This window comes from Gymnodraco acuticeps, unplaced genomic scaffold (assembly GCF_902827175.1).
Source record: "Gymnodraco acuticeps unplaced genomic scaffold, fGymAcu1.1, whole genome shotgun sequence".
NCBI classification, from domain to species: Eukaryota; Metazoa; Chordata; class Actinopteri; order Perciformes; family Bathydraconidae; genus Gymnodraco; species Gymnodraco acuticeps.
Window position 1 is genome coordinate 315,513 of NW_022990270.1, and position 144,179 is coordinate 459,691.

At 40.3% G+C, this 144,179-nt stretch overlaps 4 protein-coding genes across 7 annotated transcripts; 3 read left to right on the forward strand and 1 right to left on the reverse strand.

Annotated features, from left to right (window-relative positions):
* Positions 1-4,037: 4,037 nt before the first annotated feature.
* Positions 4,038-12,217, forward strand: nod2 (nucleotide-binding oligomerization domain containing 2). 3 transcript variants are annotated; one of them, XM_034220789.1, is made up of 11 exons: positions 4,038-4,708; positions 4,911-5,448; positions 6,924-7,050; positions 7,917-9,693; positions 10,289-10,372; positions 10,451-10,534; positions 10,637-10,720; positions 10,802-10,885; positions 11,493-11,576; positions 11,708-11,791; positions 12,058-12,217. In XM_034220789.1, the coding sequence occupies exons 2-11, from the start codon at positions 4,963-4,965 to the stop codon at positions 12,128-12,130; spliced, it is 2,967 nt and encodes a 988-aa protein (XP_034076680.1). In that variant the 5' UTR covers positions 4,038-4,708; positions 4,911-4,962; the 3' UTR covers positions 12,131-12,217. The 3 variants fall into 3 exon arrangements, 2 of the variants coding, with proteins under 2 accessions (XP_034076680.1, XP_034076681.1); XM_034220790.1 differs by having other exon boundaries at positions 10,802-10,874; positions 12,058-12,189; XR_004569427.1 differs by lacking the exons at positions 10,289-10,372; positions 10,802-10,885; positions 11,493-11,576; positions 11,708-11,791; positions 12,058-12,217 and having other exon boundaries at positions 10,637-10,687.
* A 919-nt stretch (positions 12,218-13,136) lies between these two features.
* cylda (cylindromatosis (turban tumor syndrome), a) lies at positions 13,137-61,483 on the forward strand. Of its 2 annotated transcripts, XM_034220814.1 has the most exons (16): positions 13,137-13,480; positions 14,710-15,245; positions 17,936-18,247; positions 23,361-23,466; positions 24,787-24,888; positions 29,238-29,626; positions 33,795-33,960; positions 34,986-35,127; positions 35,635-35,757; positions 37,442-37,533; positions 37,895-37,961; positions 41,499-41,631; positions 44,324-44,432; positions 44,642-44,760; positions 57,978-58,194; positions 59,504-61,483. In XM_034220814.1, the coding sequence occupies exons 2-16, from the start codon at positions 14,754-14,756 to the stop codon at positions 59,686-59,688; spliced, it is 2,754 nt and encodes a 917-aa protein (XP_034076705.1). In that variant the 5' UTR covers positions 13,137-13,480; positions 14,710-14,753; the 3' UTR covers positions 59,689-61,483. The 2 variants fall into 2 exon arrangements, with proteins under 2 accessions (XP_034076705.1, XP_034076706.1); XM_034220815.1 differs by lacking the exon at positions 24,787-24,888.
* On the reverse strand, positions 46,976-51,753 carry LOC117549166. Its single transcript, XM_034220817.1, has 4 exons — positions 51,430-51,753; positions 50,559-50,681; positions 50,066-50,128; positions 46,976-49,610 (listed from the first exon to the last, which is right to left on the reverse strand). The coding sequence occupies exons 1-4, from the start codon at positions 51,697-51,699 to the stop codon at positions 48,834-48,836; spliced, it is 1,233 nt and encodes a 410-aa protein (XP_034076708.1). The 5' UTR covers positions 51,700-51,753; the 3' UTR covers positions 46,976-48,833.
* On the forward strand, positions 52,063-55,608 carry LOC117549165. The gene is made up of 7 exons (XM_034220816.1): positions 52,063-52,198; positions 53,137-53,261; positions 53,446-53,928; positions 54,122-54,341; positions 54,544-54,761; positions 55,220-55,364; positions 55,439-55,608. The coding sequence occupies exons 1-7, from the start codon at positions 52,138-52,140 to the stop codon at positions 55,591-55,593; spliced, it is 1,407 nt and encodes a 468-aa protein (XP_034076707.1). The 5' UTR covers positions 52,063-52,137; the 3' UTR covers positions 55,594-55,608.
* Positions 61,484-144,179: the final 82,696 nt, after the last annotated feature.

The following is a 144,179-nucleotide window of genomic DNA, read 5'->3' on the forward strand; positions in this document are numbered from 1 at the left end:
CCACCCACTGGGTGGGAGTTGCACTGCATAAACACAACACACGTGCATCTAGGTATGTACATTGTAAAGCATTAAAACATGGTTTTACTAACAGTTTTCAGTATGTTGTTACTTCGGCATTATTATTATTATTATTATTTTGAAACGTGTATTACTATTAAATCACGGTCAAATAGGTTAATTTTGACATAGTCGTTTCCACCACAGTATTTACATGGAGAAGATAAGCCCCGCCCCCTCTCCAGCACGTTCTGTTTGAATGACAGGAGTAAACAGCTGACAGCCGCTGTGAAACTCCAGCGGTTAGAGCGATGAGAATGTCCGTTCGGCACCTCATGACGCATCTACTGAGTACCGGGCGGCTGTATATATATATATGGATGTATAATAAGAACGGCGGGAGAGTGTTGAGTACTGGCACGGTGCATGAGTACCGGAGTACCGCCAGCATGCCGGTACTGAGCAAGAAGTGCCGGTACTCCATGGGTCAGAACCAGAAGTGCCGGTACTGCGTACCGGTGAGTACCGGCCCAATTCCAGCACTGGTGACATCACTTACGCGACTCTGGGATTTGTAGTCTTTCTAGTTGCGTATTTTTCATAGTCTTATATGTCAACAGTTTTACGACAAACTGACTTTTTTGACATGGAAATTATTTGTTAAGATTAACAAACATATGTGTAATTCGTGGCACAATTCAAACGGGATCGAAAGATACGTTTTCTCTCTCCATTGACTTCAATACATTATTTTTACGAAATAAGGTCCCATTGACCGGAAGTAGATGGGCGTGACTTCGCCACTCTATTCACACGGACTCCAGCCATTTGTACTAGGCCCATCTTCAGGTACATGCCAATCAGTTTCTCAATTTCCTTTGTATTTGTGTTGATGGATGTTCCATTCTTTTGAAAGCTGTACTCATTTGTGTTGGTTACCAAAGCCTGAATCATGTCTTCTGACACAAACTTCTGGAAGTACTCCAGTGGTGTGTGGAGGGAAATTACATCCTCTGTGGTATCTGGACCAGAAAAGTCAGTATTGGGACTGATGAAATATTTTTTCAGCTAGCGATACCTGTCACGGGGCTTGGTGGGGTTATGTTGTTGGGGCTCGATGTCCACATAATCACTGACTGGGGGGTCATTGGGTTGTTGGTTTTCCTTGTCCATGTGGCCACAGGCATCTTCATCTGCCTCGCCTTCACTCATATCAATGTCACTGTCCTCTGATTCCACCTCAAACTCACTTTCTCCATTTTAGATGGCAGCAATCACATCCTGCACACTGAAATGAAGACCTCTCTTTGCTGGTGGCATTCTGAAATACAAAAAGTAATTAATAAATATGTATCAATAATACATGTTTATTACATTGTAATAGATTACCTGAAGGAATAGATGGGTGGGACAAGTGTTCATTCTGTCTGGCATATATATATATATATAGACATTTTTATTCATTGGGATAAACCCCTTGAGATGCACCATCTCGTTTTCAAGGGGGTCCCGACAGTAGCAACAACTTACAGACATATATAAACAAAATGCAAAACATGACACACAAGACAAACCACGTACAGTCTGTTAAGTAAAATTCAAGCAATGCATACAATCATTACAATTTGAGACAGTCGAGCAAATCAGTTTCATCAATATCAGTTAATAACAAGTGCAGACCAGTTGAAAGTGAGATGATAATGCATGTTTAAATATACCCAATGATGCAAGAGATCTAATAGCAGCAGGTAAAGTATTCCAGTCTGTTGGGGCTTTGAAAATTAACGCTCTTCTGCCAATCCATTTGTTTGCAGAGGGGACAGAGAAATAAATCTGAACAGAATGTCTAACTTGATAATTTGACGAGTACGAAATACGGCTTTAAATAAGGGGGATAGTTAAGATAAATACATTTAAATATCAGCTGAAGCCAATGTGTGTGTCTTCTTACATTTAAAGAAGGCCATTTAAGTTGGTTATACATTGTGCAGTGATGTGTACGAAAAGGACAACCAAGAACAAATCTGCATAGTCTATTGTAGGCTATGTTGAGTGGAGCAAGATCTGATTTGTGTGCATTTTGGTAGACAACATCACAATAGTCCATAATCGGCTTAGCCTATTATACTAAAAGGAATGCATGCACCAACCCCTTCCAGGTGTCCCGATGCAACAAGTATCTGAATCCTATTTACATTGTACACTTGAGTCACACAATACTACCTGGCTTAGCCTATTATCATAACCTGTTAAACCCCATTCCGCCGCGGGCGGGGGAAAAATAGCAACATCTGCAAGAAACAGCGTCTGAGGGCTTCTTAACATTTAAAAACCTATTAATGTGTCATACCCACTTAACGGGAAGAAACTCAGCTATCAGATAATATTAATCATTTTTAGCAAAACGAAACATAAGGGTTATAACAAAGGCTCTGAATTAGCCCTGAGCGAAAAAATGCTAACACACTTAGCACAAAACTCACGTTAAAATGTATTACTTATTGTATCTGCACAAACAGGATATCGATTAGCAAGCTGAGATTGCACAGATTCGACAGGTATTGGTATCATTACTGACCGATCCGGACTCGCGACATGAGAAGCTAACAAAGACATCACACCACGTAGCATTAGGTAGCCAACACGACAATATGTCTTCCCTCTGTTGTTTTCTGATCAAAATCTAACGGTTCAAAAGAGATGTCAATCATCAAAATCGACCAATGGGTTCCAGAGAAACGACAAATACACCCATTTCCACCCAAATGACCCCAGAGGTGTTTATTTTGTTGCTAAACCTCTCTAAAAATGTCAAATGTCACTTGTATTGCATCAATCTTGATACAGGGTACTTATTATATGTTATAGTTTGGATTCCTAAAGCTTTTAGTCTCCTATCCCATCATTCAAGGGTGGTTTTCACTATAAGTAATGGTTTATTTTTGGACGGACACTATCATTTACATTTTTTTTACTATGTTCAATCTGAATTTACTTTAAAATAAACAAATCTATATTGATTCCGACTTTTCTACATCCAACTCACAGGGTTATCATTGCTTTGAGATAAAAGATGATTAATTTACCCCTTTTAAAAGGGAAGATATTGTCATTTGTTCTGGGAATGTCATTTTCGAGCCTGAGACCTGAAAAACCAACACATCCTCACTCCCAGGTCGGCCTATGTTGACGTTAGGTCAAGTCCCCTGTGTCGGCTTTTTCCAACGCAAGAGGGGGGGGGGGGGCCTTAGCCGCTAAGATGCTATGGACATCCCGGAAAGTTGAAAATGTACGCTAAGGCCCCCCCCCCCCTTGCATTGGAAAAATCCTACACGGCCGCCCCCCTCTTGCGTTGGATAAAGCCGACACAGGGGACTTGACATAACGTCAACATACAGTAGGCCGACCTGGGAGTGAGGATGTGTTGGAAAAACAGGCTCGGGGCTTAACAGGATAATAAAAGGAATACCTACACCCATACATTCAGGTAAACAAGTTCAACAAGTCACACAATGCTGTCTGGCTAATTATCATACAAAAATGTCAGAAATAATTGTTTCTGCCAGAACCAGAGAAGAGTTAAATGTATTTTTGTAACTAATTAACTGATAAGATACAAGTAGAGTTTAAAATATTTCTACAGATATAATTTCATATACTTTTATCAGATAATAATGTAATAATTTATTCAATTCTGGTCTTAATTCAAAATCTTAACAAAGGACACATTTAGAACTTAGTTATAGTGAATTATCAAAGACATTATATTTCTATTAGTGTTTTATTTCCACATGTGAACATACAAGAAGGGCAATCTCCATAGGGACACATCCAGTCCAATAAATCAAAGAGATGTTGCTCGTTTGAAGCCAAAACCTCATGCAAGAGGATGTGAAAATATCATCAAATCTCACCGGTGTTTGAAATACATTTAATGCAGTACTGTACACACTTCAGGTACTTGTATTTTCACTATATGCTACAGTACTTTATACTTTACTTCACTACATTTTTGGAGCAAATGTTGTCCTTTTTAATTCACTACATATATTGTATAGCTTTAGTTACCAGCTACTTTGCACAACATATGAATCAAGTAATACATAATCACATATTATAAGGTAGGTTATACCTCTTCTTATATAGGTAATTACATCCAATCCATTTATCTGACGGCTTTATCATGGATATTTTACAGATTCAAATTATTGGCTAAAAATAAATATGAATTTAAAAACTATGATGATTTGTTATAGGTTAAGATATTTAGCAGCAGTAGATAAAGTGAATACAATTACCTTTACCAGTGGTTTTTACACATTAATGGATCCTTATACAAACAGTACTTTAATATTTATGATTCTGAAATGGTCAATACTGCATAATAAGTGCTTTCACTTTTGGTACCGTAACTATATATTGATGCCAAAACTGCTGTACTTATATAGTATAGTTTTATTTCTAATGCAGGATTTTTTTTTAATGTAGTGTTACTAATTCTGTTGAAGTAAAATATCTTCTTTAACCTCTGCATCTCAGGAACTGTGTTGACGGTTTTTTAAATTTCCTGGCAAGATTTATTTTCCATTTTACAGAAGGGACTCACTTGCAGAAATAGTTTCATTTTCAGCTTGGAATGAGGAAGAAGCTCTGCCCAAAATACAGATGGAGGGGAAGAAAGAAAGCTCTCTGTTGTGAAGACTCTTGCGTGAGTTGTAATATAACAATGTCTAATGTTGCTAGTTACTGTGTGTTGCATGTTTTTTCAACTAGTTTTTATCATCTAACAAAATCAGTGTGTATGAATGTTAATGAGAACAAACCAATCCCAGGCTGTCTTATTCACACTCGTGATGACTAGTAGCAGCATGATGACATGTGGGCGTGTGCTTTTCCATGTTGTGATACAGGAAGCAGTTCACAATAGATGTCATTGAGTATGGACGCTGACATGCAAAAAGCATGTTTGTCCAGGAGCTTGTGCTGAGACAACGCACAGAGATCCTGAATGCACTGTGCAGCAGCGGGTCAGCAGAACATCTGGAGCAGGTGTTGGACATACTGCTGTCTCAAGGGGAACTCACATGGGAGGACTACCAGAACATACAGGTCTCAGGTAGGGCGCTGCACTGCAATGCCAGAAAGCTGCTGGATCTGGTTTACATAAAGGGAGAGGACACATGTGGACTCTTCTTTGCTGCTTTTAAAAGAGTCCTGCCTGATGCAAAAGGAGTTGGCACCTCATCTTCAGGATGCTCTTCCACTCTGGAGGAAAAAGAAGAACACCAGAGCACGTGTACTGAGACTCTTCTGACTCAAAGACCGAGCCTGGTAGAAAAGCTTCGAGGATGCATTGATGGTGCTTTAGAAGATCTTGTCACATCTGGACACTTCACTTCAGCAGACTGCTGTGAAGTGCAGCTTCCTATCCACACACCCTGTCAGCAGGTACATTGTGTACATATTTTTAAACTGTTGCCTTGGAAACTTCCTGTTTTTTTTTGTGTGTACCTGTTCAATTGTCTGGATTTGGGGGGGAAGTAGTTAGATCTTTGACTTTACTGGCAAAAACCTAGAAATACTTTATAGAAAATATCCTGTTTTTAAAATATTTCCATAAGAAGAAAAGTTATAGTATCAACATATACGTAAAGTAAATTTGGCATGGCCCATTTTAGTATAATATGCATCATAATTATAGCTGCATTAATGTGTGTTGCAGCTTGTGCATTTCACACAGGGATCAATTAAATGAATATTCACTGATAACATCTAAATCTGAATCTTCAAAGTAACTTAGGTTATCAAATAAATCTAGTAAAAGTATAAAGTGGCATCAAATGGAAAAAGTTTTCAATGGCAAAGCGGGACGTTATAAAGGAACTGAATCTGTCTGGTGACGGTGGGTAAAGTCTGAGATGCTTTTTAGATGTACATGTTCAAGAAAACTAACACAAATGTTGAACACTTCCCTTAATGTTTTACTTGTATAACTTATGGATCTCTGCTACAGTTTCTAAAAACAAAAATATCGCAAGGTACAATACTTTAGAAACTTTGGACGTTCAAACGCATCATTAATCCCTACCTGACGTTTTCAGGTAAAATGGGAGAGTCCCATATCTTCGAGTTACTGTATTGGGAAAACATGTCAACATGGTACAACCAGTTTTGCTGTTATGCCCTTGTTTTTTTAGCTGCACTCTTCAAGATGCCACATGGCTTACATTGTAAAGAGGTCTTTAAAATGTTTCTCAGACAAATCAAAATGATGGCTTATTGTGAAGGACATTAAGAAATGCAATCATATGTTTGGTTGTTCATTTTTAAACATGGAAAAGCATTTTTTGTCCCAGATATCCTGATGTCACCCAACTGCTCAGCAATGCAGTCTTATGCTTAGAGTATACAGTAGGCTATGTTATAGGCTACTTTAATGAAATGCCTTTGTGCTCATTATACAGTAGGTAATAGTTTAATTTTCAAGCGATTAATTCCACTCTCATGTCATTAAATATTAAGCAAACACAAGCAACCTGTTAGCTTAGCATAGGAAAGTGGGAAAACAGCAAACATAGTTATTGACAAATGTAACCATAAACTTACCAGCAATAGCACCAGGGAATGTGTCTTTTTACGCACAGATATTGTATGTAAATTAGTGAATGAGGTGCCATCTTGTACCTTTGAACTGCCCCAAGCTAGCTGTTTCGCCCTGTTTGCAGTCTTTATGCTAAGCTAAGCTGTCTGTCTGCTTGTGCTAGCTTTACACTTAGCTTAGCTTACATAGTTGCTAACATAGCTGAGATTTCAACCTTTTTATCGAACAACTCAGTAAGCTGATAGGCTACTTGTTTTCCCCGCCAAATTGTTAAAGTATTATTTTATCAATGAATCTGATATACCACTCATATGTCATGCAGGCGAGGCGTTTGCTGGACCATGTCAGATCAAAAGGAGAATCTGCAGCAAAGGTTGTACTACAGTTCATTCAGCACAAACAGGAACCTGTATCTCCACTGAGCCAGGAGAAATTGACTCCTCCCAAAGGTATGTCATTGTTATAATCATGCTGAAAACTGTTATACCTAAAGGAAAGCTTGTAGTTTTAGTTGTATACTCAGACAAACAAACTAACACACTAAACACAAAGATAACGCCCTTGGTCATTTTCAAGTACCATTATTTTCCCTTTCTCATATTACCAATATTTGAAACTAATGGAATAAATGTTTTGGGGCCATTTAGTAGTAAGGGTTAGTTTAGTTATCATGGTATTTAGTTTTGTAGCTTGTAAATGTTTCTTTAGAATACAAATGTACTCTCCCAAATTCTTAAAGTGTGAGTAAAATATATTTAAAATACTTTTTATTAAGTGTGAGGGCCCCTAATCTCAAGTCTGGTTTTCCCCTTTTAAACAACTCAATGCTTTCTTATGATTGAACACTAACTTTGTGAATAAACTGAATGTAATTATATATTTAAAGATTACTGTAAAAGGAGATTCCATGCGAGCTAAATATAGCAGATGTGCGTCCCTGTTCTTGAGGGGGATTTGTAAGAAATCTACAAAATATACAGAGGTCTTTTAAATATAGGGAAGTGGTCAAAGTTCCCAAAATAGAACCGGGTTGAAAAATAACTCTTTAGCACAATACAAGTTAGCATTTAACACTAGACACAGATATACAGACCTGTTAAACATACACAAATAATAATAACAATGATGAAATGAAACATGAGAATGATTATACTGTACAAACAGTGCCAAATAGATCATCAACAATATTATTGACTTACAAATTATATATAAACAAATGATCTAGCTAATTACACATCCGAAAAGAAAGAAAACCTTATCATTTTGCAATGCCTTATATACTTAATTTATGTTATGTGTGTGCTTTCTGTCACAGAGGTGTTAAAGTATCAGAAGAAGCTCAGCAGCTCAATCTCCGCTCAGTCCTGCTTCCTCAGTACTTATGGAGGGACCAGCCACATGTCTCTGGACGACATCTACACTGACGGCCAGCTGGAACTCGCTCATAACTGCGTGGATGTCAATGGACCTTTGGGCCTGGAGGACATAGTGGGTGCAGTGGGTACAGTGAACAAGGAGGCGGACACGGTGTTGGTGTCGGGGGAAGCGGGCGGAGGAAAGAGCACTTTACTCCAGAGGCTGCACCTGCTTTGGGCTCGGGGGGCAGCGCTGCAGGACTTCCTCCTTCTGTTCCCGTTCAGCTGTCGCAGGTTGAACTCCGAGCAAAGGGAACTCTCTCTACAGGAGCTACTGTTTCAGCACTGCTGCTGGCCGGACAGACAGCAGGAGGAGATCTTCCAGTTCATCCTGGACCACCCACATCTCATCCTCTTCACCTTCGATGGCCTGGATGAGCTGAAGCAGAGCTTTTCAGATGAGCACAGGCTCTGCTGCCCCACCCAGCGGGCTCCTGTTCACATCCTACTCTTCAACTTAATCCAGGGTTCCCTAATGAAGGGTGTGAGGAAAGTGGTGACCAGTCGCCCAGAGGCGGTGGGCCCTTTGTTCAAGAAACATCTCTGCAAAGAGGTCCTCCTCAAAGGCTTTTCCCCAAGTGGGATTGACTGTTTTGTGAGGAAGCATCACAGCGACGCCCATGTGGCTGCTAAGGTTTTGGAGTCCTTGCGGACAAACACTGCGTTACTCGGACTGTGTCATAGTCCAGTCCTGTGCTGGATCGTCTCACAGTGCCATAAAGAGTTGTTAGGCTGCGGAGAGGGCAGCCTACAAACAATCACAGACGTTTACCTAATGATCCTGCAGCACTTTTTCCAGCACCAAAGCTCCCTGAAGAACACTACAGGGCTATGTTGGCTTCAGCAGCATCTGCAAACTGTGTTGCATCTTGGGAAGCTTGCCTTTGATGGGATAGGAGCAACCTGTTACATCTTCTCAGGCACAGACTTGGAGACATGTGGTGTGACTGAGAAGGACATCTGCATGGGTTTTCTCATGCAGAGTAAAGATATATCCACCCACGCTGAAGGTTATGAATTCCTTCACTTGACTATGCAATGTTTCTTTGCAGCTTTGTACATCGTGTTGTCGGATAACACTGACCGCTCAACTATCCCTAAGCTCTTTGAGACGCAGAAAATTAAGGAGGCAGGTCAGAGCAGCAGATGCTTCATCGCCTGCTTGCCTTCTACTGACCAACCACAGCGGCCTTCAGGGGGGGAAACTACAGCCGCTGAAACGCCAAATCGGCAAATCACAGCCACCTTTGTGTCTGGACTTTTGTCACAGCGCCATCGAAACCTGTGGCTCCACTGCTGCCCCAGCGCTGTGATGGAGAAGAGGGTCAGACAGGTGGTGAAATGCTTATCCAAAGGCATGCAGAAACACTTTAAGTCCATCCCTCAGCCCGTAGAGGGGGAGAAGAAGAGCATGCATGCAATGCCAGGCTTCGTCTGGCTTATCAAATGCATCTATGAGATGCAGGAGGACAGGGTTGCTAAAGACGCCATGAGTAAGCTGGAGGTGGACCACCTGAAACTGACCTACTGTAACATCGGTCCTGTAGAGTGCACGGCTCTAGCCTATGTGCTGCAGCATTTAAGGAATCCTGTCGGCCTGCAGCTGGACAACAACTCTGTGGGCGACGTTGGAGTGGAGCAGCTCCTCCCCTGCATGCACATCTGCAATTCCCTATAGTGAGTATGACAAGTTAAAATGTGCCCTTCAATCTGTACATTTTTGTGAACAAAGCTTCCACAAAAGCATTATTTAAAGGAAAGAATACATCTCATGTTCAAGTGAAATGATGGAAAGTCACTACGTACATTTACTCAAGATCTTATACTCCTATTTCATGCTACTATATAATTCAACTCCACTAAATCTCAGAAGAAAATAATGTACATTTTTATGCCCACACATAGATTTAACACATTGAGTTAGTAGTTTTTTTGTAGAATCATATATTAATACAATATTAAGTTAATTATTCAGTGTGCAATATAACTAGTAAGAAATAAACCTCATCTCTACCAGCCGCAATATTAAATTAACATAATCGTTATTGCATCAAATATGATATCCTAATTGAATATTGTTTTTTTTATTTGACCGTTCAGAATACTTAGCACTTTTACTTTAGGTTAGTGCCAAAACATTTTAACTTTCAATTTGAATGCAGGACTTGTGGTATTTCGACAAGATGGTATTACTACATTTACTTAAGTTACGATAAATATCGAAATACTTCTTCCACCACTGCTCAAGTTTCCTTTATACTTCAATTTTCAGCCTCAGAAATAATAACATCACAGACGAGGGGATCCGCAAACTACTTGCTAAAACTATCCAGTGTGAACACTTCAAGAAAATTGCGTAAGTGATGTCAAGATGATCAGGAAATCACAAGTGATGTTTAACAATAACATTTCATGACCATTTGTATGTCTGTAGGCTCTTCAACAACAATCTAACGGATGCATGCACACAGCACTTTTCTCGCCTTCTGAAGATAAAGCAGAACTTTGTTTCTCTGAGGTCAGCGCATACACTAACTGTGACACTAAATGTAACGTAATACCACATACAGTACATTTACTGTAAAATGAATGGAAAATGAACTTCTCTATTTTCTTCCAGGCTAGGCAACAATAATCTAACAGAAAAAGGAGCAAAGCAGTTGGCAGAGGGACTGAAATGCAACCACTCACTGGAGTATTTAGGGTAAAAGTCCTCCTGAACAAGTGAATGCATCTCATTGGTGGGATATTTCTATAAACGTACCTACAATCCTTATATCCCCAGACTATGGGGCAACAAGATAGGAGATGCAGGAGCAGAAGCCCTTGCCACTGCCCTAGAGAACAGCAAAACCTTGGTGTGGCTCAGGTAACATTTGCTTTGAGTAACGCTACGTTTGGTTCATTTAAAGGGGTAGTTTGGATGGTTTGATATGGAGTGGTATAAGGCACCTATCCAGAGTGTATAATCTACAATAGGTGATGTTCAGAAACGAAAAGGAGTAATAACACAAAAGCAGAGCAATGTACTTTTGTTTAAGCAGCCACATAAAACAAAATTCCATTATCAACGATCCATGATCTTGCTCTATTTAAAGCAACCAAACTCCAGTGACAACAGCAACAATTTGACTTCGCAGAACACAGAAGTTGCTGGTCTAACGCTGACTTCATCGATAAGTGACTTTGTGTTATTCTGTGACAATAGAGTCTTATTCTGGACCACCAAATTCACTCAATAACAAGGCAGCGGTAGACCAGTAACCCTCATGTTCTGCAAGGTATATTTTTTGTTAATGGAGTCTGGCGGCTTTAAAGTAGCACAGATAACGGCTCTATTCCCTTTTGGAAAGGGCTGTCTAACAGCAAGTTACAAGTCGGAAAATATTTCAAATATAGCATGTTTTAAGCAGTACCTGTTCCTGCAGCTGTGGACTACTTTATCTGATTATAACTCTAATTTAATGTAATGACAGCTTGGTAGACAATGGAGTGGGGAGTGCCGGAGCATGTGCCCTCTCCAACATCATCAAGAACTGTACGTCACTGGAAGACCTGTGGTAAGTGTTGGAGACAAGTTATACTTGTATTGAAAACACAATGAAATTTGTATCCACACATTATTAATTTTGTCATTAGTACTGTAGTATTTACATTGCTCCACCCTTTCTCCACCCTCCTGTTTCAAAAGGTTGACAGAGAACCACATAACCAGATCAGGAGTGGAAAGTCTGATTCAAGCGATGCAACACAACACCCATGTGAAATCAGTGTGGTGCGTAATGTTTATTCTGTGGCTTAAGTCATGCATGCCTGGTGGTTGTTTACATTCCGGATTAAGGCTAAGGCATAGGCTACTGGTTCTGCTTGTTTCCTTGTAAAGAAAACATGTGGCTGTTGATACTAAATCCTACTTGGCTCAACGTTTGATATTTAGATTTTAAGCTTCATTTCCATTTCCAAACTGGTTGTGCCTTTGCACTGGATGTGCAACTGGCTGTTTCATTTATCGATTTGTGTCCCTTTGTATTTACTCTGCAGGTTGAGAAACAATGACCTCAGTTTGGAGGAAGTAGAGGAGATGAAACAACGGGAGTCAAGACTTATCTTCTGATTTTGTATAAAGTTAGACAATAGCTGTTTGTATTGCATTAAGATTGTGTTGTTATTTATTATATGAAATATTTTATGTAAAGATGTGAAGAGCAAAATGTGTTAGCTCTTGTGTATCTTGGTTAGTTTTTCTAAATACACAAAATATTTAAATCAACAACTGTGTCTTGTTTTGTCTTTTTTAGGTTTAGGTTGGAAGGTACAATTTTATCCTATTTTACGTTATACTTTACCTCAATATGTGATGTTTGTTATATTGCACTACATTTATGGCCTGGCAGCTTGCTTTCAACCAAAACATGTGATGATCTCAACAGTAAAGGAGTGGTCAATTAGTTCTGCTACATGAATGCATCACTAATAATAATAATACAATATGTAACCTAGTATAAAATGATGTATAATACTATTTAAGTAAATGTATTACAGTAAATACTTAAATGTTTAATTTTCAGTTAACAATTTAATCATGTAAAATACTGCAATATTTCAAATGGAACACATATATAAACGCAAATGAACTTTACATTAAATACATTATATTACAAGTTATACATTAAGTATTTTAAGCACAATCTCACAGTTTTAATAATGTATAATGTGTTTGCTTGTCTTAATATATAGTACATGTTTTAAGGGATAAAAGTATTCATGTATTGAGTTGAACAGTAAAAAAGTTGATTAGTAGAACATTCATTATTATCGAAGAAAAATCCACAAATATCTTGCCATCATTTACGCGTATTTCCAGAGCACATGGACATAGTTTCAGTATGTGAAGTATATACGGCACAGCTTAACGACATGTACACATTTTAAACAATGGAACAAAAAGGAAGCACAGTAATTACTTCTTCCACCACTGACAGCATCCTCTGCCCTGAAATCTACAGTTCAACCTAACTACGTGTGCTGCCATTCATGGGAAAACCCCAGAGGGTGGGACTTGATTACACAAACACAATGAACAGCCAATCAGCGCTTGAGAATGAAACGATTGACCAATGTCCGTTGGGGAGAGCATGGCGTTTGTGAGGTCGTCTTCTGTAAATAATATATCTCATTTCTGTAGCGATACACTGTATTTATTCAACCTATTTCCCATGGAGAGTAGATTTACCTAAATGCTGAAATCTCACTGTAGAGGGTGACAGTTTTCTGCCAGCATGTTTTCTGTTTATCAGCTCGCTATGCTAACTTTAGCCTGATATTTAGCTTCTCAGGACGCTAGCCATTCAGCTAATCAGAGGTTATTACGGGAGCTTGTTTTCAGAAACCTGTATCTAAATAAGATGGATATTTGAAATGGCATGTCATCTGTAGCTTCGTGCTGAACTGACGCACAGCAAAGGTAAGATTTCCATGTCGTTTTTATTGAAAGTAAATGAGTATTTGGTGCATTTTATCCTACGTTAGCTACTTCCCTCTCTTAAAGGGCCTTTGAGTGACAGCTTCTGCCTGGTGATGACACACTGCTGGTTGTCAGGGAAAATGATCCTAAAACATTTGAATAAACATGTTGTCATCTCAATAAACACGGTAAATACATGTCTAATCATGTCAGGGTTAGCTAGCCCATATCAGGTTGAAATTACTTTCAGTTTTCTACCTGTGTGGCACTGTGCTGTGTAATTGCATCAATATTAACATGTAATTGCATCAAAGTTAACATATATTGAAAACAGCAGTATAATAATTGAATTAGTTAGTTAGCATTGTTCGAACAAAGGACGGATGTAGTTTGCTCTTTCTTGACTGTGTCTTGTGGTACATCATCATATCTGAGGTGTCATCAGGGGAAATCCAATTGTCTGGTATTTGAGGTAGAGTTGGTTGTGACTTGTGAGCAAATGTCAACCGTGTGCTCACTATTTTTAGGGCAATCAAATCAGTAGATGTGAGTAATGTCACAACAGGGCTTGCTAAGAAAAGCAGGTGTGACTGGGCAGTAGAGATCACCATGAGATGTTAGATTTCTCATCACAAACCACAACAACCAATCAGATTACTGAAAGAATAAGCTCTATGGAAAATTGGAAGTTACTTTTATATATTAAGATATCTGATGGCGTTATGGTAGTATAATTGATTCACAAGTTATCATGATATGTGTACAAGTCTCACCCTTTCATGTCTGTACTCACCATTCATCATTATCAGGTTGTGATACAAATATTTCCTTCATTAATCAAACCATTAGTAGTTTATTTCAGCATGGCTTGTTAACTATACATTCCAATGAATACAATATGATAAGATATCACTTAATTGTCAGGTTTTTTATCACAGCTGCTCCATATATATGCAATACTAACACTGAAAATGTTACATTGAACATTACAATCACAGACAATATGTTCAAAACCCTTTCAAGTACATTTAATATGGGAATGAACTCAGTATTTAATTTTATAATTGACAGTTATTGAATCATGGAGCCCTCTATCTCAGATTTAACGATAACAATTTGTATCGTTTGTTTTGGAATAAAATGTGCATGAGGAATGTGGGCTGAGGAATAATGTATCTTAAGTCATCAAACAAACTAATAAATAAATGTTCCTCTCATAATTTCCGCAGGTCAAGCTTGCCTTGATGTTGGACCTCCTGCCTAGCATGCAGCCATGAGCTCTGCCCTGTGGAGCCAGGAGAAGCCCAGCGGGGGCTTCAGGGAGGACTGGCGCTTCTACATGGTCATCAAGGAGTGTACGGTGGAGAAGACCCCCCAGAAGATCCTGAGGATCCCCCGGGGCAGCCTCGGTCAGGCCTGCCAGGAGCGCAACAGCCTGGGGAGAACGCTGCCTCCAAACAAGGGCAAGAAGAGTCTCCGCATCCTGGACCAGACCAACGTGGTGCTGAGCCTGGACGAGCGGGACGTCCTGGAGCTGGACGAGAAGCTGGCAGAGCTGCTGTTCCCCATCACAAACTGCGAGGAGCGCTACGCCCTGCTCTGCAACAAGTCCCGGCTGGAGCGAGTGCGTGATATTGACTGTGGGTCCAAGGTGAGGGTCCAGCTGCGCTCGGGGGACGAACCTCTGCCCGGGGTGGTCCGCTTCAAAGGCTCGCTGCTGCCCGACAGAGCGCTCTCTGGAATCTGGTTCGGAGTAGAGCTGCTGGTGAGAACTTGTGTCTTTTATTAAGAAGTAGACCAGGGTGTTTTGTGTTTCAAGGTTTCAATCAAAGTTTATTTATATCGCCCAATGTCAAAAATGTTACATTGGTCTCAGGGGACTGTACAGTTTGTACAGAATATGAATACGGATGCGACACCCTCTGACCCTCACAAAACTTCCAAACAAACCCCACATGTAATGGGGTAAAAGTGGAAGAGACCTCTCGTGCAGTGACAATATATATATAACATCATATTAGAGGCATTGTTTAAGTTGCATAGAAACAATTGGAAAATATCCCTCTGTAAATCTTGATTATTGAAACTGATCACTGTTCCTCTTAAAATGACATGAAACTAGCCAAAAACCAACAAGTTAATTATTTTCAACTTGTGCTTTGTGCAGCTTTATGTGTACAGACGTGGAACAAAAGCAGCATTACAACCAAACACTTCTGCGGCGCTGAGTTAAGAGTTTTTAATGTCGGGAGACTAATCGTGTCAAAGCAGCTGACGGCCCGTCCACACTACAGCTTCGACAGCTTCAAAAACGGTTTCCAACGCGTCTGCCCATTCACTTTGAATGGGGTGACTTCCCTTTTCGCCGAACTGCATTGTGGGAAGCAGAGCGGAGCTTTCCTGGCGTTTCAGGCTGCAAAAGTTGAGCAATGTTCAACTTTTGAAGCTTGTGAATCTTTCGGTGGAAGCGTCAGCCAATCAAATCATATGCCAGTACAAGCTCTAGCCAATCAAACCGCTGCTTGTGTGTGAGGGGCGGGAGATTCATGTGATTGGTTGTTGGTCGAGCTTCAGACACGCCCAGCTCCAAGCTTTTTTTGAAGCTGTAGTGTGGACGGGCCGTGAAGGATCATATTGATCACCGTTAACCCAGTGAAGACACAGATTGCTGTCTTACTGTCTCCGATACTAATGAAGGAGGAGCTGGGGGATTATACTGGGCCCACACTTCCTATATGATGTCTAATGATTAAAGCTGCATCAGACACATAGTCCTGCAAGTAAAACACACTATGCTGTCTTTATGAGTAACACACGTGCAACCATGTGTTCTGACCATAGCCTTCACTTGGAAAAGCGATCAGGGCAATTGCAATGCGATAAAGAGTTTGTACTTCTGTACCTAATAAATAAGAAGTATGTGATCTTGTGAGCAACCAATAGGTTCCTGGAGTGTGAGTCTGTTATTTTAGGCTCAATTGACTTTAGTGTCTACATACATAAAAGGGGGTAAAATGCAAAGAGTGCAAATAGATTTATTCCGCGTCTCTCTGCTTTCATCTCTGCGTTGTCAGCTTGCACTTCTTGTTGTTGTTGTTGTTGACAACCCTGAAACAAATCGTTTTGCTGACTATTGTCGAGCTATTTTGGTTCCTGTGTGGAGCTTTCTGTCAATAGCAGCACAAGGCAGAGCTTCCATGGCAGAACGAAATGCTAAATATTCACATTTGTGGGACAGTTGCTATAAGAATGTCACATCTCATCACCCTGTGCGTCATGTTTATTTGGACGTGTGGAAAACGCAGGATTAAATTACGTAGGTGTCGAAACATCGGACTCTGTTGTCTGTGGGTTATGTCCTTCACATTGGTTGAGAATGTCAGTCTTTTTCTAACCTTTAAATGTGGAGATCGACAAATATAAATGTTGTTTCAGAGAAGACTCGAACAAAGCTGATCCAGCAAAGTTTTGATAACATTTGAGTTCCTGTTAACTCTTCCTTTTATCTGAATACTAACGTGCGTATGTGATGCCATTCATGCTGTACTGCATGTACAGTACGTAACACAATACAAAGGGTTGCTTATCGCAGCACAAAGTTGTTGTTATTCTCCCGAGTCCAGCTGGAGTCTTCCTGAGTGGGCAGACAGTAGCTGCAGCTTCAGAGCAGCACATATGCTTCGGATACAATTCTGTATCTATGCCCTTACCAAATAGAAATGACACGATCGACTGTAAAGCCTGCGTGTGAGGAAAGAAGCACAATCTGTTACGGCACGCTTTGTGAGAACATCTAGTATGTGCCCGAGCTTCTTGAATGCATTTATCATCGCAGCAAGTCATATCCCTGCTGCAGTAATCGATCATACTCTCTGATGCTGACTTCCCTGAAGGATGCTGAGTAAGCAGCCTCGCTACCTGCCCTACTTTTTATGACAATGCTGCTGCTCCTCTTCTTTCTATACAGTTTCCCATCATCCTTTCTTTCAGAGTTCTTACGGTCATTCCAAACCTGGAAAAGTCATGGAAATTCAAAATGCTAATTCCAGGCCCTGGACAAGTTATGGAAAACAATATGTTTCCCAAAGTCATGGAAATGTAACTAAAGTTGCATCGAATATAATTTATGTTTTATCTAATCGCCGAAATAGTAATTCTATAATGATAATAAATACTGTATCGTACCGTAATGAAACGTAAAATGGCATTTAACTGACGAGGTGTTTTGCTGGTGAGAGATTTTAGTGGCTTTAGCGTGTAGATGCTAGTAAGTAATTTGATTTGTTTTAGATAGGCACGACATGTTTCATTTGCAGACCTTATTTTCCTGTTCCATGTTAAAATAAACCATTTTCAGTGGTGCCGCTGAGAAAGAGTACTTTTTTTGGTCATGGAAAATGAGGTAAAGGTCATTGAAAAAGTGTATGAACCCTGTTCTTTACTTCCTTCTCCCAGGAGGAGGGCCGGGGCCAGGGCTTCACCGAGGGATCCTACCAGGGACGCCAACTCTTCCGCTGTGAGGATGAGTGCGGTGTGTTTGTGGCCCTGGACAAGCTTGAACTCTGGGAGGATGACGATGACGAAGCTTTGGGTGAGCTGGAGGTGGACCACGTGAATCTGGTGGAAGACGACCAGGACTTTCCTCCTCTGGAGATCAACTCCAGGGTCCTGGTGCAGACCCGGGACGGGCCGGAGAGAGGGACCATCATCTTCTGTGACCTGCTGCCCGGGAATGAGAGCCTGGGCTACTATGTGGGAGTAGACATGGTAAGTAACGCCTTCTCTGAATAACTAGAGAAAAATAATAGACACATTCACAAAGGATCCGCTGCTTTTGTTCAGTGAAGTTTGAGAAATTAAGCTCTGAAACTTTTTGCTTCAAGTTTCAAGGCTTTTATTATCATGTGTGCATAGCTACAGTGTAGTTATGACAATGAACATCTTAGGTCACAGGCTCCTCCAACAGTGCAACACAATAAAACAGATAATAGTGCAAGTAAATAACATAAAATAGAATATAATAGAAGTTGTGCAGAATAGTCAAGTAGGGATGGGTATCGTTAAGGTTTTAACGGTACTACTACTTTTATCGATACCGCTTATCGGTCCGGTCCTTTAACGGTACTCTTATCGGTTCTTTTGGAGAAAAAAATAAGGTAAACTAACTAAACAAATTGTGAACAAAACTAACATTGCTTTTTATTTAAATTAAATACATAATATTTCACATCAAAATAAACAACAACGTTTTAACAAATCGTATTAAATAATCTGATGACAGAATTGTAAACAGAATAGCTGAAACTTTAACAAAATAAATAACTCAGTTCCCTCTAATCATTAACCCATGTTTGAATAATGTAGTTAACTCCGTGTGTTGCTGCTAGCATACATAACACCTGACGGGGAAACGTTACTCGTGGATGGGGGGCTACAGAGCTACTAGAAAGACAGTCGAACCCGGTGCATTCCTCCGTCTGGATGTGGAGCACTTTTGATAAATGTTTAGACAAATTGCTCGTGTTACCGCACTTACATGCTAAACTCTTATTGCACTTTAGGCAACGAGCATCGACACGGCTATAGTTTAACCACACCACGGAGCGCGTTCTCTCCGCCATCTCCTCCGTGTGTGTGTGTTGCTGCATGAAGCAGCTGCGTGTGTGTAAACTGCCCCGCCCCCTCGCACACAGACGGGAGAGAGATCGAAAATACTAAAAATAATCATAGAAGCATTTTGCAGTCTTTTTGCATGTTAGAAACGGAGTTGGTGACACTAAAACTGCAATATAATCAGGGCTGCACATAACTGGTGCGCAGGTGCGCATGCGCACCTCCGCCAAAAAAAGAGCACCGGGTCATTTGAAACAAAGCGCATTTGCGTACCAACATTGAGAGGGAGAGAGAGAAGAGAAAAGAGAAAATAGAGGAGAGAGGAGAGATGAGAGAGAGAGAGAAATATATTTGCGAGTTGCATATGAACCATGATATGAACTCAGGGCCGGCCCGTAGCGCTGGCTAGATGTTCGCCTAGGGCGCCAGATCTGGGGAGGTGCTGCGCTGGCAGTTCTGGGAGGGAAAAAAACATTTTGACCGTTGGGGCTCATCCTAATTCTCGGCCTTGAGGTAACAATATTCACAATTAAGTAACTGTAACACCCTTTTCACCCCGGTTACACGTTTCATTTGCCCTGTACGATGGGCGCTGTAAGTGATGAAAATGTAGGATGTTGGCTTATCTGGCGCCCGCAGCTCACAGACAAAATGCGAGTGAGCGAGGGAGGGAGGGTGGTACCAGCGCTGTCGTTATTATAATCTGGTGCCGTGCTAGCTGCTCTAACGGATATAAGAAGAATATGTTTCTACAATAATGTGGAGGGAGAGTCCTCTCCAGTCAGACTGATAACTACAGCTCAGTGAGGTAAAGTCTAAGTTCAAACGGTTTGGTCGCAATTTATGTAAACACATATTTCCAAGGCACTCCTTTATAATTATTGGGATAAACAGGTTTTAAATCATTCCAATGTATACTATAGGACAGTAACCAAAAATATCCTTTAAAACTGGAGAGATTAAAAAAAAAAGCATAAATAAATAAATGTTGAGGTAAAATAAGATATGAATGAACACAAATAAAATAAGTTACATTCATTTGTTATTGGCTATGGTAGGTTATTGGTTATGTTCACATACTTATTTGATTACATCCACTTGTCTAAGATGACAACAGAGACTTTCGACCCAAACCCAGCTGTTGACTTGTGGATGCAAGCAGCTAATCACAGACTCAACCAGAGAGGAAGAAGTAGGCCTACATCATCAGCTACCATGTCTGACAGAGAGGAAGACAGTGAGGAGAACAGTCAGGAGGGTAGTGATGCTTGTAGGATTACTGGTCGTGCTAATGTTGTCTTGTGTTCACCTCTGCATGTGTGTTCTGTGTTCACCTCTGCATGTGTGTTCAGTGCCGTGTGTCTGGCAAATAAAGTCAAGACCCCCTCAAAAGTTACGGTTTATTTCATTTTAAGGATGAGCACCAAGCAACATCTCCAGGTGCTCCTTTGAGAACCAGGGCAAAAAAGTTATGTGCACCCCTGATTATAATGTTTGTGTAGCCATAATACACATGACATATATTTTGTACATGTCTCCAGTACCGATAAAAATACCGCTAACGTCGGAGCTTAACGGTACCACGGTCTTTAATAATTCAGCCCCGGGGCCCGTTTAATACCGGGGCTCGGTACCCATCCCTATAGTCAAGTGATTGGAATATTGATATATAAGTTGCAAACAGATGTTATAGGTGTTTATCAGTCTTGTGGCCTGTGGGATGAAACTGTCCCTTAGATGACTTGTTTCCCTAAAACAGCAGTTCAACATTTTGGGAAGTATACTTATTTGCCTTCCTGCTGAGAGTAAGATGAGAAGGTGAAAACCACCTTCATGTTTTTCACACTGAATAAAAAGTGATGGCCCAACAGCTAGGCTAACTCATTTAGCATAAAAGACAACTTCGTCCATGTGTTAAAACCAGAACTTGTTATGGTTATTAGTTGGACTATCGGTGGAGTTATTTGTTTGACGATGTTTTGGAAGCAATCAGTAACTTTTGTGAGCAGCTTGAATTGCTTTCACACGACAACAGTGTTTTAGTTAGTGTCATTTGGTAACAAAGTGGAGGGAAATATACATAATTTAAAGCTTTCAGTGTTTCATAAAGAACTCAAATCTCATCACCTGGTCAGTGTTACATTTGTCTGTTTCTAAAGAGAGATGATGTAATGTTGTTAAATGTTGAGTTGCTCGCCTCAGTAGAGGGCAGCACCATGCAAGTTTCAATTTTAATAGATGAGGAAAGTTATGTAACTAAATATCTTCTGTCATGACTTGCTGACAACCATGTTTCTGTACCTTGTGGCACTACATTATGTCTGGTATCTACTGTACGAGGGCTGCATAACTAATCTAACTTAGCGACACGGCAACATCGAGCAGTGCTATATTCACAGGAAACACAATATTTGTTAAAGGCTCAATCTTTAGTATTTTAGAGCTGCTTTGATATCCTGGCCAACAAATTGTATTCTACAGACTTTGAATATACTTTATGTTTGCTATAGATCCTCTTAAATTTGTAATATAATATTTTAATATGCACAACATTTCAACTCTCCCCAATATTGTGAATCATATCACAACTGCAATATTAATTATCAAACTGATCTCAATTAGTTATGTTTTCCAAATCGAGCAGGGCTAGTATCTATGACTACTGTTGTCAGGCCGGAGAGTTGTTGTGGTCACAGGGAAACTGAAACACATAACTGAGGCATTTGACGGCTGATCGTTAGCAGCAGCAGCAACAACAACAACAACAACGACAACAACAACAACAACACCAACAGCAGCAGCACTAGCAGCACTAGCACTAGTAGCACTAGCACTAGCAGCACTAGCACTAGCAGCACTAGCACTAGCAGCACTAGTAGCACTAGCACTAGTAGCACTAGCAGCACTAGTAGCACTAGCACTAGCACTAGCAGCACTAGCAGCACTAGTAGCACTAGCACTAGCACTAGTAGCACTAGCAGCACTAGTAGCACTAGCACTAGCACTAGTAGCACTAGCAGCACTAGCAGCACTAGTAGCACTAGCAGCACTAGTAGCACTAGCACTAGCAGCACTAGCACTAGCAGCAGCACTAGCACTAGCAGCAGCACTAGCAGCAGCACTAGCACTAGCAGCAGCACTAGCACTAGTAGCACTAGCACTAGCAGCACTAGCACTAGCAGCAGCACTAGCACTAGCACTAGTAGCACTAGCAGCACTAGCACTAGCACTAGTAGCACTAGCAGCACTAGTAGCACTAGCAGCACTAGTAGCACTAGCACTAGCAGCACTAGCACTAGCAGCAGCACTAGCACTAGCAGCAGCACTAGCAGCAGCACTAGCAGCAGCACTAGCACTAGTAGCACTAGCAGCACTAGCACTAGCACTAGTAGCACTAGCAGCACTAGTAGCACTAGCAGCACTAGTAGCACTAGCACTAGCAGCACTAGCACTAGCAGCAGCACTAGCACTAGCAGCAGCACTAGCAGCAGCACTAGCAGCAGCACTAGCAGCAGCACTAGCACTAGCAGCAGCACTAGCAGCAGCACTAGCACTAGCAGCAGCACTAGCAGCAGCACTAGCACTAGCAGCAGCAGCAGCACTAGCACTAGCAGCAGCACTAGCAGCAGCACTAGCACTAGCAGCAGCAGCAGCACTAGCACTAGCAGCAGCACTAGCACTAGCAGCAGCAGCAGCACTAGCAGCAGCACTAGCAGCAGCACTAGCACTAGCACTAGCACTAGCAGCAGCAGCAGCACTAGCACTAGCAGCAGCACTAGCACTAGCACTAGCAGCAGCACTAGCAGCAGCACTAGCACTAGCAGCAGCACTAGCACTAGCACTAGCAGCACTAGCAGCAGCAGCACCCCACTCAGTGCATCTGAGCCACCCACACAAAGGCAAGGCAGTCACGCAGGGAGTGAGGTAAAGACTCAGTGCTGTATGACCCAACAGCATGGCAGAGGGCCAGCAGTGAGGAGAGCCCACTGCTCTGCCTCTCTCTGCGTCCAGCCTCGCCCTGCCTTCGCTAGCTAGTGGCACCGTGCTCACGTAGGATATCTTCCAGTCCTGGATTCTTAAGCTGAGGGAGGAGAATAGTGTGGCTGTGGAGAAAGTAGAGCTGTCAGGGGGAACATCTGGTGAGCAGTTTGGATCACAACAATACAGAGCATCAATAAGACAGTAGGAGGGGAAGAAGCACGTGTGTGTCAGAGATGAAGAACGCCTGGCAGAGTTTACATGGTTCTCATGTCTCCAACTCTTTCAGGACAATCCCATCGGGGACTGGGATGGTATGATCGATGGGAAGCTGCTGTGTAATTTTGCCAGTTTGGAGCACACTCGACTCGTACCTATCTGTGACGTAATGCCAGGTGAGTCACGTAGAATTTGTAACAAAACTTCCACCGTTGTTTCTGAAAACATTGAGCTGTCCCTCTCTTGAACCAGCTCTGAGCGTTCGGAGTTTGTGTTTTGCTCGCAGCGGGAACAGAGAGCCCTTTGTGTTGATGTCTCTCTTGTTTTTTGAAAGTCAAGTGAGATACTCGGGCTCTTTGTTCTCCACGTTGGCATATTGAATGTTTATATGTGCGACTGACGCCTCTCTGACTTTTCAGACACGCATACAGATGTTTTATAACATTAGGATTCTTTATTTAGCAAATTCATTTTTCCTTTCAAACCTTCTTCTTGCAGTTTCTAAACAGCAATACATGAAGTCAAGTGTTATTACTAAATACAGCTAGTTTCAAAACTACACCCAAATAAAATGTTTTAATGCTTATGTGTCATGCTTTCAGAAGTAGAAAGACTTTGGTCTGGAAATACTCCAAGACAAGTGAAAGTCCTGACATCAAAATGTTATTTAAGTAGAAGTACAGAAGTGTTGTCAACTAAATGTACTTAAAGTATCAAAAGTAAAAGCACCCCTTGTGCACAATTTCTGTTATTAAAGTATTATATTAATACATTTTATATTATTCGCTTACAAATACATAATAGCCTTTACATGTTTTAGTTTGTAAATATTGAGACCATTTTTGATTATTTGTACCAGCTATATTGGTAGGATAGTTCTGCTTTATATCAAATAAAAAATAATATTAAATATATAATTGTAGTTGAGTAAAATGTACAATGTTTGTTCCAAAATGTATAAAGAAGCATAACATGGAAACACTACATAAGTATGATTAAATATTAGTACAGGACTTGAGTAAACGTACTTACTTTCCAACACTGCATGCTTGTGATACTAGAAGCTGCAATCCTCTTTTGTGACTTCTGCCTACCGTATGTCCAAAGTGAAAGCTAAAAAACACTTTAAAAGTTCAGTTAAATAAACATCTTTAGTCTGGACTCTGGACCCTAACTAAAGCAATGCATCCATTGTCAATGAAGTGTTGAATGCTATGTTATGACTTCAGTGTCATAACTTAAAAGTTGAGCGAAGGAAATGAAAATAGGGTCTTTAAACTTCTTATTGGATATTGAATTGTGATCTCAAACTTGTTTTTGTTGAACCGCAGTGACACATTGAAACTTTGAAAGCCATGAAGTAAAATGGAATAAGGTCAATGTAAATTCACACACAAGTTGCAGTTGCGCTGTGAAGACTTTTGCTGCATGGTAGTTTTTCGCAGGCTGATAAGCGTGTCGTGGCTCTAATGTGGATTTATTTCTGGGCCGTGCAGATTATTCCATGCAGGACCAAAGGCTGCAAAAGCACAGTTTTGCCCCCAGAGGCACCAACAGTGAAAAGTCGTCCTCTGGCCAAAGCAAACCAAAGAGCAAAGGTACACCGGTGTTACGATACTCACCTCACTGACACACACACCTCTGGGTGTGATGATTACTCTTGACAAAAGGGGCATTCCAACAAAATTGATTTAGTACAGATGGTACAAAAAGAAATGTCACAATTTGGGATTTGCCAGTTCTGAAGATCCCTCTGAGGCTAGTTCCGGAAAGAGGAAGTATTTTCTTTCTTTTAGAGAACTCATTGAAACTGTTTGTCAATTTTGAAGTAGTTTAGGAATAACAACCTGAAGAAGAGTTGTGATGGAAAGTCCCTTTTTATAAAGATAATCATTATAACGGTTTTACTCCATATTGCTCAATATATGAGAAACTCCCGTTGCAGTTTCATTCATTTGATGTGAATCTGTTCTCTGATTGCTTTTTTGTTTTGTTTTTCTTTTATGGAGAAAAACTGCCTACAGTTGCTGATTAATTGACATTTTCCCCTATAGGTTACCCTACCCTGCTTTTCTTACAGCACACACACATATTCTTCTTATCTTTCTGTGTTTTTTTTCATGTACTTGTGTTATTTACAGGATTAGGGTCATCAGTGTGGCAGTAGAAGCAAGTCTGAGTTTTACTATACTTTAAAATGGCAGCTCTGTTGACCCCCCCGCCCAGTCCAAATCCAAAAGCACATGGTACATTGATGAAGGTAAAAACGGGAACTCATGGGACGTCAACCCTCTCACCGGCAAGCTACTGTTTACAGCAAGCTACTGTTTACAGCAAGCTACTGTTTACAGCAAGCTACTGTTTACAGCAAGCTACTGTTTACAGCAAGCTACTGTTTACAGCAAGCTACTGTTTACAGCAAGCTACTGTTTACAGCAAGCTACTGTTTACAGCAAGCTACTGTTACAGCAAGCTACTGTTTACAGCAAGCTACTGTTTACAGCAAGCTACTTGATAATCCAAATCACTAAAGCACATGTTTATTGGTGCTTTTAAAGTTTAAATTCCTAACATTGGCAGGATGACGGGTAACTCTTGGACTAAAAGACAAATCTTTTCTGGTTCTTTGGGTTGCTCTTAATAGAAATGTTCTCCAAAAGGGCAAATAAAAGTTGTGTATGGAAACCTGTCACTCCCACCTGCTAAAAGAACGTGGAACATAGCAATGTTTTAATGATAAGTGGAGTTTTGTGAGCTAATAATAAATGAATAAAGTTTGTTATAAAACTAGTTTAAAAAAAAGGTTACTTTAACAAGTTTCCTATGGTATCCAAAAAGTTTAAAACCTAATAGTGGTGTGAATCTACTGGAGAGTTAAGTGTGTATAATATCATTGTGTTTATTATTAAAAGTTATCATCCACTCTGATGCTAAAAAACTAAGGTTAACTCAAGACAAAGGGTTATATGTATTCATGTTGAATGTGCACAAATACTAAATCTTTTAGCATTTCAAAATCATCACTGATTTAAAGAATAACAAGTTGAAGTCATAAAATAAAATCGCTGCCTGTTACGTAACGTCCACACGGTTCCGTTGCGTGCTTCAACGGAGACGCTTCCCATTCACTTTGAATGGGGTGACGTCACGCTTTGCCGAACTGCATTGTGGCTTCGACGGAAGCGTCAGCCAATCAAATCATATGCCAGTACAAGCTCTAGTCTAGCCAATCAAACCGCGTGCTTGTGTGTCCGGGGTGGGAGATTAATGTGATTGGTTGTTGGCAGTGGTGGCGCCAGGGTATGGCCGGGGTAGGCTACAGCGATAACAAGAAATGGCTTAGCCCCACCATGAAAAATGATGTTAAAGTAAGCAAAATAAATTAAATAATAAGCAAAATGTTGAGAACACGGCTTGCGAAAATATACAGGTCGTGTCCACAACACACAAACTGATCCTGTGGCGTTTCACTGTCAAGGGGGGCGATATAGCGTGTATGTAATTACATTGTAAATACTGACTTGAGCCCCACCACTGTATGTGTTAGCCCTACCATAGATTACCCAACACAAATACTCTGGCGCCGCCACTGGTTGTTGGTCGCACGCCAGACACGCCCACCGGCAAGCTTCAACGCGACGGAACCGTGTGGACGTACCGTTACATCATTGAAATTGGCAGCCTAAGACTAGCTGCCGTTTTATTTCTCAGAAACCTGCCAACATTAAAAAAAAAAAAATGTAGACAGAAATAAGTGGTCAAACTTTTGTGTAATTCTTCAACACATTAAACAATAATGCTTCACACAACGTTGACTTGCTGTGAAGCATTACTGTCATCAGCAGCAATGTACAAGTTATTCTGTAGAAATCAAAAACATATATATATAATGCGAATTTGTGAATTCTTACATGAAGCAATTATTTTCCCATTTCTTCTTCTTATTATTATTAGTTTATCATTTACCTAAATATTTATACATTAGTCTATTTCTCATTTAGTTAAAGGTTGAATTACACGGCACAGCATCCTAACATACTTTAGTGCGTCATTATGAAATATCTTTGACTTGACTTGATTCCTTTATTATCATTTCAGCAGCAAGTAAACAAAGCATCGGTGCTAAGTCCACCATCCTTCTTCACCTCGCTGGCTAGTATAAGAAATACCACCAACACAACTGATCTGTGAACAGAGATACTTTCTCAGTAGCTTACAGAAGTGGTACGTTTTAGATTTATGGGAGATTAGTATAAATATGATTTGTTTTAATTAGCTACCATTAAAGAGTGTTTTTGTATTTTGAATTTCCCTTTATTTTTACCAAGTGGGAGAAATAGAGTTCCATACATAAGTAAACGTACTGCAAGCATGTGTAGTACGTTATGTACTGTAATTACTGTATTGTGGGATACAATAAATGAAAAAGTCTGCCCCATAGGTGGGTTGCATAAAAACAACAATCAGTAGCTTGTTGCAGTAGCTTGCTATAAAAGACCTTTCCACCACCCTTGTGCTTCATCACCATTTGATTGTGGTGTTCCACCTGCATGGAGTAATCGGTGTCGCCCTCAGGCTTTTAATAATGCTCAGCGCTGCAAATAACTCCTTAACTGGCTTCAGACACAGTTTGAATATATCTGTGTAGTACTATTTGCACGCCAAAGCATTATTAAATACCTTTAATTCTAGTGTCGGCCCTGACTGGTGCAGTAAGTCCATTGTGTCATTTTTCTTTCTTTTTAAGCGGGGAATCACTTTGCTCATGTCATCACCAATACGTGCCAGTTGTGAATAATAATGTTTCCTGTAGTGAAGATGGTGGAGGCTCACAGCACTCTGGATATTAACTCTAATTATTCTGTGCGTTATCACATTCTGGAAAATATATATCGTCCAAAAATGTATAACTGCATACCTACAGTATTCACACTTCACACATCCACCAATGAATTAGAAGCAGAACAAAGACATACCTCAACATCATGAATCAAATGTGTGTTGCCTCCTGTTATGACAAAACAGAATACCTGAGTGCCTGTAAAAGTATTTTAAAAATACTAATGCAATAATTAGTGGGGGTCAGTCATAAATAATTGATGGGATGTTTTCACAACTGCTTACTCATCCTGTGAATGTGTAATCATTTCCATCTCCCTCAGGGTCACTTCCCACATTTTGGGTTATTGTTTTGTGTGGTTATGGTGCTTTTCATTTCTGTCACAAAGTCATCAGACTTTCCTCCACACTTCTCTCAGGATTGATCAGAGTAAGCATGTATCCAAATCACTCATGTCATGGTGGAGTGGCACACCCCTCACTAACACATTGTTTTAAAAGAAATAATCAGAGTTTTGTGAATTGTACACAACATTTAAAAGTGCTCATAGCTATTTTTTTTGCACACCAGACATCTCGTATCAATGAAGAGCATTTTCACACTTAACCCACATATTTAAGTCCCAATGGTGGCTTTATCTTCAGGAATTAAGGAAAATAATACATTCTTAAAATCAATCTGCCTGATATGCATGTTTGGAAGAATTGATGTCCATTGACAAAGACTTTTCATCTTTAAAGCCACATTCCTCAAGCGTGCAGACTCCTTTCTTCCTTTTACACCATAACTAAACGCCATGGAAATCTAGTTTTGCTGACCTCTAGTGGTAAATGTCAGTATGAGTGATTTTTATCTTGATTAAACTTAAATTCAAATTCAGATAGCTTTATTGTCAAGAACATAAAGACAAACCGTATTGCCAAAAATATAAAATATATACATTTGTAATATATATTTATTTAGCAGATTTTTTTAATGTTTGAAATAGTTGTGAAGCTATAGTTAAATAACTCTTTACAATACTAACATCTCCACAACAGTGTCCAGACACCCTGCTGTGTCTTTACACTAAAATAGACCCTCTGCTTGTTTCTTTCCCTCCTGTAGTTGGGGAGGACCCCGCCAAGTCGCTCACTGACACACCTCCCGACTTCAACCAGTCCCCCCCTCCCTCCCGAGCCCCACCCTCCGCCACTCTGTCCACTGACAACAAGTTCCACTCGCTCCCCTTCAGCCTGAACCGTAAGACGGGCCCCATCGACAGCATGAGCCACGGCCCCCTGTCGCTGTCCGTGCAGTCGGTGATGGGGGAGCAGCCCGAGCCCCCGTCGCCCGCCGCCCCCCCATCGCCGAGGCCTTCGACGCCCCCCCGAGGACAGCCCGGTCTGGAGGTGGGCTCTCTGGTGGAGGTGAAGGAGAACCCCCCTCTGTGCGGGGTCATCCGCTGGGTGGGCCTCCCCCCCGGCCTGCTGGAGCCGCTCGCTGGGCTGGAGCTGGTGAGCAGACGCTTCATTTGAGACGGAAATAACAAATAAAAGATTTAAAGAAATTGGAAGAGGATAATTTAATACACTTAAGAAGTTAATGTAATAAATTACAATATGAACATCAAAAAAATTGAATAAATGATATCAGAAACAGGTTTATTACCAGGTAGGTTGACACCTACGAGGACTTTGACTTGGTGTCGTATTGACATAAGACGGGTTGTACAGACTTAGTATCGCCAGTTATTGTTTTTCCAAAAAAATTTGATGCATGATTTTTTTCGGTACTTTTGATCTTGAGATACCTACTGACCAGTTACATCTAAACATATTTATAGAGCTCTTAATCATGCAGGACCATAATGTGCCACAGCGAACAGCTTATTATTAATAATACATTTGATTTATATAGCGCTTGATCATCGTCAGTGTATCGAGTGATTATCAAGTGATTATCAGTGTAAATCAGCACCACTCACTCGCCACTCTTTTTATATGGTCAAGCTATTTCTGTTAGTAATCACTGCTGTTGTTGGGTGCTTTTATCTGACCAGTGATTGCAGAAAGCCTTGCAACCTGAACCCCCCACCACAGCCTGAAGTACAGCTGCTAAATGCTGCTACTAACTCTGATTGACTGGTGGAAAGGGTTGCAAAAGTAATGACATTTCCCTTGAAGTTTTGGGAAATTTCCAAGGGAATTGAAGACAGGGGAATCAGGGTTTTTTCCCCCTCAAAAAAATTATCCTTTTATTATTTTCGGCGCAAGAAATGCATAAAATACAATGTCTTATTGCATCGCCGTAGTTTGCCCATTCAATTCAATTGTAACATGCTTGTGTTTAGCAGTGGACCCTTCCATCACATGTACAGATCATTTGAAAGCATCTCATACTCGTCTGCGGGGTCTTAAAAAGTATTAAAAGTTGATAAATCAATTTAGCGAAAATGAAGGCTATTAAAAAGTATTAAAGGGCATTTTCCAAGGCATTACATTTTGTAGCTTGTTTTCAATAAGTATATAAATGGTCCAAAGAGGTTGTATTCTACAGTCTGCCTGAATGTAATCATTGCGTAGGTGTGTAGTGTGATTCTGTGTAGTTTATTGATGGCATCCCGTTGGATTGGACGTCATCTGAACAGGACATCGCACGCTCACTGCTTGATAGCACGCGAAGGTCCGTTTACGCCGGTTGTTAAACAACATCGTTATGGGGAAATGCAAGTCTGCGTCCAAACGGTTGGAAAATAAGGAGGAAGGACAATCAATACTGTGTATAGTCAATGTGAGGTAAAGTGTGTCGCCAAGGTAACCGGATAAAACTCAAAGTGGCGATGAGGTCTTAAAATGTATGGAAAGGGTCTTAAAAGGTTTTACATTTGACTTCAGGATTCCTGCATGTACCCTGTCATATACATTTAGTTTACATTCAGGAAACTCAGCCGAATGACAACCACCTGCATGCACAGTGCATTCTCACATTGCGTGTTTCTGAATTTTTCTGAAAAAATGTAATATATTTTTTATATTTTGGGTAACTGAGATGACAAATGGGCCACATTTTGTTAAATGCACCATATTCGTCACAATCACTTTTCAAATGTAATCAAATTCAAAACCTTTATTTATCCAGGTAAAATCCCATTGAGATCAATGATCTCTTTTTCAAGGGAGACCTGCAGAAAACTTTTCATCAAAGTGGTAAACAAAGTTACAAAGTATCCTTAATAAGACCTAAAGCATTTGGAAAAAGTCAGAATACTTTCAGTCAATGCCTTTTTCTGCCAACATATGACATTTTTACAGTAATATATATATATCAGAGTTCCCGTTAGAATATTTTTTCGCCGGTCAAAATGTCCGTTAAAGTTGAAATCTTCCGGACAAAATGAGAACAGTGCCGGTCAAAGGTCTTCTTTGTTATTTATTGAGCTTTAAAACAAATTGATATGATTCAATATTAAACTAATTATAGTAGATTAACTACATTATTCAAAAGTGAACAGTAACTTACAATAACACGGGAATAATAAACGGAGCGCTCTCTCCCTCTCCTGACAGCCCGTCAGTATCATGCAGCTCGCGGATCAGTAATGAGTGACCCAACAGTAAAACTAAACATATCTATAACTAGTTTAGGTAGTTTGAGAGGTCATTAAAATAGCTACGTGTGATATTCTAACCTGGTGTGTGTTTTGTTCGCTCACCGCTGATCATGCAGAGCTGCGTGTCGACTCGTCAGCAGCAGCTGATCTCTCTCTCCCGTCAGATTAGACTTCACTCGCGTTTATGTCCATATCGATCAGATCCAGCTAGTTCTAGCTAATGATAGGACTACCTGCTTATTAAAAGACACCTAAACAATAAGTGTCGCTATGCAACCGGGTGAGGCCACAAAGTATAGCGCAGCATTATGCATTTGTTTACATGCCCACCGGAACCCCGAGGCATTACCAACAGAGCAACGCACAATCAACCCATACAGGAAATCTCTTTCTCCATATGAAGTGTTAGACATTAGAATTGACTATTCTTGTCTGTCACATAAATGGTGCAAGTTGCGCAACTGATGTGGTATTGTATGGGCTCAGAACAGTCTCATAATACACACATGCACACAGAAGGATTCAAACTTGTATTTCCGGATCCACACTTGTGTTTTTCAATGCACACACAAATGTATTCCGTTTACATGTAAATAAAATCCAAATACAGAAAAAAGTTTTACATATGTATTTTTGATCCTCACATATTTGTTTTCCGTTTAAAACCGCTGCACCTGCAAACACAAACAGCTTTCTGTGCACGGATCGCTGTGCATTCGTGTGTGGGTTTTTTGAGACTCCCCTGACGGTCAGCCGATTCGTACTTGTAATTTTTTCTATCTATAGCCAATCAGATGTCTCCTAAATTCTAAGCCAATCACATGAGCGCGCCCCCACGAGGGTAGATTTCTTGCGTTCATGACGTAGTGCTTCATGTACGCATTTTGCGCAGTCCGGATCTGACAGCTCCATGGAGCCTGCCTGCAGGCGCTAATCTCAGGACACCCTCCACTCTCAGTACAGCGCCACTTTCCGAACAGGAAATGAACGCAAATACAAGCCTTTATATTATTAAGGTACAGCGCCACTTTCCAAACCATTGATGAATGCTTGTGTACACAAAAACGGCAGGCAAAACCGTTTTAAATGTGTGTTTCCTGTATGGCGAATACAGCTGCTTTATTTATGTCTGTATGAAGTTGTTGTGAGTGTGGAGGGAGCAGCTACAGGTTAGCTTAGCCTAATCGATCAGTGCACTACGAAGCCAGTGCTAGACAGTGACCTGTTAACGGGGGGGGAGCCCCACCGGTCATTATCGGCCGATATTCACTCTTAATAGTTTGATCGGTGCTCTCTATAAAGGCCGATCAGGAGAGCTGGATCTGATCGATATGGACACGCGAGTGAAGTATAACCGGACCCGAGAGAGAGATCAGATCAGCTGCTGAGTCTGATGGAGACACGCTGCTCTGCAGTGCATGATCACCTGAAGCTCCGCCCTCTGTTTAGCGAGCTGTCCGGACTGCGCAAAATGCGTATATGAAGTAATCTTACCCTGGTGGGGGCGCGCTCATGTGATTGGCTTAGAATGAAGGAGACATCTGATTGGCTATAGATAGAAACAATTACAAGTACGAATCGGCTGACCGTCAGGGGAATCTAAAAAAACCCACACACGAATGCAAAGCGATCCGTGCACAGAAAGCTGTTTGTGTTTGCAGGTGCAGAGGATTTAAACGGGAAACTAATATGTGAGGATCAAAAATACATATGTAAAACTTTTTTCTGTATTTGGATTTTATTTACATGTATATGAAACGGAATACATTTGTGTGTGCATTGAAAAACACAAGTATGGATCCGGAAATACAAGTTTGAATCCTTCTGTGTGCATGTGTGTATTATGAGACTGTTCTGAGCCCATAGTATTGAGCTAAACGGAAATTATTTTGAACGGACACTTTGACCGGAGAGATTTAGATTTGCCGGTCTTCAGCATATTTTACCGGTCGTAGTCCGGTAATTACCGGCTAACGGGAACTCTGATATATATATATATATAGACATTTTTATTGATTGGGATAAACCCCACAGTCATAATGCAATGACATGACCTTGACTTTCTCTTGCAGGAGGAGGAGTGTCCTGGTTGCACTGACGGCACGTTCAAAGGCACGCGGTACTTCACCTGCCCTCCCAAAAAAGCTCTGTTTGTGAAGCTCAAGTGCTGCCGGCCCGACTCCCGCTTCCCGTCCCTGCATCACTCCTCCAACCCCATCGAGCGCTGCAACTCCATCGGTAAGTCAGCAGCAGAAACGAGACGATAAAAGGCACCTGTTTGTGTCCATTAAAGGTCACCCAAAATCCACTTCTTCATGTCTCTTCTACTCAACATGTGTCCCCTCTTCTTCATGTCTCTTCTCCATCAACATGTGTCCCCTCTTCTCCATGTCTCTTCTACATCAACATGTGTCCCCTCTTCTTCATGTCTCTTCTCCATCAACATGTGTCCCCTCTTCTCCATGTCTCTTCTACATCAACATGTGTCCCCTCTTCTTCATGTCTCTTCTACATCAACATGTGTCCCCTCTTCTTCATGTCTCTTCTACATCAACATGTGTCCCCTCTTCTTCATGTCTCTTCTACATCACCATGTGTCCCCTCTTCTTCATGTCTCTTCTACATCAACATGTGTCCCCTCTTCTTCATGTCTCTTCTACGTCAACATGTGTCCCCTCTTCTTCATGTCTCCTCTACATCAACATGTGTCCCCTCTTCTTCATGTCTCTTCTACATCAACATGTGTCCCCTCTTCTTCATGTCTCTTCTACATCAACATGTGTCCCCTCTGTGGAAAGAGACTCTGAAAGTTTCAGGAACAAAGATTCTCTCTCTTTTTGTCCTGATCCATTTCTATAAAAACCTGTCTGAAAATGAGCTGATCAGATTTTGGCCACTTTATGATGTTTTGGCTTGTGTACCCATTAGCCAATCAGCAACCAAGGTAACCCCCCCCCTTTATCACCTGAATCTCCTCCTAGAGCACCATTGAGTTCTTTGTAACCTCTCTCTCAGAGGGGCGTGGGGAGGGGCTCCTTGTTTTCATAGATTCTAAAGTAACAGGCAGAGAATCAGCACTTTGGAAACAGGGCTGAAACAGAGGGGATTATGGGTAATGCTGCAATGATCTGTTTGGTGTTTGGAGCCAAACACTTCAGAGACATGTTTTGTATATATCTGAGACCTATAATATATTGATGAAAAACAGTATGATAGTGGACCTTTTAAGGCTAAGTGTTTAAACCTGTACTGTGTTTTTGCAGCATTTGGGGGGTACCTCAGTGAAGTAGTGCATGAGAACACGCCTCCACGCACAGAGAACGACGGTCTGGATGTCATGGTTGGAAAAAAGAAAGGCATCCAGGGCCACTACAACTCCTGCTACCTGGATTCAACACTCTTCTGGTCAGTGTATTTTAGTAGATGAGCTGCAGTGCATGCCGTGTTATTCTATTGATTGAGTTTTTGGCGCTTCCTCCGCCTGCAGCGCTGAGATTGCCCAGAGGCAGAGGCTTATTGGTAAACTGTTTTTGACTTTGCCCACTGGCTCTCACAGGAGTGTGTATTCCCGCTGAGAGCAGTGGGTAGATCTGTTGTTTACTGCCAACTCTGCCAAAGGGCCATTGAACAAAGCAGTCAACCTCAACGTCTCCACCGAACTACAGGAGGTCACTTTAAAAGGCACTTCCACCAGTTTGGAGTTGTTTAGCTTTAAATTGGACCACTCTAGAAATCCTTCATTCGTCCATCAGCAGGGAAGCTCTCCTTGTTATCGCATGGGTTTACATTCAAGATAATATATCAATAATAAGTGTTTTAATTGCAAAAAGCCAATGAACGTAGTAAATCCTAATTTATCTTAGACTAGATAGATAAAAGAAACATGAATAATGATTGTTTTGTGCTCTGCAGTCTGTTCTCCTTCAGCTCCGTTCTGGACACGGTTCTCCTGAGGCCGCGATCTAAAACCGATGTGGAATATTACCGAGAGACCCAAGAGCTGCTGCGCACAGAGATCGTCAACCCGCTGCGCATGTGAGTCAATGTCATTCAATGCAAACATAATGATGCCATTTATTGTAGGATTTGAAGCATCTGTTTTAGGCATGTTGTTCAGATTTGTATACAGGATACCTAAGACTGTTCAAAACTAGAAAGCTTAAGTTTCTCTGGGACTTTTAAACAAGATCTTTCACATAATATAAAATCAGATACATTTAATTTAATATAATCTGGAATATGTTTTATATATTAAAAGATTTGGCTGGCTCGTTATAAGCTTGTGTTTTACATTTTTAAACGTTTTGTTTTATTGTTAGTTAAAATCTGTTCTAGACTAGAATGCTAAATTGCTTGCACATGCTTTCAGATAAATGAAAAAAACCAGAATGTGAAATACTGTAGGTTGCATTATTTACTTCATCATGTTACCCTGATTATAACATGGGAGGCTGTGGCTCAGTGCAGTGGTTCCCAACCTGGGGGGGGCCAAAGATCGCAGGGGGGGGCGCCAGGCCTCAGATGATTTGAGGCCAAATATCATATTTAGACTTTTTTTTTTTTACATATAATTGTAAGGCAATACATGATTGTCACTAAAAGCCTTGTCTCTACATTACAATACAATATAAAAAATAATTGACTAATTAATTTTAATAAAAATTCAAGTTAGTATTAAAGACAGAAATGTATAATTCTTTCTTTAATAGAAATGTTTCTTCTGCCCGTTAAGTGTCCAAACCAGGCTTTTCTGGATAAGCGCATTTTTAAAACATAGTCATTGTCCATGCCGGTTTCAGTTGGATTATTTGTCATAGTTGCTCGAATCAGATCGGTCTCCTCCATTTTGTAGATTATTTACGACTTTTGAATCCACATAAACACATCGGCGTACTTTGAGCATGTGTTTTAAACAGTTTAATCCCTTTGTGAATTGTTTCCACTTCCGCGCCGTCCTTTAATTTCTTCATACAGCGGGAATCCAAATGAATTAATCCTGAGTCCAATAACCATCAAAGTCACTCCAATAGTGCTCCTTAATTACGCTTTCATCCTCCTTTAACAACATACTTCACATTCATCCAGTTTGAGACTTTGAGACTTTTTTGAGACTTTGAAACTTTAATTACCGCTGTTGCGCTGTTGTGTGTGTGTGTGTGTGTGTGTGTGTGTGTGTTGTGTGTGTGTGTGTGTGTGTGTGTGTGTGTGTGTGTGTGTGTGTGTGTGTGTGTGTGTGTGTGTGTGTGTGTGTGTGTGTGTGTGTGTGTGTGTGTGTGTGTGTGTGTGTGTGTGTGTGTGTGTGTGTGTGTGTGTGTGTGTGTGTGTGTGTGTGTGTGTGTGTGTGTGTGTGTGTGTGTGTGTGTGTGTGTGGTGGGGGGGGCGCGCGCAACTTCCAACAGGAGTCATTTGGGGGGGCTCTTGGGAAAAAAGGTTGGGAACCACTGGCTCAGTGGGTAGTGTGCTGGACTTGGAATCAGGGAATAGCAAGTTCGAGTCCCACTGCAGTCAGCATGTCGTTGTGTCCCTGAGACACTTCACCCCAAAGTGCTCCGGTGGGGATTGCCCACAGCACTGAATGTAAGTCGCTTTGGATAAAAGCGTCCAACAAATGACATGTAATGTAACATCTGATGCAGAATGTCACTAGCAGAACTGATGTTATAAAACCAAATGTCATTTATTTTGCTGAGTTGTAACTTGCTTCTTGTTTGTCCTGCAGACATGGGTATGTTTGTGCCACGAAGGTGATGAAGCTGAGGAGGATCCTGGAGAAAGTAGAAGCTGCTTCTGGGTTTACATCTGAAGAAAAAGGTAGGAGAATGAGACGGTAAATTGTTTAGTGGTCTTTTTAAAAATGTGTCTTACTCTTCCACTCATTGGGTTTGAACATTTCATCTTCTGTGTACTGGTGGAGAATCTGAATTTAGATTTTACTTTTATTGAATTATCTGCTATACTTGTAACATCAAAATACCTTTTTGAGGATAAAACAAACTCTTTAGGAACTGTAAAATATAATGAAATGCTGGCAGTCACGAGTCACACAACAAATCCGCTATTTTTAAATATCACACACATTCATGCTCTTGAGTTTTCAGTTCCTACGGTCTGCACTGGATTTAAACACCGAAATGTAAACGGAGATCTCATTTAAGTTCATGTTGTTCTGCAGATCCTGAGGAGTTCCTCAATATCCTTTTCCATCACATACTGAGGGTGGACCCGCTACTCAGGCTAAGGTAAGCGCGAGTTTCAAATCCCCTAAATAATGTGCAGAATGACACAAAAGTAACGAGCCTGGGGACAGACATGGTGGAGAAGAAACTCAAAGGTTAGAAATGAAAAAGTCAAGCACTGATGTCTTAATGTCTTGGGCCAATTTCAAAATAAAATGTGTCCATAAAACGAGCCTCTCCCTGACCTCGTATGTTTTTTTTTAGCTGAAGTCTTTCGCAAGGGGAAGCAAACGTTTCTTGGGGAAATGCAAAAGTATATATCTATTTTCTCCATCTTCTGTTCCTCTTATTCAATTGTTTTTGCCCGATGTATCTTCCCAGTCTTAAAAGGGGACCTATCATGCAAAATGCACTTTGTGATGTCTTTTATACATAAATATGTGTCCCCGGTGCATCAGGGAACTCACGCAGCGTCAGAAAATAAACCCTTTCTCTTTTCCTCCGTACCCAAATCTCTAAAAAACGGGGGTACAACGAACGGACACAGATTTGCTGCCGATAGTACGTAATTTCGGAGGGTGGACCCACAGAGAGTTGCTCTCAGAAACAATGCCTGACGTGTTTTGGACGTAATCTCGTTTTTGTTTACATTAGCAAGCCTCGCTAACACTCAGAGCTAACCTGTACTGGAGAGCACATGTGTTTTAAAAAGCAGGAAATAAAAAAAGAACTCACCTTGTGATAAACCCGCAAGAGAAAAAGCATTTGAGCTCCATACTGTTTCAGAAATAATCCTTGACGTGGTTTAAACAGGATGTCGTTTTATCACAGCAGAATTTAACTTTATCTCCGGTAGAATTCTGATCAGGCATTAGCTCCGCCTCCTCTTTTTTCTATTTTCAAGCTAAGGACCCAAAATCCGCGTTTCTCTAACGGGCTGAAACAGAGGGGTATGAGGGATTTCTAAAATACATGATCTGTTTGTATTTTGATCAAAACACATCGTAGATATGTTTTTATTAGGGCTGTCAAGTTAATAATAATTTAAAAAAAATAACGCCACTAATTATTTTAACGCGATTAACGCATGTGCATTTGTTGTCCTCGGCCACCCCGTAGTTTCAGAGCGCATCGAGTTTAAAATACCATCTACAAGCTGATGCTGACAGCCCCGCTCCTGCTGCCCGCTTGCAGCAGACCACACTTCCTCACCGGCAGGCCCTGACTGGCCATCGGGAGGACCGTGTATTGTTGTTGTTGTTAGCATCTGGTCCTAGGTAGCTGCGCTAACGGATACAAGGAGCTGTTTAAATGAAAACATTTTGCCACAACTGCGCCGAGCACTTGACTTTATGCAGGAAGCCAGACAGTGGGACATTGTACGAAAAGTCAGCACACTCAGCTCGGATAGTGCGCAACATGATCGCAGCGTCCAGTCAGCTCCCGTTCGAGCATATGCCTTGAGTTGCACATAGCTCCAACGATCACACACACACACACACACACACACACACACACACACACCACACACACACACACACACACACACACACACACACACACACACACACACACACACACACACACACACACACACACACACACACACACACACACACACACGCAGACTCACACACACTTTCCAGAGGTTCCAGGTTGAATTGAGGCGAATATTTGTAATGTTCAGAGGTTGTTGTGTTTAATATTCATGAGGATTGTTGTCATTGTTCAAATGATAATAAACATTTGCATAAAGCATATTTGTCCACTCATATGTTGATAAGAGTATTACAAACTTGAAAAACATTCCTCTAAGGTACATTTAGAACAGATAAAAAAAATTGCGATTAACTATGGACAATCATGCGATTAATCGCGATTAACTATTTTAATCGACTGACAGCCCTAGTTTTTATATATCTGAGACCCATAATATATGCCTTAAAATAGTGTGATAGGTGCACTTTTTAAATCAAAAGAGAAATAATGTTGACATTTTTTAACCGAGAAGAAGCCATGTGATACACACAATCCCTGTGTACCTACCTCATGGCGTAATGAAGATATATCTTTGCTTTACGCTGCTTTGCAGACTCTGCAAATATATTTCCAAACACATCAGCGCTAAACCACATAACCATACCAGACCTTTTCTTAAATCTGCAGTATGCAGATTAACCGGGGCATTAAGTTTCACTTCTGCTGCAGAGCTCAGATGGAGTGGCAGACTGTGTGGTTTAACTGTAGGAGTTTCTTTGATCGCGTTATAAAAACTCCCTCTAAGGTCATGTTTAAGGATGTTTGCCATTCAGATGAGCCGAATCAGGTCTACTGAATTAAAAGGTTGTGCATTAGTGTTTTAATAGGAATTATTTTATGCCAAAGCCGAGCAGTGGCAGTTTTAAAACTGTCATTTAACACGACTCCTCTGAAACATGTACCTGGTTTAAAAATAAATACTTGAGCAGTGTGAAATCTGGCGCAACAGTTTATCAGTGACAGGATGCAGATGTGACAGAAAATGTGGTGATCATATCTCGAGCTGTTAAATTAAGCGGCCTGTTTTCATCACTATGTGAGGTTGACTTTAACTGCTTGAAAATAAAAAATAAAACACCCGATTTCTTTTGATTAAGCTATTTAGTTAGATCATGTATATCCAATTCCTAGATAAGTCCAAACAAGTTATTTAGAAATGTCGTTTTTGAAAGATTCTGTACAGTAGTTCATCAATTTACAGGTTTGATCAAAATGTGGGTACTCCTTTGTATCAAATTTCTAAATTCCCCAAAGATAAGTGTTACGTTCCCTACTGGACCCAAAGAGAAGTAACAAAACACAAAAACAACCAGGCAGGAGGAAAAGGAGAGGAAACCGGTTTGTGAAGCCACAAGATGGACTTCTAATTAAACAAAGAAAAAGGGCTCACCAGCCAGCTTGCAAAATAAACTAGAACAACTTTCTTTAAACAACAAGTGACTACATTAAACAAGGTACTCCTAACAATGAGCAACACACACGTTAAACTAGGCCTCACACAGAGACGGAGGCCGTTTCTCAATCGCAAGTAAAACTGCTGCAGAGCAACTATTTCAAGTATACTACGTCATCGAGTGGGGCCGAAGGACTGTTTAAATGCCCAGAATTCTGCGCCACTCGATGACGTAGTATACTTGAAATAGTTGCTCTGCAGCATGTGTACTCGCGATTGAGAAACGGCCACAGACACCATGCTGCACATGTCACACATGCAGCCAGAGGAGAAGGAGAGAGCCACTGCAGCCTTCCTCGGGTCCTTTATGGAGGCCCTGATTGGGGATTGGGAGCACCTGAGGGAGAGGCTGCACCTGGAGACAATCAGGGAGAGAGAGAGAGAGACACACACAAGTGCGCACACACACACACACACACACACACACACACACAAGCACACACTAGTAACAATAAGCTAGGAACAGATCTGCTTTTATTCCAGTGAGATACATATCACTTGGTTACAACAGGAAATGCTTTTAATATCTGCACTGACTACAGTTGTTGTTTTATCCTAATCTACTGAGAAGGATGTGAACTTGAACAAAGCCTCGTGTTGTTCTGCAGGTCAGCGGGGCAGAAGGTGCAGGACTGTTACTTCTATCAGATCTTTATGGACAAGAAAGACAAAGTGGGAGTTCCCACAATCCAGCAGCTGCTCGAGTGGTCCTTCATCAACAGCGACCTCAAGTTTGCAGAGGTGAGTTTCATTTAGTTTCAGCTTGTTTTGTACCACGGATTAGCTTGATTTGAGTAGAAAGATTGGTGATATCGTGGTGTGATTGGTCTGATTATCTTTGCTACAGTTTGTTAGTTTGGTGCCTAACCCTTTATAAGAATCTGAGCATACACTAATCTACGCAACGTTAAGACGCCACCCAGGTTGTGTTCCCAATGTGTTGTGCTACAAAATGACTTCATGGGAAATAGCTTCCTTTTGAATACCTGATGTTTTTAGTTCGACTTAAAGTAACAGTTCTCAAAATACAATATGACATCAAGACTAATCACAACACACTGAGATTCTTTAAATGTAGAGGTTAACTGTCCCATACAGTAATAATAACATTATCTTAATTTAAAGAGTTTAAAATAAATGTCTTCAAGGCATCAGTTGTGTGTCGAATATAATACTCGTTCGATAAGTTTCAGTATTAATTATGTTGAATGTTTGAATGTATTTATTCAATAAAAGCAGACCTGGTAATGTAAATGGAGTGTAAGGTTTTGGACATATTTCAATACATAGTGTGCTATAAGCTATTAACTTCTGGATGGCTTTGGGGTCTTAATCTTATCAAACTAAAATAAATACATTTTACACCTCTAATCCATCTTAAAATGCACCTACGGAATTGTTATCTTTTCAAGTGTGTGAAAAGGTAATGGCTCCCCCTTGTGTTAATAGTATGTTATTTTTTTATTAGGGTACATGGGTGCATTAGTTATTGTTCCTTTTTGAAAACAAAGTGTATTAAAATAGATTTATCATTTGGTGTTGAGAGAGACTTGGAGTAGAGATTTTGAGCAGGGAGACATCTCCAAAAAACGAAACTACATAGAGAGGCAAAGTCCCTGTCTTTCCGGGGGACCTCCATGGCAGTGGTTCCCAACCTGGGGGGCCAAATATCGCGGGGGGGGGGGGGCACCAGGCCTCAGATGATTTGAGGCCAAATATCATATTTAGATTTTTTTTTTTTTACATATAATTGTAACTCAATACATGATTGTCACTAAAAGCCTTGTCTATACATTACAATACAATATAAAAATAATTGATTCATTCATTTCAATAAAAATTCAAGTTAATATATTATAGGCATAAAAAGACAGAAATGTATAATTCTTTCTTTAATATAAATGTTTCTTCTGCCCATAAAGTGTCCAAACCAGGCTTTTCTGGATAAGCGCATTTTTAAACATAGTCATTGTCCATGCCGGTTTCAGTTGGATTATTTGTCACAGTTGCTCCGATCAGATCGGTCTCCTCCATTTTGTAGTTTATTTACGACTTTTGAATCCACATAAACACATCGGCAAAATCCGGCTTACCTTGAGCATGTGTTTTAAACAGTTTAATCCCTTTGTGAATTGTTTCCACTTGCGCCGTCCTTTAATTTCTTCATACAGCGGGAATCCAAATGAATTAATCCTGAGTCCAATAACCATCAAAGTCACTCCAATAGTGCTCCTTAATTACGCTTTCATCCTCCTTTAACAAAATACTTCACTTTCATCCTGTTTGAGACTTTTTTGAGACTTTGAAACTTTAATTACCGCTGTTGCGCCCCCCCCTTGTGTGTGTGTGTGTGTCTGGGGGGGGGGGGTGCAACTTCCAACAGGAGTCATTTGGGGGGGCTCTTGGGGAAAAAAGGTTGGGAACCACTGCTCCATGGGACCTTATTTTGGAAAAAGTATGTATTGAAGTCAACGGAGAGAGAAAGATTATCTTTCGATCCCGTTTGAATTGTGCCACGAATTACACATATGATGTTTGTCAATTTAAAAGATAATTTTACAAGTCAAAAAAATTAAAATGTGTCCTAAAACTGTGAAGTAACACTTATTTTTGTGTGAAACCGCTCCATGAACTACAACTCCCATCTCGCACCACACACCAAGACGGCCGTCACGTTGGAACATTTCACTTCTTTCTTTCAGAATGAGGCAGAAAGTGAAAATCACTACAAGTCTGGCCATGTTGAGAACTACATACACAAAAGGGGAGTTTGTTGGTTCCTAAGAGCCAGCACCGGGACTCTGGGATTTGTAGTCTTTCTAGTTGCGTATTTTTCATAATCTTATATTTCAACAGTTTTACGACAAACTGTTACTTTTTTGACATGGAAATTATTTTTTAAGATTGACAAACATCATGTGTGTAATTCGTGGGACAATTCAAACGGGATTAAAGATAATCTTTCTCTCTCCATTGACTTCAATACATCATTTTTCCGAAATAAGGTCCCATGGGTCGGAAGTAGATGGGCGGGACTTCGCCTCTCTATTGCAGAACTGAAATGTCACTTCCTAGATCAAAAGCAGCTTCCACTGCTGATGACACAACTTATTGATGCAAGAAATAAAAAAAAAATGGATCCTAAATTGAATACTTTCACATGGAGCAACTTTTACCTTTAATTCTCGAGGTTAGCTTATTTTATTTATGGAGTTAGTTTCTCCATACATGTAACATTGTTTACAATTCAAGCACATTTTTGATAAATATCGTACTGTGGACTTGTTATCGCGATATTATCGTACTGTGAGTTTTTGGTATGTATGTTTAACATCAGTCCTGAGCTCTTCTGCTCTGAGCTTTTCTGATATATCCAATCTACTATGATGATGTCCAAATAAAGTGTTCTCCTCTCTGTGTCTCCTGACCTCAGGCTCCCTCCTGCCTTATCATCCAGATGCCTCGCTTTGGCAAAGACTTCAAAATGTTCAACAAGATTTTCCCCTCTCTAGAGTTAGACATCACAGACCTTCTTGAAGACAGTGAGTTGTGGCTGATCATTTTTTCCAGTGTCTAAGTGTGACGTGTTTCTCCGATCGATGGTGCCTCAGAGCCGCGTGGCATTTGGTAATGAAATCCCTCTGAGCTGTCACTGCTACTCACCCGAGATGAAGGAACCCTTTTCTTTCTTTCTTTCTTGTGTCTTAAAGTACTTTTGTGCAGCCAGAATAAATGTGTCTTTGTCATCCAGCTCCGAGGGAATGTCGAATCTGCGGAGGCCTGGCTCTGTACGAGTGTCGAGACTGTTATGAGGACGGGGACATCACGGCGGGAAAGATTAAACAGTTCTGTGAAAAGTGCAATACGCAGGTAAGTAACAGAGCGCATTGCTGCAACACCAGCTCAACGCAAGCTAACATTTTAAAGGTCACCTATTATGCAAAATCCACTTTTCCATGTCTCTTCTATATCAACATGTGTCCCCTCTTCTTCATGTCTCTTCTACATCAGCATGTGTCCCCTCTTCTCCATGTCTCTTCTACATCAGCATGTGTCCCCTCTTCTCCATGTCTCTTCTACATCAACATGTGTCCCCTCTTCTTCATGTCTCTTCTACATCAACATGTGTCCCCTCTTCTTCATGTCTCTTCTACATCAGCATGTGTCCCCTCTTCTTCATGTCTCTTCTACATCAACATGTGTCCCCTCTTCTTCATGTCTCTTCTGCATCAACATGTGTCCCCTCTTCTTCATGTCTCTTCTACATCAACATGTGTCCCCTCTTCTTCATGTCTCCTCTACATCAACATGTGTCCCCTCTTCTTCATGTCTCTTACATCAACATGTGTCCCCTCTTCTTCATGTCTCTTCTACATCACCATGTGTCCCCTCTTCTTCATGTCTCTTCTACATCAACATGTGTCCCCTCTTCTTCATCATAACGTTTTTTTGGCTTGAGTAACCATTAGCCAATCACCAACCAAGGTAACCCCCCCCCCCCCACCTTATCACCTGAATCTCCTCCTAGAGCACCATTGTGTTCTTTTTAACCAAATATCTCTCAGAGGGGCGTGGGGAGGGGCTCCTTATTTTCATCTAAAGTAGGGGTGTCAAACTCAATTTCATCGCGGGCCACATTCGCATAAAGGTTGCACTCAAAGGGCCGGTTGTAACTATATAATATATATATATATATATATATATATATATATATATAAAATAATGTATTATATTACATTATTGCCTCTGAATTTCATTATTATCGGATAGGATAATAAGTTGGTAATGAACTACGTCTGAAAGCAAAAGTCCAGGGCAAATAATTGCAATTCTCTTCAGTGCGCATGTCACAAAACAAGATGCATTGTGGGACATGTCGTTTATGGGCAACCTGCTTCTGTAAAGTGGCATGTAACCGTATAATAAACGTATTATATTCTTTGCAAGCTCTTGCAGGGCCACATCAAATGAAGTCGTGGGCCGGATTTGGCCCCCGGGCCTTGAGTTTGACACCCCTGTTCTAAAGTAACAGACAGAGAATCCGCTCTTTGGAAACAGGGCTGAAACAGAGGGGATTATGGGTAATGCTGCAATGATCTGTTTGGTGTTTGGAGCACTTCAGAGACATGCTTTGTATATATCTGAGACCTGTAATATATTGATGAAAAACCGTATAATAGGGGACCTTTAAGTGTGAGTTAAAATCGTCCACTTGGGGGCGCCAAATCCAAAGCAATCAGAGCAGCAGTGATGTTGCAGCTTCTACAGTAGGTTGTAACACATGGTGCGTTCATTTTATTTGCCAACACATTCTGCTTTCTGATTCACGGCCATCAAGCATCGGAATATGCTTCCAACTTAAAACATGAACGGACTATCACTCTTTTACCAATATAGTGCAAACAAAAGTATATTAAGCAGCTTGTTTATCACACATTTGACAGTTTTTAGTGGAAATAACTTATTTTATTATAATTATTCCGCTATAAAGCCAGTTTTAATACTTTATACATCCGTACTTTCGTCTATTTCTTATATATTTATGTTTTAAGTGTGCTAGTGACAACACCATTTTTTTACTGTTTTTTTATTGTTTTGTGCCCAAGGACTACAGATGGAAAGCAAAATCTGGCATCTTCTCTCTTTCTGAGATGAATGTATTTTTTATGCATTGCCTTGATTTATAAACACATAATAATATACTGAAATATTGTTGGATTTATAGCTTAATACACTGCAAAAACTGAAATCTTACTAAGATGAAATATCTTAAATCAAGACAAAATATGCTTATATTTTGTCTGCCAAGATATTTCCTCTTACAAAGAAGTTTTTGCTGTAGTGAATTTCACTTCCATTAAGTGTTTTTTTACTTCATTATCTTAATGAGGTTTTATTACTTGTTTTTGAGATTTTAATACTGATTCTGAGTAAATTAATGTTTAAATTGAGAAATACCATAATTCTAAAGATATTAGATCAACACTGATAAGTAGAAAACTGCTTTTTCAAAGTCAGAATATCTTATTGCAAGCATTCTATCCTTTTTCATCTCTTAACATATTAAAAACAGATAAGGACCAAATGAAATTCATTGTTTTATTGTCGCTCTAAAACCCAGTACATCAATTAAGTATGTCCATATATGAAATGCAGTATACAGAAATAACAGCACCAGCCAAGTCAAACTACTGCATTAAGAACATTCTTTTCAGCATGTATTATTCTTCAGCAAGCTAAAGTGATTGAGCAATATGTGCAAACATCTCATTTGAAAAGTTAAAGTAGGTAACATTATTCAGGCCAAGGGCATTTAGCAAACATAAACAGCATTGTGATAAACACCTAAATGGCTGATAACATGTTATGTAATTAACATTTAAAACAACCTGAAAGAAAGACCCAGTATTATACAAAGATACAGATGATTTAGGTACACTGCAAACTATAATGCAAAACGCATCTGGAATCCAAACAGCTAACATTTGAATCTGCTAATAACATATCCTAAGTCAGGACCTTAGTCCTACATTTAAACCTGCTAAGTTTGCTTTAAATGTTTCAACATCATCATATCAAAGGAACACGCTATGAGTCATTTGAACTGTTGTGTAATTCCATTACATCCCCAAGATAGTATTTCACTTGTACATAGGTTTGGCCCTTTCTGCTGATTGTGTAATAAGAGGTAAAATCAACCAGCTTTTCAGCATCCACTAACTCAGTGGCCTGTGCAAGGTGTGGGACCTCAACTTGATAAGCCATAACATTTCTATCAAAGCATATGGACTGAAAAGGCTGATATTCCAAACAATAAAGCTTAGAATCAACAAGAAATATGCTTTTGACAAGTCCAAATTCGGGTGTATTACCATTTAGTACATTGGCAAGGATCAAGGACTTCTCAGTAATGTATTTATTACCATTTATCACAAGCCATTTCACTGATACAGCATGGTTAATTTCACTAAAACCTAGGAAGTCCCTCAATTTCCCATGTAAATATTGTAGATCTCTAACCTCAGATACAGGACCCATCTCCTTTTCATTTGAAAAAATTGGGTGCTTGGAAGGGTCAACATTTTGGCAGCTTTCATATATTTGGTTCTGATTAATCAAAGACTTGCATACATTTTTAAAATTGAGCTTGGAGGCCCATTGCTTAAATAAACAATGCTTAGACTCGAACCGCATACACATATGTCTGACCATGGGACCCAATGATTCTATCTGTGATGGCAAATGTATCATGTAATGCTGCTTAGGTGTAACATTGTGGTCTGGAAAAAGCTCCTTCCAATGCTTCAAATGACTTTCAATCAGTAACTTTAACCTTGACACAGTTGCAATGGTAAGAACAGGTGCAAACACTATTTGAACAATCTCTATTAAGTCCATTATCAACTGCATTGACTTTCAAATGTTCCAAAACAAATGGCAATATCCTCAACAGGACAAGCATTTGCCCTGATGACTGCCTTAGTTTACCATCAGTTGACATCAGTGTACTCGGAGAAATTGGGGATGGTCGATCTCTAACATCTAGAGGCGAATAAGGGAAACCAAGAATAGCTGAATTCACAGAGTCCAGATTTAACTCTCCTGACTGAACAAGATGATTCAAAACACATTTAATTTCCAGAGAAGCTATACCCTCAAGAATGACATGCATAATGTCTTGCGGGGTTTGCCGAATAATATCAAAGGATGAGAAGTCAACTAACTTGCTCCTTCGATTGATCCCATATGTTGTTCTAAGGCTGTTGCGAAGCAAGTCTGTGTTAGCCTTTTCTATTTCATCACACTGTCTGACATGATTCTCCAATGTTCTTTTAATATATGCATCCTCGTTGAATTGTGACTGCATGTCCTCAAAAGAACACTCACAGTAAGCAAAGCCCACTCCTTCTTTGAACCCTGCGAGTTCATGCTGTGCCAGGGTGTCACCAGAGAGAAACCATAGCACCATGTATTGTTTTCTCCCCGTTAATAGTTTGAATTTTAACACCACTGTACAATGCATCCATGTCTTCCTTTATTCTATTCAATATTACATCTACACCAGATTGACGGAGGTCTGCTGATTTAGCCATCGCAAGTAGCCTAATAGCAGCCAGCTTAGACCTGTAATTTGGATTTATATTTCCTAGGGTGTAGTACACCATTAACAACTTGTTCTTTGATGAAAAGGATCCTAGTGGATTACAGATCTCTATTTCGTCTGTATACAGAATAATCTGCAGTGCATTTGGTTTCTCTGAAAATAAGGGATGAGATTTTAAAAGAGAACCATCAACAAGGTCATGAAAAAAACCTTCACTGCACCTCTGGGGTACCTCTTCAATCATAGTCAAAATCCTCGGATGTAATAGGAACTGCTCTACACTTTTGACTAATGGTACATAATAAAATAATTTGTCTTTGATGACAAAATCTGTTGATCCTCCACGTTTCTTCCTGCATATGGTTCGAGCAATTGGAATTTCCTCTGCATCCACACAACAAAACTGCTTCCTAATAACACTGTTCTGGCGAAATGTTGTTGAAACGTTAGCAAAGGGGTCAATGAAACTGTCAAATATATCCATTGCATCTTTTCCAAGTTGATTGGTTGTACTTCCTGAATTCTTCTTTAGAACTTCCTTCATTTGCGTCCTGAGGTTGTCCAATAGTGATGATTGATACTGCTGTACCCCAGCAACAATGTCATTCATGCCTTTCTGAAAATGAGAGATTGAAAGCGATGTGATCAATCTTTGATGTTGGTAAACATTATCATGATCACTGTAGCTTTATGTGATATACAGTTTTGCTTATGACATAGACACAACAGTAAAGTGGATAACAAAGCACTAAAACTGAACTCGGCCATCAGTGAACCACTATTAACTGCTAACTGTGTACAGTAGGTAGCCAAATACTGTGCTCTGTTCTCAAAGAAAAACTAGGTCTAACTTAATATATGGCTACACTGTGTCTGGTTATAAATTGTAATAAAATATGGGAAATCCCTTACTGGGTTAGTCAGAGTGAATGGCTTGAATTTCTGGATAATAAATGCTCATTTGCATTTCTTTGTCGCACACAAAATATTTCCTGTTAATATGTTCTGAGAAGCAGATCACACATGGCATAATGCTTTTAGTCCAAAAAGGTTACATAGGAAGCATTTTACCTGTGACAGACGATGCTTGGATCGGGCATTGATAACAAAGGCAGTGGCATGTGTTGTCAGATCCTACAATACAAAATGTAGTAACTTGACATTTGCAGGTATAACATTACTCAATGTGACAGAAATATATAATCTTTAAATGTATGCACATCTGATGATAAAAAAACTGGTGACATGTGGTGAGCAAAGATAGATAATTTAATATTTTGTAACTCTGACCAAAACATATCAAACATTAGTACTCCAACAAGACAATAAGCCATTCTAACTCTTTATGTGTTCATTTAGTTTTGCTAGTACAGCACATAGAAATACATCTTCACATATACCTCTAGGTTTTATGAATCATTTGGTGAATTTAAATGAAATATTTCAACATAATATTGATATATAAATTATATGCTAGGCCAATATTAGCCACTACTATATCGGCCTGACCTTTATTTAGCAGCCCTTAATTTTCAGTAGATAGTCAACAACAAAGAAAACATACTTGGTGCACTGTGACAGCTCCATCTTGGTCGATGCCCATTTGCTCTTCAACTGAGTCAGGTGTGTGAAGGTTCTGATCCTCGCTGCTGGAGTCGGCTGGAAGCTGATCGGGTTGAATGTTGTCCTGTGTACAACATATCAAAGAAACAAGATTGTTTGAAATTGTAAAAAATTAAAAAATTAGCTTCACTAAAAGAGCAATTTAAATATGTAATTCCTTTCTATCTAAGATTATTTTCACATTAAACAAACTTTGGGGGCAAGAGTTATTTCAGCAACAATTATTAACTGTAAGCCGTAGCACTTTATCCATTGTCTGGGTAACACTCTTTATTACATTTTTTCAGTCCAGAAAACAAAACCATGAAACTTTTTTTTCTAATCAAATCTGAAAATCTATTTATTTTTGTTTTAAGTTTAATAGTGGGTAAAGAATTTGAGATTTATTTCTGATTTGCTAAAACTGTGAATTCAACAAATCATGTGCAGATCCTGACAGTGATGCATGCACCTTGCAGAATATTGCAGAGTGAAAAAGTGGAAAACCATAATTTTTGTGATTTACTGTTTTAGTAACTGTGGCCGAACACCAACGTAATGCATATTTTTAACGGTTTTTTTCATCCCCACAAAAACACTACATAGCTAACTGCTGAATTAAAAATATATGGTTGACAGATGCCGCCTGCTTGTAGCCTAGCAGATTCATTAGTTAATGCTAATGGTTTATAATAACTAAATGTGGCTGATCAGTATTGGCTAATGCTATCTGTAGCATCACAAAATGTACGAAACTAACCCTGTATCCGAGTGGCCACGTGGCCCAAACACTGTAGCTAACAATCTTAGCTGAATTAGCAGACGTTACTTACTTTTTGCTGCGGTCCTTGGGTTTCCTCCTGTCGGTTTTCATCTCCACGTGTGGCGTCGCCAGGTCTGGTGTCTTCAAGAAGATGTTGAAAGTGTCTTCTCTTTACATGATGGTAGAATGAGTTGTACACTCTATATTCCTCAGTGCATCCATCAATGCCACAGAGCAACCTGAAGTCAGAGCTGCGACTGTGCAGTCGATTAATATGGCTCAATAATAATTTCAGTGAAAAAGTTATAAAAACGCAGCAGATAACGCACCGCCAAAGCATCGTGAAATCTTCCAAAAGTTAACTATATTAAAACGTTTCTGCAGCAGGCCATGTACACGTTGGGGAAAATAACTAATGAAGTGGGTTTATCACATTCTCTAGCTGTATGGGGGAGGCCGGTGAGTCGTCTTCCTATATATATATATACACGTCATAATAATGCCTGGGAATAACTTGTGGAATGATGTGCATCTAGAAACAGATGTTTGAAATGTTACCTATGACCGCATCAGTTATTAATATTCCTAATATTTGCAACATATAAAATATCTCTGTCACCCCTCTTTAAGAAATGGTACCTTCCAATGGGAACCGCGAAGAGGGTCCGTTAAGGGCGTGTGTTAGGTCAGGTGCACCTAGCTTCAGGACGTTGCTGGCTAGCTTTCCTTCAGGCAGAAGACTGAACCTCTGCAAGTGATTGAACATTAAAACTACGCCATGGATGAAAATGGAAGAGATATCACATGCTTGGATCCTATAGCAACTGCAGCATTAAAAGGTAATGTAATTTTGTATTTTATACTGCACCTCTCCAGCAAGCTTTACATTATTTGAATCGGTTGGACTTAGCTAGGCTGGCTACATATCTAGTTAACTTAGCTAATATCTACTGTAAGCTGTTAATAACGGCACAATCGACAAATCGTGGTTAACATTTTAGTTGATACTGTTTTATTGCCAGAAATAATGTCAAGAAGCAAATGAGCCTTCCACAACTGACAGTAAAGTATTTAGCATAGCCATCTTTGGCGCCCTTATTTGTTGTACACTAGCATAGCCATCTTTGGCGCCCTTCTTTGTTGTACACTAGCATAGCCATCTTTAGCGCCCTTCTTTGTTGTACACTAGCATAGCCATCTTTAGCGCCCTTCTTTGTTGTACACTAGCATAGCCATCTTTGGCGCCCTTCTTTGTTGTAGACAGCATTTACAAATGCGTTGTTGTATGATAGTGCAGTGCAGGCTATTGAAACTACACTGTCCTTTGGATATAAGCAGGCTTGGGACGTAAATTATGCTTATTTGAATAAAGATTTCAAGGTAAAGACACTGTTTTGAAAATAAGTTTAACTGTGTTTGCTCTTAAACATCAAGATTTGTTTTATTGTACTATAAAAGATGCTGAAAATGTATAACTTTTATAGCCTATGAGATTTTACACATTTGTGTTATGGATTTATCCTAACAACATGCCTCGTTTATTCATTTCCCTGGTGCATTTTCATTTGGCCAAAATAACTTTAACTCTGGATGAACCTATTGTAACAGCAATTTTTTCAATCAATTATAAGTAAGTGCAATACATTTTTAATGTTAAAGAAAATCTTGTGAAGCCAGCCAGAAATGTACATTACTCTTTCATTTTATGTATTTAGATAAATATGTTATTAGTTGCTTTTTACCTTATTATTAACTGTGTGGTTAAATGTGTTTTCAGCTGCTAATATAAGCAGAGACATGCTGCCCAGCCTCTCTAAGGAGGACTTGCGTGATCTCCTTCCCGGGCCTGAGCACTTCAGAAGAAGAAGAACCATTTGGAGACTCAATCATGATGAAAATGAGGTAATTCCAGATTCTAACATTTGAGGGACTTTAAACCTGTTACCAAGTAAGCCTTTCCTAGTCATCATGCAGTTATTTGAAGTGGAGTTTTTTGGTTGTGTTGATTTTTGTTGTTGTCACAGCGTAGTGCTCTTTCATTGTAAATACCATTTTATATATATATATATATGCATCTTTTATACAGGGCCAGGAGACAGACCTGTGTAGACCGAGTACCTCCCATGGGACTTGTGATTTCAGCCCTATTCCTACCCCCCAACCTTCCTTGTTTCCCTCCTCTTCCTCCTCCTGCCCCAACCCCTCTCCATCCCCCGTCTTTTCTCCACCCTCCTTCTCCTCTCAAAGCCCACAACCCCAACATGGTGCCAGCAGAACCGTACAGCTTCCCAGTCCACTGTATGTTTTATACACAGACACAGAATTGGAGCAATCACGAAGCACCTTTTCTGAAAAGCAGCGTGCTGGAGAAGAAGGAGACTACGTCCTTTCCAAAGATCTTCGCTGTCGATTAATCAGGAATACAGTCACAAGCATGCTTTCCATTAAAAGAGCAGCTGGGGATGACTTTAACTATCCATGCAGCCGTGAACTCACTGTAATGGCGAAGCGTCTGATTGAGTACTACCCAATGCTTCGGGACAGATCTCAAACCAGTAGAGCTGAGTGGGTATGTCACTATTCAAGTTTTCAACTCATGGTTCAGACAAAGCACTGCAATCATTTGCCTATCAAACTGGGAGTGATGTGTTTTATCCAGTTCAATAAGAGCTCTGTGCAACTGCTTGTATGGTGTATTTTGTTTGATACAAGTTTGTTTTATGTGAGTTATAACAGAACCTGTTGTATGTCTGTCTTGTAAGGAAACTGTGAAAAAGCAGCTTTTGAAAAGGGTCCAGAATGTGACAACCCCCAAAAAGAAGCAGGGTTCAACTCCTTCAAGAAAGAGGCCTAGGAGTTTAAGCTTTCAGAGCAGCCATGAGACGTCCACTGATGAGACTGATGAATCCACTGCATCAACCTTGATCTTGGAGAGATCACCACCATCTCGATGCAGCACCCCGGAGGCTGAACAGTTATGTGGTAAGTACATAAATTGAAATAGTAGATAGTTAAATCTCTTCAAGAAAATTTTATAATATCAATAAGTTATTTTAGAACCCTTTTTTATTCAAGATTACTCATCTATGTTTGCCCTGTGTCAGTCACTATGGCTGTTTGTGTGTTAATGTCTCATTTAAACTTTAACATCAGAAATGAAAATAGTGGGGTTTATGTTTTCTAGCATCAGAAACTGAGAGCCCACAGACCCAGGCGAGACACTATAAGACTCTACAGGCGATGTATAAAACTAAGGCCAGACCGAACAAGATGGATGTTGCTCAGCTCCTGGACCTCGAAATCCAAGCGAGAAGGGCCTTCATTGACTCTGATGTTACAAAGGAGCAGGACAGGCCTTCCAAGATTCTTAAAGCTTATCCTTGCTTTGGAGAACTGGATCATGTAAGCAAATGTTGTACAACTATGCTTCCTAATTCAGATAACGTTAGACCAAATTTGAAATGAGAAATGGTGTGACAATTAAATCAGATCTGTCTCATTATTTATAAATGAATGACTCAAATATGCTTATTGAATACAAATATGTATTCTGCATAGATATATAAAAACCCTCCACTTATTTAAAAATAACTAATTTCACAAATGTGCTTCTGATACACACAACATTATTTTGTTAGTATTATTGGTCCACAATACGTATTTAAAAATAGTGTGTGCATAAGACATACATTTGCAGAAAAACACATGTTTCTATGTGCATATTTTTGTTAAGTGACCATTTAAATCACATTATACACATATTAATCTTTTTTTGGAAATGCAGTTATGAGACGAATTACTAACCTTTGGAATGTAGATTTTAATATTTCTTCTACATATTTTCTCTCTCGTTGTTTTAGCTAATGGATGAACTACGGCGGGTCCTCAATCAAGGCAACTCCCACTTCTTAACGGAACTTAAGACCCGGTGGGGGACCTTTTGTGAGAGGGCACAGTTTTATGGAGTTTTCAAAAAGCTCATGAGGCCTCCGCAGCTTGACAAAGGTGATTATTATCTCTGACCATGTCTGTTTATTAACTGACTGCAGGAAACGGAATGACACTTTTTTTTTCAACAGTAAAGCACTCAATTGCCATGATGAAGGCTTTACCAGAGATGTTCCCATCACCTCTGGCCCCACCCAAGAAGTTAAGGCACGCAAGTGAGGCTCTGCTCCACGTCCTTGAGGTAAGAAAATGTATAAGAATTTTCTCATGTCGATACAAAGAGTGAAATGTTGTGATCATATTTGTTTCCCTTTTTGTGACGATTTCTTTGTCTGTTTTTGTGTCAGTCTGCAGAAGACCCAAACACCTTTCTTCAGACACGACCACTTTCCAGCCCTGTTGTCATCATCTGCGAAACCAACTGTATACTGGCCATTGGAACCATGCCCGTGCTCATCTTCCCAAAAGAGGACATTCATGAAAGCGTGATGTATCTCATGGCATGTTATTACACCTTTCACCTCACCTATCCTAAGTGCATTGCAACACTCCTGTCTGTGGTGCAGACAGAAGTCCTCTTGGACGCCATTCACGACCGTGACATGACTACTTCATACAAAAAGGCTATGGCCGACTGGAAAAAGTTCATAAGCGATTAGGGCACTTATATATGAGGGGCCGCTAGGGACAATATTCAGAAATACCGTTCACTTACACATGTGAAACACTCTCACACACACAACTGAAACCAAAATAATTTACAAACATATGTAAAAATCTCTCATATACACATATGAAACGCTCTCACACACATGACATCCAAAGTTATTCACATATGAAACGCACTCACACACGTGAAACGTACTCACACACACACCTGAAACGCACTCGCATACACCTGAAACGCCCTCACACACACACACACATGAAACGCACTCATATACACATTAAATGCGATTTCAATATGTTGTGTGAGAGGGATTTCAGTTGAAACGGAAGGCATCTCGCCTTTTAGAAATGTGCGCTTCTTCGCAGTTTTTTTTTTTTAAACGACTTCCTTTTCAACCGAGATGCCTTCAGATTCAACTGAAATCCCTCTCACACAACATACTGAAATTGCATTTCATGTGTATATGAGTGCATTTCATGTGTGTGAGAGCGTTTCATATCTGTGGGAGAGCGTTTCGTGTGTGAGAGAGTTTCAGGTGTGAGTGCATTTCATGTGTGTGTGAGAGCGTTTCAGGTGTGAGTGCGTGCGTTTCACATGTGTGTGTGAATAACTTTGGATTTCATGTGTGTGAGAGCGTTTCATATGTGTATATGAGAGATTTTTAGATATGTTTGTAAATTATTTTGGTTTCAGTTGTGTGTGTGAGAGTGTTTCACATGTGTAAGTAAACGGTATTTCTGAATAATGTCCCTAGCGGCCCCTCATACTTATAGTCCTATTGAAAATTGTTCGCTGAGTCAAAAGTGTCATGAGATTTCACTTGTGTTGTATTTTACAGTGAAAGAATGTTCTCTTTTTTTCTAAAGACATATCTGATGACTGACCTTTACTACGCAGTTTGAAAACAATAAAAACATTAAAAGAAATCATTTGAGACTCATTTTTCTTTAAGCAAGCAGTCAAAGTTTATATCTTGATAGGATTAAAGATTTTTGAAGGTTTTGTCTCTACGTTTCTTGGTATTTAGCCTTATTTTAAGAATAGCACCGAATGCTGAATTTAAGTAGATTTTTCTACATATTAAGAAAATAATTCTTAAATCTTATCTTGTATCAAGACAAATATACCTGTTTAAAGTGAAGCTGCACTGGATTTAAGAAATGTTGCCTAACATAAAATAGAATTTTGGGACAATAGCAGTAGAATATGCTGAATTCAAGCACATTTTCCTTATAATAAGATTATATTCCTTCCTTGCATCAATTCAAATGTACTTATTTTTGGTTTAAAAACACTCGTTTTAAGATATATGTAGATATTTTTAGGCTAGATATATTTACTTGTTTTAAGAAGGTCTTGGCAAGTGAATTTTTCTTGTTCTGTTGGCAGATAATTTTTCTTATATTAAGTAATATATTACTCATTTTATTATTTATTTTACTTGTTTTTTTAGGCTTAGTTTTTGCAGTGTAGCCCATCTGGTGGTATGAAGCCTCAAATGTACTTCAAAGCTTTTATTTACAGTGCTTCCTCTCCTCTATCTGTTTTTAATAATAATACATTAAATGTTTATAGCGCTTTTCCCAGTGCTCAAAGACGCTTTACACGAAACTGCACAAAGAAAACAAACCACAAACAGTAGTCCTAATCCAAGTGTGAGTTAAGTTCAGCTCGAGTGAATAAGTGAGTTTTGAGAGACGTATAGTTCATATACTGTTCATCACTTCATGCTTTTATCACATGGCAATACTTACGTTGATGTACAATGTTGTAACAATTGTTATGCTATGACTATTGTGTTTGCTTTGTTCAGCCCTTTGAGGCCTTTCTTGTGATTTGGGGCTGTAATACTTTTGGATTTGATTTGATACGCCACAGTAACAGTCTGATGCCCCCCCCCCCCCTATTTACAGTGATTCTACTCAATCTGTTACATGTTAGGCATATACCGCTCATACGTAACAGTGCGATGCTATTTTTAATTTTTTTACTGATTTCAGGTCCATCTCCACCCGAGGAGGAAAACCCACCGGCACGGGAAGCTGTCCGTCCCCAAGGAGCTGCAGGAGGGCTCGGGGCGGCAGGGCTCGTTCCCCCGCCAGAGGATGGAGCTGTTCGCAGTGCTGTGCATCGAGACCAGTCACTACGTGGCCTTCGTCAAGTACGGCAGCGCGGACTCCTCCTGGCTCTTCTTCGACAGCATGGCGGACCGCGACGGTGGGTGTCATCACGGCCTTCTGACGCATGATATCTCGCTAGTCAGACCAGGATTATTTAGTTGTCTGTAGAATGGTGCAAATACACTTAAAATAAATCAAACAACTAAGAAAAAGTAGGGAGGTACTTGCATTACTTTACTTCCTTATTTCTTTCTTTATGTTTTCTTGATGTGTTAATGTTGCACTGTTGGCATTTTCCATTGCCAACAGCTACACTGCTGCTTTTGTGCGTATGAAAATGAAACCTTTGTATCATGAATTCAAGGTTCAAGGCTTTTATTGTCATGCGTACATAGCTACAGTGTAGTTATCACAATGAACATCTTAGGTCACAGGCTCCTCCTCCAACAGAGCAACACAATAAAACAGATAAAATAGTGCAAGTGAATAGAATAGAATAGAAATAGTGCAGAATAGTCTATATACAAGTAATTTGAATATTGATATATATATAAGTTGCAAACAGATGAATGTTCCGGATGTTCTTTCCAAAGTTCACGTGTTTAACAGTCTTATGGCCTGTGGCATGAAACTGTTGTTATGACATCAAACTAATCCCTGAAACGAGACCCGGTGGATATGTACAGGAACAGGACATTGTTTTTGTTCCAGTGGCGACAGAGTTTCACACTGCGCAGCGACACAGATGGTTTTATAAGACCTCGCTGAGGAAGATGCTGAAGTCATGAATCACTACACAGAAATATTCAAGCACCAAATTCATCATAGTGTGTTACATGTTAAGACTTTGAGAGACTGCATAACATATTTGTTCTTCCTGTGATATCATAACGTATCACGATTTATTACAACTGGAAATGTTGTGTGTGTGTGTGTGTGTGTGTGTGTGTGTGTGGTGTGTGTGTGTGTGTGTGTGTGTGTGTGTGTGTGTGTGTGTGTGTGTGGTGTGTGTGTGTGTGTGTGGTGTGTGTGGTGTGTGTGTGTGTGTGTGTGTGTGTGTGTGTGTGTGTGTGTGTGTGTGTGTGTGTGTGTGTGTGTGTGTGTGTGTGTGTGTGTGTGTGTGTGTGTGGTTGTAACACCCTCCAATCGTGATGCCACTGGATAGATTCATGAACTAATACTTTTACTTAAAATTGCTGTTTTTATTTCCCTAAAAATAATGCGGGTAATCATCAGGAAAACAAACTAATGATTGCTGGTAAAAACGAGTTTATTAAAAAAAAAATATATATTTTGCATTCATAATTCATTGGCAATCTCTGTTTGATTTGCGCATCAAATCCTTTTCACATGGTTTTCACTAAGAGTTACAGATGTATCTAATGTCCGTGCTTGTGTCTCTGCAGGAGGGCAGAACGGCTTCAACATCCCGCAGGTGTCCCCCTGCCCCGAGGTGGAGGCGTACCTGAAGATGAGCCCCGAGGAGCTGCACTCCCTGGACCCCAAGAGCATCGTGGGCCAGGCCCGCCGCCTGCTCTGCGACGCCTACATGTGCATGTACCAGAGCCCCACCATGAGCCTGTACAAGTAGAACACCTCTCCCCCAGCCACCCCACCTCCCCCCTCCCCAAGGGCAGGAGATTCCCAGAAAGACCAACAAAGTTAACCCTCTCCAGCCCAGCTCTCCTCTCTGGAGGTGGGAGAGATGAAACCGAGAGAGGGGGGGGGAGAAGCCTCTTTGCACTGTGCAGTGAAGTGTTGTGTTCTTCATATGTAGCTTCCCTGTGTCTCACTGCTGAGCGTCGGTGGTGGAAGATGGAGCGAGGCCTTATGAAGACGCACTGGGCATGCTTGCGTCGCCGCGACTGACAAAACACGTGCAACGAAAACAAGTGGAGCTCGTGGGATGACCTCCTCCACCTCATTTACCTTAAGATAAGAGGAGTCGTGCTATTCTTAATCACTGTAACACACGGGGGCTTTTCCACATCATGCAGCGCGCAAAGCCTCATCCAACTCTGCTCAAAAAACGTCTCTTAGTAGCATAGATTTCCTGAGGTAGTACCATCAGCACTATAGACGCCCCCCCCCCCCCCCCCCCCCCCCCATGTAAATGTCTTTCCAGTACATGTTTCTTTGCAGATAGCAGTAGCCATTGTAGAAGTGTCGTACTGCACATCTCGCTCTAACAATGCTGCACTTTTTTTCTCCATCCCCAAGTGGACCTATCAGGAAACATTTTGTTTTTGTCCTCCCATTGGAAGTCACACCGAGTGCTAATTTGTTGGTCGGGAGACATCAGAGTTTTGTGTTACAGAATACAAATGTGCTTCTCCCCCGGTAAAGAGCGCTCTGCATTGCAAATGGCGAGGAGATGCCAGATAAATGCATGAAGGGAGACTTGTACAATGGCTGCCGTTGTCGAGCACTCCATGCATTCATGGGGTCAACGAGGTGAAGTCCTGGAAAAAGCCTGGCTGTTTTCTTTCAATTAAGGGAGTATGATGTGAGGAATTTCACATGCAGTGTTTTTAAGTGTCTGACTCATTGTGTTGATGACTAAATATAAATTATATTTTATGTTTACAAAGCCTTTTTTCTTTTGCCCATCATGGCAAGTATTGACTTTTGCTGCCTTCCATGAAGATGTGACATGCAATGTTTCACCAGATAACTAAACAATATTATTTATTATATTCTAATCCTAATATAAACCTGTGTGTGATCCCTTTTTTAAGGAAATGAAACAGGGTTGATGATACTGCTTTGGGTACTGCTTGTCCCTTTTCACAGTATAAGGAGTTATTGTAGTTTTCTCATAGCAACTACTGAAAGTTAATAGTAACACGTTGAACAGTGTAAAGTTAACAAAGGATTGAAATGATGACGCACAAGGCTGGTAACCCTTGTGCGCAATATATATAAGTATTTAAAGAAACATTTACATATTCCATTGTAATCCAATTTAAAAGTACCTAAAGCATACCATGGATTGAGAAGTAGTTGTTTTTATATATCACACACCATTGGATTGAACCAAGAAACTGCACATGTTGGCATTAGCCTATATATATTTTTCCAAATCACAACTTGAAAATTGAAGTAGTTGTGAGTATAAAACAAAAGTGTGAAGTATGCGGGCGTTTTTTTAATAAATGAGGTTCCAGCTGACACTTCCATTTTGCTCTGTGGTCGTCTCCACTGTCGGGACTTCCTGTGTGAACTCCTTCTGCTGAAGCTCGTCTCTGACTGGAGCCTCGGGGTTTTGATTTTTGTTTTCCTTTTTCTGTTGCATCTGTACAGTATATACACATGTAACGGGTGGAAAATTAATGTCAGTGATGTTCCTGTAAATGTTAACAAAATAAAGCCCGTTTTGAAGGGTGCACGTTGTGAGTGGTGTGATGAAAGAGAGCAATGTTGAGAGAAATTCATACATTCATTTGAAATAACACAATGCTGAGACATGAGGGTAAAAGGCACCAGAGAGAAAGTAACTTAGAAACTGCCTTTTTTGTGTGATGCTAAGCATACAACTTCTACATGCAGTATTCATATAATATTGCTTTAACATTAACGCACAGGTTTGATAAAAGGAGCCTGTTCTCAATGAGGTTACCTGTAGATCTAAAGGATAAGAAATAGATAAAAGATGGAAAGATATGTAAGATCAGAGAAAAAAAAAGTGTTGGCAAAAAAGCAATATTAAGCTATGTGAAAAAATATCAGATAAAAAGCTAATACATTACTTTTTAGACGCTTTTATCCAAAGCGACTTACATACTCAATACTGTGGTCAATCCCCACAGGAGCAATTTGGGGTGAAGTGTCTCAGGGACACAACGACATGCTGACTGCAGCGGGGTTTGAACCTGTGCTCCCCTGATCCAAACACCAACGCACTAGGTCACTGCGCCACACGCCACCCTGGCTATAGTATAGTATGTCGAAAAAAGTTACATGATACTATGTCAAAAATATCTGATTAAAATAAGAACTCATAAAGTCAGAGTATAGTAAGTCGAAAGCTAAAGTATTCTGTGTCCTTTTCATAGTATTGCATGTCTTAAAAATGACACTGTATACGACATCATTTAAATATCATTATTATCATACAGTAGTTCTTATTCCTGAGTTCACAGAGGCGTTAGCAGTAAGTCCCTGTAAACCTGGCTTTCTGGTGTGACTGTCAGTGTTTATCTGTGAGTTATCCAGATCTTATTGTTTCCTGAGAGGATTACCATGATCGAGCCCAATTTATGCTCCTGACACGGCGATCATCCTCTGACTTATAAACACAACAACAATATGATCACAGTCTGTTATGCTTACAGGAAGCAAGATTACCGCGGTCTGTTGTGACCACTTGGTATCTGGCCTATATCTCCAGATTACATCCACACACAGTGACCCAATTCCCCAGACAATCTCTTGACAACGACAGATAAATCGGTGTGTGTTATACATGCGTCTCCCCCACAGGAACCCCGCTCCACACCTTACCCCGTTTAGTTTTGAGTCAAACTTGAAACCAGCTTATCAAGCTGACTTCAGAAGTGCCTGATAAGTATTTGTCAACAGAACAGCTGGCACACAATGCCCTCTTGTAGCTTTATGCCACAGCATATGCCAGCCGCTCGTAGCGTGTGGTAATTTAGCCGGGGCTGGTTCTACAGGAACAGATGGGCTCCAGTATTGTTATTCCCGCTCCAGCTCAGGGCCCCTGGGGGGAATCACTAAATAAAATCAAAGCAGATGGACCTCTCTGGGCTAGGCTGTGTTTATGATAAACAGCCAGCACAACCAGTGTCCATCTAACACCTTAACCCCGCCCTCCACACACTGACAGGAAACAGGATTACAGTGGTTTAACCTCACCTGCAACGCTCTCCTTTCACCCAAACAGAAGGGAAACCCAAACAAATAGAAGACAGGAAGTACATTATAACCCAGAGTTTCCATAATGTACATCCTGATTCTACACAACAACACCTTTTACCTCCTTGACCTTAAACTGTGAAATCCTCTCAAAACAGAAACACTTCCCTGTCTGACTTCCCTCTTCTTTCCCACTGACAGAGGACTGTTTTGTTCTTTTATATCCTTGTCAACATTTCACTGCTGTGGTTCTCACATCCATGCAGCAGACACAGGCTGTATGGTCATAGTAAACACATGACGGTGTCCCACGTTGAGAATGCAGGACAGTTCTCACTTGCTTCCCATGGGAAAAGACAGCCGTATAGCAATATATAAGAATATATTTCATAGGTCTTTGTAGTTTATGACATGTTAGATGAGGACAGATGAATGGAAGTGTTCACCAAATTAGCTTAACTAGGGTAAGCTAGCTAATGTACTACTTGTGTTGTATGGTTTTAATCGCTGTATAAAACATTTTAAATAAAGAGTTATTGATTTGATTTATGGATGTTAAGACAAAGAAACAAAAATATTCAAATAATTATGATAAATGTTTTTACATAGCACCTTTTAAACATAGTTAGTTCAAAAAATAAGAACAAAATAACCGAACAAGAGTGTCTAAACACATCAAATACACATTAAAACAAATATGAAATAATAAAACATAAATACAATCTTATAAAAGCATTTCTTAAACAATAAGGTTTTTCAAAGTGACTTAAAAAAGCAGATCTCCCCAGATGAATGCCATTTGAGATATTAAACAATCAACCCTGAAATCCCCCCAAAATTCACCACAAACTGTGTAATACAAAATAATAGCATTTTGTGTGTTTTTATATAAAGCAATTGTGAGTTTTAATACATGTAGTGGAGTTAAAAGTACAATATTTGCCTCTGAAATGTACTGGAGTAGAAGTATAAAGTACAAATATGTCAAAACATTACTTAAGACTTGTGTAAATGTACTTTATTTACTTCCCACGACTGGTTGCTTGAATGAAACTAGAGAGAGAGGCAACTGTTTTTGGAGACTGATATGGTGTCCCACTATGAGAATGCAGGACAGTTTCTCATCTACTTTCATTCCCATGGGAAAAGACGGCACTAAACAAAGGAATCCTATCAGTGCGGAGGGGAGGTAAATATCTGAGGTCATTAAGACAACAGGAAGGCAGTGATTTCCGGCTCTGAAGATGAAAAAGAGCGGAGAATAAACGCTTTTAAGCCAATCAGTCCTAACTCAATATACTACTTAGGTGTTGTTTTAACTCCATCATGATAACCAGTCGTATTTACTGTCTTCAAAGGTCAGTTTCTGATGAAGTCAAAGTAGTGTAATCAACCTAAATGTTTATAGCCAAAAGTATTAACTCAGCAGTTACTCACTGTGAGCGATCTGATAATCAAAAGTTTTTCTCTGCAGGCTTCAGCAGACAATTGTTTCTCATCGTTACCCAGATCCGTCTTGTTTCCCCGGACAAATGCCCGTCCAAAATGACATTCACACACAGATTTAGCTTTCTGCCCAATTCATCAGTAAAGGGGACACAAATGCTTCTGGCCTTAACGATGTCAGGACACAAAATCAGCATTTCTGTCTGCTGTCATTGTTGTCGCTCACTTTTTTAAATCTGTGTGTGCAGGCATCCATAGATGTTATCAATCCAAGAAGCCAGCAAAAACATACAATAATTCATATTTGATCGACTTATAATAATGTTCAATGATATTTATCAATTTTTTTGTGAAATAAAACTCATGTTAACATACAATTAAGTAACAGGAAGGAAAGCATTCTGATGTGTTTATATGCAATAGCACTCAGATACAGTAAGACTTGACATTACGTGTCACTTGTTAGACGCTTTTATCCAAAGCGACTAACATCCATTCAGTACTGCGGTCATCCCAACGGGAGCAATTTGTCTCTAACCCATGGACGCAACAACATGCTGACTGCAGTGGGACTCGAACTTGCTCTCCCCTGATCCAAAGATCGGTGCACTACTCCACTGAGCCACATCCACCAAGACACGTCCTTTACTTCATTGTACCCTCTAAATGTAAAGAAATGCATTTGAATAAGATATTAAAAGACAAGTTATAAATATGTATACATTTGAATGACACAATGTAACACTTTCTGCTGTAAAACCAAATGTTAATGCCGAAAGTTTAGTTTGGTTTGTCCCGTGGGAACCGAGTCCTAACTGCATTGTAATCTTTACATTTGTGCTCATCTACAGTAAGGAAACCATAAGTCCTTCTCCCGGATTCTCCGAGAGGACCCTGGCCGCTCGGATGAGAAATTAATTGCCTCTAAAGCAACAGCTAGCAGATGTTGTTGCTGCTAAGAGCCAGGTGTGGATAAATTGCATATGCAGAATGTGTGTAAATATTTAAAGTCGTATCTTTCACTTAAGGTGTGAAGTGTTTTTATTGCCCATCACTGCTTTGAGTATGGCGAGAGGAAAGGCCGGCGGCCCCCCAGGGCCCGCTGCGGCTCAGCACCTGTGGTGTTCACACTGCGGAGGACTGAGAGACTTGGCATCGGGGTGTGTGTCGTGGTGGGTGGGTGCACAGGAGGAAGAGAGGAAGAGAATGTGTGTGTGTGTGTGTGTGTGTGTGTGTGTGTGTGTGTGTGGGGGTGGAGTTGGAGGGGTCCCATCTCCACCTGTTCGCCCTCTAATTCTCTCCTGGCTGCCACCTTTAACACTGCATTATTTACAGGTGCTCTCTGGATGGAGACACAAGCTGCTGTCTGATTTAAATATGGATGGTTGTGTGTGTGTGTGTGTGGTGTGTGTGTGTGTGTGTGTGTGTGTGTGTGTGTGTGTGTGTGTGTGTGTGTGTGTGTGTGTGTGTTTGCAGATTAGCCTTCCATCCTAACTAAGACATTTTCCACTAATAAAAACTCTCTTTTTCGAAACCCGACTCTAAAGTAGATAAACGTCAAGCCGTAATTGTGAGTTTGTGTGGAAAATAAACCCCATCAAGATTGAATTCAACATGGATGAAGTGTTTCCAAGCAACAGAAATTACAACATCTATCTTTTAATGTTGTTATTAAGACTAACTTTGTGATTTGGTATTGCCAATCAGTTTTCAAACGTGCATTCACAGATACAGTATAGGGATATATTTGATGTGTGTTTGAAGCGTTTGTAATAGATGAGCACAGATGATTGGTAGTAGTCATCAAATTAGCTTAGCTAGGGTATGTTAGCTAACATGCTACTAATATTGCATTTTACAGTGGTTATTATTCATGTTTTTATAAACACAATATTGATTGTATTTATGTCTGGATTATCCTACAAAGAAACAAACGTATTTAAAGAATAGGATGTCAAAGTGAACATTTATTTCCCACATAGTCACAAGATGTTGGAGGTAAGATATTTAAGATTCAAATCTAAAACTATCCTGAAAATCCAAAACATTTCAACACAATCTAAGAATAAAACATGAAGATTTCACCATAAACCGGTTCTGAAGAAAAAAGCCCTCACCTGACTTGTCATAATCAACTATTACAGTATATCGTAAAATGTGACAAATGTGAAACCTAAGAGAAGCAACTGTTTTCAGATTAAAACTCTTGAAACAATGTACACCACTCCAAGCGTCAGACAGGCACAGTTAGAGACGAGCCCGAGAACACAGTGGAGCATTAATCACCTAAAGAGCCACATGTATCCCTCAGGAGCTGGTGGAGACCAAAGACAGAGCTAAAAATAAAGTAAACACAGGAATTATATTCAGCAGATGGACACAAACACAACTCCGGATGAATGATAATGTTGCTCTGTAACTGCTGGATGTAAAACAAGAAACTGTTGTGTTCACAACTTGTTTATCCTGCCCTGAAGAGGCAGGTTTAAAATAAACAACACATACTCACAGGTAGAAGGATAGTTATTAAAGTTTCATACTTTTTTTTTTCCATACATTTTGCAAATAAAAGGCATTGACTTATTTGAAGAAAATGCAGCTTCACAAAGTTGAAAACAGACCTATTTTAGTGTGTGTGTGTGTGTGTGTGTGTGTGTGTGTGTGTGTGTGTGTGTGTGTGTGTGTGTGTGTGTGTGTGTGTGTGTGTGTGTGGCCAAGCATTACAATACTTGTGGGGACCTAAATCTGTCACGTGTGGGGACTCGCCTCCCTTATGGGGACAAAATGGAGGTCCCCATGAGGAGAATCATTCATTTTAGGGTGAAGACTTGGTTAGGTTTAGATTAGGATTAGGGTTAGGGTTAGGGTTAGGGTTAGGGTTAGGGTTAGGGTAAGGGTTAGGCATGTGTTGGTTATGGTTAAGGTTAGGATAAGTATCCAGGAAATGCATGTAAGTCAATGTAATGTCCCCTGAAGTGATGTATACATGGTATATGTGTGTGTGTGTGTGTGTTTGTTGCACTTTCTACAGGCTGTACAGCACAGGGAACTTCTACCTATGAATAGTCAATTATTTGATGTCCTAATGCTGTAGATCCCATGGCAGCTGGGATATCATGCAGCACGTAATGTACACAGAAATACTAAGTCCAGATAAAATCTTTCCAGTATGTGGCCTTTGACATTCAAGCTAAATATTGTACTCTTTATTATAGTCTCCGGTAATGAGTACAAAACAACCGTGAGGGTGATTAGGCTTAAGTAAAAGTACGTCCTGTTCAATGACCTTTAATAACCCCCCCTTTGCTCTCACAAACTAACCAACTACAGTCAGATTGGACAGATCTGTTCAAAGGGACCTGAAGTTATCTGGAGCAAAAAATCATGTGAGGATCAAAGGACAGTTCAATTCTGAGGGGAACATTTTATTCTGGAAGTTTTAGCTTTATTTAGCTTGCGTTAAGAGATATGCTAAAACAGGATACATTCATACTTCCAAGATATACAAGCAGATGGAATAAGAGTTAAATAAAATACTCTATTTGACATTTGTGCATGACGTTCATTTGGTAACCTCATGTTCTAATATCTTAAACATCCTTATAGAAATCTGGATATTTTTTCCAGTAAATTATTTTATAACAACAATTAAAAGAAGGCATTTCACCCCTCTACATATATGTTGCCTGAATCTTTTTTCTAATGTGTATCACCTCTCTGAAATGACTCCTCTGCCTGCTGGATGGGCGCCCTGTACAGATAAATGCATAAACACTCCTTGTACCCAAACAAAGGCATCAAGCAGGCATTTCATTAGACCATTGTGTGATATGGCAGGCCGCTGCTGTGAATGTATTTATTAGTTTGCGATACATGCCTTTTCCTGTTGTTCCCGGGGCAGTGGATAATGCTGGTTTTGTTCACGGCCCAGTGTGAGCGGCGCCTCGGCTGCCAGCTGTCACTGCTGATACCGTCTCATTTGGATTCCCAGGCTGCTCGCTGAATGGCTAATTAGATTTGCCATTTTCAATCCACTGATTGCCATACATAGCGCGACAAAGGGGCTGACAGCATGTAGCATTCAGATCCAACTGTAACAATTAATAACTATGGTAATTAACATGTGTGTTGGACACCATTGATTATGACATTACCTGCAGAACGGATGGCCCGGCGCCTGCCATTTCATTAAGGAGCACAGATATAGACTGTTATTAATAAACTGCTCTCTGCAGCTGAGAGGGGGGTTATTAATTACTCAAGCGGGTGCATAGGGTAATCGAGTTAAAGCGGGTTCGTTCACAATAATTGATCTAATTTTTACTGACCAGTCCTGTTGAATCGTGTCACACGCCCCCTGTGTGAAGAGAAATCACCTCATTAACAAAAGTTTAATCCTAACCATAGTTCTTGGTCTGCCTGCTTTAAGGTCATATCTGAATGTCAGAACCATCTGAAATTGATTGGGGGTAAATTGAATCAATGTCATGTTTAGAGAAAACAATAACAACTAATGGATGGGGAAAGCCAGCCCCTAAACAGATAGGTTTATTGGGATGTGTCGGAAGGTGTGTATGAATGTTTGTGTGTGTGTGTGTGTGTGTGTGTGTGTGTGTGTGTGTGTGTGTGTGTGTGTGTGTGTGTGTGTGTGTGTGTGTGTGTGTGTGTGTGTGTGTGTGTGTGTGTGTGGAGAGTAAGGTCTGACACTCATAACTCATTATGTCCATAGTAAGAGACATGTCAGGCTCTGGGCAATTAGCTGCAGCTGCAGGGACCTGTTGGTGAGAGGAGGGGGGGGGGCTTACTGGAGAACAGACAGAGATGGAGCAGAAACAACTACAGTGAGACTCCAGCAACAGATAGAGGACTGTTCGTTTTACTCTTTTGTTTTGCTTATATTTCAAAAGTGGTGGTGATGTCCCGCTGTCTTAAACAGTGGAAGATAAACTTGTATCATAATACACATTCATGCAGAAGTATAGAGCGTTAGAGACTGATGACGTCGTTTTGCAGATAGTACCGCTAGGACTCCCTTGACTCAAAGCAATATGATTTTTCCTTTAATTTGAGGAATTTCGCAGTAAATTAGATTTGTAACAATCCCACGTTTATGACACTTACACGTTTTGTTCAGCAGGATAATCTCCACATATTAACACCACTTAATTTAACAGTTAAAGCATAAATGTAACCAGCAGAAGTGAAAAGTTAACATTAGACAAGGTCACATGGGTGTGCATCACTAACGCTAAGCTAAAGGCGGCTAATGTTCGACGTGATGACGTTGTCTTCTTTAATAACTTTAAAGACCCACTTTAAGCTTAGGATCTTCACCAGTGAGGTATTTACTGACATGTTTATGTCGTAGAACAAAACATGAACACTAATTTGGCTTGTAAGACATTATTTTAAAGTATAACCAAAAACACACAAAAAAAAACGGTTGAATTTGAGACAAGGGAACCAAATGGGGCCAAATGCTCTAGACTTTTAGACTCATTCCTACACCAGTCTATGCAGATATTAACAGAATGATGCTCTTTTACACAATTGGTAACCATAAGTCATCATTGGAAAAATTACAGAACAATGTGACAAGCAGAAATATTTACAAACGGCTGGGTAAAAATAAGCGCAATATTAAATGAAGAAAGCTTAAAAACAACAGTTATCACTACAGTTAACGTTTTTCTAATTGATTTTGAACTCAAGTAGCAGACACTTGACACTTGGCATGGTTTCGGTTGACTAGGCCCAACGAGTCCCTCTCCTTCAGTTGGCTTTTCTGTTTCAGGTGACGGGCAAGCTGCCAGCAGAAAGCAAATCCTCTTGATCCTTACAAAGCTGCCAAACATGAAGGGAAATGGACAGTGTCAGTTTTCTGATAGTCCCACAGTGTATAGCTTATAATAAAAACCTGCATCTCCAAGCCTCACAGCACATGGCCTCTACCTCTTTGCACATCACACATCACATTTCTATTTCCCCTCCACCTGGCACAACAACAGCCATTTCCATCATCCGGAGCGTGTGAGATTTCACGCTCATTTTTCACAACACATCTTTTGATATGCATGCCCTGCTCCTTTTTTTAACGTCTTCCTCCCCCCTCCCGCATATAAAATCATTCCATCCCTGGCTGCCAACACCAAAAGATGCAGCCAATCATCTCCAAGCGATGGCAGTTACAATTTTCTGTGAGCAATTTGCTCCCTTAAGAGGAAAATTGCTTTCAATATAAGCTCCCTTTGACAGACAACAACAATAAAAGAGAAACAACTGTAATGCCGGAGCCTCTGTCAGCACTTGGCCGGGACAGCTTCAGTCCGAACGTATGACTGGGGGATGAGGTGCTTACAAGTCAGCCTTGTAATATCAGCATCTGTGTGAGACAGTCCTGGCAAATGAATCCCACTTCGAACATAACAGCTTGGCATCACATGAAAATTACTGCCATGAGCAGAAGTTGTCAGATATGCTCTTGCCATTGTGATGGTGAATTGTCATTTATTATATGTTGTGCATGGCCCTGTCAGCTCCTGTTGGCTGTGTGTATTGATTTGTGAGAGCAGAGGGGTGCAGAGGTCACTTTGATCAACACTCTGCGACACGCGGGAATCACAGCGAGCTGACATTCCATTACCTGAGACAAAAAGGACTCAAAACAAAGAATATGTTAAGGAACGCTGGACTTGGACACAGCAATATGACTATAATTAAACGAGAAATGAATGGCGCATGTTGAAATGGAGGCTGTTTGCCCCCCGGAGACAAGTGCGCCCTCTCCTTTATGTTGCCTGCTTGACCTTTTTTGGGCTGTACCGGTCTCCTTGTGGCCTTGTTACATTTCCTGAGACTCTTCAAATCAAATATGTTGCTTTCAGGTGGCCTTGGCCAAGCAGAGGCAGAGATTGGACACAAAAACACTATTTTCATATTTTTCTTTTTCACCTTGGATAGTACTGTTTGGTTTGTGCTGTTGTTGTTGGCTTCCTCTCAAAGTATGCATGGAAAAAATGGAGGAAAAGTCAGATTTACATAGTAAAAAAGGTCGTTAGATATACTGTATGTATCAAACAAAAGCCATGGAAAAACTACACTGTCCTGAAACTATCGCAGTGTAATTGTAGCTGCATATTTTCACTTTCCTTCTTTTAAATGTGTCCAAGAATGACATTTAAGAACCTATTGTATTTCTCAATTGCAGAAAAAAAGAAGAAAAATAAAGCATGATTTGTGTTCGAATCAGACCGAAAATATAAAAAAACAAGGTAACTGCTTTAGTGACATATTAGTTTAAAACTAAGATTTGGGATTAGAACCCAGAATAATTCATTTTATTTGGGTTTTGAGGTTTGTGAACATCAACAAAACATTTCATAACCCTAAATAAATCCTTTGAAATCACAATAAACAACTCAGAAACACAGGATTGTTAATCTAGAAGCCTTTTCGGGGCGTGTGCCACTGATCTGACAGCAGCAATATGCCTTTATTTATTAACAAGCTGTTGGCAATAATTAGGAGCATGACTGTGAGCGTAGGTGTTTACTTTGACTGCATTGTTGCAGATGAGGCGCGTGTCCCAGTGCTCTGAGCCGGGCTGACTGGCGTTATTGCGGGGGCCGGCCTGCTGCTGTCTGTCGGCCTGTCAGAGTCATGAGAGGATCACTTTATCATCGTTTGTCTGCCGCGCCTGACGCTATTGAGTAGGAGGGAGCCCTTAGGGAAATGGGGGCAGGCTGCTGTATTTGCTGTATGCTCAGTTTTTACTTAGTTGCTAGCTTGGCTTTATCAGCGTTGTTGTTCCAGCCTGTCAAATCGCTTGGTAAGGTTTGTTACACGGCTGTCTATGAAAACAGCAGCATGGACTCATGTGGTATTAGTCAGTATGATGGCTTGTCAAGGCTGCTCTGTGAGGCCTGGCTGTATTTACACACAGTCAGAAAACATGAAAGCACTTTGATTGGCCACACATGCAGTGCAACCGTGTTTATGATAGTTATTTGTTTGCTGTGTTGCATACGTACTGTTAAATAATAATAATAATAATAATAATGATACATGGGATTTTTATAGCGCTTTTCCTAATGCTCAAAGACGCTTAAAGGTGGGGTAGGTAAGTTTGAGAAACCGGCTCGGGATACACTTTTTGTTATATTCCATGGAATGCTCTTAACATCCCGATAGCAATGAATATCTGAAATGCTTTGACAATAAATCCATACAAAAATCTCACCTGTGTAAGCCGTGGCGCTGTAAAAAGTACAACCAATCATCTGAGCCGGCCCGGCTAAAATAACTGGATGGCCTACCTGCCTGTCAGCCTTCCATCTCGTGCACAAACTTATCTCGTGCCCTCATTGGTCATGTGCGCGTCCGTGTGTGTTGGAGGAGGGGCTCTGTGAGGAAGTGGCTTGAGTTGAGTATTTTCTAAGGCTGCTTCTCAGGTCGACTATTTTCATTTCCTCGCTCCTCGATCCTCGGTCTCACCGGAAGTTGATTTGCCTGCGCCATCTTGAGTACCGTCCCATGGCTCTTATTTCTGCCGGAGGACCGAGGATCGAGGAGCGAGGAGCGATCATGGAGGAGCGATAACCGAGGAACCACCAGACCATCCTCCGATGAAATCCTCAGATACTCACCCCGCCCCCTTACTGTGTATCGCTCACTGATTGGACGAGGCAGTGCATGCACTGATCTGATGCTTCTTGACATGAGAGCAGAGTGAAGAAAATACATGAACCTCACGGGAGTCACTCCTCAGTTTATACCGTGTTTTGTTTCAATTCAAGTATCATTTAGTTACAAATATGTGAAATATCTGAACAACAAAGTGGTCAAAAATAATTTAATTCATTTTTTGGAAACATTTTCATGATCGCTTTTTTCGTTTTACATTTTCATTTATTGTCATTTCCATTCAGTCATTAAGTGCTATTAAAATGTTAATGTGGTACATATCCGAACAAACAAACAAAGTGTGCCAATGAATGTTAATCTAACTGGGTTTTGATAGATAACATATCTCTTTTTCTTCTCTCAATTATTTTATTTCTATTGTGCACTCTAATCAATATTAATCAAACTATTGTTCGTTTATACATTTTAAGAATGGCGTTTATCTTTTTTAAGAATGAGTTCTTCTTTTATTTAATGTATTTGGATCTACAACAGATGATACAAATGTGTGTGTCAGTAAATGTGTGCTAACAGAGGCGGGGGTGTGTGTGGAAATAACGGGGACAGAGCTGCTGTCAGACGATCAGCTGTGCAGCGTCATCACAAACGGACGTCGCTTCACGTGACGCTCCGGAGGAAAGGACGTCCCATTGCTCTTAAAACTCATTTCCCTGCTTCTCGTGGTTTCCTTGCATCCCTCCTGCTTCCCTGGTGGGAGGGACTAAACGCAGGGAAACGACGCAAGTGAGGGACGCAAGGATTTAATTTAATCGACCTGAGAAGCAGCCTAAGTCTTGCGCACTCGAGCTGGTTTCTCCGAAATTACCTACCCGACCTTTAACCTCCTAATACATAATTATTTCACCTTGGATATTATTCTTTATGTATAGTAAGGACACTACCTTAAGTAAACGTGTTTGAAATTGTGTAATTGTTAAAGGTTAGCTGTCGGCTATGTAAGGCAGTAACCTTGAACTGTGGTGCTATAAGAGCTAATGTGAATGTTCTAACATACTCTTGATCTTAGTCTTGAACCGAGATGATTATCTGCGGGTTGAAACTTAACAGAAAATAAATACATTTACAGGTACAATGTAAATGTGGGTTAAAACAAATATGTTTTTTTTATATAGTAATGAGGTAATGTGATTGTGCAGTATCTTTGACAGCTAATATCACAAAGCATTTGGTGAATGCCAGTGAGGGAGTGAAAGACTCGTTTTCTTTGCTGGATTTCGAAATTCAAGAGTGGAAAACCAACTTAAATCACATCAAAAAAGTAAAGGAGACTGCTTCGATTACAAGACTAACATGTGGATGTTAAGCAGAGATAATGTTACACATGAGACTGATGGGATTGTAGTTTTGCAGAGGTTTGGTTAGTAACAGTTTTTTTAAGTCGATGTTGGGTCAAAATCAAACGTTTTCGTAAAACTAATACAATCATTTGATTAGTTTGGGAACCAGTGATTCAACCAAATAACAAGACCATTTATCCAATAGTTGTTAAAAGACATTTTGCACAAAAAAAAAATGTTAACCTCATGGAAGCACTGTGGGAAAAAGACAGCAGATCACCAAAATCAGTCAAATTAATAATCTGGAAACCATGATTTTCTATACAAAATTGTTTACAAATCCATCTTGAAGAGGTTGGGATACTCTGACTGGGACAAAGTTGTAGTTACAATGAAGTCCCTACATACACAAAAAGTGCTATTACCATATTCAAAAGATCTTTCAACTCACAACAGATAGGCCCAAAACTGACTCACACATTTCCAAGCTAAGCCATTATCAGAGGAGCTCAGTGCATACGGCACCAGCTGATGGACAAACACAAACTTCAATCCATCTCTGCTTCTAAAGCTCTCTAACAAGGCCAAAGATATGAGCATCATATGAAAACATGACACAACATTGGGAGCTCATTAGTGCAACATTATGACGCTGAGAGGCAAATCACACGGGCGACGAGCCAGAATACAAGAAGTCACAGTATTATCCCAACGCATTGCACTCAAGTGAAACTGATGTAGCTTCCTGTGAAACTGAATAGCCATGCTGCGTCCCAGTGGAGTGAGGTTAATGACTTCTGACTGGTATTAACATTTGCAGACCATGTCGGCTGAAACACACCAGTTTGCATGACTCAGACAAACTTCAGTCTGTTTATGAAAGATTATCATGAGTGGCTCAGTAGGTATTATGTACTAAATTGGCAGTGCCAGTCTTGGTGAGGCGATATGGATGATTGGATGTCAGTTAACACATGCGCCGCTGCCAGTAAGCCGACGGGCCAGCTGGCTCTGCAGACTCTGCAGACTCTTTGTTAACAACCATTAGAAAAGTCATATCTGGAACTTTTAAAAGAGCGTTTCCTGGTGCAGAGCAAGACAAATAACGTACACGCAAAATCACAGGACATGGATTCAAGACTCTAAAAGATTAAAAGGTTTTGTTGTGAATTACTGAAGTATTGTACTGTACTGTTTTAGACATACTCGTACTTTACTTGAGTATTTCCATTGCGTGCTAAATATACTTCTACTCGAATTGTACTCTTTACTTGTTACCAGGGGCGGACTGGCCATTGGGAATACCGGGAGTTTTACCGGTGGGCCCCCCCCCCCCCTGTTGACAATTGACTTGCGGTACCGAGTTTCCCGGGCTGATTTTTAGTCCCAGTCCACCCCTGCTTGTTACTAGTTACTTTATACATGAAAAAACACAGGATAAATACGATGCAGTACCGTACAACTCATCTACCCAGTATTTGATTTTTAAGGCTCAAAATGTACAAACAACATTACACATTTAAATGATTTTCCATGTATTTGTTGTTGATAAAAACACCAAAAATCCATATCCTATAGAAATGTTGCCACTGTGCAGCGTCATTTTACTTTTGGTACATTTATCTGATAATATTTCTGCAATTCTACCTTAGTAACATTTTCAATTCAGGACTTTTACTTGTGATTAAATATTTTAAGACCATAGTGTTTTCTACTTTTATTAAGTAAAGAATGTGTGTAGTTATTCCACCTCTGGCTACAGCATAGTTCGCAAATGAATATAATAAAGAGGCCCTATCCGGCTAATGTTCAGGTTCATGTTAGTATTTAGTGTCTCTATTGTAACATGTCTCCAGGCTTTGATGTTCAAAAAACTCTTTATTTTTCTCATACTGTGCTGCAGCACCTCTTTTCACCCTCTGTCTGAAACCAGAGTCCAGTCTGCTCTGATTGGTTAGCTGGCCGGCTCTGTTGTGATTTAAAATAGGGTTAGGGTTCCTTTAACCCTTAGATGCACAAGTGGGTCTTTTTTGACCCGGTGAGGTGGTTTTCATGAAGTATCTTTGTAATTACATTTGTTTATGATTTCATATTCCAGCTATTCCTCAAAAAACATGTTTTGGATATCATGCCATTCAAATTTTAAATTTAAATTTTAAGAAATTGTAGTTTTTGTATTACTACCCCAAGCTTCCATAAGTGGGTCAAAAATGACCCGCATGCATTTCCTATGGGATCTATTTTTTTTTCAAAATGTAAACAAAATGTCTAAAATTATAAATAGTGAAAAATTAAATATCAAATATTTCTAGTGTGAACCAAAATATAATACTAAATATTATACAAGTGATTTTTGTTAACCAACATGACAAAAATGGCATAAAAACACATATTATTTGTCCTTTTTGACCCACTTATGGAAGAATGTAGGGTCCAGTCCAGTGTGCGAAATACGGGGGGTCCGGGGGAGCTCAACCCCCCTGAAAGTCTCAACAGCTAAATTTGAGTGGGGTCTCAAATTATAATATGTATTTGTCACTTGCAATGGTCACTAAAATGTTTTTAAGCTTCCTATGTCCAGTATTCAAAACATTTATTCACAAATATCTTCTATTTTGGCTGGCAAAAGAATTTCCTCGCATAGAATCGAAAACAGACGGCTCTTTAACGGTCACGTATTCGTTCATTCATATGAACGTCAGAATATAGAATTATTTGACGGCACCCCTGAAGACGCCAGACGGCGCCCCGATTGAGAAACGCTGCTATAGACTACTGATTGTCTTGGCTTGCATCCATGGAATATTGTATAGGAGGCCTACTACATATTGAGAAATCTTCGACCGGTATATTGCGCAATACACGGGAGATGGGGACCCCCCCCGATTATTGACGGGTATTTCGCACACTGGTCCAGTCCCTCGTGCATCTAAGTGTTAAGGCCCAGGCTCATCCAACACTACAACATATAATATGTTTAAAACACAAGATGTAAAATAGTGCAAGAGAATTGTGCGAATGAGAATAATATGCAGGTAAATGCAGAAATAAATCTATTTAAATGTTAAATTGAATTTGAGAAAAACCGAATGTATTGGGTGCATCTAAATGGGATAAGGGGAATTAGCTTAGAGACGTTCTCTCAGTAAATAAAGATATGAGAAAGGGGCGTCTGAGTGGGTCATAGGAGGGCATGTGTGCTCCTAATATGATAAAGCTTAGTGATTCTCCTCGTAACAGTGAAGCCTCTCCAGTTATCACCAGCAGTCTGCACACATCCATCCCTGCAAAGACACCGAATGTATTACACACTGCTCCGGGGCAATCCACAATGCAAAATTGATTAATATTTGCTTTCAAAATGACACGGCTTGATGCATGGGGGCTCTCCACATGTAAATGAACACTTTAAAGGAGATGAATAGCCTCAGCGGAGGATTGTAAAGTTCAAGCAGTGGATTTGCATATTTATATTACAAGTTACTGATAATAAGCAAGGCAGGAAGAAATAAATGCACTCCGTTTGTCAATGTACACTTCCTACATTAAAACAACTGGGGCTTATTAGCTTCTGTGAACTGATACGTTCAATTACTCGCAGTGATAGCAGTGCTGAAGATGTATAGTGCTGCGTTTTGAGTTTATAATACAATTTAGATAAAGACAGAGACACGAGACAATTGATGATTCATCTAGGATGAGACACGGTGAGGGAAATAAAACTCATCTCAGAAACATAATGTTATTTCTCACTAATGATGTCTGTAAAAACAAGTATTTAAAATTCAAACTCAGCCAATATTTAAAAGATAATCATAGTGATGAATTATTGAGTATATTTCTTTGTTACATGCTGCTAGACAACTTCACAGCAGTTCCACCGTAACCAGCGATGACAGTATTCATGTGAAAAGTGTGTGTGTTTCTCTGCAGTCATCACTTTCTTTTGGAGAGCCACAGCTCGCCTTCAGCATGGATTTCCTGTTCCTGAGGAGAGATACAAAGACTGGACAGACTGTCATTATGTTTTGTGAGTGGAAAAACCAGGAAGCTCGTGGTGTCAGGATGATGTCACTTTCAAGCCCCAGTGCCCTTTTTAGACTTTGTCATGCTTTTATCCTAAACCTCTCTGAATATGTTTGTATTTCTTTAAAAGCGTTATCCCACTAAAACTACAAATTCATTTAGATGACGCCATAAGGATGTTAAAGTAAAATCAGTGTTGTTTTTCCCCGAAGAAAGGCATACTTGGACACATAACACTGTTTGCTTCACTTGTCTTTTTAAGTGAAGGCTTTATTAAGACACGACAGGACAAAGAGCACAATGCTTGATTGGACAATATTTGGCACCTGGTCTTAATTAATAACCATTTTGAGCACAAGGGACGCTTGTCTCCGCTTCTCACAGTGAATCTTCTCTTATAGTTGTAGCATCTCATCATTAGAGAGCACATCTGATGCCTATTTTATAAAGTGTGACAGTGCACAAGCTTTGAATGACAGGACGTTAAGTTGGGACTCACATTTGATGCTCACTGAATGAACATTAAAAAGAGATTGATGATCAGACTTTTTGCACAGGGGCTTTGTCATTTTATCCAGCAGACACCACAGCGGTAACATATAACGATTTATCTGATCTGAGAATAATCTCTTATTCAGACTTAAGGTTGCGATGTTAAATTGCAATCAGAAGAACAGTATGCATGTCTTGGTCACATGACCTTAACTGGATTTACCACTCGTACATTTGTTAGCTACTTAACATCAGCATGTTAGCATTTTAATTATGAGTAGTATGTTAGCATCAAACAGCAATCTCCAGTTCAGAAAATTAAACCAACGTGGAAGTGCAAAAAACTGCAGTCACCTGAATGGCCACCTGGGGCTAAAAGTGAGTCAATCTCCAGAGAACCCTGATGTTAAAATGCTTAACTTTACAGCAGAAAGAAACATGTTTAAATAGTCTGGTACATTTTTACTTAACACACCTGTTTAAATTATATGAAGGCTTTTAGTTATGTATAATTAAGGGTGTGGCCACTTTTAGTAGCAGGTTGGTACGGTCAAAGGTTTACTAGCTGCTAGCTTTGTGTTATGCTGCGTCTTTTTGGCCCGCCTTTAGTAGACCAATCTTCCTCTTTGGCCATTTTCAGATTATGCCGACGACCAAAACCACCCACTTTTCAAAAAAAATACAAACAGATCATGCATTTTAGATATCTCTCATATCCCTCTGTTTCAGCCCTGTTAGATAAACGCGGATTTTGGGTCCTTAGCTTGAAAAGAGAAAAAAGAGGAGGCGGAGCTAATGCCTGATCAGAATTCTACCGGTGATAAAGTTACATTCTTCTGTGATAAAACGCCATCCTGTTATAAACCACATCAAGGATTATTTCTGAAACAGTATGGAGCTCAAATGCTTTTTCTCTTGCGGGTTTATCACAAGGTGAGTTCCTTTTTTTATTTCCTGCTTTTTAAACACATGTGCTCTCCAGTACAGGTTAGCTCTGAGTGTTAGCGAGGCTTGCTAATGTAAACAAAGACGAGATTACGTCCAAAACACGTCAGGCATTGTTTCTGAGAGCAACTCTCTGTGGGTCCACCCTCCGAAATGATGTAATATCGGCAGCAAATCTGTGTCCGCTCGTTGTACCCCCGTTTTTAAAATATGTGGGTATGGGAGGAAAAGAGAAAGGGTTTTATTTTCTGACGCTGCGTGAGTTCCCCGACACACGGAGGACACATATATATGTATAAAATACATCAAAAAGTGCATTTTGCATGATAGGTCCCCTTTAAGACTGAAATCACAGAGACTACGTCCATGTTTAGCATGCAGTTCTTAGCATTGCCTAAGTCTCAAAGCTGCTAGCATAAATGTACTACAACCTTTTAAAAGTAACTGTTAAGAAGATTTTCTCCGTGAATACTGTTACATTACATCATTCTGGTGTCTGTGGTTATTTAAACATTCCCTAATAAACGTTATTCAGCGGCAATAAATGAGTGCTAAACCCAGTGTGCTCAGTGTACAACATCACATGTCATTTCACCTTTGATTCACGGTTTGAAAATGCAGCATTTCGCCAAATGCTAATGCCAACCGGAAGTGAAGAATTTTCAGAATAAAAGTATTAAGTTAATAGTCAGTGAACTTCAGGTTTTTCAGAATAAAACTGATTTAAATTAAATAGTGTATTGTATTGTATTTGTGTATTGTATTGTATAGTGTAAATTGATTTTAATTTCTAACAATACCTTTCAAGTGCTCCTTAGTAAAGCACTGAGTCCCAGTAGTTCCAGTTAATTTGCCTAATTGCTCCACACTGTGAGGCTAGAGGATAGTTGAATGCAGCTAGCCCCCATGTTCATGACAAGTTCACAGCCAACTTTTTCGTTTTAATAGAAATACAAACCACCTGTTAGTTACTCAGAGCTTAGTGTTCCTTTATGTAGATATTAAGTACTATAATAGCTGGTGTCAGATAGCAGATAGTCTTCAATAGCTGGTGTGATATGAGGAATAGGAGAGAACATATGTTGCATGAAGCATTGGGTGAGAAAGATGATACTGCCAAAACAAAACACAATATATGAGTAATCTAATATGTGCCATATGTTGACCATACATTTAGGATCTCCTCTCTTTGCTGAAGTGAAAAATGAAATGAAATATCACAAATGAGGAGAGGCCATTAAATTAAGATGATAGGGACTAACGGCAGCGTAACACACACCACTCTTTGAACGGGACTTTTGTGTTTGGCTCACACTTAATATCTCAAATGTCGCCCCCCCCCCTCCTTCTCTCTTTTTCATCAGGTGAATTGCTTCTATTGAGATATTTAACAAGTCATTTTAGTGGGGTGTTTGGAGAGGGCCTTGCCAGGACTCCAGGTGTTAAAACCTGGTTAAAATGCAATGCTGTCTCATCAAAACTCACACACATTCACACGCAGCACGCAATCACGCACAACACAGAGATGTAGCTGAACTACTGTTCTGAGGTACAATACTTGAGTATTTCCAACTCATGCAGTGTTTCACGTGTATTCACAACATGTTGTTGGCAAATATTGTACTTTATACTTCACTGCATTTATCTCACAGCTTTCTACATAGTGACAACACTACGCAACACTCACGCCCCTATTGGCTAGCGCTCCAACAAATACGTGATAGGCTAAGAGGTGGAACATCTCTAAGCGTTTTACCAATCACAACAGAGCCGGCCAGCTAACCAATCGGAGCAGACTGGGCTCTGGTTTCAGACAGAGGGTGAAAAGAGGTGCTGCAGCACTGGCAGTATGAGAAAAATAACAACCTTTTTGAACATTAAAGCATGGAGACATGTCCCAGTAAAGACACTGCATACTGATATGAACCTGAACATCAGCAGGAGAGGCCCTCTTTAAAGTAGAGACACTACATACTGATATACACCTGAACATCAGCAGGAGAGGACTCTTTAAAGTAGAGACACTACATACTGATATACACCTGAACATCAGCAGGAGAGGACTCTTTAAAGTAGAGACACTACATACTGATATGAACCTGAACATCAGCAGGAGAGGACTCTTTAAAGTAGAGACACTACATACTGATATACACCTGAACATCAGCAGGAGAGGACTCTTTAAAGTAGAGACACGACATACTGATATACACCTGAACATCAGCAGGAGAGGACTCTTTAAAGTAGAGACACTACATACTGATATACACCTGAACATCAGCAGGAGAGGACTCTTTAAAGTAGAGACACTACATACTGATATGAACCTGAACATCAGCAGGAGAGGCCTCTTTAAAGTAGAGACACTACATACTGATATACACCTGAACATCAGCAGGAGAGGACTCTTTAAAGTAGAGACACTACATACTGATATACCAACCCAGTCTCACGGCATTTCGTGTTCACCAACACGATTTTTAATCTATTGATTCGTGTTCACCAACACGATTTGCCCCTTTTTTTCGTGTTACACAGCACGATTTTAAAAGCAATGTATTTCTACTGCCTGCAGCACGTCTTTTTCTCCGGTCGGGTCGTGGAAGACCGGAAGCTGTGTGGTTCATAAAAACATGTTCTTACTCAATATCAAGCCACAATTATTGCTTTTATTTTAAATCGTATAATTTCGGACTTTTGTTGCCGTCTGTGAGGAAAATAAATGGGGCTCAGAGCCTCAGAATACGGAAATCTGTATTTTTAAATATTTTTTTCCTTCTAATTCGTTATTCTTTTCAAAATAACACACTGTTATTTACTCACCAATAACACACAATTATCCTTGCTTTTATTTATTGGTTTAATTCCATAATCTCGGGCTTTTTTGGCGTCCGTCAGGAACTGATTTTCAAAATAAAAATAACCGGAAACAGACGTAGGCCTATAAGGGACATTTCGAGCATCATTGCGATTGTCAACATTTCTGAGTTTAGGATGGCCGAAGACACTACACTACCCATAATCCCCAGCTATCGTTTAGGACTACAGTCCCCGTAAGGTTACGCAGAGCGTCAAACAGCTGTGTGAAATGGAACGAAACCACGCCAGACTATCCAAAACTGAAATCGAACGCCCCCCCAGAACTACACATGCTGGCTATTGTGTTTCGCAAAATGTTCTATGGGACGTCTCTACTGAACGTTTTCGTTTTTCCCACAATTAGAAGTTGCCAGTATTAAACACATTGGTGTTATCAAATGTAAAACATATAATTAATAAATGGGTGAAAATCGCTTGTGTCCATAATGCAGCAGCATTAATATACCCACATGACAGCTCATTGTTACTTTGTAATTCTACTCCACTACAATTCAGAGGTTAACCTGGTATTTTTACTCCACTGCATTTATTTGAGTTACTTTGCAGATTCTGATTAATGATGTGAAATATAAACAACCCTTAAATCAGACTTTAGTTACACCTGAGTCAAATTCAGGTAAGGTGATTGTCAAGTGCCAACAATCAGGAGAGATATTTGATAGTTGGTGCTTGAGAAGACTAAACATGTATCTGCAATTGACATGAATGGAAACGAGTAATAAAGTATATTCATTACTCGTTATTCTCTACTAATAGTTAATTAAAGACTGTATATTATGGCTATTTTGCACATCCCTTTCAAGATTTTCAAAGGTTTATTGACATATCATATACACAACTACGGTGTAGTTATGCAATGAATGAAACACTTGGGTCACAGGTTCCTCAACAGTGCATTACAAGACATCTATCAATATGTGTGTACCTCCACCATTAAACTGTCATATTCTGCACATTTCTTATTCTATCTACATACATAAGAGTATAATTCATATGTATAATATCAGTTAAAATAAGTGCTTCAACATAGTTAACATTGCAGGAAAGCAATATATTAGACGTTAAGTACTTTGTCAGGCTTAATATTTATCTGTAGATAGATACCCCCAAAGTTTTTTTCTTATTTAAAAGAAGACCTTAATCTGTTATTTAATGTTTAAATAAAGGTTAATTCGTTTTTCTGTTTTGCACCTCCTCCTATTAATATCTTTGTACATTCTGCACTAAACTGTTTTATTGTAGAGATCACTTATAGTATCTTCTTGATTTTTTTATATTCTATATTTATACTTTCCCCCTATGAAAGTATGTACTCTTAATATTTTTTTAATCAAATAAAACACAATAATTCAATAACGTGCTTTAACCACTAGGCGGTGCACACAAGGTACACACAGCCATAATAACTTTGTATTATTAGTGTAGGACACTTATGTTTTCGTACAACATCTGAAGATGTGTAGTTTTATGCATGCTTTCACATAATTTTACAGCATATTGCTATACTATTTACATTCTTACATTCAAAGAAAATCAGTAATATCTTTAAAAACTACAGTCCTTTTATATCAGCTGTGCATCGTTATGGTGTAAATATAACCTATCTGTGAATTAGATCAAATGTAAAAGTCAGCCGAATTAGTGTTGATACTGCAAGGAGACGTATTGTGTGAAGAGAAATTGAAGATGTTGTTTAATTGTTGAATATATTTATGATCCACGTCAAGTATTCAGTTTCGGCGGCATTTTCTCAGTTTTTCCAAAGGTCTTCTCATCAGGGCTCTATAAATAAAGAACTACGGCAGATCTGTAATATACAATGCAGCCGAACCGTGTATTACAATGCCGTTATATGATGACTTTCAAAGAGAAAAGCAAGAGCGCTCGGAATTAAGTATTATTTTATTCTTTTAAAATGTTTTCCGGATTTCATATCATATAAACACCAAATCCCAGCATGCATTGCGGCTAAAACATCCAATAAGCGAGCTTAAAACCATAGCTGAGGATCTTGGGTAATCGCTCGAAATGCCTACGTCTGTTTCCGGTTATTTTTATTTTGAAATTCAGTTCCTGACGGACGCCAAAAAAGCCAGAGATTATGGAATTAAACCAATAAATAAAAGCAAGGACAATTGTGTGTTATTGGTGAGTAAATAACAGTGTGTTATTTTGAAAAGAATAACAAATTAGAAGGAAAAAAAGATTAAAAAAATACAGATTTCAGTATCCTGAGGCTCTGAGCCCCATTTATTTTCCTCACAGACTGCAACAAAAGTCCGAAATTATACGATTTCAAATAAAAGCAATAACTGTGGCTTGATATTGAGTAAGAACATGTTTTTATGAACCACACAGCTTCCGGTCTTCCTCGACCCGACCGGAGAAAAAGACGTGCTGCAGGCAGTAGAAATACATTGCTTTTAAAATCGTGCTGTGCAACACGAAAAAAAGGGGCAAATCGTGTTGGTGAACACGAATCAATAGATTAAAAATTGTGTTGGTGAACACGAAATGCCGTGAGACTGGGTTGGATATACACCTGAACATCAGCAGGAGAGGACTCTTTAAAGTAGAGACACTAAATACTGATATACACCTGAACATCAGCAGGAGAGGACTCTTTAAAGTAGAGACACTACATACTGATATGAACCTGAACATCAGCAGGAGAGGACTCTTTAAAGTAGAGACACTACATACTGATATAAACCTGAACATCAGCAGGAGAGGACTCTTTAAAGTAGAGACTCTACATACTGATATACACCTGACCATCAGCAGGAGAGGACTCTTTAAAGTAGAGACACTACACACTGATATACACCTGAACACCAGCAGGAGAGGACTCTTTAAAGTAGAGACACTGCATACTGATATACACCTGAACATCAGCAGGAGAGGACTCTTTAAAGTAGAGACACTACATACTGATATGAACCTGAACATCAGCAGGAGAGGACTCTTTAAAGTAGAGACACTACATACTGATATACACCTGAACATCAGCAGGAGAGGACTCTTTAAAGTAGAGACACTACATACTGATGTACACCTGAACATCAGCAGGAGAGAACTCTTTAAAGTAGAGACTCTACATACTGATATACACCTGAACATTATTAGAATAAGGCCCCTTTGAAGTGATGTAACATTAACTTATCTGAAATGTGCCATTCTGCATAACTGACACTTTTGCTCTAAGTACTTAAAGTATCTTTTCATACTTTAACTTGAGTATGACCGACTTCTACATTTAACAAAGTATTTGTACAATGTAGTATTGCTGTTTAACTTAAGTTAAAAGTTGGTATTATTCTTCCATCCTAGATAAAAAGACAAACATTTGATTTACTACGATAGCAGAGGAGGTTATTAGTTTAGCGCATAAATTACAGAAAATCATTAAACCGGGTTTTACCATAAAGTATTAATTTCCATAAAATGAACCCTAAAATCTAAACTGATCCTGTTGGATAAGTGTGGAAGTAGTGAAATGAAAATACACATATCCATAAGTCCATAATTGGGAGGCCAGCACTTATTGAAAGTGCTTATTATAACACCCAACATGTTTCCTATTAAAACACTCAGCAGACATTTAGTCAAGTGCTCCCCTCTCGTATCTAATGAGAATGTTAGTTTTGCTAATGAATTGGACATAAAATCATAAGGAGACAGATGCAGATTTAATTTAATTGGGTACAATTGCCGTGGATGTTGGAGAATTAAATATTTTCGTTGGTGTATTTATGAAGGACAGGCAAACGGTTCAGACTTTCGAGCCATAAATCTCCATCATTTTAACAAGAAGAGACAGCAGCCAATTTGTGGGATTCATGTTTTTCCATCCTCTCAAATATGAATGAATAACAGACATATCTGTGAAGCATTGATGATAACATTAAATCCAATCAGAGTGGAAAATGAATGTTAACTGGCTTGTCGTTACAATTTAGACCTCATAAGGAGCTGCTCCTTCTGTCACGTTAATTCAATTCCCGATGACGATGATCTCCAGAAACTTCTGAACCATAAAGAGAGGCTTTAAGGGCAAGCATTGCATGTTTGAGAGGGAGAGATATGTCCTGTAATTGAATAATAAACAATGTCTAAATTGCATTATAGTCATCCGGAGTAATCGGATTAGAGGAAAAATGCAAGTAAACCACGTAATAATAACATATAAAGAAATGGATTGAGAGCAGTATGCTGGTCATTGATGGGACAGGAAGGCTCTGTGTCTGCAGCTTTCTGAATGTGCCACTTTGAGCCGGCCTCGTCTACAATAGAGGTTTCATGGTCCGGCGAATGAGCATGGACAAGCCCCCTCACACTCTAACTGTAAGCAAAAACATACAGAATTAAGTGTCAACTTCAGACTCTGCGTGTGAAAGACTATGTTCCTTCACAGCCTCTGGCTCTGGTTTAAACTAATATTATTAGAGCAGTTATTTATGATTGTGAAGTCGGGAAATTAGGAAATTATATTACAGATGCAAGAGTGTCTGACCCAGGGGCGCCGCCATCGATTTTGGGCCCCATGAAAATATATCACATTGGTTACTTAAACATTTTTTTCTTAATGGTCTAAAATAGTTTGGGCCCCTGTCAGTCACGGGCCCTGAGAATCGTCCTAACTTTTCACCCCCTTACGGCGCCCCTGGTCAGACCTCTCATTTCCTTACCGTAAAAGGAAACCACAAAACCATAAAACAATGTTAACTTATTGACCTGGAAGAAAATGTTAAGCGCTCAATCCAATCATTACACTTGGGAAGTTCATATGTGGTGGAAATAAATCAATGAATGCACCAACTAAGATTTCAGCAGACCTATTTATTTACTCGAGTCAAGCGAGGATATTTTCACACCTTCTGCAGCAGAGACAAGATAATCACCACGCTTTCGGACCAGGACACTCTAAGCAGTGATAACGCATATCTTCTTCACGGTTGTAATATATTCTAGGACTTCCATATTTAGTTAGAAAGCTGATAAGGTTATATTTAGGAGCTTAATTCTGCTCATCATGACCTCTAACAAACTCATTACTTGCCTGCACACACAAACAACCCGTGCACCTTCACCTCTCCACCGCTCACACACCATTTTCCCACAGGAGGATTTAAGTGAGACAACCCGAAAGAGTGAATACCTCAGCGCGGCTCACCCGGCATGCCTTGTCGTGCACGGCGTAATCTGATAATATCAATCATAATTGTGTTAGGTGTAATCCATCTGACTTTCAGTTTGTCGGGGTCAGGGTAGGAAGCAAGGCCCCACTTGCCATCAATTATCAGACATAAGAGAGTGGTGGATGGAGCTCTCCTCTATAAATAATATGGTGGGGCTGACGATCGATGCCGTACAGTTCCCCTGTCATGGCTTTAATGGCAGCTGGCTTTCTTGGCTGTGTGGATCAATAGCGTGTCTCCTCAGGGCTCAGTCTGGGGCCGGGTCACGCCTGGTGACGGGGACCTAAATGACACCTCTGTTGTGATTGGAAAAAAAACGTGAGACTTTTAGGTTCTTTAGTCCCACTTCTGGGTGCCTTTTTTCCCAGGGCACCTGTTGAGATGAGTCGGATCAACTGCTGCTACTTTCTTTAGAAAAGTGGTTAAACATAAGGCACTTTTTTTACATTACATGATAGTTTGCTGACACTTTTGCCCAAAGCGACATACAGTACTCCAATACTGTAGACATGTACGTACCTAGCAACAGGCAATACAACTGCCAAACTCCTGAGCTACGATAGGTGCCTTTACCTTCACATGTTTATACATCTGTTTACATATGTATTTGTTATTGCAACAAGCAGTTTTTAATCAACTGTACATCATTATACATTTATTTTCTTATTCTATGTTAAATGTATATAACTCACATTTTCTTGAACATAGTCACTTGCAACAATCTTTTGCCCTATTTTATTTCTCTTTCTGGTTCTTCTTGATATTATTTTTATAGTTTTATGTCCTATATATATTTATGTTCTATTGTGGAAGGAGTGGATTTTCATTGCCAAAACAAACTATTGCACATTATGACAATAAAGCCTTTGAATCTTGAGAGCAGTTTGGATTTCGATATCTTGTCAAAGATTATTTTGACATGTTGACCGCAAGGGCTGGGATCAAACCACTGATTGGCAGATTAGCATATTAACCCCCCGACCCGGAGCCACTGATAGCCTACCTCTAGAAATAAATTCCCAAATCACGTGTGCTTTTTTCCCCACTGCCAAAGCTCATCTTCAGTAATTCATGCGTGTCTCAATATATGTTCTTCCCGAGACCAAAGGCAGGCAAACATCAGGAAACAGAGTACAGTACAATTCCACAAGAACGCAGATTTGTATTTCCGACAGTGCTAGGGTGTATACACAAGCAAAGTGAGCCCTTTATATTCCACACAGGGTGGTTTGAAGTGATGTCTAATTGAAAAACATGAAGAGGCACAGCTGCTCAGTCTGAATGTCAATGGCAGCGAGAATGACAGACAGCACAGCAGGAACCCAGGCCAAGATTGCTTGGCCAAGACTTACGAGACACATAAACAAACACACACACAAACCGAGTTAGCATGGAGACACAGACACAAAGCCAAAGCAGGGGGTATCAACTGCGAGAAAAAAAAAACGAGCAACGGACAAATAAAACCAAGAAGATGGCTGGAGTGATTTGCCTTCAAAGGAACACAGGGTTAAATGTCCTGACCCCTTGAAAGATGTTTATCATAAGATCACAATGTTGGTTGCATGTAAAGTACTAAAACAATGAATCAATTTCCGCTGATTTAAAGCGTTTCTCCTTTGAAGAAAAACAGGATTAAATCATTAACATCAGGCTGAAAGAGATGCTGCGAAAATATGATATTTAGCACAAAGAAAACACGCTCTCTAGTGTCAGCGTCACATGTAAAACACTGCAACAACATCTCCGGGGGCGACAGATAGACGTGAGATAAAAGTTGTTTGTGTGTCATCGTGAGGCCACGGAGCTCACACAAATCTGTCTCCTTGTCCAGTTTTATGGGGAGGACACAGGGGGTGCGAGAGATAAACTCCATCTGTAATTAACAGAGATGTGGGTCAGCGAGCAACAGAGGCCTCGCCTGCCAACTGGACCTTTCTGTTGTTCTTTTTCCTCCTTTGCTGTTCGAAAGGGGATGAAAAGAGAAGTCTCATCTTCCACACATTTCTGTTTCATCTAAAGAAACACCCCAATGGGAATGAATCAACCTCTGGAGAAGCAGTCAAGGTGGGGAGGGGGCTTCAGAGAGCATTGATGTTAACACAATCCTTTTCTATGAAAGTGGGCGCGACAAATGTTGTCCTCCAGAAGTTTGACTGCATGCTTTGATAATACTGATACCAGATCAGCTTCATAATACTGGAGGTAGTGGAAGTACTCAGATCATTTGTGTTGAAATACTCCGAGTACAAATGACAAATGTTACTTAAGTAGAAGAATACAAGTATACTCAGTAACATGTACTTCAAGTGTCAAAAGTGAAAGTACTTCTAATGCAGAATGGCTTTTTCCCAGTAATATAGAGTATATGATATTCTTCAGTTTATATCACCAACAAATACACGTCATATCCTTTAAATATTGTAGTTGTCAAGCCGCTGTAGTTCTTTTTTTTAATACTGGGTAGATTAGTAGTGCAGTACTGAATCAAATATAAGCAAAGTATGTGTTTTTATACATACAAAGTAAGTAGTAACTATGAGCTTTAAACACATGTAATGGTGTTGCACTGCAGAAGACAGGACAAAGTCATGAGATACTTTTAGTTTAGCTTCACTGTTGTGTAGACATGTGGCAACACTTCCTCCACTGATTGCTTTTTTAGTGATACAATACTTTGAACAAAGTACAAGCGTGACACCGTTCACAGTCAGTGGCCTACATGAAAGAGAAACATGTAAGTAAATCACTTCTCAGGTACAATTCCAATGCACCTTTTCCCTTAAAGCTTATTTCATTGAGAACAAGATGAAACTTGTGTAAAGTGTAAATCAGTGCTCAGGAGGCTGTGTTCATTGTCCCTGGACCTCTTTCCCAGAGAAGTAATTGAGTGTGGAGGGTGGCTGATGCTGGAGGAGAGGGAGAGTTTCTGCTCTGCTGCTGCCATCGGCCACTCAGGCCCGTCCCTGTAACTAATGGAGCTTCCTCTGGGCCGCTTTTCCCCTCAGATGGGCACAGCTGGGGGAGATCCGCCACCCAGAGCTGAAGTTACACCCCCCCTTCTCCACCCAGCTGCCGCCTCCTCCTCCCCTGCTCCTGCCTCCTAGTCCTGCTGTGCCACTGCTGCTCAGCGCTCACTCCTGGCAGAAGGGGAGGTGAGTGTGGGAGTTCCAGACGTGGGTGGACCACCGTGCTGAGGCTCGTATATGCCCTCAGAGAAGGGCGGCTGCGTTGGTTGCCCCCACAGAGGCCAAGAGACAGGCATGCTTAAATAACACGGCCATCTAACGAGGGCAATGAAGCCGGCTATTTGTGCTGGACCAGGGGGGGGGTCGGCCTTTTGATTCCCCTCTGCGGAGCCCTCCACCTCTCTGACATTTTACATGGCCTAGGAGAGGAGGCCGGGAAAAATAACCTGTGTCGTAAAAACATTACAGCGGTGCTGTGAAGCAGGCACAGGAGCGTTTGATGTTTACACCCTGCATTCTTTGTCAACCAGAAAAACATGTGCACTTGACTCTGTGCTGTGTTTTCTATTACTTTGCTCAACTCAACTACAAACCTCTAAAATTAAGGCTCTTTAATAAGCAGATTGTACTTCCATTACATGCAAATGGCAGTCATATAGATCCAACTACCAAAGGGAAAGTTTGTCAGGTATCACAGGTCTGCAGAGATGATCTTCAGCTAACAATAGCAGGGACGAGATGTCCCCTCCCACATTGTGTGTGACGGATGGTGCGTGTGTGCGAGCAGGTTATAAAAAAGTGTTCTTCCACACCGTGGAACTTGTAAAACATAGCGAGGGCTACACCCTCTGCAGCCACACAGCAGGATCCAATTAGGACTCTTATCTACTAATTATGTCCCTTACACATCTGCATTCCAGAATAAAAAAAAAGCCTGCTGTCCTCTCTCCGTAACAAGCCCTCGAATTAATGAGATTGCTTTGTAATTGAACCTCTTCATGGGTCCCTTGGCAGGGAAAATACGCTAAGTTAAATTTGTATTAACAGAGCATCAATCATAGCTGATCAAATGATAAACAGTGCTGATGATCACTGGAGTAAAGGGGTTGCACCTTTATGGAAATGTGTTGTCCACCTAGAGCAGAGGAGCAGCAGAGAGGAGGAGATGCTGCTGGGAGACAAACGGCCACTGTGGGGCGCTGTGCTCCAGATCACTGCTGCAACCAGACAGGGCTCACATCAATACATGCAGTCATCAACCTTTCGTTTGGTTAAGAGATATACACTTGCACTTACACACACATATAACTGTACGTTGAAGTACACTCCTAGTCTTTTACTTTTCTTTGTATATTTTGTTTCCAGATTGGGAAACATCCTGTTGATATGGGAAACTCTACTCTGTTGGTAAAAGTATAATTCTTAGTTTGTCATATTTTGACCACATGTCGAACAATAATGGTCATTATGTGCAAGGAGAGTATTATAAAGCCCATCTTTTTTGATATACTGGTATCAGTATCAGAACCCTTTTTAATGTTTTTAAAGAATGTATTCTGCTAAAATCCACTTTTTGCTTTTCATGAATGATGATATATTAGGATAACAAGCAGTCTCAAGGTAAATATCCAGCTCACAAGGTTTAATCGTATAGGAATACACAAACATATCTAGTAAGAACATTGTATTGTGTGATTTAGATATACACTTGGTCTCCCACATACATTATATACATTGTATACATTATACATTAAACTAGGGTTGAAGTAGAAGTATACGCTTTTTTTGGGGATATGTTGGGACTGAGTTTCATTACGCCCTATTGTTATCAAAAAGCTAACTTTTGCCTAAATGAGTAGATCAGACCATCCGTCATACATAACAAAGTTGCTATCTGCAAGGAAAAAATATAGGGCCAGATCTTTTTGATAAACTGGTGTAAGCTTCAGGACACTTTTAGCAGATTAAAAACCCACCTGTTTTGTCTGCACCTTGGCCAATAAGTTAAACAATAGAATACATAAATCTCATAGCACTTAGAAAGGTTTGGTGTATTTGAAGCCAATGCAGTAGCACTTGGAAAGTTCATGTACCTGCAGGATTCTTGCTTTTCCTGCCGTGTTTCTTCATGCTTGATTATTGTCGTTTTGGATAAAAGCATCAGCTCAATGAAACACAATGTAAAGTAAAACTGTTTTTTACTTCCGTTCTGCTAAGCTGTGCATCGCATCATGCTTCTCATAAATGATTACATACTAGGAAAGACTGATAAGATGAAAAGATACATCTATGCATGATGAAGTTACATATATAACAAGGTTTAAGGTTCACATGTACGTCCGCGCCTTGCAACACGAATCTGATCCTCTGCTTAAACAAAGTCACAAGTTCCAGTATGTCGAAAAGGAGTGAGGGTTCATTCAGTTTCCATGAACATTTATTCCCTGAATGTAGATTAAATCAAACAGACCTTGTGTAACTTGACCTATATGCTCAGATCCGGCTATGCACATGTAAACTAGATACACAACAACACAAGGTTACATAACACACATTTCAAACCTTTGCTACATCCAACTGAATTTCTATGCTATATTTTGTATTAAGAATTCCATACGTTTACAGATCATTCTGCACTAAAATACTAAAGTGCATCCACATTGACTTTAACCCTCCTATTGTCTTCGTCCCCCGCCTTACTTTGGTGTTCGCGGTCAAATTTGACCGGTCCTGTTTTAACTGCTATTACATTAACACAAAAACCATTAATCATCACCACATTTCATTTAACACCCTTTCAAACTGTACATATTGTATCAGACTACTGGTATACATGAAAAACTGCAGTTAATATACTAAGAATAGACATTGAACATGTATTGCGTGTGCCAGGTGTGATCCATGTGGGGGGATTGGGCACATAATGGGGGGGGAACACATCTAGAGTATGTGTGTGTGTGTGTGTGGCCTAGCATTACTATACTTGTGGGGACCTAAATCTGTTTACACAGTCAAGTGTGGGGACTAGCATCCCTTATGGGGACAAATTGGAGGTCTCCGTGAGGGGAATCATTAATTTTAGGGTGAAGACTTGGTTAGGGTAAGGGTTAGGTTTAGGCATGTGTTGGTTATGGTTAAGGTTAGGATAAGTCTCCAGGAAATGCATGTAAGTCAATGTAATGTCCCCTGAAGTGATGTATACATGGTATGTGTGTGTGTGTGTGTGTTTTATCTGATCCGGATGGTTACTAATTCCAAAATTCAATGAAAGTGTTGATCAGCAATTGTATTTGTTCAAATGTCTACTGTGAAGGATATTATAAAGCCTGAATGCAATCGCATGTAAAACCAAAAAGCTATGATTGATGAAATTAGTAAATCGGTCAGATTTGACCCGAAGATCACAGGAGGGTTAAAAGAGTGTTACAGTCGACCAAGCTTTATTACCATCATTTTATTTTTGGGCATTTCCATTTCACTTTTCTGATGCATATGAAGAGGCTGTGCGTTCCCAGGCAAACTTCTGCTACCTCAAGATTGTGTTTGGAGAACACAGTCATGCAGTCAAGTGTTCTCTCAGTTGAACACGTGCTTGAGACTTAAGAGAGGGAGACAGTGTGGAGGTCAGCGCAGGTATGCAGAGTGGTTAGCTGCAGAGCACCATGACGACAGCACATATTCATCACTTTCACAACTCTTAACGCTTTCCTTCAAACACTGGGCAAGTGCTTACTTCTACCTCTTTATAAGTACACATTCGTATAGAATGATCAGGTTGGTTGTAAGACTAATTATGTAACATCTCTTTTCTTAAGTTCATTTTTTCTCATTAAAAAAGGACTTTTGTCAGTGGTTGAAAGAAAGTCTGAACTTTGAGATACTTGTTTTTTAATTAAAGCATTCATTTCATTATTATTATTCATTGAAGTATCTATTGTGTGCCACTTTAAACTTCTACTCACTACTTATCAGAGATCAATATTTATGTGTTTGACAGCTGTAGTTAGTTGTAACTTTTTACATAAAATACACAATACTAATGTGTTCCAAATTGACATATTCATAGATATACACATACAACATTAGAAAACTTATTTTATGTAATTGTAAGTGTTAATAACCGAATAATATATTAAAATGAATGCAACGCTTAGAGCCATTCTGCATAAGGACAACTTTTACTTTTATACTTTTAGTACATTTAGCTGGTAATCCGCCTGATCTTTTACCTAAGTAACATTTTAAATTAAGGACTTTTACTTACTTATAAAAGGATCTGAGTACTTTTCCACCACTGGCTTAAGTTGTATATTTATTCTAATTTGACAGGTAGCCTTTGTCACTGTCGCTGTTTTTTTTCTAGGAACCTGACCATTAAAGGTGGGGGAGGTAATTTATATCAGAAACACTTTTTGTTATATTCCATGGAATGCTCTTCACATCCCGATAGCAATGAATATATAAAGTGCTTTGACAATAAATACATGAACAAATGTCATCAGTGGAAGCCGTGGCGCTGTAAAAAGCACGACCAATCATCTGAGCCGGCCCGGCTAAAGTAACTGGATGGCCTACCTGCCTGTCAGCCTTCCATCTGTGCCCTCATTGGTCATGTGCGCCTTCGTGTGTGTTGGAGGAGGGGCTCTGTAAGGAAGTCTGAATGAAGGGGCAGATTGGTTTCGGCTGCGTAGTTTCAAATTCTAGCGCACTCGAGCTGGTTTCTCCAAAATTACCTACCCCACCTTTAATTATTGTTAATAGCTGTGATCCCTGACCTGCGGCTTGTCTCTCATAACAGTGGAAAAGGAAGGTGAATGGAGGAGGAGGAGGCTTTCTGCGAGGCTGAGCTCACTTTATTAGCATTGATTCCGGTTTTATGTATTTTGTCACAGCTAATGCTATCGATCAGCGCTTCCACCAGCCATGCCCCCTTTAAAACTTCAACAAATTCCTTTTTTGTGTGTACCATTTAGCCTCAAATGTGTCTGATGTCCTTTTAGAGGCATTCATAATCCTCGGAGAGAGTGTGCTCCGGTTACAAACAGACCATAGTGGAAGTTTCAATGCTTTGATTGGCCACTCATGTCTTCATGTGTATTCTGGACTATAATGAATAAATACATCTTCATTGGTAATTATAATTGTAATATTACATAAACAATAGAAGACTTTAAACACTGCACCTCAGGTAACACCAATTAAATAACCATACAATAATTATAACATTGGCGAATAAATAAAAATGTGGAAAAAAATTAAGAACAATTGTAAAGAAAAAAAATAAAATACAAATAAAATACAAATATTTAAATAAATACAATTAAAAATTATCTTCTCAATTTCAACAAACTAACTCGTTTTTAAAAATGGTTATGTTTCTCTGATATCCTACAGGGTATATCAATGTTTTTGCATTTCTAACACCTGTTTTCACTCATGTGATTTTAGATTTGTGTAGATGTCATAGGCAAAGACAATGAATATATCTTGATTAAAATACACTGATTCCGACAGAAACTTGAACTTATTTTAAAACATAAAATCTGTACACCAAGTCAGGATTATTATTTATTTTAAATGTTATACTGCATGTCTGTGATATAACTTGTAGTTTGTGATGATGAGAACGAGCTCTGCACCAATAGCTGCTATAAGACAAGATTTAGTTTGAGAAAGGAGGTGAAAGGGGAGGAAAGGAGTGGCTTCTTGTTCTGGTTTCAGCTCTCCTCTTGTGACCGAGCATGTTGAGAGTAAAGCAGTTCACATGTCGCCTCCATCTCAAACAGGATCCCCACTGAGGAGAAGAATAGCAATTAGCATGCTAAAAGTAGCACTAATGCGAGACCATCTTTGAAGCCCCTCTGAACCAATCTGCCCGTTACCAGTCGGGCAATAGGAGGATTGGTTCGGTGTTTACTCAGGATAATGAAGCATGTGGAGTTTAGAGAGCACGTTTTGGAGGCTAACTTGTGTTAAACTGCGGGTCAGAGAGTCAGTAGGGGAGGAATCTGAAATCAAGTCACATGAAAGCCACATTAAGGGCATTTGTTCACACAAAAAAGACCATGCTGCAGTAGATATGATGGTATAATTAAATGCTTTCTAAGTGGGTCATGTTTGAGGAGTGAATTTAGATCAATTTAAATATATATATATATGTGACAAAAGCTGTTTCAAACTGATTCAGGTTGCTCTCCAAAACGAGTCCACAATGCAATACTACTATTATAATAGATATGTATCTCCTAGTTGAGTGTTGATAGCATTTTGCAAATAGAAGTGTTACAGTCTTCATCAAAACACAGTTGAGTTGAAAGGATTTGCTTAAAGAAATGAATGGATACTGTATTTGGTATGAGTCATTATTATATTCAAATGATAAATGATATTTCCTGTGTTGGAAAATGTTCGCTTAGTATGAAAAGAAGACTGAAAGGGGCTTAAAAAAAAAAAAAGAAGGCTTTCCAGACTCGTGTGCTTTGGAGGTGACATGGTCTGAGTCTCCCGTGTGACATCAGAGCTGCAGATCAGAGAGAGTGTGTGTGTGTGTGTGTGTGTGTGTGTGTGTGTGTGTGTGTGTGTGTGTGTGTGTGTGTGTGTGTGTGTCTGCTGCTGCGCCCGGCCCGAGCGCTCCTCATCAGCTTATGGTAATGTTGTGAACAGTGTGACTGCTCCAATAGAAAGCCAGCTGACAGCCAGTGACATGGCCTGCCCGTCACCTGACACCTGCCAATAGAGGGGGGAGGGCCACACACACACGAGAATAAACACACACACACATACACCTGATAATCATTGAATTATACACAGCGCGCCTCTTTCACTAACCTCTCCTCTCCCGGGACCCAGCTGTTCATGAAATACCTCCCAGTAAGACAGTGGGGATGGAGCAGAGGGGCAGCTGGGGGAGGCTGGAGGGAGGAGGTGGAGAAACGGCATTACAAAAAAAAAAACATCACGCCTCACTGGCTCCCAATACCATGCACATTTTTAAGAGAGCCAAAGTGAAAAGATACAATTTCACTCAATGAGGCGGGCTGCAAAGGCAGGCACAAAGGAGACAAGATAGTGCAATCTAGAGGTCACTGACACTGCCTCTGCTGTAATTACTACACTTCCTTTAATACTTCTGCAATGCAACCGTTCTCCCACCCCAACACACACACACACACACACACACACACACACACACACACACACACACACACACACACACACACACACACACACACACACACACACACACACACACACACACACACACACACACACACACACACACACACACACACACACACACACACACACACACACACACACACACACACACACACACACACACACACACACACACACACACACACACACACACACACACACACACACACACACACACACACACACACACACACACACACACACACACACACACGTAAGAGAACAAGCGCGCTCACTGTTACAGCTGTATTATGTGACGCTGTCTTCATTTCCTCAGGAGTGAGCTTTTCTAATGTGTTGATATTAGATGACAGGAGAGCAGGTTTGTGGCTCGGGAGTAACTGATTACAACAAACTCTATTCCCTTACAGTTATATAAAAAACATTTATACATTTTTAAAGATAGAGGATTAAAGAAGGACAATCGTATTAACAAACTAAAAGGGCATATCGTGTTTGTTGTAAAGGATCAGATGTTATCTCTTCTCTGTAACATGTACTATTCTGTCGGCTTTCGTTCCTCAACAAATAAATACTTTGAGTGTGAATCTATACGCCTACTGCCTGAATTTGCATTATGGTGTTCCCTCTCGTTGGTTCATTTATTCATTGCAATAATCCAAGAGTAACAGAAAGTTATCAGGTTCACATTAAATTCAAATTACATTCATTTTATAAACGACCGATTACGCTTTTTGGGGTTTTCCCTTTCCTGAAGTGTGTTATAGGTTTTTGTGCATGCAAAGTCTACCATTATGATAGCAGCATGTATTAGAAGGCATTACACTTCAGGTCCCAGCGTTGATCAAGAGTATCTAGTCTGAAATAGGTAAACCAAACCTGAACACACACTAGCTCAAATGGACTTAATGGACCTATGGGTCTGGTCTCCACCGAAACCTAAATGTCTGTTATTTGTCATTATTTTGTGTTTGTTCAAAGTATAGGTCTTCTGAAAGTTTCCCTTAAAGTACAGGGTTACGGCCAGATTGATCCGGAACAGTTTTCAATTGAGATTCAGGCTCACATTTTCAATGTTCAAACAGGAAAGTAATGGTAAAACCCAAAGGGATTCAAAGTGTGTTTTCTGTGGGTACACTACTTGAGAATTTATCATTTTTCAAATCAAACTTCTGTCCCACAAGAGAAATTCAAGGGGTGAGCGGGAATGAATCACATCAAAAAGCACCGTATTTGTCTCTGGTTAAGTTTTGATGTGTTTGCTTGTGTTGCTTTTTTAAAGGATTGCAAGCAGGGTAAAGGAAAAGGCTGCAGTCAACAAAAGGCATTATATACCGTGCCCAGCCAACCACTTAAGATATCTTTGAAGATGAATCAATCACTATATTATAGTGAAAGTCCACAAGGTGCCTGGCTCATGATCGAACACTGCGTCTGCACTTCATAGCAGTCTACAGGGCATTGATGCTCTGATTGATCGCAGAATGGAAGTGACTGGAAAGAAGAAAAGGATTACGCTTGTCAAACGCAGTCAATACACCAGACCGGTGGTCAAATGTTTGCAGTAAATCTCAAATAGTGTCTGCAAAGCTAAAAACGAAAAAACAGGCGATAGAAAAAATGCATTTGCTCAGAGGACCATCCTCTTGCATCAAACTGACAGGCCTGCACATATGCAGTGGGATGAGTAGCCTAAGGCTTTCGGAGATTAGCGATGCTTTAAACATCAAAACAGCCCTTTCCATGATCTCAAGAGGGACCTGACGTCTAAACAGCTCACACTAAAGAATATGCTGCTTCATACACAATCAATGTGCGTTATTGTTCCTGAAGATGGTGATTTCAAACTTCTGTTTCTTGACAGCACTGGTATTAAAAGTTGCCCCATTTGAAGAAATGATAACTCAAAGCATCAAATCCCTGCGTTGGCACGAGGATATTGGAAACAGGTGATATCTGCGCATCAGCCAAAGCTCAGCAGGGCTTAGTGTATTGAATGGCTGTTATTTACACAGAGGAGTTTTCTTTTATGGAAAAATCAAGATGTGATTGATTCAGGTTAATGTGACTGCGATCCAGCACCAAGCAGAGCTCAGGTTAACAGAAAACACTAACTTCCATAAAGTGCTATGGAGATAAATCACTGTTATCCTGACGGCACTGACAGCAGTTTAAGCAGCGGCAATCATCAGAAGCACCTCGGGAGCCCCTGCGCTGCGTTTTGCAAAATGTCACAGGGGGGGGGGGGGGTTGATGGAAGGGGTGGAGATTTCGGCTGGGGAGGGGCACTGGAAGAAATGGTCATATCAAGCCATCAGTGTGCAGGTGCTTTACATAAACATCCCAGAGCAGTAAGCAAATTCTGTTGACGAATAAAGGTAATAAAAAAGAGAGAGGGGTTGGGGGGGGGGCGACCTGTCCCCGGTGTATTCCCGTGGCTCGAGCTCTCACTCACTCACCCGACTGAGATTATGGTGTTTGCTTTTATCTGTCAGAGATCAATATTTCAAACGTCCGATAAAAGAGGAAATTGAACTGGGAATAGACTGAAGTGCTATAAAAGTACAAAGCACAATTATCAAAAAGCACTTAAACTGCCTAATAGGATACACATATTAAAAATGCTCAAATGGATGTCTCACGGCCATAATGAGAGCTGATACTGGTCCCCCCTCCCCAACAACCCCTCCGCTGTCTTTGATCATAACACCGTGTCCTTCTGGATGATGAGACGCTGGTCAATGCACTCTGGTTAGTATATGGACCCCTGGAGGCTGCGCTCACTGTGTTTTAACACGCCGCCATTAGGTGTGAATGACTCTTTCTGCCTTTATGGGAAATGCATTACAGATTTAAACTTGGCCTGAGAGTGCTACAGTAGCTGTGGGGATACAAGGACGTGGGAGAGGCCATGAGAAACAAATAGGAACATTGTGAGTCTTTCTGTATTCATTAACATCACTGAACTCAACCTACTAAATAAGACACCAACAATTAAGTTTGGCTTTACCCTCTAAAACTACATACAAGTGTTTTCTGTGACTACATCTGTTTTGATGGTATGGTTAAGGAATTGGTTTGGTTATAGCCATAGACTGTATATATAAATACTGGTTATAGCGCAGACATGACATGATGATGAGTACTTGGTGTTGGAGAAACATTGTGGTCTGGGCCACAAAGAGGACTTCATTACGATTAGGGGACCTTTGCGTCATGTTTACAATAATGAACGTTCAGGATCAATTGTGGTTGTGTTTAAAACAATGTTATCTGTGGGTTCAAAACAGTGTGCTGTTTCCCCTCATAAAGTCTGATTCGTTTCTTTCTGCCCTCCTCCTGAAGGTCTTTGACATCACCTGAGTTCCCCATTTGGCTGCTGTCATTCTAAAGCAGCTGTATGTACGTTTAAAAAAGTGTGCTCAAAAGACTGATGCTGGTTTTTCTTTTGGGAAGGACAGTCTCTTAAATGCACAAACGCTGTTGTCCAGCCTGATTTGCTTTGCTCAGGGTTCATGAGGAGTAGACACACTGCTGACTCTTAATAATATATATATATATATATATATATATATATATATATAAACTCTCTAAAAACAACGTCATCTCAAGGTGCTTCATGAGGAGAAAATACAATAACATAACAAGTTATCTAAGGAGCATATTGAATAAAATGTGGTAATATTTGACCTCAATAACTATCTGATCTGAACTGACCAATGTTCTACAAGTTCTATAATGTTATGACACTTTTTAAAGCCTAATATTACATTTATTACATTTATTGAAACCAGAAAAATGGGAATCATCCAATACAAATGTCAACATTGGTGTTTCTCAGTATGCCCCAGGCAGAACATGTCAAGAAATAGAGCTCAATGAGTCTCTTGCTAACCAAAGGATAACCACATGCCCCCCCCTGCCGTCTGAGAAATGCCCTTTAGTCGAAGGATGCCCTACACCAGGGGTGTCAAACTCAAGGCCCGGGGGCCAAATCCGGCCCGCGACTTCATTTAATGCGGCCCCACAAGAGCTTGCAAAGAATATAATATTTTTATTATACGGTTACATGCCGATTTACAGAAGCACGTTGCCCATAAACTACATGTCCCACAATGCATCTCAAATTTAACTTTTTTCTCAGAATTTGAGTTTTTAAAAAAAAAAATCATTTTGTGACATTCTCACTGAAGAGACTTGCAATGATTTGCCCTAGACTTCTGCTTTCAGACGTAGTTAATTATGAAGTTATTACCCTATCCGATAATAATCCACTGCAGAGGCAATAATGTAATATAATACATTATTTTATATATATTAAATATTTATATATGTATTTTTATATATAGTCTTAAAGTTACAACCGGCCCTTTGAGTGCAACCATAATGCTAATGTGGCCCGCGAAGAAATTGAGTTTGACACCCCTGCCCTACACGAACAGTTTAATACAAGATGCTTAAGCCAATTAATTAAACTAGAAAAGCCTAAATGTAGCATCAATCCAACTGATTCAGAAATATCGAATATAATCATTTAAAAATGCAAAGAAAACAAGGGTGCTATTTATTTCCAGGTCAAATGAAGCCGTAAAGATGGGGAAACATCAAGGGCATGACGGAGACAATATTTCCAGTATGTTTTATATTTGGAATATCCATTAAAGCAGACATTAGATGATGAAACAGCATAGCAGGTTTCCACTATGAAGACATAGAAGGATTGCTTTTACTGATATCTGGGAATCTTCTGATAAAGACATCCTATTACTGCTTGACATGATATGATACGCCGGCTTATTCTTGTCCACGCTATCTAAATGATCCTTCATTAGAAACCTGATCAATATGCTCTCTTGATTAAGTGGGAGGAGAGACTCTCATTTCATTTTCAAGCATTTTTACCAATCGATGGCAACATCATCTCCCAACAAACGACAGGGATGCAAGGAGGCTTTCTGAACGCAGGCCAATCAAATCATCTCTCACCATCCAGTTTTCTCAAACACCCCTTCGAACACACACACACACACACACACACACACACACACACACACACACACACACACACACACACACACACACACACACACACACACACACACACACACACACACACACACACACACACACACACACACACACACACACACACACACAACACACACACACACACACACACACACACACACACACACACACACACACACACACACACACACACACACACACACACACACACACACACACACACACCACTTTAATGCAAAACTTGCATGAATAGACACATACAAGAAACACACAAACAGACACACACACACAGGTACATTCTCGTGCAATGATACACACACACACACCACACTCACACACACAAACAGACACACACACACACACACACACACACACACACCACTTTAATGCATAACTTGCATGAATACACACACACACACACACACACACACACACACACACACACACACACACACACACACACACACACACACACACACACACACACACACACACACACACACACACACACACACACACACACACACACACACACACACACACACACACACACACACACACACACACACACACACACACACACACACACACACACACACACACACACACACACACACACACACACACACACACACACACACACACACACACACACACACACACACAGTTGCGGAGTAAATCATGGAACTTGGTAATCACTGGCCTAATATAATTGCAGACAGAGCTTTTAATCGGGAATGGTAAGACATTAAGCAAATTAGTTTTTAAAGATTTAAGATGTTTAGAGATTTCATTTGCAGATACCTCTGATTCAATGTAGCGAGGGGAATCACTGTTGATTGAAGTTGATAGATGGAGGGTCCTGTGTAAAATGTGCGGACGATGCAAAGCCAGGTTTCCTTACGCAACAGTATCTAGCTCACATTCTCCCAGTGTATGTTTTTAACCTGTATTCGTCCAGTAGTTCCTTTAACGCTTGCTTCACATTATTATATGTGTGTATACTAATAGCAGAGGGGTAGAAACATCATCTTCAATTGTTTTTTTCTACGTTGCATATAGTTCTTGAGGCGAGACATTGCACGAAAAATACAACGTTTTTTTGGTCAATTTGGGAAAGTTTGGGCAATTTTGAGAATTTTGATATTTGCTTTAATAACATTCCAATATACTTTTTTCAGTATATTTTTAAGAAAATACCCAAATTACACGAGGTGTTTGTTTTACTTCACCTAATTGTGTTGTGATATTTCTTCCAATGTGCACAACAAGTGAGCATTAGATAATGCCTCATTAGCATAATTAAACATGATTTAGAGACGAATAATTAAATGTATTCATATAAAACATTAAAGGTGGGGTAGGTAATTCACTTCAGAAACACTTGTTATATTCCATGGAATGCTCTTAACATCCCGATAGCAATAAATATATTAAATGCTTTGACAATAAATACATAAACAAATCTCACCTGTGGAAGCCGTGGCGCTGTAAAAAGCACGACCAATCATCTGAGCCGGCCCGGCTAAAGTAACTGGATGGCCTACCTGCATGTCAGCCTTCCATCTCGTGCACAAACTTATCTCGTGCCCTCATTGGTCATGTGCGCGTTCGTGTGTGTTGGAGGAGGGGCTCTGTAAGGAAGTCTGAAGGAAGGGACAGTTTTTTTTCGGCTGCGTACTTTCTAATTCTAGCGCACTCGAGCTGGTTTCTCCAAAATTACCTACCCTACCTTTAACTTGGTAAGTTTCATGGTGATACACAGTATGCGTTTCCCTTTTCTTTCTGAGAGTTACATGAGAAGACTGATAATACTTTTATATCTGTTCTTAAGAGCTAAATCAAGTGATTACCTCTAAATCATAAAAACAGGAACTTGCATCCGCGCACTGATACTGATATATTTAACATCAGTGCTCCTGAAATTGTTTACCACAACAAACACATTTGAGCTACTTCATATGAAATGCCACCGAACTTTAAGCAAAATAATGTATATGTTGTATCCAGTGTTGTGCTAGTTACTGAAAACCAGTAACTAGTTACCATTACTAGTTACTTCATTTCAAAAGTAACTCAGTTACTTTACTAGTTACTTACACATAAAAGTAGCGCGTTACTGTGACAAGTAACGTTTTAGTTACTTGAAAAAAGGGCTCCCATTAATTATTCTCCAATGCAATAACAGTAAATGAAGGCTATAAGGATAGCCTTAATTTCAGTACTGTTATTGCATTGGAGAATAATACAATCTGTTGATCAACTTGACATGCATTATATGCAATCTGGATTGCATCGATATTAGCTGGCATTTTTGTATATTCTTTCTCCAGGTAGTTGGACAAAGTTTTCCGTCCCATATGCCGTGTGCCGCCCGGACATGCTATCATGCTAACTAGCTCCCTGAAAGCGGGTGACTCCACTGTAGCAATAGCCTGCATGTGTTCTACAACATACCGTGCAATGGCTTTATCGACGTTTCCCTGGCCAGCAGTCCCTTGGTTAAAATCCAGCCGCTGTTGCTTAGGTGGAGGTGGAGTGGCGTCGGCTGAGTCTCTGTGGTCTTAGCTACTAGCTTCGTCCCAGCATGTTGTTTTTGCAGATGTTTTAAGAGATTTGAATGACTGGTTTGGGCAGTAGATAGGATCTTTGACCCGCCAAGACACAACTTACATTTAACTAAAACGTTCTTTTCTTTGTGCTCGACAAAAGTGAAATAGTGAGAATATCTCCAGGTGGAGAAACTAGACTTGAGCTCCGCCGCCGCCATGATAGTCTTGTTAGTAAACAACACAAACACGCCCACAGCGCGTCTCCGCATGTGACACAGGAAGTATCTAAGTACATTTACTCAAGTACTTCTCATCTCTGTTTGCCTGGCTGTTGACTATATAAAAAAAACTAACGGAGTAACGCACCATGTAGTAACGGTAACTGAGTTACTGAATTCGAAAAGTAATGCGGCAGAGTACTAGTTACTGCCAAAAATAACGGCGTTACAGTAACGCGTTACTTTGTAGCACGTTAGTCCCAACACTGGTTGTATCTGATATCTGCGGTGTTGCGCTGTGCCTACCCATCAGGACTGTGACTTCTTACATTAAATATACAGTATCTAAATAACCTTGAATTTAAGACAAAATGTAATGGAGCAAACAGAAAAAATCTGCAGATGGTCAGAAATGTAAATTGTGGATGCACAAAATCCCCCTATAAATTAAATGTGTCTTTTTTAAATGTTTGTCTTAATGGATAAAACAAATTAAATGCAATCCGTCAATAAATAAGCTTTCTCTTTTCAGGATTAACATAACAGTTGTCTTTATGCTAAGCTTGCTAATCACTTTCTTGCACAAGAGTGAAATCAAACTTTTCATTCGACAAAAAATTCCTCCTTCCTTTCTAAGTGAAGTTTCCCCATGATTTTCCCAGGCTGCAAGTATGTAGGCTTCCTCACAAGCTTCTGCTCTTACCTCTAAATAAGCACCCTCCACTTGGCCTTATTACAAAGATACTTGTAGTTACTGCAAAAAAGAAACAATCACAGGAAACAAGGCATATTATTATCAGCCTAACCCTGCTCAAGATGTTTCTTTTGTCATTCGAGATCGGAAGTGTTTTCTAAGTCCGTCCACATCCGAGTCCTCCTCTCAAGGACAGGAACGATGAGAAAAAAGGAACATAAGGGGATACATTTTTCCCACTGCTGCTCAGAAATCCAACATTTTATAGGTTGCCCCATTAAAGAGAGGGCACTTGAGTCACTTGAGGGACTTCAATTAACCCCTGGGGCAGTTTGGTCTGCCGCTCGGAGACTCTGGGCACAGCCTCGCAGCGTAGCCTTCTGACAGAGAGCTAAACAGACTCAATCGATGCCTGTAAAAGAGGAGAGCGAGGTGGTGTGTTGTCACCCTGCGTTCCTCCTTCTGGTGTCCTTCAGCTTTAATTTTTTCCAGGATTCAAATCACATTTTTGATATTTGCTTTATATGATAGAAAACTGAAGGGGACGAATTAGAGCCTCTGTGCCGGCCTCCAGGGCGCTGATCTGAGGCTCAACCTAATTTGGAAAACTAGAAAGGTCTTGCTGTGTTATTATCATTTGTGCTGGTGCATTTGATACTCGCCGGCCTCTGGGGGTTGAGCCAATAGGCGACATCTTAAAGTGATATTTCACTTTTGTGGACTGTTTTCACTTAACAGAAGTTCAGGAGCATACCATCTGAAGCTGCCCAGGGGATCCACAACAAAGAAACGCACACACAGACACACACCTTTATTTAATCACAGAAACTCTTGTAGATATATCAAGCAACGTGTCGAGTGAGAAGCGAGGCCACTGTCGACTTTCACTTTTGGGTGAGGTTAAGATATATTTCTGCCTTACAGAGATTAAAAAGACTTTCACATTGTCATCTTGATTACAGAGAAAGGGGACTTGGTGTAATCTTGAACTAGGTCGGATCAGTGTGGGAAGATTCAGCCCTGAGTTCAATACATTCAAACAGCCCCATGTTATGAGACGTGGGATAGTGCAGCTCGCACATACTGTCTTGGCCCCTGTGAGGATAATTCATTAACTTCCCTAATCCTCTCATGTGGTGTTGCAGCAGAAAGAAAAGATGAAAAGCTCGCTGAATATCAAAAACAACGATTTCTGAGCTCACCGCCTTCACACTCTTTCACAAGTGTCTCTGAAAAAGGATGCTACATGTTCCAAGCATGCACGTCCTGTGTTAATGAGCCTCAAAATACATTTTCGGCAGCTTATGGCTGCCGCGCACCGCTGTGGGATGAGAACAGCTCAATAAAATATACACAGGAGGTCGAAACGGTAGGGAAATAAAAAACCCTTTTTGACAATGTTAAGCCTCGCAGCTGCTTTGAGGCAACTGAAGGGTTTTTATCAGCTCTTCAGATGTTGGATCATAGGGCGCAGAAAGCTTTCCAAGGGTAAGCAAAGTCAGAGGAGTCAGTACTGTACCAGCACATGCCTCTACCCGCATGATTATTCACATGTCATTGGGGTTTCTGCACTATCCTTCTGCATTATGTGTGAGGTCCTGCTGTCTTTGTTACTCATATGTCACGATGTGTCTGCGGTGTCATTGAGCCAAAGTCACATGAATTGAGTGAGCAGAAATTCAACTTAGATGATCTTCCAAGCAATGCTTCTTATCAGCTGTAAATGTAATTTCACAATTAAGTTCAGACCTTAATATTTGTTTCCATTGGCTGTTGAACCAACCAGCTGTTTGCTGTCCGCACATCAAAGAAACCAGATCGCGCCTTGGGCATAACACAACAAGAGGTCAAAAGGATGGGTAGTGTGGTGACCACAAACTGCATGAACTAATATTAAAGTGAATATGTGGCTAAGAACAATTTTCAAGGTTAAATAATTTACTTTAATTACATTTTGTCCATGTCTTGCCACTGTCTTAATCTGGCTGGACATAAAAACATACATTTGCAATATTTTAGTTCCAATTTATATTTTCGTTAAGCAAATCAACAAGGACTTATTCACCCATTCCCACAGCATGCAATGCCATGCCATCAAATTCAGCAAATTGGGGTTACAGTATGTATCTTGCCCAAGGGCACTGCAGTGCTGGGGAATCGAACCACCGACATTATCATTGGTGGTCGACCACCTACTTCCTGAGCATTTGCTGCCCTCAAAGTCAGAGTCTTACACAGTTCCAGAAACAATTTGGGAGTAAAATCTAGAATAACTGCAGCCACAACATTATTTAGGAGAGGGTAGGATTTGGGTTGTTTTTGAAGAGCATTTTATGAATTAAGTGTGACTTTTAGTTTCCTTTTGAATATTTGTTTGGCTACCAGTTCCTTTATTGAAGTGACAGTGTTGAAAGAGGGATACATAAGGGATTACATGTGACACACTACCAGATTTAAGGTCCTCCACATGGGACCAGGCCCCACTGTGAGTTCTTTAATTTGTTAGAACTGTTTTTTTTCAAAAAGTGACCACTTATATTGTTACCTGACAGATATTCTCTCACTTACTGCAAACTCCAACATGCTACTCCAAGCAGGCTTAAGCAACGATTGATTTAAGATAATACATTTCTATGTCTCAAACCGTATCATAAAGGAATGAACCCAGTGTGGAATGAGCTCTGACGTGATGAAGGATGGAGATATCAAAGGCAACTGCACTTCAGGAGATACATCTTAAAGCAAGTCTCTAGGGAAAAAAGAGTCTCTATTATACATTAAAGAGGTGTGATACTGAACTGAGGAGGGTTATAGTTGAAAAATACATTCCTTGACCCTTCGTATCTGCCCAGGGGAGGGGGGAAATTAGTTTATTGATGCATGCTTCTGTCCGTGTAGATAGCGTTATAAAGGAGAGGGTGAAGTAACAAAAGCCACTCTCAGACAAACGTTGCAGGAGCGTTCTATAATGACCTTCCTCTCAAAACCCCGGCGTAGGTTAATGACTCTGCACCTGGCCTGGGCTCCGAACAATGATTTCTCAGAGGCAGCGGTGTGATGTATGACGCGGCGATTGTTTGGGGTGTGTATACATTAAAAGAGTGCCGTCTCGTTGACATTCTGGATGATGAAATAAGAGGCACTTTAGGTAATTCCTCTGATAAAGCCGCTCGACCTCATGGCGGATGATAGAATCAAAAGCACTTGTGCGGGTCACTGTCAGGATCATCTGTCTAGTCAGTCCATTAAGGCTGAGCACGGGGGCTCCACTCCCTGCCAACACGCCGTGAAGATCCAACGTCCTAAGTGGGAACATCGTCCGGGAATAGAAGAGGACGCGGGGAAAATGAGGAGTTGACCGTCTGCAGTTCAGCAACAGTGTTAAACGGAGCACCTTACAATGATGGAGCAGGTTAGGTGTCAGTCTTTTCTCCACAGGGGAACATCAGCTGATTGACACATGTTGTGACCTGTGGGCTATACGATGAGTTTTCAATCCACCAGGCTGCTTCAAGCACCTAGGAAGTGTGCCAGGTGTTGTGGAAATATTCTCTAGTGGCCAAACGGTGGTATTACAACTTCTGTGTCAGTCACGTGACATCATTGGGCCCAAAAACACTTGGAGTAAAAAGAACAAATTCATGTTTTTAAATTAGTGGATTTCACCTACACACTAAGAGTTATTTTCCCACTCCATACATTTGACTGAGTGGTGAACAGCTGTCACAGAGCTGATTGAAGGCGGGGCTTAATGAAACAAGTGCACATGCTTTATTTGCCCAATCGCCTGAGGATCCCTGGAAGATCCAGGTATGTATGTACTCGGGGACATTTGCGCTTCATGCACCGTTGAACAACTTTCACAAACGAGGCCTGGCTTTCAACGCTGAATCTTTCAGAGTTAAAAAGAGAGAATACAAATGTTTTGCAATAAATACAGGTTAATTTCTCTAACAGATGTGACTTCTTATTCATCAATATGAGTATTTTGCAACATTTTGATATACCTGAATGCAAAGAAAATATGAAGAAAATGTAGGGGGGAGATGGTGTGAAGCGTGTGTGTGTTGTTATTTGTGTGTGTATGCGTACTATAAGTGTTTGTTAAGCCCCGGACACACAAAGCCGATTTTAGCCGTCGATGGATCTCAGGCCAACGATGAGCGTCCTGTCGCCCTACTCAGATTGGTGTGTCCCGCTCCGTTGTGTCTTTTCGGCCGTGCAGACACCTTTTTGGCCAAAGGCTGTCGGTCAAATAAATCACTCTGATTGGCTGTTCAGCTAGCGAATCAGTGCATGAGAAACAAAACGGAAGTGAGGGACCCAAACAAACTATTAAGAAGGCAAATCTGAGGTTTCATTGAACTCCAGCTCTCGACACAGCTTCGGGAAAGCCCCGTGAGCTTCTCGCTGTAGAGTGAAAATGGAACGCACGCGCTATTTGTTGTTTGTTTATATCACGCAGTCTGTTCTTCTTCTCTCAGTTATCACGCAGTCTGTCTTCCGGTTGTTGCCTCTTTTGAATGACGAATACACACTACCGCCGCCTGCTGGTAAGGAGAGTTATTGCCACTCACGTATGCGCAGTTCGTACGTGCTACTTGGCCGTCGGCTGAAGTCTTTGCGGTGTGTTCCAGAGAGACTGTTGGCCAAGACGCAGGAGGCGTGAGGCGAGACAACAGTCGGGTCCGTCTGTGTGAGTTCTGTGGTGTCAGCTTGGTGTGTCTCTGCCTTAAGAGCGAGAAAGAAAGAGTGGCCTGAGAGTAATTACCCTCAGTCATTTAATCTACAGACATACACATTGTAGGATCATTTTAAAGGTGCAGATCTCTGGGATTTTTTTAAATCATTCATTCAAATCTAAGAATTAAAATAACTTTCTTCATTGAGAATTTTCGTCTGAGTGAAGTTTGTCATTGATTTTCTTAGGCCGCCTTCTCAAATCTAAATTAAAGTTGACTTACCAAGTGGCAATATCCTGTCTATACCCATACCCCGTCGTCTAAAGAAAGATCCTGTGTTTTCTTTTGAGGGGAGTGGAGGGTATTTAGCATTAAAAATGATGATATTGCATCAAGGCGATAAATAAGTGAGTAAATATGTGCACAGGAAGCAGGATGACGGATAGCGGCCCACGCTGCAGCCCATTAGTTGTTGACAGCTTCTGCAGAGGAAGCAGGCCGGATTCTGAGCCTGTAATTCTGTCTCATTACCACGCCAGTCGGCACTTCCTCCCCTGGACCTTTAAATCATCTCTTATGGTTTCCCTGTCGCCGGCCTTTGTTTTATTGCGAAGTAACTCGCCTGCTATGATGCCTGATTTATGGCGGTAATTGAGTGCCTACAAATCAGAGAATATTTTTCATTGATTACCTCAAATTGTCTAATCTCTTCTGTGTTCTTGGTCCCTGATTGGGTGGTATTTACTGATTGTCTCTTCCTAACTTAAAAATCAATCAGTGGCCACAATCAGAGTGGCTGGACGGATCCAAGCCAACGCAGCTGCTGCTTCTCCATCAAATAATCTCTGAGGCATCAAATGAATTATAATTCTTAATGATGTTTGAATATGCAGCGCTTGTCACCTATACCACAGACTAGAATGTATTGAATTTATTGGGTCTTTACTTTGAAATTAACTGTATTGAAATGGATTCAATTCACAGGATGCAGTAAATGTCAAAATGCATGCTTCTTACTGGAAGACCTCAGTTTTTAACAATCCCAGGATGACTGAAACCATGTCTTCACACATTTACAGGTACAACCTTTTATACCAGCAGGTTTCCAAGCATGAGCCAATAGTCTCTGGTTATGTATCAAAACACACATTTTGCATTTACGATGAACAGGGTTATATCAAATCTGTGAATCTGGCAACATGATAATGTCTATGTTTCTAACCATTGGATGGATGGTCATGAATTTGTTTGCAGATATCTTAATGATGATCCCCTGACTTTACCTCAAGAGCCACGATTAGGTAGACATTGTGTTTTTTACAAAGTTTGAGTGAAATATCTCAACTATTGCATGAGTTGCCATTAACCATGCTAACCTAAACTTGTAAACATTGTACCTGCTTCACATGACATATCAGCATTATCATTGTGACCTTGTTTGCATGTTGATGTTAGCAAATAGCTCATTTAGCCCTGATGTGTTTAAGAACAGTCTCATAGGGCCTTTAGCTCTTAGAAAACGCACTGACCGTTTCGTTCAATACTTCAGTCCAATTGGTGGCATGTGCACCTTGTTTGTTTACAGAGGAAAATAAAAAGATGACAAACTCAATGATTATTATGAGAGGCTGTGTGAGGAGATTCTGAGTTATGGCGGTTACTAATATGATTATAATTAGTTTTGAATGGAATAGAAAGATAGCTAAACGACATTGTTCTCATGGTAAAGTACGTAACATAGAGTGTGGATCGATACATGCAGAAGCGGAGTGTGCAAAGCCTTCAATGTCATGGTAGGGCATGTTAGCAGATTATCATTGTAAGACATTACAAGGGATGTCTAAACTAGCACTACTTTCAAAATAAATGACTGGTAGACCTACTTAGAGTAAACATTCATCATTCAATGGCAAACATTAGGCTATACCTTTTGTAATGTTTCCTGCAACACTTTCTAAACCGCATTCCCTCCTCCACAGCTGCTTCGGTTCTTGTCACTATCAGGCTCATTTCAGTGACCCCAGATTTCACTTGCACTTTTGACATGATCTGACTTCCTGTTACAAGGTGTGGCGGATAATTATAGAATGCATTCAGGGCAGCAGAGGTGTGCTGCTGTCTAGGCTGAATCTAATGCAGTCACATCTGTTTAACTTCACCGCGCGGGAGCACCTACAGGTCCAGGAGGGAGAAAACAAAGCGGAGACACCGCCGGGGAGACTGGACAGGTTTAATGTGCTGGCCACCGGCGTCTCGGATCGAACAACACGGAGGAATTGGCACGTTTGTGGAGGGGACGTGTGTGTGTGATATGAGCCTGTGATGACAAGTGCTGATTTATATTGAGGTGGACGTGGATGTACAGAGGCCTGAGGGCGGCTCACCTACTCACACATTACCGTCACTGTCAGGGGGGACGAGGAGAGGGAGGGAGGGAGAGAGAGAGCTTTCCTCACCCAGGGTATCCACAAGGATAAGACACCAGCAAGTGCAGCATTTCACTTTTTCTGACTTAGAAAGTGATACATTTTCAATATAATATCCACTATTCTTATTAGTAATGTATCTAGAATTAAATTTACTAGAATTTACTATTAAACGAGCAACGTTATCCAATTAACTGCTAAATATTTCCAAGAATAAAGCAAAACAATTGAAGATGATAAAAATAAGAGAGATTATAATTATTAATTTTATTATTTTTTAAGGTACTCAAAATCCCACGTACAGTAAAAAAAGACACATTTAAAATGTACAACATGCAACATTAATTACAAGACAAAAGCAGTTTTAAAAGTAATTTGAATACATTTTTCACTTGTAAATGTTTTTTTTCCAACATAGGGAAATTCATGTTAGTTTTAAATGTATTTAACAAAAACATTTGATATAACTAAATGCAAAGAGAGAGAGAGAGAGAGAGACAGACAGACAGACAGACAGACAGACAGACAGACAGACAGACAGACAGACAGACAGACAGACAGACAGAGTGGCGTGAGAAGAACTACCTTCAGTAATTTCCTCTGCTGACATACACAATGTCGGATCTTTTTAAAACTGCAGGTCTCAAATGGAAATTTTTAAGCTCAGCCATTAAAATCTAAGAATTCAAATAACTTTCTTCATTGAGAATTTTATAGATTCCACATTACAAATGACCTTGAAAAGAAAGGGGGGGGGAAAGACGCTAATGAAAAAGTGCTTGCTGGGATAGAGTTACAGAGGAGGTTAACATGGTTTGAAATGGTTGATAAAAGGTACAGAGCTGGCTGTAACAGCTCCAGTCTGTGGTGAACATTAGAGAGCATTCTAGGTGAAAGCTTGGTATATGCTGTGGTTATGTATGACTGCAATTACACCAATCAAAAGATCATGTTATCAGACAAATTACATTATTACTCTTTGATGATATCGTAGCCTCTGATCTTTCAAAGGAAAACACATTATGAAGCAAAACTGTTCCATTACAATCAGCCGCTGATGAGTCAGCCATCTTTCACTGATTAAAAACTCCAACATACATTTTTGAGGGACTTCCTGTTTGGTCTGTCTCACATCCCTGCCTACAAGCGGCATCCTGAGTGTTTTTCTCTCTTTGCCACAGAAAAAGCCTCTCAATTATTTACAGAGCTCCTTTTAATAACTGCATTTCCCTCACAGTCAATCTGCTCATAAGAATCTCCGCAGCTTTGATTTTCTTAGAGATTACAGTGATAAGAAAATCTAAACATCCGCCAGGTTTATTCTTTATAGGCAGCGTTTTTAGAGCCGTGTATTGTCTCCTGCAATTAGCCCCTAAGACATGGAGACTGGTCGCAGGCCTTGGCTTTATTGTATGCTGACAGACGATTCCCTTTGGGGTGGCAACACTGCAGCCACACAGAGACAATGGAAAAGACAAACCAAAGAAATGACATGTCTTTCCAGTCCTTTGGGGGAATAACACCGCCAACGAGTAAAGGTACATCAAGCTCATCCACTGTCCACCTCGCTTGAGCGCCTATCTACTGTTTTCTCCTCCTATCACCTCAGCAACCCCCGCCTCCTCTCCTACCAACTCAACCCCCACCTTCAGACACCCACCCCCGTCAATAAATCCATCTGGGAGATCAATGCCGCTGCAAATCACTAAAAGTTATCAGCTGAAGCACTGCCAAATCAGCAAACACAATCACTAAGTTAATCCATCTTTTCCTCTCCACGAAGAGTGTAAGAGAGCTCCGAGTATGAGAGAAGCAGCTTTCTCTTTTTCTGAGTGACCAACTTCACAACCAGGTATGCTCACCTTCAGGTTCATCAGTATGTAGTGTCTCTACTGGGACATGTCTCCATGCTTAATGTTCAAAAAGCTCTTTATTTGTCTCGTACTGCCTGTGCTGCAGCACCTCTTTTCACCCTCTGTCTGAAACCAGAGCCCAGTCTGCTCTGATTGGTTAACTCTGTTGAGATTGGTCAACCTCTTAGAGATGTCACGTCCCTTAGCCTATCACGTACAATGTCTTGGAGCACTAGCCAATAGAAGTGTTGCATAGTGATGTCACTATTTTATCGAATTGAACAAAGGAGTCCAATGGACGCGTTTGGGAACTTTTGGGATTTTAGCTTTTGCAGACCCTTTACATGCACAAAAACCAATACACACACTGCAGGAAAGGGAAACCCCAAGAGCCTAATAGGGCCTCTTTAAAAACCTCTAATGATTTTCCTTAGCATTGTTTACCGATGCGATTCACAGTTCAAAGAACACATCATAAAAGGACGATTTTCCAATGATTAATAACTATAATATGTGGGGGTTTCCATCGTGTGATAAGGTTTGTTTTAATGCACTTAAGCGGCTTTTTACGAGGAACTAGATGCGTGATATAATTGGACAATAATATTGGCATCCCAGGCTGTTTGGTGAACCTCATCACATTGACGTGTACACTTCGGTTCTCAGTCGAGGGTTTTCTCCGAGGAGCTATACTCTCCCTTGAATCAACAAACTCCCACACTGGCAGCACAAAACAGCTCAATAATAAACAAATAGACAGGAAGTTGATTCGTAATGCACGACATCACATAACGAGAATCTGCCCAGATGTTTATTCTGCTTGCATGATATCAACCTTCTCTATTTCTGTGCTTAGATTGAGCTCTGATGGTGACATCTGTGCTTCTGTCAGTCACGATGCTGCCGCGGCCCCCACCTTCCCCATCGCCCTGGGCAAACCCCCCTCCTCTCTCTCTCTCTCTCTTTCAGTCTCAGTGTGTCTCTCCCCCGCACTCTCTCCCCTAGACAGCTTGGTCACCCAGGCCTGCAGGAGAGGGTCTCACCGTGATGAAATAGAGGTAGGCAGTTGTTCCTTCAGCCCCAGGGTCATTATTTAAAAAGTGACAGAGACTCCAGTGAGTGAACGTGAGAGAGGTGAGGAAGGAGGGAGGGTGGGGAAGAGAGAGGAAGGGAGAAGGGGGGTTAGTTGTGCAGGTGTATTGTCCAGTGGAGGGAGAGGGTGCTGGGAGACAAATGAATCCAGCAGGCATTTGGTACACGACGGAGATTGCTTATCGATCCAGATCGCAGTATTCAGGCCGGCCTGAGAGAGGGCTGAGAATTTTCTGAGGGAGTTAATAACCTGGCAGCTCAGCTGTCTTGTCCAATTCACCAAAGGCAGAGGCCTAATCAGGGCTGGATTCCTTTTTCTGTCTGAGGAGGGGGCTGCAGCCCTCCGCTCTCTCTTTCAGCTTCTCTGCATCTCCATGTCGCCCTCATCCCTCCCTCCGTCCACAGCCCCTCACTTCCACTCCATCGGAGCCCTGAAAGTGATTGAAATGACAGCCTATAGAAAGAGGCTAATCAAATTGTTTATTATCAGTCTGAATCAATATGTATGGATTGTTAAAACATCAAAGTCAGCCCCTGGAAAAGTAATAGTCAACGGCCGGCAGCAGCTGCTCAGCCAAGGCTGGGTCCCAGGGAGCCGCGCTCCATTTAAAGCGACTTTCACTCTTACTTAAGTCCTGATGACCCGACGAGGTCAGCTGGCTGAAGGGGATGTTCATGGTTGTGCTACACGACACCGAATAAAACCCCTCTAAACTTCCCTCCAGCTACTCAAATATGTCTGTCCGGGCTGACTGATAAACTATCCATCAACTGAATGAATGAGCCACGGTGCTGAGGTAAAGACCATCGCTCACCTACTCTGCTCCCAGCAATATTTTGGACAACTGGTTGTTGGTTTCCTTAAATTCAATATTTTGTATCCTTTTCTTTTGAATCCTCTCTTCGGGTCCGGATTGCAAATGAGGTCAGGCTGCTGAATGTGTCAACTGAAGGGATCAAATTGGTTCGAGATGGACATTGTAGTTGGTTTCAGAGCGCAAGACAAGCTGGCATGGAAGATTGATGGATAGCCATTGTCCATTCATTGGCTCTGAGTGTGAGACCTGGTGTTGTTCGGGGGTCTCCCTCCACCTCCGACACCCCACAAACACAGGGCTCGTTGCGGTTTGATAGAATGATTAGACGCTGAATGATATCTTCGTCTGCAGCTCTCAATCTTGACCTCTTTACTACATTAAGATGGATCACAGAGCCTACAGCCACCGGGTCAAAAGTGAGAGGATTCAGGCCGCCTTACAAGCTGCAAATTATTTGATTTGTTGGTTTCTCACTGGGAAACGCATACACCTCTGCATCTCAATAGGTCGGATCAAATCACGTTTGAGTGTAGGACTTATTAAAAGTGACAGACTGAGTAGCCACCGTGTCATCCCATTGCCCTCATTTTGATCCCAATTTTTCTGTCACTCATTTCAAATTGCCAATTCAATGGTCACCGTTTCCAACAACACAATACTAATCCATATCGCTGTAGGAGAAGCTTCCTAATTGGAAGTCCACTCAACTCCTTATCATCAGCTCCATTACATGAGCCACATAAAGGCACCGTCATCCATCATACACCAAATTTGTTCCGTCATTTTTCTCTTGGATGGAAGACAAGGGCTAGGGGGCGTATTGATTTTATAAAAAACATGAAGCTGAGACTCCAGAAGAGGAATATTTGTCTCTTATCGATAATTGCTCTAATAACCATGACGGACAGACAATAAAGAAGCACATCTGGGCCCGACACCCTCAAAGGGAAAGATATCTGAGAAATGGCTCTATGGAACATTTTTGTTTTATATATGAGCTTCCAATCAATTTGTAATTATTTAGATGTTTCTATGTTTATAACTGCTGCCTGCTTTGCTTTGTATTGTTCAAAGGTGTTAACCCTTAGATGCCCGAGTGACTGGACCCTCTTCCATAAGTGGGTCAAAAAGGACCTGTAGTAGAATAATGTGTTTTTATGCCATTTTCACTTCAAAAATCAACTGTATAATATTTAGTATTATATTTTGGTTCACACTAGAAATATTTGATATTTAATTTTTCACTATTTATAATTTTAGACATTTTTTTTACATTTTGAAAAAAAAACGAAATTCCATAGAAAATGCATGTCATTTTTGACCCACTTGTGGAAGCTTGGGGGAGAAATACAAAAACTACAATTTCTGAAAATGTATACAATGTAAATTTAAAATGTGAATGGCACAATATCCAAACATGTTTTTTGAGGAATAGCTGGAATATGAAATGATAAAAAAATGTAATTACAAAGATACTTCAAGAAAACCACCTCACCGGGTCAAAAAAATACCCACTTATGCATCTAAGGGAACCTGTTAAGCCCCAAGGTCCCCGCCGGCGGGTACCCTTGTTTTTTTTTCCGCAACACTGTGTGGGAATCTTAATATTTAAGAACCTATTAATGTGTTATACCAGATTAACGGGAATAATCTCAGCTAACTGACGATACAAACCATTTTTACCAAAACAAAACACAAGTCTCATAAGAAGCATCTAAATTACACCTGAGCGAAAAATGCTAACCTATTACTGCACCGATAATCACTCCTAGTTCCCTTATTACTAATCTTAGGTGCACATCCAACACATCGTTTATGATTGCAAGGAGACACAGAATCTAACGGTGCCCACCTAAACTCTGAAAGATACAAACTCGCGACATTATCAACAAAAACGTACATCAAAACAAGTGGCTCTAGGTAGCCCACAACGCTAACATGGTTTACCTTCGTCTTTGTCTGGTCTAAACTGGTCTTCAATGGCATTAAAACGATAACAACGATAATGTAGTTAATCCATAGGTTAATATCCAATATGGCTGTGTCCCCTTTGAAATGTTCTGATAATCTATAAGAAATATAACTGCAATTCCGTTTTAAAATAGTAGAGCAGGCCATTCCTACGCTCTGTAGCTTCATTGAATGCGCAAAGACTTCACCTTTTTTAACATGAGTGTGTGCGGGACGATTTCCCTTCGATTATATTGGCTCTAACGGTCAGAAAGAGATGTCACATGTCAAAATCGAAGAAGGGGGGCCAGAGATATGGAAAATCCACCCAAATGGCCCCAGAAGAGGTTTTTTTTGATAAATCTGTCTAAAAAGGTAAAATATCACTTGTTTTGCATCAATCTTGATACAGGGTACTTATTATATGTTGTACTTTGGATTCCTAAAGCTTTTAGTCTACCATTCCATCATGCAAGGGTGGTTTTCACTATAAGTAATCTTTTTTTTTGGACGGACACAATAATTTAATTTATTTTACTGTGTTCAATCTGAATTTACTTTAAAATAAAAACATCTATATTAATTCTGACACTTCGACATCCAACTCACAGGTGTAACCTTGCTTTGAGAATAAAATATTATTAATTTAACTCTTTTAGAAGGGAAGATATGGTCATTTGTTCTGGGAATGTCATTTTCGAGCCTGAGACCTTAACAAGTTTAAGGAAAGACATATGCAAAGGGTAAGCACGTTAACGTCACTTGAATTAACAAAACTTAACTTTTACGCCTCAGTATCTCACAGGGAAACACTTATTGTTCTATTATTTCTTATTACTTATATAATGTATCCAGTTTCTTTGCATCTAGTATACATTGTCTCTGATTTCTACCAAACAGCTAAGATTGTGTATGACCAACACTTATAATAAAAGAAGTGAAAGGACAGGGAAGAGTTTTTGAGGGGATTTTAAATGTTCCCTTCATAACAGGAGTCATGACAAATACATTACCTCTTTGTCAGTGCTCGTTTTTGAAACTAGAGAAACAGTGAAATCAGACTTATTGTTGCTTAATGTTGTGATAATTAGTAGTAGTATCTGATACCAGATACTCAAGGTCCTCGACCCGTTTATTGCGCTCCTTTGCCATTATGAGAATCGCGGTGGAAAAAATAAAAAGGTCAATGAAACTATATATCATCTTTTTTATTCCACACACTGCTTCCTTGTGGAAACCATCTTTACCAACTTGACAACACATGCATTTGGGATACATCATTATTTTTTAGTGTCCCTGTTTCCGTTGTGTTTAAAGCTTCTTGTAACCTTTTTAATTGCAGCGTTTTGTTTGTGCAGCGCTTTAACGACGGCATGCTTCCTCAAGTTGGTGAATATCTTCTAAAGGCTGCGCGTGTGCTGTCAAATTGGTGAAGATGCTTCTTGTGTTTTGGCACATTTGTATTTCTTACATTTGCTTTGTTTCCCCTATTGGGAATGTTTTGTTCCACTGTAACGCTTTAGCACCTGTCGGCCACCGCACTATAACCATTGTCTGTATGATTTTCTATGCAATGAAATCACTCAGTTCATTTTGCTCACTTCACAAGAGATATATTCATTGAGTTCACTGTCATTCAGGCTTGCAGAAAGATAAAAAAGCTCATGATCAAACACCCTTGTCTACAGTTTTGTACTTCAACCTCCACAGCCCCAACAATAAATAATTAAAGCCCCCACTAGCCGTAGCAGGAACAAATATGTTTGCTCTCAGTGTCCCTCCTTCCTCTCCCCTCTGTCTCCTCTCTCCACCCCCCCGCCCGCCTCCTTCTCTCCATGCAGAGCCAGCATGAGAGTTAGCTGATGGCAGGGTTACAGTAGGGTCCTTGCCAAAGTAGAGCTGGGCACGTCGCTGCATAGTAAACACCCAGGGCTCCCGCTCTTGACATGACGGGGGTCTCTAATTAAAGAGTGCAACGAGACACCCCTTAGCCAAGGCTCTCCCTATCAGCCCTACACCCACAATTAAGTCCTCCATGGGATCCAAGGCGCTGCATTATTGATGGAGCAGAACGTTTGATTAGAAACTCTTAACACAGCTCCGGAACAGACCAGTCAGTCCACTGTCATTAAACACCACTTAAACCAAGTCAAAACATACCCATTGGACATGCTTCTTAAACATCCGGGTTATGATGGAGATGGGGAGGAGAGGGGGATTGAATATCAATGCTTTGTGCAATACCTTCTGCTAGCATATGCTGAAGGGATAACAAAGTAAACAATATACCTGCAGGCTAGTTAACACACGCTTGTTGACTTGCAGGAAAGAGGAAAACAGTGGGTTTCGCGTTCAGGAAACACATGTAAGAGATAAAAAAGGCAAGTGAACCGCAGCAATGTCAGCCCCCCTTATGATGAGTCAGGGAATGTTTGAAATTATAACAACCCCTTCACCAGGAAATATGTACTTACATCAAAGCCAGGCTGCTTTAAGTGGGGCCTAACAGTATTACCGGCCCACAGTCAATCAATGCGTAGATAATGCATCACTTCATATCAAAAGCCCTGCTAATGAGAACAGGATGATGTATACAATACCAAAACATGCAGATGTGTGGATGTAACATGTAGATGGGGATGTAATGGGGTGTCAAATGAAAGAGTGCAACGACATGCAGGAACATGCAGACTGAGGTGTAGGCTTCACTTCGAACATGCTTTGCCCCCTTAAAAATAAGCTTTACTGTTACACACAGAGGTGGAATGTAACTAATTACACATTTTACTCAAGTACTGTAATTAATTAGGAAGCTTTCCATTGTTTGCTACTTTATTCTTCTACTCGACCTCATCTCAAATATTGTGCATTTTAATACAAATACTTTTTGTTTAATACTTTTTATTTATTCACATGTTTGTCCAAACTTTGTTCGAAATACAGACTATTTTCACAAAAAGTATAAATGAAATAAGACAAAGAAACATGTCATGAAATATGTCTTGTGGTATGGATTAAATCCAAAAGCAAGTTTTTTTATTCAAAAACATACAGGAAAGAAAAATAATTTAAAAAAACGACACTTGTAGTTAATAGCAAGTTGTACATGAATACAATTATGTGTTTATATGTTTTGTATACATACACCACTGTATTAATCAGTAATGGAAATAATACAAAAACGTTTGGATGTATTTATTGGAGAAGAATAACATTTGAATAATAAAATATAATAAAACCCCAATTGAGTACTTTTACTTTTGTTACTTCATTACATTTAGCTGATAATACTTTGCCTTGAGTAACATTTTAAAAGAAGGACTTGTAATGGAGTATTTTTAGACTGTGATACTGGTTCTTATACTTAAGGAAAGGACTGATTTTCCACCACACACCACAGGAGGCTTGTATTGAGTGAATTTCAGCATGAGGCTATTAGATGCACCTTTTTGATGTGTGTGCACGCTTGTGAGCGCATGCGTGTCTGCAGCAGAGTAGAGGGAATTCTGCAAATTCGTCCGCTTCGCCTCTGCAATAGGCCTAATTAATACACACTCAAGGGTTGATAACATTGTGGCTGAAAGTAGATCTCCTTAAGAGATACTTAATCCAGCTAAAGATTGCACTGCTCCCCTCTCTTCCATGGCATCACAATCAAAGGTATTGGGTGGGTCTCTAGTGGACTCATTAGCAGACTGCTCAGCAGTGGGGGTCTTGGATAAGGCGCAACCCCCCTATCTACCCCCCCTTAAACCTCACCCTCCTCTGTACACACACACACACACACACACACACACACACACACACACACACACACACACACACACACACACACACACACACACACACCACACACACACACACACACACACACACACACACACACACACACACACACACACACACACACACACACACGCACACACACACACACACACACACACACACACACACACACACACACACACACACACACACACACACACACACACACACACACAACCACTTGCTGACCTGAGCAGTCAGAGGAGCTGGTATTATTATGACATTCATTAAGCATCACTGATGGAAACCCTACACACTCCCATCAGCACTGTGATTAATCACCGCCTTATTGGCAAGCCACAATCCTCCCACTATCTGTGTGTGTGTGTGTGTGTGTGTGTGTGTGTGTGTGTGTGTGTGTGTGTGTGTGTGTGTGTGTGTGTGTGTGTGTGTGTGTGTGTGTGTTTGAGGTCTCTTCTTACTAGGGCAGGGGTCAGATATCAGAGACAGGAGTGATCAGTGGCTACTCAGTGAATATCATGCAGGCTAATGAATGTTCCGGCATCATCCTTTACACAAGTGTTGCCACCTAAATGTATCTCACAGCAACGAATAAAACACCTGATCTGACCAATAGGTATTTGAAGATATAATATGAATGTGGAACCGTCTGTGGGGTACTTTAAATCAAATGTATCAATAGTAAATACAAATAAAAATGAGAAAGTAATCAATTAAAAAAGTTAAACTGGTACACTCGTTGGTCCCACTTCCTGAACTTCTTCTACAAAGTTTGTTCATAATCTTTAATTTGTAATAAAGAAAAACAAACATGACACAAAGGCAGACTATGTTATTCGTTAAAGCCTTTACGTATGATATTTGTTACGATTAGAAGAGCGTTCATGGGAATTTTCCCAGTAGGTACATATTTTTTCTTGTTCACATGAACGCAGAAAAAATGCCCTTTCTTGCAAAGTAAACAAAAGTAAAACATTATTAGTGTATCCAGACCATACTATGTACCCTATGTATTGAATGTGTTCTTCCTTGGCTCATGTTACAGCCTTATAAGAAGTTGAAAAATAAATCTAGTTTTCTATAATTCTTCTGACAAACAGACCAAACTGAACCTAAACTCGTGAAACATAACAAGCAACAATATCAAGGTAAAGTAACCATAACATGCATTCTCAGTCTGAACGTCCTGACCCCAGTATGGAAAGCCACTATGGCCTTTTTTATCAGGAGTAATCTGTATATCTGTCCTTGTACCTGCTCTGAATTCATAATACAGCAGGTTAGTAAGTGGCATCGGGTTAAAGAGTGCTGAGCCATGTTAAACCACTGCAACACAGGGAGCATGCATCATGTCCGTGCATTAATAAAAGGCAGCTATGCTATCATTATAAGCACCATACGTGCCCGAGCTGCACTTCCTGGCTGCTCTAATAGCTAACTGGTCAAGGGTGATTTATCTGATAAACTGCTTTTGTGTTCCACCCGGCTGAGAGATGGTTCAGCTTAGCCTAGTCTGCCATAATGTGCTTTATAAATACAAAAACAAATGGTTGCCTAGGGAGGAGGAAAGATGTAGCTTGTATATTTGTATTGGGTGGGGTGGGTGTAGGTCAAATTGTATCCTCTTGTGCCTTCGGGGGAGACAGGAAAAGCCTGAGTTATAACTCTCCCATCACCTGCCTCCCGTGCATTACTCAGGATATAGCGCAAATTGCAGCCGGCATCCATTAGTTCTTTTCAGGGTTAATATTGATGTAGATATCATTCCTATCTGCTGTGTCATTTATTTGAAATACTATGTGCGAGGAGTAGCTCCGGCAGTGAATCAAATCAATTGATAGAGCAGTTAGCCTCGCAGGCCGGGCTGCCTGGGAGCTGCCGAGCGAGCATGAAATATTATGGAGATTGTTCTTTAAAGTGATCTCTTCATCATCATTTGTCTGCAGCCTGGGCGATCCTATCCCCTACTGCTGCGTTCCTCTTGGGCACCAGCTGTCATAACTAAATCAGCCGGATAATGCAGTCGTGCGCACAGTTCTTACCCCCCCTCCCCTTCACCTCCTCACTGCTGCAGCCACACATGTCAAGGAGCATCCAGAGAGTCGCTCATCATCGCCACTGATGGCCCTCCTCTCTGGGGCCTGCTTGTTTATGTCACTTCCTATGTGCGGGGATGCTAGTTCATGTCACCCTGTGTAGCAGGGGAGGGCACGCCTGCTGTTTTACTTCATGTGTGGCTGCTGCTGATGGGCAGCGAGGTACAGCAGTCCTCTCGGATGTTATGATAGCCAGTTGAGCTGCCAGTCTGCAATATGCTGTAAGTGAATATGACGGAGACAGTTTTTTATGGCGCTCTTCACAGTCTGTTAGCATGCAGCAGGATGACTGTTTTTACTGCCCATAAATGGAGCGGCGTACATATTTTCTGTGTCATTAGGAGGACAGTGAGGAGATGTACTCAGAGGGAGACGCACCCCACTTAGGCCGGGCGATTTAGCATTGTAAAAACCTCATCACAGAGGCTCTCAGAGTGATGTAAACTCTTACTTGGGGGAACATTTCCATGTGTCAGTGAGAGATGAGATGAGAGGGCATCTTCAATGACAGGGCCCAGAGGATACAGGGCCCCAGAGGAAAAAGCTGCATTATTCAGTGGCAGGACACCCAGATCCGGCAGTCATGCCATCCTGATCAGTGCTTCATAGCCTCCTGATATTACAGGCCTCTGGGCATGGTAACGGTTAAGGCGGTGTATTAAATACCAGAAAAGTAACTCACACCAAGAGTTGTTTTAAGGTGCTGATTACTGGAAGTAGACTTGTAAGTAGGAAAAGGGTAGCACACTCTAAATATGCATTTCTTATTTTATTTAGATGACATTTAAGCCCTTAGGTGTTCTTCAAGATAAGCAGGAATAACATACTGTTATTTTATAAAAGCTACAACCCATCAATTTACATTAAGAAACAACTACTTGCAAGAGCCACTATGTCTCACTTTTTAGATTAAATATACCAATTTCCCATACAATTCATTGGTTATATATATATATTTAAATAATTCTGCACTTCATACTGTATATATCCTTTGTTTATAGTGTATTTAGTCTGAGTAGGTTAGTCTATTACGGTTATTTTTACTTATTCAGTGTATTTTTATATACTTTTCTATCTGTTTCATTGTAAATATGTATATATTTGCCGTCTGTTTTAATTTTTTATTTTGTGCAAGGTCTTTTGTAACATGCTGTTGTGTAAAAAAAATTCCAATTTGGTTCAATCTAATGAACTGTAATCTATTCTAATATTTAAAAAATATACAAATGTGTAGATTTCTAATAGATACACAGCAACACCAGCGCTTAGTACACATCATACAACACTGCAGTGAAGACAATGCCCCACTCTGCAGTTACATCGATTCTGAGACACATCTGTATGCAGAATAGAATCACTCAAGCAAAGAAAAATGTCTTTTATTTAAATTAAATGCTGACATTTTACTTTATGAGACATGATGTGGACACATGCACAATTAAACCCTGGACACAGCCTGGATATTATTCTCTAGCAAAATGGTATCAAGTCATACATTTATACCGATTATGTGCTGACAAAATAGGCATCTATATTGTTGAGACAATGATGTCAGACTACAGCCCGTTACATTTATATTTTCCAAACAAGTGGCTCTGGGCAGCCTGGCCGAGGCGGTGACATCTGCATGACTCTTAGTCAGAGGAACAATGAGGGCTCTTAGCAGAGAACAGAACCGCTATTTGTCACTGTACGCTGATAAAATTCATACAGGGGCATTGTATGGGTCTGAAAATGGATGTTAAATCCATTCATCAAAGCCAGATGGATTATGTGCTCTATGGGTTATGTGCCATTGCTTACTCTAGGAGACACAGAGGTTTAAAAGGCCATGGCGTGTGTGCGTGTGCATGTGAGCGAGGACATACATACACATGCACTTGTGTGTGTCAGTTACCAATGAGTGATGATGACCACTGGCTCACCATATTGATCAAGAGAGCTTCGAGGAGGGGTGTGAGATAGATAGTCGCACTCCAACAGCACAAGCATCTCTGCACAGAGTAAAACCCAACCGGGTGAGACACCTCCTGTGCAGCCCAGTGCATGTGAAGGGGTACCATTTAAGCGTTGTTATTATTTTTGACATAATAAAATGATTAAAAGCAGAAGTAAGCACGCAAATGAAACAACAAGATGCTTAAAAACAAAAATGAAGGAGGAAAGAAAGGGTGAAAAGAATGTCAGGGTTAATAGAAATAATGGCTTGAAATACCACTGAGACCACCCGCCCTAAAAATGTAAGCTATGCACTCACACCACTGTTGGCATATGCTATGCAGATGTAACCATCGCCAACGAAGACGTGCATTACAGGACTAAAGCAGCATTTTGGCTCCTTCTCAAAGAGAAGCTGTGTACTTACAGGAATCAGAAGGTGCAAAACATCGCTTGCCAGCTTCCGGCATGTGTTACAATATATTAATTTGGTTTTGATGTAGGCTTTTAAACCTAAAGAGTAAGTCTGGAGCTGAGTCTGTGACGCAGGATGGATGTTTCTTCACATTTGTTTTGAAGGGAATTTCTAACGAATCCTGGAACACAGAACTGGATATATATAATAATATACAAAAGGTATATTGGACAGTCTCCAGGATGTTATTTATGCTGACCTACACCAACTTCTGCAGCGTGACAGACGTAAGTAATATTGGGGAAAGAAAGAAAGCTTTTTGGGAATATAAAATGTATTTATTTTCGTGTTTACATTTCTTGTGTTAGTGAATCCACTATAAACCGGAGTCAAATTGCTGTTTTGCGTAAACCTAATTGACCCCAATTTGTTCTAAACTTTAGTTTTATTGTACAGGTAGACGCAAAGATTTTCCACAGATTCAGCAAAAAATATTTTATAGTGTATTTCTTGTCTCCCAAACAATGTGTGCTCCGCAGCGTCCTACACATGGATCTGGTTTGGATCAGCCAAGTGGATTTCTCTCTCTTTCTTCCTGTGGTTATTAATTATACAGATATTGTTCTGGCACAGGGAGCAAGAGGGCTGCTAGATAGCTTTGGAGACTCATCTAAAGTCAGACTCTGAAGTTTAATTTCAGCGTCAGACTTTAATATCCCTGAGCGTGGTGTAAGTGGTGCTCTGTTCTGTCTCTGGCAGAGGGGGAGCAGCCGATGGAGGACGGCCTCTCATGGCTCCCTGGGGGCAGATCTGTACAAACTACACTACAAATTACACAGTGGGTTGCTGTGCACCCTCAGCTAGTGTAAACAACAACACCATTTCCCCTCTTGTACTATGAATCAAACTGAACTTATATGACCCATGTCTGAGTCCACGCCCATGCTTTGTACGCCCCCCCCAAACCCTTTTAATGACACACCTACGTAGTAGTGCTCAGCCCCGACTAGCTTCCTCTCTCCTCCCCCTCCCACTGGCTTCATTCATGAAAACTCCTCCTCCCTACGCCCCACCGCTCTCAGTGTGTCACACTCTGCAGCTGTTTCATTTTAGGAGTCGGGGACTGCAGCAGTTTGCCTCGCAGCCACCAGACTGTCTCAGAGCCAGTTGGAAACCACAGCCAATACTTGTCCGAAGTGCTCTGGCAAAGTTAAATATAGAGCCTTTCAGTTGTTGTAAGAGATTTAATAAATTCCTGCTTCAAAGTTTGCATAATACTCTCTGGTTTAAGAGACCAAAGTCCCCTCGTTTGTTATTTCCCAGGCCTATTTGTTGATCTCTTATTGCTGGAATATAGCGTTTCAGTAATGGTCTGCTGCAGAGGAGCTGATGTGTTTAATAAACTTGACTGTGCCTCAGTCGGAGAGCTACCTCCCACTTAGTTACACACATGGAGGAAGGAAGGCAGCGGGCCATAGCAGTGGAGAATGATTCATTAACACTGTAAATTCAGCAATTAAACAGATATATAACTTAAAACCTATAATCAATAACCTATTAGTCAAAGCCGGGCATATTTATCGTCAAGTCAGATACGGAAATGTAGTATTTGATGCATTATAAGGTGAATTTAAAATGTACAAAAATATATGCTCTTTAATTTAATCATATAAGACAAAGGTATACATTACAAATATCATAGAGTACATTTTAAATATGAGTTGCTAAATGTGCTATTATCCAAAGAGCTTGATTTCACATTTTATATAAAAATAGTAAACAATATTTTGAGAACAGCTTTTAATCACTAGTGCTCATTAGTGCGTGCTGTCCTGTAATCACTTACATATTTTACGAGGACTGTTTTCAACTATCTCACACAACCGAGCCGTCTGATTGGTCCAAGATGTGTTTTGCAGTTATGTATCCGTTCCCATGCCAACCCATGTTATCAACAGGAAAATCAAGCATTTCCTTTTTTATTTATTAATCAATAAAGCAAAACGTTGATAAAAGAAATTCTGATTTGGGACAAAAAATACGGACAGATGTTTCTAACTGACACTGACATTTATTTGCACACTATTTACATTTTGTATTGTAATCAAATATTTGTCTTTCTCTAATGTAATTGCTCTAATTAATTTAATTCACATTTTGCAATTCGACAAGTACCGTCTGATTTACAAATAGTGTTGGAAAGGGAAAAAACAGATAAGTGCCTTTTTGGAAATGTTACTTTTATTTTATTTAGGTGTAATTGTACTGTGTGTTCTTGAAGTGTGTGAGTAAACTGAGAGCTACAGGAGTTGTCATGCGTGCGTTAACATAATCGACACAAAATAATTAACCAACAAACCCTAGTTTTGTTATTATCTTATTTTCTTTCGCTGTGAAGAGTTTACTGTTTGTAGCATATAGTAATAATTGGCCAATAAAATGATTCAGAGTTTTACATTACATTTCGCTGATGCTTTTATCCAAAGCAACTAACTCAAAAAAGGAAGAACGCTGAAAGTATATAAGCTTTAAAAAGTACTTATTATTACTTTCATTTTTTGGTGTGTTTTCAGTCTGTTATTGAAGCTGAGTAAACCGTCTGCTGGTTTCACCATTTTGAGCTAAAGTTGACATTTTACCCATGATACTCTCCCACTTCCTTCAATTTTCAATTCAAGTTTAATTGTGCATGTGTCATGTCTCATAAAGTAAAATGTCAGCATTTAATTTAAATAAAATACATTTTTCTTTGCTTGAGTGATTCTATTTTGCATACAGATGTATTCTCGATGTAACTGCATTTAGTTGGCATCCTCTCCGCATTCATTTGTAGAGTGAAGCATTGTCTTCACTGCAGTGTTGTATGATGTTTATCAAGCGCTTACTGTATCTATTAGAAAATAATTGTTTATTTACATTAGATATTAGATTAGCACCAAGATTAAACTACATTGGGACTTTCTTTTACACAGCAGCATGTTAAAAGAATAAAAACAGACAGTATGAAGTATTGTCAGAATCGATGTAACTGCTTATGTACAAGTATTTAAAAGCATTATTCTGAGACTCTTGCAACCTGCCACACACACACACACACACACACACACACACACACACACACACACACACACACACACACACACACACACACACACACACACACACACACACACACACAACACACACACACACACACACACATACCATGTATACATCACTTCAGGGGACATTACATTGACTTACATGCATTTCCTGGAGACTTATCCTAACCTTAACCATAACCAACACATGCCTAACCCTAACGCTTAACCTTAATCCTAAACCTAACCAAGTCTTCACCCTAAAATTAATGATTCTCCTCGGGACCTTCATTATGTCCCCATAAGGGGGTCGAGTCCCCACACGTGACTGTGTAAACAGATGTAGGTCCCCACAAGGATAGTAATGCTAGGCCACACACACACACACACACACACACACACACACACACACACACACACACACACATACCATGTATACATCACTTCAGGGGACATTACATTGACTTACATGCATTTCCTGGAGACATATCCTAACCTTAACCATAACCAACACATGCCTAACCCTTAACCTTACCCTAATCCTAAACCTAACCAAGTCTTCACCCTAAAATTAATGATTCTCCTCGGGACCTTCATTATGTCCCCATAAGGGGGTCGAGTCCCCACACGTGACTGTGTAAACAGATTTAGGTCCCCACAAGGATGGTAATGCTAGGCCACACACACACACACACACACACACACACACACACACACACACACACACACACACACACACACACACACACAAACACACACACACACATACACACACATCAGTAAGAGAACAAGCACTCACTGTTACAGCTGTATTGTGTGACGCTGTCTTCATTTCCTCAGAATTTAGCTTTTATAATGTGTTGATATTAGATGACAACTAGCCGGTTTGTGACCCTTCACCAGAACTGATTACAACAAACTGTATTCCCTTACAGGGTTAGGGTTAGGGTATTCCCTTACAGTTACATAAAAAAACATTAATACATTTTGACACACACACACGCACACACACACACCTTGTCATATCTCAGTAATAGTAGTCAGACTGGCAGTATGTGCTCCAGCTGCGTTAGCCTCCGCCTGGCAGAGGTGCTTCAGACAGAGGGGTTTCTGTGGTGAGGGGCTGTGTCACGCCATCAGAATGTGTGGCAGTGTGCTGTGGGTCCTGAGAAAAAGAGTCCGGAGCTCTGCATTATCAGCTGGGTTGATAACAGCATGGAAAAACTGAGGCCAACAGGAAAGACACGCAGGGATCCTTCCCAGAGCTGGCCACTGTTCCCCTTTCACCGCCAGCGACCGTAACGGCTGCTGTTTGGCAGGATGTTCGCTCAGAAAGAGCTCTGTGAACGCAGGTTACGTAAATCAGATATTTTACAACAGCAATGTATCAAAACAATTCTTACACTGATGAACACGCAACAAAGTGTCACCTGAATCTGCAGGTTTACCATTATTGTTCAAGATGTAAAAATTCAAAGGCTTTTTGTCACATGAACAATGTCGACAGAGAAGTTTGAATAAGTGAATGTCTTCACTTCTTCAAGAAGGGATTGTTCATATATAATTCATAGCCTGAATTATATAACATTTTATACATAAAAACATGGCGGAAATTGATATTTTAGGGCTGTTGAGAGTATTTTCTGATTTATGGAGTGATAAAAAGAGATATTCAAAATCCCTTCAGTAGAAACTTTAGATTCTAATATGACTTCAAAATGAAACAAGAATTTTGAAACTGGCTTTATCCAATGTTCAGGTTTGTGTTCCTGAAATGTATCAAAATATGCACATATTTAATGAGATAATGGCTCCTTTGCATATTTAAACATGCTCTTTCAGAAAACTTGTAATACAAAAAACAATTGTCTTAATGTAAGTAATTAACTGGAGAAGTTTCTAGCTGATATCTTTAAGTTAAACAAATTACCCTATCCACCTGTGGTGTCAAAGTAAATGTCAAACTAAAGACTGAAATAGTGCAATAAATAGTGTTAAAATAGAACAATTCTGAAAATGATCCAACGCTGCAAGGAAAATGCAGAAATAGTTAACTACATACAAGTTAAATACATAAGATAAAAACACAATATACAATGATATACTGCACAGTGTATTAAAATCAGGCTTTATGTAGCTTTACTTTGATTGTTGAGCTGCCCGGCCTGATTTGGTTCACTATCCTCGTCTCTTTGTGTCGGTTCCAGCTGCAGAAGGCAGATGTTTTGTAACAAAAAGATCTAAATAACCTTTGTTTACTAACTGCTCAGCACCAAACAGCAGACATACATTTAGAGACTAGCTGGTGAACACAGTGGAGATGATATGTTGCTCTAAAACAACACATGACTCCCAACATGGCTCCAAATAAGTTATGGAAAGAGGGAATGGAAATTACAAATCCATCCAAAATGAATTACAAAAATGAGGCCAACATATAATATGGCAAATATAATTTCGAAAATCAAAAGAGTTAATGAAATATTGAAGTCCTGTAAGTAAAGGTTTAATTGTTAAACTTCAAATGTTACAATTTTAAATAAGAAATGTACGAATATAACACTAACAGCAACTTTCTACAGCGCTTACTTCGGTATTTCCTGCCATATGTTTAATTAATACATGTTTTGCTCACATTACAGATAAGACATTTTTTCAATTGACATGTATTGATTTTAATAATGTTCTGAGAATGTATTGTAATAGATAGAGATGGAAATACAACTCTCCTTCTCACATCCATCCTTTCCCTGATAAGAATCTCCTAGCTTCCTCTCACAGGGGGTCAGGCAGCGTTACTGAATTCATCGGATGTGTTCACCAGCACATGGAAAAACACCTCCGTCCCGCTGACCCTCCTCATGTTGTGCACATGATGTTACTTCCATACGTAAACACATAGCGGGAGCGGCCATGTGAACACAAGGCAGTAATTAATACCATGTACAATTTCCCCGTTCTCCCCCTACACTTCCCCCAGCCCCACATTAACTGTTGGAGAGAGAACGCCCCTCTGCTCGTCTCCCCTCCCATCCCTTCCTGCAAGAGTGCAGATGTGAGGAGGGTCAAATAAATAGCCGTGATTCAGCCGCAATTCCACTCTGACATCCACTTAGCCTCAGGTTCCCTCTGCCAGCAGCCACCTGTTGCTCTTCTTTAAACACTGCCTGCTGAGGAGGAAGTCCTCTCATGTGGAACTGAGACCCCCCCTCCCCCCTCCCACTCTCCCCCTCTGATACGCTCCCAGGAACTGTAATGGCTTAAATAAAATTGTACGGGGCCTCGGCAACGTCATTCAGGCCTTTTACGTGCTTGAGAATTATGCAGAGAGAAATGGAGAGGAAAGGGGGGAGAAAGAAAGAGGTGAGGAAGGGGAGGGTGGGGGTGGGGAAGAGAGAGATTCAGCCATATGTCCAGATGCTAAGGCCATCAGGTCTGTGTGTGAACAGAGAAGCATCTACTGTACAGAGCCTGATGTAAAGTAGATGAATACAGACAGCAGGTGGGATTTTATACAAAAAATTCAGTGGATACAAATCATATAAAATGCAGATTGTTATGGATTTGTTATCTAATTTGTTACTCTTGAATGAGCAGCTAGCATTTTGCATAAAGGCACACTGTGTAAATATGGATATTTTGTAAGATACACATAAATATTCTTTGTTTATGTACTTTTTGTTTCTGTGTTATTGCAAACATTTGGTCCATCTAACGTGGCACGACAACATACTACTTACAAATTGCACCTTGCATATAGAAATTAGGTTCAATTAGATATTTATTCATCCCAATTTTGGCAATTTCACGTTACAACAGCATTTTAACAGGCGTGTGGCGCAGTGGGTAGTGCGTTGGTGTTCGGATTAGGGGGTCTCAGGTTCAAACCCCGCTGCAGTCAGCATGCCGTTGTGTCCCTGCATGTAACATGTAATGTTAACAGGCATTACACCCAAGTAAAAAATAGGATATTACATTTTTTTTTAAAAAGTAAGTATATACATACGTTAACGGTACATATATATATATACAAATCAATAGAATATCTTATTAATACACAGTATAAATGGTGTGTATAGACACTGCTAATGCATCTGTTAGGCGATGGCCACTCCGGCTCCTCGAAGCAAAATGCATTACGGCGAGTTTAAGGTTATTTTTCATGTCAAGGTCTGCAGCGACTTTGCAGCGGTAACTTCAAATTACTTGAAATGCTCTTTTGATCAAACCTAATTAAACACAGGCAATTACCAAAGTGAAATTAGCAACATTTAAATGCATCCATTTACTTGATTAAAGTTAGATGATGAGAGTGAGATAAGTGAAGACCAATACTGGAGGAGATGAAAGCAATAGCTCTAGATATTGGGTGTCAGGTGAAGTGCGCACTGCCTCAAAGTGGGACTGTGACAACAACACAAAAAGGGACCCACAGGTAAATAAATGAAGAGCGATGACCGTGTCACATCCTCCCGGTCGAGCTCCACTGGGTATCGTGTAAAGCTCAAAGCCTCCGAGTGTCGTATGCTCCCACATGGGCCCCGCCACAGATGGAGGGGCCTCTGGTTACAATAAGGAGAAATGCTGCCTGCTCAGACCCGGCTCTATTACTGAGGTCGGAACAAAGATTGAAGGGTAACTGCCTGCGTGAAGTAAATATTGAAGCGTCCAGATTTATGCAGCTCAAATGTGTCGGAGAGGATTTCTCTTAGATGCCGGCTGACAGGGATAATTATGATCCCATTCGCAGCGCTGGTGTCGAACCATGTCGAACCAGGTATTCTGACCGAGTGCTTAACCACTATCCGGACAGAACGAGCACCCAGCAGGGAGAAAGCTGTCCGACAGAGCCTATTATGTTACTGCAGTGGATGTACGTGTGGGCTAACAGTAAAGCATCTGTCACCCCTTTCAAATCCCCAAAGGAAAGAGAAGCAGGTCCAGGATTTCACTGCCTTCACTCGCAGCAGATGTCATAAAAGAAAGGTCCCAGGACATTCATCCAATCAAAAGCATTTAGCAAAGCAACTCTAATTAGCTCAAATTGACCTGTTTCTTTCTTTGTCTCCTTGCCTCCTTGACTCCTTACCTCTTTTCAGACACTTATATGAATAATGAGGCAAGGGGTTAACTGCGGGTCACACAGAGCTCCCTATCTGCCATGTTATTTATTCAGTGGAATGAGAAATTGATCACATTATTGTGTTAAGAGGGACCTGATTCGTTATAATCAGGCTGGTATTGGCAGGCCGGCCCGCAGGCTTCACTATTGCATTAGGGACGCTCAGGCAGCCATAGGTCACCCTCACTCAGGCCATTTTACAACTTCACGTCACCTGCTTGACCTTTTGATGACCACTGACAAAGACAAAAGAAAAGCAATATAATGTATGACAGCGCAATATTAAGCCGTCGGTTGAACACCAGGCTTTCACTGTCAAAAGATGGAGTTACTATCATGCTATCAGACAACTAAAAACAACCAGCATGTGTGTGTAGGTGTGTGTGTGTGTGTGTGTGTGTGCTGCTACACGAAACACTCACAGGCCATGACCTATAAGCAATAATTCTGTCAAAAAGATTGACATTTATAGGAAAGGCGTGCCAAGATCAGCAGAAACTCAATCATTTAGCTATTTAAATTATTTACTATTCCAGTATTGGCTGGTTTGAAACGGTTTCTTTGACCGTTTGCTCCCTCAACGCGGCATTTTTCCAAATGAATGAAAATCTGTGTAAACGACCAGGTGCACTAACCTATTTCCCCCCGTGGTTACATCATGCCAGCTCATTCAACAAATGAGTCTACATCTGTGTTTGCACTAGGCCAGAACGTATTGGTTAGCACTTGTTGGTTTAACCACAACACCTCAGCACATAAAAATGGCTTTGGATCCGAGTTTAATCTTCAACAAGACTACATAATTTTTCACTTTATCAGCAGCTACCTACCTGCTTCTCAGCTACTGTGCTTTGAGCGGGTAAAGGTTGTTTTTGTTGTACTAATATAGGACATTAAGGAGGAAACATAAAACCAGTTATCACATTTGCAACGCTCTCTACAACCTGGTGTCAAAAAAAGGTTTCTCAAAACACATCTTGTGTACATAAATGAATGAAAAGTTGGATTTCCATGCATCAGTATCAATAACCACAGTCATTATTAATGTATACACCAATTCTGCTGCTCTTAGAACTAAATATTTATTATTTAAATCGAACATTTTGATTGCCAAGTCGCTATTTTCTGAGATAGCGGCTGTTTAAATCTTGATAAATTAAGTTTGAATTGATAGTTCAATTGAGTACTCTTTTTAACCAACTACTCTTTTATTGTATATAAGAATAAAATCCATTAGGTTGACTTTGTTGCTAAGAGCTAATGCTTTATTGCTTTGTGAGAGGCGCCATCTTATTTCTGCAGGAACCACATTAAAAGTAGTGTTTTATGCAAATTATTTTAAAGTCAACCTATAGTGCTTTTATGTTTGTTGTCTAAGTTCTTTAAATACTTTCTTGAGCCACCTCCGGACAAACTCCCTTAGTTGTGTTTTAATTAGAATTTAAACGAAGCAACACCACCGAGCTAACATTTCAGAAAGCTCTCCACCCTCTCGCTGACGCCCAGCTTTCATCCTCAGACTCCCCCCCAGATCGCTACGGCTGTTTACAGTGAAAAACATCTGCATTGAAATCATTCCACTTCCTGAGGCTTGAATCAAATCAAGTCTCCACAAAACAACAACAGGAAGAGGGCCATTTTTACAATAGCTGTGTTTAAATATGTGCAAGAATTCTGTGATGCCTGAGAGCGGAGAGTGTGGTGTCAGCGGGGACTGGAGCAAAATCACACTCTGTTCACACGTGAGGAGACAGCGTGAGAAATATCGATATAATATCAGCCCTAAACAACATCTGTTTTGCTCGTAAGGTGACAGGAGTAGCGACATCAGTTTATCGTGCTGCACAATATACATTCGTTTTTAATTGGAACTGTTAAAAGAGTTCAAGGAAATCCAGGAAAATGTGCTAAATGTGTGGAAAAATGGCATCTAATGCAGAAACAGTGCTTATAATGAAATGACTGTTCATTTTATTTGCTGTAGAATTCATCATTTCTATCTCAACCTTTTTGTTTGTTGAAAAAAAACATATTAATTCTGCCTCTAATTCACATCCTGATGTATTAGATGCACTTGATTTTGACACGCAACGTACTGAATTTTCATATAATGCAATCCTAGAGCAGACACACTTATATATGTGTTGTCTTTCAGCTATACATGTTATTCTTTCTACTGCATGGCTGTGCATTTACTTCCCATGTAGACATAAAAAGAGCACTAACTGGTCAATCATTAGCCAATAGTAGCCTCTGCCTTACCTTAGGCTCTTAAGCACACACAGGCTCTTCCCTTAGACTGTATATATAAGGTTGCTACACAGAATTACTGCCCTATATGCAAACTGAACTAATGCTTCAATATTATAAATAACCATTGCACTAAAGGAGATCCATCACCAAAACCAGAACCGTTTCTAATGAAATAATGTTTTGTAATTTCTATTGAAAGGGACCTATGTCCAGTAAAATAAGTGTTTTAACGGCTGTAACATATTTGTCGTAGAAAGTATTCAAGGCGTGTCCCATGTGGCTAAACAAAAACCACGCAGCAGTTCATAACAGGAAATGGTTTAAATAGCTGATAAAAACTTGATCATTTTCCTAGTCTACTGTAGTTTGTCCTGCCCTCCAGTGGCGGTTCTAGACCAATTTGACTGGGGGGGCCACTGGGGGGTCAGTTATTTTCTGAGGGGGGCACAATAAATGCAGGACGAAAAGAGAACTAGACAGTATGAAGTAATTGCGCATAAGAAAACAATGTAATACAGTTATTGGTATTTGTTTCAGTACACTTATTTATTTCAGATAGATCTTATAGTTATTACTGTTAGCTTCAGCTTAAGTTATAGTGCAATGTTTGCACTCATACCATATTTATATAAAAATAAAGGCAATGAACAGTTACATCTCCACTTTACATAAGGGTGTCTGCACAATCTCACATTACAGCAACAAAATCCTGCGGTTTTTGGCAAACCGAGTACCAGAAGATATACATTTAAAAAAACCAAAAAAAACACTTTTCATTGTTAGGGGGGCCACAGGGGGGTCAGAGGTCAGTGTTAGGGGGGCACTGGCCCCCCCTGGCCCCCCCTAGAACCGCCCCTGCTGCCCTCAACTTCCTTTTTTCCTGTATGAACGTTCAGCATATAGGAGACGGAGCAGTAGGACGCAGAAAAAGATGCAGGTGTAAACAACCCCCGTCACTCTTCATGCCGCTTGAAACTTGTTTAAAAAGGTCTCAGCGACACCCTGAAATGTTTACACAAGCAATTGTGCACGCAGAATTAATCTTACAGGCTAACATTGAGGAATTTCCCTCGACAAGAGATGAAGCTGGCAACCTTATTCTCTCCCCTAACAGTAGCCTTGAGGAAGTGTGTGTACATAAACCTCCTGTGGTTACTCAAATGTTGTAAACTGTATAACTAAAGCTTAGGCCTCATTCATAAGCTGTTTACCTTGTCGATAAATCACCGCGTCCCTCAAGCGACAAGTAGTGACAGGAGGCTTAGCTGTAACCGGAGACCTGGATACTTTAAGTCAGAGACAACAAATAGAAATTATCTGCTCAAATAATTACATTCAATCCAGACTGGTGTTGGGGCAGAGAGGAGAGGGCGGTGAGGTGTTGGGTATAAAAACACAGGTACAGCTGCAACACTGGCTGTACTCCATGAGGTGGGACTGCAAGGGCACGTGTCAATTTTAAGGTCGAACAATAAACATTAAAACAATATATATTTTAAAGGTTTTTTAAAAATAATTCAGATTTTAGATTGGGAAATCAAGTTGAAATACTTTATTCTTTGTTCTTCCTTCCAACAAGAAGGGATACAATGGATCATATGTTGTGTGTGTGTAAGTGAGAAAACTATGCTAAAGTGAGAAAATCAACATTCTCCCATGGTGTTAAATGACAAGAAAAGAAACAAGCATCTTGAAATTAAAACTACATCAGTGCAAAATTAATAAATAAAAGAAACAGAAATAAATAAACACATCAATACACCTACTTACCAAAAAATACAGATGAATAGCTCTGGTTAGATTGCATTAATAACCATAGTTAAGATTTAACCTGACTTTTTTTTTCAACTTTAAAGTCAGGCCATTAAAGATGTCTGCAATCGTAATAAAAAGAGCATCTGGCCACATACACACTGCACTCTGCCTATTACGAGTTTGTGTTAGGTTGCCATTACAGTATATATCAATAAGTATAACGTATTTCACTGTATATTTGTAACTCTTATGTTGAGTTGTGTAACAGAAGCCCCTTCTTGTTTGCACTGCAGCTTAATTGCAGCGTCCCACTAATGGCTCTGTTTACGCTGGTTGCAACTCAACCTCTTGTCACTGTTTCCATTATTGTAACTTAAAAGGAGATTTCAGCTCAGGTGGTGTGTGTGGCTGAAACAACAGAGAGGTGTAGTCCCAGACACTGAGGTGTGTTTACAAGCTGCTGAAAGGCCCAACAGGTTCCTCAGAGGGGGGACGTTTCCAGCTGAAGGGGAGAGCAGATTATACTGAGGGACATTCCTGGAAGACACTGCAGTCTGCTGGACACCTCAGCGGCGAAATTCCTCATAGTTTGAAAGTAAGTGTTGCACTTGATACCCTCTTCAAAACGGAGAGCCTGGCAGACCTGCGCCACGCGCCACGCAGCGAGGTGATGGATGATCTCAAACACTGCAATCCTGGCAGAGATATTTAAAAGTGAATCTGATCTATAGTAGAATCTTTGCTGTGATCATCAAGTGGACAGTGTTTGCATTATCCACCGCTGATGAAGTGCATAGTGAAGCTGTCGGTGACACACCACACACACACACACACACACACACACACACACACACCACACACACACACAACACACACACACACAGGCACACACACACACACCACACACACACACACACACACATCACCACACACAAGCACACACACACACACACACACACACACAACACACACACACACACACACACACACACACACACACACACACACACACACACACACACACACACAACACACACACACACCAGTGTTTAGTTATTGACACACAATAGTATCATATCTCCGAGTGTCCATTACAGCTCTGAGGAGAAGCACCTGCTGTGACAGAAGCCCCGGGGTCACCCCTCACCACAGGGGGTGTCCGGGGTCAATTTGTTTTCCTCTGCCACCTTCAATAACCCCACCCTGGGTCGATGATGCTTAACCCAATCCCACTCAAAGTCAGTCAAGGACGCAGTGAGGAAGCAACAAGCACGAAACCGTTTAAAGAAAGGAAGTCACTGCAACCAAGTGGGAAATGGAATGGTTTGATTTTTAGCTAGCTGACGATACATTGAGTTTACTGATTGCTTCTGAAAAGATAAGAGTTAACGGTTTCTAGACTTACAAATAAAATGTTCTTCTTTTGTCTCACCCACCAATATACGGGCCCATTAACTATACCTGGATACAATGCTGATCAAAGCAGAATGAACCAAATACATGATTCTACATTTCAATACTATAACCCACTTTCACAACATTTTATATGCTTGCATAAAGAAATACTTATTTAAACAACTGTACAAAGGTTTTCGAATGATAACAAATTGATCTTAGTGCTTGTCAAAAATTAAATACTATATTTATAATATTAATCATGGGTCAATCAAGTGGGGGTAAAGCTGTATTACTATTATCTGCTAATGCTCGTACTATAAATATGCTCTATAGTGTACTGTATAAGCATTTATATATCATTGTCAGTGTAATTTTGTCACTTAATATGTCTAAACAAATATGTAAAATAAGCTAGCAATTGACTAAAGGGTTGTGATGTGTTATTCATTTAATGTGATTTTGAAAACTAGCCCTCCAGACTTTATGAATTAACAACAGCAACCACCCTGCAGCAGTAATGGGGCGAAACCTGCGAGCTAGTTCAGGCAGTCAACTCGAGCACCAATCATACATTAGTGTATGTATGTATTAGTGTATTGGACTACCTATGTTGTAAATGTATTATCTTTTCAATTTACACACGGCATCTACTGCACGTCTGTCCGTCCTGGGAGAGGGATCCCTCCTCTGTTGCTCTCCCTGAGGTTTCTCCCATTTTTCCCTTTAAACTGTGGGTTTTCTCTGGAAGTGTTTCCTTGTACGATGTGAGGGTCTAAGGACAGAGGGTGTTGTATTGCCATACTGATATTCTGTACAAACTGTGAAGACCACTGAGACAAATGTAACATGTGTGATATTGGGCTATATAAATAAACATTGATTGATTGATTAACACGTGACGCACCTCGTCCCTCTTACAACCAACCAAACACATTCTCCTAAACATGCCGCTCTATTGAAGCTGCGTTCATGTTCCTGCTGCTGTGTTTCATGTTGCTGCTGCTCGCCTGCCTCACCACCACCCCAGCTTCCACCTGTAGGCTCGGGGATAGTTATCTAATCATCACTCAATGTTCTTTGTAAATCTGTGGAGTGATGAGGCCCGAGCCTAGACGCCAAACTCAAACTATATGCTGCTTCTAATAAACATATTTAGAAACACGTGAGTTGTCTCACTGAAATACTGTTCTCAGCTGGTGTTTAACGCTCACTGAGTCTGGCAGCGTCTGAGAGAAAGATCCCCAGTCCCATTTACGACAGGCGAGCCCCGTAAAGCTGGAGTCAGTCTGCAAGTGAAGGGTGGAATAAAGGAGTTCCTCAGGTTCAGAAGGCCCCGTCCCACACAGAGCCCAACTCTCACACTGCTCAATTCATCTATAAACGATCTGATAACACACAACTGCACATATCATGTAACCATCACAAGTCACACTTTAGCATCACAGGAATACATCATCATCTGCATAAACAGGTTGCTTCACTTTACATGTTGAACCATGTCTTTTGTTTGTTATGTAACAGAAGCCCCTCTGTGTTTGTGCTGCAGCTTTTATTGCAGCTTCACACAGACACATGCTGTACCTGGATAAAAGGCCAAATAAACCAAATAAAGCGTTCTCTATATGATACTAGAGTCGACCTACATTGTTGTTAAACCTAATTTCATATGCTTAATTTCAGCTTTTACAAAGATGCAGAGAAAAAAGCATAGAATACTAGATTTAAATAATATATCACACAAATACAAGTAATTGTATTTAAGTATGGATTTGTTATGAATGTTTCTGGTCCAGTGGAGGTACAGCCAACAAGCAAAGAAGCATTAGCCACTTCAACAACTTTATGTATACTGCAAATACTCTATAGTGTACCATATATGCACTTTGTGTCATTATCAGTCATATTCACACTTAAAGCCACACTTTAGGGTCACATGAATACATTTAAAAATAATTACTTCAGTTCCTTCTTCATTAACAAGTTCCAGTAAGCTGTTTTTCTCCAAATAGCTGTTATGGCAACATATGGGATTACAGGAATTACTTAACAAGCAAAAGTGCTTACAAACACTCTTTCATTATGTATGATATCACTGAGAAAGTATGTAAGTGGAAACGACTAGTTTTACATTTTTGGTCATGGCACCATGGCGGCACATGGCCCCTTTGTCAGGGCGGGATTATCAGGAGCGAGCGCGCACAAAAGGAAATGCTTGTGGAGCTACAGTAACAGAAGGATAAAATCAGCCGTGTGATGATTGGGGTGACACATTTGTTTGGCTGTAATGAAAATAAGCCCATTGATGGCGCATTCAGTCATAGACCAAGCCCCCCCCACTCCACATCCTGTCTCTTTATCCTTCATACAAGTGGCAGACAGATAGCGGCTCGGGGGATATTGCAGCAGCCAGTGTGTGAGAGGGGCTCAGAGTGTGTGTGTGTGTGTGTGTGTGTGTGTGTGTGTGTGTGTGTGCGTGTGTCAGCCTGTCATTTTGCATATACTGCTGATGTGTATGACGGAGCTGTCTCTGCTACTAATCAATTTATGTTAATCTGCCGGCTTTAAAATACCACACTGAGTGACACAAAAAAAGTCAATACAGCACTTTTTATTTTACACCTTATCATACTTTGATAGCTGTTAAAAAATGAAACACAGGTTGACCAATGCATTTCAGTTTAGCCGCCTATAATCAAATACAATAATACATGGGAATTACAGATTTATATAGATAGACAGATTTGTGCATTTAGGGTTTGGATTAGGGTTGGGTGGGTTAATTTAATCAGTTACAATTACCTGCAAAATCACTAATCTAATACATTAAAAGGTAATGTAATCTGATTACATTATGGTTTCACCAGAGACTGAAGTGTAATGTGTAAGCATGTGCATTGTACTATATCATTATTTATTTTTAAAATGTTTGCAAC

What these genes read in the sequence shown, in the direction of transcription:
- nod2 (XM_034220789.1), top strand. Translation starts at nt 4,963, where the DNA reads ATGTTTGTCCAGGAGCTTGTGCTGAGACAACGCACAGAGATCCTGAAT. An exon ending in CACTCACTGGAGTATTTAGG is followed by an intron (nt 10,721 to 10,801) that starts GTAAAAGTCCTC and finishes TTATATCCCCAG; the next exon opens with ACTATGGGGCAACAAGATAG. An exon ending in ACGTCACTGGAAGACCTGTG is followed by an intron (nt 11,577 to 11,707) that starts GTAAGTGTTGGA and finishes CTGTTTCAAAAG; the next exon opens with GTTGACAGAGAACCACATAA.
- cylda (XM_034220814.1), top strand. Translation starts at nt 14,754, where the DNA reads ATGAGCTCTGCCCTGTGGAGCCAGGAGAAGCCCAGCGGGGGCTTCAGG. An exon ending in ACTATGTGGGAGTAGACATG is followed by an intron (nt 18,248 to 23,360) that starts GTAAGTAACGCC and finishes CAACTCTTTCAG; the next exon opens with GACAATCCCATCGGGGACTG. An exon ending in AAGCAAACCAAAGAGCAAAG is followed by an intron (nt 24,889 to 29,237) that starts GTACACCGGTGT and finishes TCCCTCCTGTAG; the next exon opens with TTGGGGAGGACCCCGCCAAG.
- LOC117549166 (XM_034220817.1), bottom strand. Translation starts at nt 51,699, where the DNA reads ATGCTTTGGCGGTGCGTTATCTGCTGCGTTTTTATAACTTTTTCACTG. An exon ending in GAGCTGTCACAGTGCACCAA is followed by an intron (nt 50,129 to 50,558) that starts GTATGTTTTCTT and finishes TTTGTATTGTAG; the next exon opens with GATCTGACAACACATGCCAC. An exon ending in CCAAGCATCGTCTGTCACAG is followed by an intron (nt 49,611 to 50,065) that starts GTAAAATGCTTC and finishes TCTCATTTTCAG; the next exon opens with AAAGGCATGAATGACATTGT.
- LOC117549165 (XM_034220816.1), top strand. Translation starts at nt 52,138, where the DNA reads ATGGATGAAAATGGAAGAGATATCACATGCTTGGATCCTATAGCAACT. An exon ending in AAACCAGTAGAGCTGAGTGG is followed by an intron (nt 53,929 to 54,121) that starts GTATGTCACTAT and finishes CTGTCTTGTAAG; the next exon opens with GAAACTGTGAAAAAGCAGCT. An exon ending in GCTTTGGAGAACTGGATCAT is followed by an intron (nt 54,762 to 55,219) that starts GTAAGCAAATGT and finishes TCGTTGTTTTAG; the next exon opens with CTAATGGATGAACTACGGCG.